Source organism: Rhipicephalus microplus, chromosome 4 (genome assembly GCF_043290135.1).
Source record: "Rhipicephalus microplus isolate Deutch F79 chromosome 4, USDA_Rmic, whole genome shotgun sequence".
NCBI classification, from domain to species: domain Eukaryota; kingdom Metazoa; phylum Arthropoda; class Arachnida; order Ixodida; family Ixodidae; genus Rhipicephalus; species Rhipicephalus microplus.
In genome coordinates, this window is record NC_134703.1 from 123,814,587 (window position 1) to 123,958,765 (window position 144,179).

Genomic DNA, 144,179 nt, shown 5'->3' on the forward strand with positions numbered 1-144,179 from the left:
GCTGTCTCTTCTTTCATGTTTCGTGCACATTTGCCTACAATGTTCAGTATAACTGAAAATTGTAGGCGTAATAGTTTAAGACTGAAAATCCGCTGAATATCAGTAAATATGGCCAATGCCACCCTATTTGATATTGAGCGGAAGAAATGGACGAAGAGCGAATAAATTATGCGTGAAACATGACCGATGGTCAGAGCAACATGGTTACCAAGAGTGGGAAGCGCAGCCGGAAATGACAGCAGCTTGTGTAGAAGGACGAAATTAAGAAATCTACAAGCATCCACGGAATCGGTCAACTTACGATAGGGCAAGCTGTAGATCAAGAGGCTTGAAGTAAGCATAACATTCGCTGATGACAACTGTTACGATAAACTACTGCACTTGCTCTAATCAACTGATTCTCTTCATAGTGGGCCTCTCGGCAGACTTACCTTTCAAACATGAAAGTTGGTTATACTGATGATTCTAGGACACTGCACACACACTTAAACACGTTTTATTTCACAAATGCATGAAAAGCATGCTATGTTTCTGTAAAATCTCTATGTTCAACTTTAGGAAACAAACACTGCCGGGTCGCGAAAATAAGGAGAAGACATTGTTTGGCCAGCAATAGGAACAGCGGTTTGATCTGTGCGCGCGGAATTTTTTTTCCAAGGCTAGAAAACAGTGCATAGCATGCTAAAATATGTGGCCTTTATATCCTTGTGACAAGGAAAGTAAGAGTAGCAGCTCAAGTTTGCTTTAGTAAAACAAAGCGACCTCGAAGACGAAAAAAAAATTGGTTTCTCAATAAGTCCTCCGTTTTTAAAGCCTAAAATTGCGAACATTAGAACGAGACAAAAAACACTTATAAAACAGTTAAAACGAAACAACAACTCAACTTTCCTGGAACGCTCCGAGCGCTCACAAGGAAAGTCTCGAAGATCACGCACCCGGCGATGTAGAGAAGCGTCCTATCGGCTCACCAGCGCCACGCACCAAAATGTTTTCGCGCAAGGAAAAAAAAAAGTAAACCACTCGCGCATCACCCACCACTACTTGTTCCTTGGAAATCGTCTTCGAAACTAGTTGTTCCTTCGGAACTGTCTTCACGTCCGAGACGTGGCACACATTGGTCCCGTTTATCTGCGCTGTTGACGCTGCACGCACCGCGGAACAGCCATCTTGTTTGCTTCATCGTTCGATGACCACGCACGCGCCGCTTCAAGAAGCGCGTGCCGTCCGCAACTTGGAAGGGCGTCTAGTAGATGTTGGACGATATCCAGTCGGACGAACTGCTGACCCTGTGGTAAATGCCGGGCTGGTAGTTTTTGGCGCAAGAGTAGCCCGCCGACACGATGCCGATCAGGTAGTAGACGCCGTAATCGTTCATCATCAATGGACCACCCGAGTCACCCTGCAAAAGGTGGCACAAACAAAAACAGAAAACACGAGACATAAGTGATTCCTTAGGCTATGAGCTTGTGTAGTGGAACAACGCGAGTTTCAGTGAATTTGATTGCGATCCTGTTTGCTTTGTTTTCCCGGTGAAGCGAATTCATATCGACAATTTGAAATAAAGTAACTTGAAAAAAATATTTCCCATAATTTTGCGGTGAAAACGTAAGTTAGTATTCGGCCACTGAGAAGGATTGTCTCATTGAATGCATGAGCAAGCTAGTGCCACGTTGCTCATGGGACAATCACATTAGAAAGTCATTACAAAATGTCCTCTTTTGGGATGAGTGGCTGCCTAGATTGCTTTGGTACGCTTGAATTTGGCGCGGAGTACACTTCGTAATGTGCCAGGGACACTTCGCTGCTCATTTCTTTACCTACTTTAACGAAACGTGTTATGCCCCACGCAAGCATACCTATGCAATGTGAGAAAGTGTCAACCATGGACGCCTGATTGAGACATTCTCATCGAACTGCTTCATCATTGGTGCACCATTAAACATCAATCTTCGCCCTATTCACTTATTTTCGCGCACGGATGCAACGCATGTGCCATGTTAAAAGAGGCATGCATCGTATTAACAAGCCCCATGTTTTTTAAGACACTGACGCCGTATTCACATTTCACTCGAACACCCTGCCATCTCGCGACAAGTTTATGCGATTCGCTCAACACGTCTTTCCAGCAGTGTTGCCGAGTTCTAGACTGAAACAGATATACATAACTGTTCGGCGTCCCAAAACCACAATATAATTGCGAGCGACGCAGTGGTGGAGAGCTTCAGAAGTTTAGACTAAGGTATCCACTAGCTACACCATGAATCATTTTTTTTTGAATTAGGACAGCATCCACAGCGGCATTATTCGTCTTTCTGTGGATAATCGAGGTACCCGATACATATCTGTAAGTTATGCTTTGCAATTTGTTGATACGAAATGTGAATAAGGACAATGGATAATTACACCGGAGCCTGTAGTAGCTTGCTTGTTAATCCCGCACTCAGAGCCGCTCCCGTTATCAAATCATTTCGAAATTGGCGACCTGAGTGTATCAACAGCTATTTTAGTGCTGCTTGCCTTTTAAGAAACGGAAGTATAGGCCTGCACTCCATACTTAGCGGGCACAAAGTCTGAAAAACATTTTTCGGCGGGTCTTTAGTGCAAGTGAAACCATATATTGCAACACGTTTTTGTTGAATGTGAAAGCTGATGTGCGGGAGAATAAGTTGAGAAAGTAAATAAAAATATCGAGAATGTTTTTTTAATCGTCGTCAGAAGTTTACTTTGCATGCTCTTTTCTTAAAGTTAGTGCAATTATATTTTAATTGAAAACTGTTTTTTAGATAAGCCTGGGCAGTTTTTTAAAATATTCACGCTAAAAAAGTAATGCGGAATTTTCACTGCTCTGTCAGAAGTAGTTTTTGAAATAAAGTGCTGCGAAATAGGCAAAATAAAGAATGCGTTTTAGGTCGAATTACAGAATCTTTATTGAAAAATATACACTACGCATAGAATCGAAATACGAGTGATCGTAGGTGCAACTACAAATTTTTTAGCTAGAAACAGGTTCATCGCACTGACATATTTTGTCTAATTCGTTCCAGAATTTAAAAAAAAAAAAACAGCAGAGCAAGTAAGCGTGGCACTTCACCTTCTCGTCATAAATTTACTGTGCCGCAAAGAAATTTTTATAGCCAAATCGATTGCGGATATATTTTAACTGATCAGGTAACCATATATGAAATAGAATGGAAAAAACTATTTCAGTCCTGCAGGACGCGTTTAGCGGGCGTTTCCATCTTGAAAGAAACTTAAAAGGTCGACCAGCCATGCTTTGTTCGATCTTGCGTGGAATCGCCCAGTATATATGGGACGCCCAGAACACTTCAACAATCTAATACGAAGAACTGTTACAGTTATTGTTAGCCATTACTACGCGTTTAGACATTAGACACCCTTGCGCTTATTGAACAGGCTTCTAGGGAAAGCGGTGACCATTGGCTACAGTCTGCTGGCTCTCGAGCTCTACCGAGTGTGGTATCGCTAACGGGACCTTACAAAATACCGTTCCAGGTTTGTCGCTGCCCACATGAACTCGCAAGTATACCACAGGCTGCCTCCTAGCTCTTTCCTCCGAAACCAGGTCACAATAGAAAAAACACTGTTCAAGAGGTGCAATGCACTTGAAAACGAGAATATAGCATAAAATCCACACAGGGGTTAGCAGAGATCAGTGGGTGAGTAGAGCGCACAAAATATACCGATGAACACCGAACTACCCGCGCAAAGCGTCAATTACGGCAGCGCCTCAGCGACGAATAAGGAATGCAGACATAAGGGGTAGAGTGGTATCCTATCCCATGCACGGTCCAATGGGAACGTCGCGCGTATATATATATATATCTCTCTAAGCCCTCTGGCGATGACGACAGAGTGTGCCGTCGAAAGCGCCGATCTTTTCAAGCACCCACCATTCACCCTCCCGCAAAAACCTCGGCATTGTTGGGCGCCGTAAAAAACACGGAGCTTATATAACGGGGTCGCGCATTGTGCCTTTCTTTTTCCTGCTGCACGCACCACCGTTATTTTCGTAGCACCGTTTCACGGCTCAGACTGTCAATTTTGTTCTCCCGCCAGGCACGTTGAATGCCGTGTAATGAGAAAGCCCGCCGTAGAACCGAGGTGCACCTGTCTTATGACGCGGTACAAGTCTCTCTCCTACACGCCCGCGTTGCGACCCCTTAAGTGATAACGACTATATAACAGATACAAGGCGCAGACGAGGTAGGACACAATGACCGGTACCAGGATAGCTCCTGCGGTGCTTTCGACGCCGTCGTGTATAGAAACGATAGCGAACGGCGCTCGTTTCTGGTGGGCGACCGTGCGCGCCGTGGTTGTTGGCGACCGAAGGGTGACGCGGGAAACGAAGTGGCGTCTCAGTGAGGAGAACGAAAAAGGAGGTGCCCTTGCCTGACAGGAGTCCTTGCCCCCGCGCTCGTAGCCCGCGCAGAGCATTTCGTCGTGGATGCGAATGTTGATGCCCTGTCGCCGGTGCCAGTTCTCACAGACCTCGTTGGGCAGCACTGGAACGTGGACGTACTGCAGAACACGTGGTCGCACCTTAGAGCCTGAAAGAGTGACGACAAAAAAAAAATGAAAATGAGTGTAATCGTTGGCTTGGCTCTCTGGTGAGGTGCGCAAAAATGTAAATTGCACGAGCCAGAAAGAGTGAAGAATAGTTATTGACCAGCCTCGTTGGCGGCGTAGACAACAATGTAGATTGCGCTAAAACCGTCCACGCTTTTATGCAGGTGATGAAGCGTATCGAACGTCCAGGTAGGCATACACCAGGGTGTAGAGGTATCAAGGGCAGCGACTTCTATGTAGACCGGAGTGTTTAGAGCAAGTACAGCTCCTAGGTTACTAGAACTGCACATTGTTTTCAATCCAAACCTGAGTCGGAGTAATAGGTTTTTATTTTTTATTTTTACAGTACTAGTTTTCCTGGCACGCACGCGAGCATTCCTGAAATGACTTTTCCAGACAATTTATGAATGGTAACTGCCAATATCTCAAAAAGGCGAGTGTGGAGCTGGGCATATTGGTAGAATATATTCTGCGTAGATTGCGTACACACACGTGTAAAAGAGTTTTAGCACCTACGGCGTCCGATTGTGTATTGCCCCTGCTTTTTTTTTTCTTTTTTTAAAACAGTAAGTTCGAACATGCCACGTGTAAACGCGTATCATAACTTTGTCAAAAACTTGACAATTGGGAAGACTTCGTTCCAAGCAAGCATATCTTTTTTCCCAATGGCACCACGGATGTGCGGTTAACGGTTGGCCGATAAAAAATAGCAGCTCGTCTTTTTCGTTGTGCAGATGGAAGCACACTTGTCTAGAGCATGAAGCGTGTGGCTGTGGAGGCTGTCGTCCGCATCTTCCACATCGCGTTAGCTACAAGCTTCTGTTCATGCTTTAATTGGTACAAGGACTGAGCATTCAGTGCGACTTTGTCAGGTGTCGTTACGGCATCCGTCTTTGCATGCTTCCACATAAAACAGCTGAGGTGGCTGCCTGCGCGCTATAAGAAAGTTTTGTTTCGTCTACACGATGTAATGTCCTCGATAAACCCTGTCTAAATATGGTAGAGAATTGAGAGTTTCTCGATGAACTTTCGGCGGAATAATTACTCTGTAAATTTGCATTGGGAGCGTGTGAAGCTGAGGTATTGTAAGCATAATATTTGGAATGACAGAAGCATTATTAAGCAATCTCGATATTCGATAGTATTTGCGCCCCCCCCCCCCCCCATCTTTCTTTATACAGAAGGCTGGCGTCGAACACGGTGTATCCACTAAAGTCATTGTCCTCGTTCCATGATAGTCTATGAGTACCACGCAATATTTGCCGTTGGTGATTTGTTATACATACCTGTGCGTAAACTTTATTTCGCGTGTCTTCTCCCTCTATCTCCCAATGACACCCCAATTCTACATTACAGCTGCTCAAAATCCCCCACTAGTGTACAAAACAATAAGTCTAGTGATCATACAACGCGGAGGCGTTGTATGCCGATCCTGGACTCATTGAATTCGATATGATTACAAGAGAACCCGTAGTGGAGGGCTCCGGAAATTTTGACCACCTGGGGTCGTTCAACGTGCACGTAAATCTATTTTAAGTGCATGGCTCTCAAGCGTTCTCGCCTGCATAAAAAATTCGGCCGGAATTCGATCTCGCTACCTGTGGCGCAGCAGTTGAAAACCATAAACACTGGACAATCAAGGCGGGTCTAAAGGCAGTGCAAGTAGAGAATTACCTCAATTTTACTGTGTTCTTGTCATATTGTGGTCGCGCTGCCCAGAGGTAAAGTGTCAGACGGGAGACTGGTTGAGTTGGCTGAAAGCTTAAATGCATGGTGCTTGAACAACGTGCAAGACAGGAGTAGGGTATGAAATACCCACGAAGCTCTTTTTCTTTTGGTACGTTTCTTTCCTTCCTTTGTCCTGTCTCATGCGCCGTTGTTCAAGCACCACGCACACAAATGAAAGATGTACTACGTGCCAGGCTCGAGTGCTCCCCAACCGGCGGCCTCGGCGACTCGGGCCACGAATTGGGCATCCTTTGGCGGTAGGCATATGGGCAACACGTTGTCCCTGTAGGTCACCGGCCTGTCCAGCACCAGCACGGCCACATCGTAGCGGTCAGCCTGCGGCGTGAACCTGAAGTCCGGGTGCACACGGATCTGGCGCACCCCGAACGTCTCGCTCGGCAGGCTCTCGACGTCAGAGTTGAGAACGTAGTCGCCTAGCGTTACGCGAATGCTTGACGGGTTGTACTGGTACCTGCGATATCAGTTATAAGAACGTAAGATCGTTTGATTATCGTGGTTTTCACAATGTGGCGCAAAAGCATGCACGCATAAAATCAAAGGACATATTGCTCGTAACGAATAGGTGTGCAGAAAGTAATCGAGATCTCGGTCTGCACAAGGTTATTGCCTTTACATTTGAGCCATATTAGATTTGATCGCCAACATGTGAATAAACTTAACAATAATGTTTGGTACGATAAATATTAATCACGCACAAGAGCTCACATTTCAGTTCTAACAACGGCACTACCTGCTGTATATACCTAATTATCGCGGTTTATTATCAATAACAAAGTGATTCAGACATTAGAATACCTTAGTTTTATTTTTCGCTAATTGACCGATCTCATCTTCATCTTGTCACCAAACGCATGAAGAACACCCGTTGTGGCTTTTACACTCGGTGTTATGGGTGACCATCCAATACGATTTTGATTCTGCTTGAAGAGATTCTTACTACGTTTTCCACCGTATGTGTGCATGTTATTTTTAATTTCACATTTTTAATCAATAAATTGCAGTGTGTTTCAAGACTGACATATATTCCTCTAAAGCAGCTTGCTTTCCTGCATTGTCACGTTCATGTTCAAAAAATCACAGTAGAGACTGAACTAGCCTGAAAGGTTTTCTCTTCATAGTTGTACGGTAATAAAGACACCAGAGTCCCAATGCAAGGACCATTCGGAAATATTTACACTGATAAGAATTAGAAAAAAAAAAACGGATGATTGTTAACGAAGAGTTTGAAAAGGAAATGAGAATCTTTTCTCGAATGTATTGGGCAGAAACATGGGCTATTACTTGTATTCGAATACGAGTTATCAGTCACCTTCGCCATGATAGCAACAGAATAATGTAAAATATATAACAGTAATAATACATATTATGGTGGAAGTAAACTGACTAGCTATTAAGCTATTACTCTGGTCAATACCAGTCATTATTAAATTGATGCCCACAAAAACAGTGCTTAGTTTAGCCGAAGAAATATTAAGGAACGCAACCCACATGAACAGAAAACCGAAAGGCGACAGGATAGGATTTTTTTTTTACTGTCTATGTGCGTTGCGCCCCCTAATATTTCTTCAGTATGAACCAACCAGCCCAACAACACGTTCTAGTAAGTTACAGAAAAGATAAACGAGTGACACGTTGTCTTCCATTTCTATTTGCCCCCTCAGTGTGTTCAAATGACTCTCTTGGCGTGTTCACAATTTTTTACCTCAACGTAAAGAGATGGTCGCTTTGCGACCTGATTGTTGAGTACGAAAGTTTTCTAAAGAGCAGTAATGAACGACCAAATGAAAAACGTTAGCGACATTTAAATTGGAATCAAATTAAAACCATGGAGTGACTTTTGGGACCCAGTCTTGCGATAATCCCCCCTCCCAAAAAAAAATTGTGAAGGACGCGTGAAATGACATGCTATACTTCACCTGCCCTGGAAGCATACGCGTATATATATAGAAAACTAGAATAATTGTTTCTTGGGCTAGTTCGTCTTTATTATGGCAGATGTATATTAGCGCAAAAATCAAGACAAGATCAGAAACAGAACAGCTACTTAACTGCTAAATAGCAGGGAAAGTTAGATATGTATACTTTCGTCAAGAACACGCATGCAGAATAAAAACAACGGGATGTGTGTCTCATGGTCTGTCGACCAAGAAATCCACCTCAATAAAATATTCTATTGTATCAAGACATGCCGACTATTACTGCATATAGAATTAGCCTGTCTGCTCTCTGGTGCTGTCCGTTCCTTTTTTTTTTTCGCGCGAAATTTTTCTTTATTATTTTTACAGTTTAATACGCACATACGAAGCCGAGCTGCCCGTTCTCAGCTGACCATGTGTACAGAATGAAATATCAAGTTGCAAGAGAGACGTCACACAATACGCGCACCAAGACTGAAAAAGTAGGCATTATACGAGGTAACCAATGAAGAGTATGATAAACATGTCAAAACGCATGTACGCCCCTTACACCAGCATTACGCAAGAATACTTGATTTATTTAAAAATCTTGTGTTTACATAAACCTAACAAAGGCGGTGTGTGGTACAAGTTTTGTGCGGCTTCACTGACATGTTTCCGGGCACTGCCGGTATCGATGATCAAGAGATGATAAACTTCTTGAGTAATGGTCGTCCCTTAGGGATAGATTGCGCGCATTTGTTCAAGTTTTTTTAAGCGTCATCACACCCTTCGGTGGTTTGAGTGTGTGGAGAACAGTTTTCTTTTTGTTGTCTATTGCCCACAAATTTATCACGTGCCTGTAGAAGTCTTTTGCCGTCTTTACTGGGATACACAAGTGTCCTGCGAAAAAGCCAAAATCGTGACCTTCGGAATTCGTTACAGCAGATCGGTCGCTAATAGTACCCTTTGAAAGTTTTACATCGGGAAAACGCAGGCGCATTTTCTTGTCTGGTATATTTGCGTTCAAAGAATATATAGACCCAAAGCTAGTACGTTTGTACTTCACTAGGCTATAGTAGTGCGAAATTTAGAGAAACACCAACAACAACATACTACCGGATAGCACGGAAGTTACCGTGGTACTGCATTTCTTAAGTGTTACTTTGCAATACAGTTATTTTTTCCCGTGTTTGTTTCATTGTTGAGGAGTACGTTCGTTTCTACTAGCATAGATCCGTGTTGCACGTCGTCTTGTCATTTCACGTTTGCTTTATGAAACTTATTTTATTCCTATTCAGTCCTCTTAAAAAAGCAGGCAGGCGTGGTTCTCTTGGTGGGAGTATTGAGCGTCCTGTGAATGTCATGTGTATTAGTAATTTAGATAGGAAGCAATTTTTATAGTTCTATTTTACAGACAAAAGTCAAACAGAGTATTGTGAAGCCTGACGACACGTATTTGTGCCAGCGTACACTGATCTACCCAACTCGACTAACTCGTGGCTCGGCTCATGTGACCTCAGTAACTGAGGCAGTCTGGTGATGATATATTATCGAGTTTAACGTCCCTAAACCAGGACATGATTACGGAATAAGCCGTAGAGGAGGGCTCCGGAAATTTCTCTCGTCTGGTGTCCGTTTACGTGCGCTGGCAGTACACAGGATTTAACCGTTTCGTCTCTATCGAAACATAACCGCCAAGACCGGGATCGAACCAACGACCTACAGTGAGCAGCCGAGCACCATAGCCAACTTCACCACGGCGGACTGCCGTGCAATCAATATCACACAATGCTTTCTATCACGAAAAGCAAGACAAAGTGAAACCACTGAGTTAACGCGAGTGGTAAACACACGGAGGAATGACTGCACTCTCACTTGGCAACGCAGTGTCCGGCCGTGACAACGTGCTGCCGGGAGACGAGTGTTCCCCCGCACCGGCTGCCGGCAACCTGAATGAACGCCTGCCAGGGAAACTGGCCGAACTCCGCCTCCTTGCCTCCCACGATGCGGCTGATACGACCGCCACTACGACCGCAGTCTGTAAGAGAAAGACAGGACGCAACAAGACGGGGTAAGCAATGTATCGACAACATGTGTATTAAATCTATTATCATGCATCAGTAACAATGAATCATGCAAGTGATTTGGGACATGTAAGATAACGTGACGTCCTTGCACTTGAAGTTCATCAATGCGAAAATGTGCAGAGTACTTTGCGTTTGTTTTAGGTAGTAAAAAGCGCCAGAGCAGAATGGTCCCACAATTTGCCATTGCGGAGTGAGAGTCTTACTTTTGAGACTTGCACGCGGGCTTTTCCAGCGCTTTATTATTGTCCCAATTCACAAACTTTACGACTATTCGCTAGCAATCAGGTACAACCAATCTGTTTTTCAGAACAACCGTGCCTTCTAGGACGTCATTGTATTGGAAACACTACTCACTACCCTACTCGTCAACTCCGACACTGGACCATACCGTTGTGTAGAACAAATTTTAGGCGACAGATGCCGCGTTTCAACATTTCACTTCTACTGAATAAACTATTTAAAAAATTACCTATTGAAAAATGCAGTGCAATTGTAAGAGAAATGCTTTTATTGTGACAATCAGGAGACTCTGGTTTGTTTAGTTTTTATAATGTGTAATTTTTGTATGATGTGCGAAGAAAATTGTTCGCGTATAGAAAATATTGGTGTTATGTTATATGTTGGATAGTTCTATGAAATTCATTTAGCTTGAAACTGCTCATGTATATCAGTAGTTCGTGCATAGCATTGTTTACATACATATCTACACTTCGACTGCGCTCTTTTTTTTCTCATGCTCTGTTTTTTTCACCCACGATGTATGTCTTCGTTGCTTGCCATGTATGGGGTCGTCCTCATGTGGCAGACACCGCTTTTCTCCCTTTCCTGCCCTCAACCTTGAGATGAAATAAAATTGAATTGAATAGAATTATAGAATCTCCATCAAAGAATGAATTATACATGGGTATAGCTTGTGTTGTATAATGATGGCTGTCTAAAAATAGGAGTGGGACGTCGGCCGCATTTATCTTCAAGCAGCTTGATCGGGAACGACCTGCACTGGTCATTCACGATCCATTCTCGCATTCTAGGGGATGATTCTTGAAAGGCGTGGCTAAACAAAACGGCCTATCTTAACCAAAAGAACAGAACGTATCTAGTACATCGTCCTCGACATTACGACACAAAGCGACGACAGATCCGGAAGTTTATTTCTGTCAGCGTAGGCGCTGACATGTTTGTTCGCCATGACAATTATAATATCTGGGGTTTTACATGCCAATACCATGGCATGACTAATACACTGTAGTAAAGGGCTCCGGACATTTCGTTCACCTTAGGTTCTTTTAACATCTACAGACATCGTACAGTACAAGAGTCTCCGGCATTTCGCTTCCATCGAAATGTGACCGCCGGAACCGGGATCGAACACTGCGATGTTCGGCTCAGAACGCGAGCAGCATAATCGCTGATCCACGGCGGCGAACTTCGCCGCGATAATTATCGACAGTGGCTGATACAACAGGCAAATGCTCATTAGGTACAGAAGAGTCGCGATCAGAGTGTCAGGCATTGCTCTGACATGTCACGTGCCAAGCAAACGCAGTTGTGTCAACCCTCTCCAACTGTATTGTGACTATAAAATCGACTATTTTGCTGCGCAAGTGCTTGTTTACCCACACGTCGTAGCCCTGACCCTGATGAAAGCTTTTGAGATAGTGTAGAGTCAGGATGGTGGGCCGTACGTGGCCAAAGCGCGCGTTCCTTACAGGGGTCGTTTTTGACGGGTCCGTAGTAGCGCGGCTTGATGACCGCGTCCGAGGGCGTGATGCAGCACGACATGAGTGGACCGCACGAAGAGCCCAGAGACCCGCCGGCCATCCAGCAATGCAGGAAGAACGTGCACCGGGAGCCTCCGAAGCAGGCGTCCGAGCCGCTACCCGTTCTTCCCGGGCGTACGAATGGCGGCCTCCTCAGGAACTTGGTGAGGCCGCCCGACGACGCCGCCGGCTGGTAGGCCGCGGCGGGCTTCGGGGCCGCAGCGCCGGGGCCACTCTCGTCGGTGGACTCCACCAGGGGCCTCGCGGAAGACGACGTCAGCGGGGGCGCCGCAGCGGGAGGCCTCAGCTGCACCGCCGTCGCCGCTTCCAGGTGTGGCGCAGGCTTCGCCACGAAGGGAGCCATCTCGTACGGTGGCCTGCGAATAAGTCGTGAGTGTGCGCGCGCTCACCGAGCACGTACACGGAAAGCGGCGCCACACGCCTCAATCACAGGGCTTCGCGGAAGCGGTGCATGCCACGGAAGCGGGGACTTGGGCGACCAAGCGCGAAATGCGTCCGTGTCGCGCATCCAGAGGGCTAGCTATATGGGCGTCTACGTAGCTGGCGGCGTTCCACATTCTTCCCGAATACCGAATGCTTTGTAGCATCCAAAACGTATAGACGCCTTGCCATAGATCGAATCCTAGTTACCCCGTTTATTTTTTGAATATTTAGGATGCAATCTACTATGCCCGCCATTCTTGCTATATTGGCGATGCAGAAAGAACAGACTACTCAAGTTAGTGCTAACTATTAGCCTGAGACAGTGAAGTAAAAATGGTATAGGAAATACGTGGTACTTTTATCTGACAGTGGCGTTCTCTCTGCAAAGCATTGACAATGCAGGAACATAAAGCTGCAGAAACAAGTCACGCAATCTCACAGCGATCGCAGTTCTAGCAATGCCATTTTCACTGTCACTATGGGCAATCAAGCAATGGTCCTTTAGTTTTTATTACCTTTTAACAACAATAGTTTGTATTCACACGTGTTTCAACTGATCTGGAAAAATTGATGCAGTTTCATAACCCATGGCCATGATTTAGGGGACCAGTTGAAGGTAATTGCCTTACGCGAGGTACTTAACTCCAGTTAAACAGTGTAATATTAAATAACCGTGATCGCAAAGCTCGACTATACTCCTGATGCTTCATTTTAAGCTTAAATCTGAAGGTCAAAAGCTCCCATCTTTTCCAAACACTGAACATCAGCAACGCAAGTTAAGTTGGGAGTCATTTCTATTGTATATTCTGCAATGAAATCCGCATTAACAAGAGTTAATCAATGATGAGCCCACACTACATGTCACATAGAAATGATCACTTAAAAAAAATTCGTGAGGTCAGCTGTACTGGTGCCTTTGCAAATTTTTTTCGTTTTACCATTTGCGAATGGAATAATTTGCATGCGTGTATTGTTGATCTATGCGATGATCTATGCCGTTTTCGACGGCGCCAACGTGCGCTTTGTTCGACTGTAATACTGTTTTTCCCTCACCCCCTACAATAATGCTTAGATTGCACTAATAAATAAATAAATAAATAAATAAATAAATAAAATATATTAAATAAATAAATTAGAGTATACTACTACATTAGTTCACAATTTTAAGGCACAATAAGACACTCAGGCGTCCCTAACATTTTCATCTCGCGCAGCACATGCAGCAAAAGCTGTAGGTCTAGTCAACCGACGAGAATTAACATACCGAAAAAAAAAAAAACAGGATACTACGTAGCTGTCCCTCTCAGCTTTTCCTCCTCGACATCACTTCCAGTTCCCACGCCCTGCTGTGCAATAAAATGCTTGGTACTGTTTGGATAAGCCCGACCAAGCATTTACTTAGATTGATGAGTTGTGTACCAATTACTGAGTGGCTTTAAGTTGGTTATCAACCTATCAGTCATGCATTTTTTGTGTCAGGCTATGCCCATACAAGGACTTTCGGTTAAAAATTAGTGCCTTTACTTCAGTACTCTGTCTAAGATGTATTGGGTATTATCGACTGCCTATTGCATGGCTATTCATTGGGAGTCACAAGACATCGGTGATGAACATGAGTCGGCCTAAGGTTGTACAGGCATTTTGCAGTATTTATGAGCTATTGCTCGATTATCAATTACTGAATAAATGGTGATTGCTTGGATATCACCAAGCTTTGGCTTTGTATTCGGATCATACTAAACACCTTCAAGAACACTAGAATTAATTGGATATTGGTAAGCAAATAATTGGAAATTGATCGGCCATCGACACGGCAACGCTTGGAGCTAGTTTACACATACTTGCTTTCAGTGCACATACCCGTCAAAGCCAGGTTGAAATTTTGCGAACTATGAGTGGATGAGCGGCCAGTATACAAGCAGCTCCAACGATAAGATGTGCATAGCTTACGACTGTATGCTAACGATGAGCTTTTTTTAAGGACCAACCTGTATGCTGGAGGCCCATAGGGTCTCCGTGGTGGCCTCGGTATCGTCCGAAGAGGTTGCTGAGGGTACCGAGGCTTGTAGTAATAACGAGTCTTTGGCCGTGGCCGGTACGAATTATAAGAGTATGGGGCTCTGGGCCGATGGTACGATCGATGGTGGTAGTATGGCCGCGTTGGAGGCTTCGGTCGCCAGATGGGGTGCATGGGGCGATAGGCAAATGGTGCTGAGTAGTAAGGGTTTATATATCCTGCAAATAGAAAATAGAACGACATGGCACGAACATGGAGTTTTAGCGGCCCCGATATCCGTACAACATTTGCAGCGAAACTCTGATCCAGTCCATAGGCGCAGATGACATTATCGCACATTTAAGTTTCGTTATACACAAGTTGCTGTCGAGAGGCATATGCAAAGAACAGAGGGGGGGGGGGGGGGGGCACGCAATCTCCCCACGCATTGTATTAAAATAAGGGCATCGGCAAATGTCTACGCTCAGATAAACAATTTTCTTTAGTAAATTGAATTTATTAGCTCTTTAGCCAAATAAAGGGGGTGTTTACAGCTTTCGTTGCAAGCCCAAAATGACTGGACGATTGTTTCATTTCGACAACTATATTTCCACGCTAGCGGGAGTGTGGGTGGGGGGGGGGGGGGTGGAGACTTCCCGAGGAAGAGGAAGCACAGGTCTTCGTGTGTTTAGGTCTTCGCGTGATTTTACTTGTAATGATACAGCTGTTAACTATGGGTGTAACATGTTGCCGGAACTTGTGGAATAGGTTGCCCTGGGTAAGTAGGAAATTGCACAAGATAGATGGTATGGCTAATGCCACCACCGGGGCATATTGCATCAAATAACATTAAGATCAGAAATGCGTATCGGGCTATCGGGTACCATTCAAACTGGTAATCGAAGTTAGGCGCAAGCAAGAGACCGCAAGAGGAAATTTGCGACAAGGGTTATGTCAACAATTTCTTGCTGCACTTATTGTAGTCGTAAATTGAAACATCTGACAATTAGTAGTAGCATGAATGGACGTATGTTTATGATGAACGTTGAGAAACCATATCGGAACATAAAATGTAAGTGTTGTACATGCGCCCGGTCTCCCGTATACTACTACTAAAATATTGCTAAAATCGAGCAGCAATATCTAAGCTGCACGATTGTTACAATGAGAAATATAAAAGCTTCGCTTGGTATTATAACCTTTACAGGTGGAGGCCCAGCCGCGTTATAAGCGAAAACGAAACCAGTTACATTCAATATAAGGGTCAGTTTGAACATCACATATCGCAGAGGAGACAATGCCCGGGGTTGCTTACTACATTTCAGTGTTTATAAGGATACTGTAAGCTTGTACGGGCTGTTACAGTGTAGAATTTGCACACAAAATACAAAGAAATCTGTCGCGGCGAAATAAAATACTCTCGAGGAAAAGAATATTCGTAACTAAAAACACCTTGAAAATGAGGTGTTTTACACGCTCAGGAGGGCGCATACTCACGTGGCGTGCTGTCAACTGCGTTGATTGTGATGTTGATGGTGTAGGCCCGGGCTAGGGAAGCAGCGTGGACAATCGTGGTCAGGCATAATGCTCGGAGGTTCATCGTGCAACCAGTTGCCGGGCGACAGCAGTCCTGCGACGATCGTCATGAGCGAAGGTGACGGCGAGGTCGACGAACACAGCGCGCTCGGGGCGGGGATGCGATCACGTCGCATCAATCTACCACTGCCGCCGTCAACCACACGCGACGGCACGCGGACATCCATGCCACTCCATCCAAGCGTACTCTCAGCTTCCTACCATTTCGTTTTTCATCGCTTTGTGCGCGGCAAGGTAGGCAGCAGGCTAATAGACTGCCTGCCCCCCTCCAACCGCCCACCCATCAAAAAGACAACCTCTAAATACAACCAATTACACTGGATAAGGACTCGCTTTCTATGGAGGCATATCCGCGGGGTACACGACGCGCTCTACAAAACCGGTGAACCGTTCAACTGCACTGTTTGTGTTGCCGGAGGGACGCGACTGTGATATACGGTTTGAGGGGCGGGTGCTTTCAATGCGGCGGCGGCAGTGCGACTGTTTGCACGCTAGCACGGCCGCCGCAGGTCGTTGACTGTCACTTTCAGGCGGGCACGCGGAACAGCGCCGATCGCAGTCCCGACACGACACGCAGGCACGCCGGTTTTAACCGAGCGTGGTACCGGCGGCGAAGCGACAGGCGGAATCGGTTCCACACTCGCGAATCCGCGCTCCGTCCCGCGCGGTGACGTGCCTTCTCCGACCCCGCGCGGAATATACACGAGCAAAATAAAAACTAAGGAAAGTTATAGCAGCGTCTTCCGGAGTTGCGAAAAGCGGATTTAGTCTCCGTCGGTCGACTGCAACCGATTAAGAATAGTAAAAAAAAATGCAGGAAGTGAGAAGTTGCTCCTGTACTACAAGCCGATCGACATGAACTCCCCCCCTCCCCCCTCCTTGCTCGATCGGGCATCGTATCGGGAACACGGCATCACCGTGGCAGATAAGGCCAGTCTAACTCATCGCGAAGCGCCTTTCCTATCGAGTCGGCTGCCTGCACAAAAAGGTCGCGAAGGTTGTGCGCCCGGCGATGCCGTTTTTAGACAAGGTTACTTCCAAAGCCAACCGGCGCGTCGCTCTTCCCGAGCGCTCGGCGAAATCCGCGCTTATTTCGGAGACATCCTCCGAACTGTATTCCTCGAGGAACGTCTCCTTCGACTTCCTTTTCAACCACGTATCGACCGTCTTGCGCGAGTGGTTTTTTCACTCGTGCGTTATGCCTGGCAGGTAAATATTTGCAAGTTCTCTCCTCCACGACTTTTTGTGGGCGAGTATTTGAGTCGGGCATTCGGCGCGGTTAAATGGCTTTCGCGCGTCGTATGCGCATGCAGATGAGGAAGTGGACGCCTGTATACATACACGCGCGCCGTTCCTTTATCGAGAAGCCAGCGCTGTGAATTATGGGCTCCGCAAGGCAATCGAGACGACCTCTCTCCAGTGGGCCATACGGGTGCCGCTGCGTAACACCGGTAGAGAAACAAAGGCCAGCGTGCGACCACCGCGCCGCATTGTTACTGTCGCTATCTTCGCGAATGGCTCTATTAGCCATGGCGTTGAAGACTTACGGGGCTCGACAAGAGCCCCCCCCCCCCCCCTCCCCTTAAACGATAAACAAGGACGATATCAGAAGTGGGTGATTTAAGAGTTGATAATTACGGCAGTCATTACGACATCGATACGAGGACCGTGCAGCGTCTGAGTGGTAGGCAAACAGACAGCGTTACGGCAGCTGTGACGAACTCTATACATTCATACTGCGTATCAAAGTTCTCGGTTTTTGCTTGCGTACAGCGGTGTCGATATGGCGCTCCTTAGTCGTGGAGCTCATAACGTTGCTAGCGAAACAAGAAAATGAGGCACAGTAGCATCACATATATCGAGTTGTTCAAACTTGTAAATGAGGCCTGTCGGTAATACGAAAACGCATGCGATACACGTAAGCAATAATAGACGTTCTTTCCACAAGAACAATTCAGTCAGTAAGAACAAAATAATGAAGCTATCTTCTCATTTGTTAATGCGATAGCATCTTGAAGTTCGCTTTGCCATTAATCGGGAAATTTAAAAAAATGTATTCATTTTCACGCATCACATAATGCATACAACTAACGATAAAACTTGCCACATAGAAGCTGTATCTTCTTTCCAATGAAGTATAAAACGTAGTTTCAATAAAAACTACCACGTGGTGTCAAATCTGTCTCAGGGGATGCAAGTTCAAGAGTTTATTGTAAAGTTTACAAACTTCAGTAGATGGCAAAAGTTTCGTTGCCGAATATAGATTCCGTAAAGCAAGTTTTGATTAATGAGATAATCAAACGTAGCTCAATATCCAATGCAAATAAATTCAAACAACGAACATTATTGCGAACTTTCCGGAGTTGTCAGAAAAAAAATGTAGAAAGTGATCCCTTGCACAAACGCCTTTTCTTAATATGTCATCCAAATTTGATATCGAAACGAAGAGCGACATTGTAATGTTTGCTTGTTTTCTTATCAATAGTGAACATGCCCACTCTGGTGTATTCGCCAAGGTTTCGTTGTCTTAGTGCATATTGCGTGCATAATCATTGAAAATGCAGAATACAGATGACAATGAAATATTATATGCATAATATATATTCAATTGTGTGATAGCGCGAAAAGACCAGAAGGTCGCTTTAAACCGACCAGAGCAAGTTAAAAGAAATATACTATGTATACTATATAAAAGAAATATACTATGCACCTTTATCAATATAGCTTTAAAAATTAATTTCAATGACGTGCGTCCAGCAGGTCGAGTTGCGCACCCAGTGCCAGAACCGATACGCCGTAATTGAGCACAATGTCTAATGCTTAACCCTATCTTCAAAAATCGGCTAACCAGAGGTACGTTTTTAGACCACTATACCAACCACTATGCATAAACTTCATAGATTACGAGAAGGCGTTTGATTCAGTAGTAATATCAGCCGTCATGCAGACACTGCGGAATAAGGCCGTCGATGAAGTATATATAAACATTCTGGAAGAAATCTACCGGAGATCTACTGCTACCATAGGGCTTCATAAAGAAAGCAACAGAATACCAGTGAAGAAGGGTGTAAGGCAGGGGAACACAATCTCCCCAATGCTATTTACCGCGTGCTTACAGGAGGTTTTCAGAGGCCTAGAATGGGAACAGTTAGGGATAAGAGTCAATGGAGAATACCTTAGTAACCTGCGCTTCGCCGATGACATTGCATTGCTGAGTAACTCAGGGGATGAAATGCAACTCATGATTACGGAGTTAGACAAGGAGAGCAGAAAGGTGGGTCTTAATATTAATCTGCAGAAAACGAAAGTATATAATGTACAACAACCTCGGAAAAGAGCAGCGCTTCGAGATAGGTAATAGTGCACTTCAAGTTGTAAAAGACTATGCCTACTTAGGGCAGGTAATAACCGCGGAGCCGCATCACGAGATTGAAGTGACTAGAAGAATAAGAATGGGGTGGAGCACATGTGGCAAGCACTCTCAAATTATGACAGGTAGATTGCCACTATCCCCCAAGAAGAAGGTATATAACAGCTGTATCTTGCTGGTACTTAGCTACGGAGCAGAAACCTGGAGACTTACAAAGAAGGTTCAGATTAAATTGAGGACGACGCAACGAGCAATGGAAAGAAAAATGGTAGGTGTAACCTTAAGAGGCAAGAAGAGAGCAGAGTGGATTAAGGAAGAAACGGGGGTTAAGGATATCGTAGTTGAAATGGACATGGGCCGGACATGTAGCGCGTAGACAGGATAACCGCCGGTCATTAAGGGTAACTAACTGGATTCCCAGAGAAGGCAAGCGGGTTAGGGGGAGACAGAAGGTTAGGTGGGCAGATGAAATTAAGAAGTTTGCGGGTATAAATTGGCAACAGCAAGCACAGAACCGGGTTAACTGGCGGAACATGGGAGAGGCCTTTATCCTGCAGTAGACGTAGTCAGGCTGATGATGACGTTTTTAGAGTGGTTTTTAAGTATTGGCAACATCATGAAAATATATGCTCACTGGTATCGATTTCTAAGTAATATTGACACAGGCGATACCACCAGACAAGTCATGTGTGAATATATGTTTAAAGTGGCTAACTTCTCCCTCTACACTGAGCGAAAAAAAAAAGATTGCGAAAGTGACTACAGCTTATGATTCAAACCCAGCAACCAATTTGAAACATTCATGAAATTCTGTTTGAAATGGTTGTTAAAGCTCATACGTAGATTTCCCCTTCAGGGAAAGCGAAGGTTCATCGCCGCACCCTCCTTTCTCTATTGTGTCAATACATGGTGCCGAATTCGCCCTCCCCCTTAGGTTACCATAGGAGGCAACCCTTTCCCCCGGCCTCCCCCCCCCCCCCCCAACCCTTTTCACTCCTATGTCGAAGCCTAGAATACATGCTTTAATTTCACGAAGTATTATTTTAAAGGATTTTTTCACTACTTACATTTACACAAAAGGTAATTTAGTCATTCAAAAAAAAAGACGATACGGTTTTCACAAACGCTTCGTAATTTTCGGCTACCTTTTAGCTAGGTTTCCCCAATTAGCCAGGTAACCCTGAGCGCTTGAGAAGCTGACTGTCCTGCATTGCATGCTGTAGCGAAAAAAATTGGGGGACCCTTATGCTCCGCCTTTAGGAGTTGAACGCGATAGCAATATTCTGTTCCTACTGTGAGTACTTCAAACACTTAGTGGATGAAATCTTCTCGAACTTGCTATGAACACCTTACGTCGCCTTAAGGGTGCAGTGACGTGTGTGTCTTCTAGTGCGGATCTCGCTTTAAATTATGAAGACATTATAATAATCGCGTTTTCTGACGGCCGATGGAAATGTAAACTTGTACCACGTATTATACGGCGATATTTTATGCTGTATTGCGCAATATGTATACAAGACACGTGTGTTTGTAAAGCATGAAAGGTACTTTCACTGCATTTCGAAGAAGTGGAAATTATTTTTACTGTATTTACAAGCAGAAGTACGGCACTCTGGTAGAATAACCACTTGCCACGCAAACGAACCGTGTTTGATCCCAGCTCAAACGTAGAATTTTTTATTTTTTTATTTGCGCACTTCTCGATTTCAGTGCTACAAAGATGCTTGATTTTTTTGGACACGCAAACAAGACTTTTCGCTCACAACCAATAACACCAACGCCGAAATTTCTGTGAAACGAGCTCCAACATTACCGCGTTAATAAAGTCATGGCACACACGTCCGAATAAATTACAACAGCTACAGCACTTAGTCGAAGACGACTGGCCGGTGCGACAGGCGAAGACGAGCTGAGTTTATCGGTCAGTGCGGCGGGAAAAAGATTATGGATGTTTCACACGGCCTTTTGTTAGTATATCAACTCACCCTCAAAATTTTCCGAGAGACCGTATGGCGCTGTTTGAAGGCTCCGTGTGGGACACTACAGGCGGTGCAGCTCACGCCGAGGCTACGCTGAACGATTTGAGCATGCGCATCCCATATTCAATCTATCGGCGATCTGGTGGGTGAACGAGCGAATACACGAGGCGCATACACTTGGCGAACATCCATCGTGGCTTTGACGCCCACACTGCAGAAGCAACTTTCGAACGGCACTGAGGCATCTCGTAAAACATTGTCCAGTGATACTAACATCACTTAGAGGGGCCGCAACACAATCAACTGCATGAAAAAGGGTGATTGTCCGCTATAGGGGAGCGCGTTCGTCTAACGTGCGCTTTAAAAACTCTGCACCAACTGAGTGGCTTGCGCCTGTGCTCTTTTCAATGCTCACTGCATGCAGAACACATTCAATACGCATTCCATCAATAAGCGGTAAGCATTACAGCGTGATGTACGTGCTACATAACACCCTGTAGTTAGCAAGAAACTCGCAAACGACTGTTGGTATACATTTCGACGCTAGCGATGCAAACGTTCAACGGAATCGAAGTACACTGAATGCAGCTGACGTGGCCTGCATGCAGTCTATTCCGTGACTATGTTCAGCAGCGCATGCTAAACGCCACAGCCCCGGTACAGATGCGCGACCTAATGGAGGATGCCTCGGACCACCTATTATAGGTGCTGTTCTGTGCAGCGGAACCATGTGACGCCCGTTTCACGGAGTGGATAAGCGGCATGTTCAGTCGTGTGAATCTAACCTAAGCAGCAGCCCAACTACCTTTCAAAGAAGAAAAAAAAAAGGGGTGCATAACGCAGCACTTCCCTGTCCCCTTCTGTGGTAGCGTGGTAAAAACCAATGTTTTTTTATATATGTTAATAAATGGTTCTCGTTAAGTGACGTCGCCAATGATATAGCGCCGCGAAAACCAAAGCCCAACCTGTGGGGGGTGTGCTCGCACAATTTCGAGAAGGTTGCCACAACATGCGGCCTGTTTCGTCAGTAAAGAAAGAAACGAAAATTCCGCACTCGACGCAGCGACACATACACTGTCTGTAAGCGATAAAATTCAAGCCTCCACGAGTATAAGAGAGAGGGAGAGAGGGAGAGAGGAAAGGCCGGGAGGTTAACCAGATGGTATCTGGTTTGCTACCCAGCGCTGGGGGCGGGGAATTGATTGATTGATATGTGGGGTTTAACGTCCCAAAACCACGATATGATTATGAGAGACGCCGTAGTGGAAGGCTCCGGAAATTTCGACCACCTGGGGTTCTTTAACGTGCACCCAAATCTGAGCACACGGGCCTACAACATTTCCGCCTCCATCGGAAATGCAGCCGCCACAGCCGGGATTTGATCCCGCAACCTGCGGGTCAGTAGCCGAGTATACCTTAGCCACTAGACCACCGTGGCGGGGCTGGGGGCGGGGAAATAGGGGCAAGAAAGAGGGGGTAGATAGAAAAAAAAACGCACGCGCACGAGTATAAAAAAATCTATGGAGAAAAGGGGGTTATGGAACCAAATTAGAAATAATCCAGCAGTTGCGCACCGCTTTTCGGAATACTTCAACACCCACGCCCATAAGTCAGCGCTACCTAAGTCACGTATAACATACCACGGGGCGTTCTAATATGTGGAAACCGACGCTCTATTTCTGATATTGTGAAAACTATAGAAAGTTGCATGTTGCGAAACACGCCTAATTTTTCTAATATGCGAACCCGTATACTGCATACGGCATACGTAACGCTATATATCCACTAAGAAGCAAGCTCTCGGGAAGATACAAAGCAGAAATCGCAGCGAAGGTCACGTATACGATCCTCGTTCAGCGTCCGAAATTCCTCGGAGCGGGAATCGTTTACCCGCTTTCAGTTAACACGCTCCGTTGCACGCAATTATAAAGGAAGCGGCGCAATTTCTAAGCGCGCTCTTGGGAAGACCATAAATACATTAAATAAGCCTCACCTTAAGGCCCGGGGCGTTTGCTCCACGCTGCGCTGTCAAAGCACAAGAACCTTGTTTAGGTTCCGTGCGGCGCCAGCCTCCCGGGCAGACGAACCACCAAGTCGACTGAAGTGGGTGTATCGACCTTTTAAACCCTCTGTCAAGAAGCGCCCACTGTCACGTGTCCAGTAATCTTGATTTCGCAGCATTTGGCTGCGCGAACTTCAATGTGCTATACGATACACGTGGGAGTCTCCACTGGTGGCTATATGCTCGGCTACTATTGACGTGCTCGCTGCTACACTTTAAGGGCACATGAAAGGTCAAATACCTCCCATTTTTATTAGGCATAATTTGCACAAGACTGATTTTCTCTGAAACTACCTATATGTGAAGTGTTCTGGTTTGTATCATTTAGATCGTCGGAATCTTTTTCTGTAATGGAAGTAAAATTACAGTTGTATTTCAGTGCAACTGCACACGTTAAACGCCACGCGTGTGAAAAAAAAAGGTTTACTCTGGCCCCTTCCATAGTGCCTAATTAGCCGGTTAGCATGGGGTCTCCACTGCGTCTCATAGACTGAAATAAAACTTTGTTCATCATCATCATCATCATCATCATCATCACCATCATCATAATCATCATCATCATCATAATCATCATAATCATCATAATCATCATCATCACCATCATCATCATCATCATCATCATCATCATCATCATCATCATCATCATCACCATCATCATAATCATCATCATCATCATAATCATCATAATCATCATAATCATCATCATCATCATTTTATGCCTTCATGTAGCTGGAATACTTCTTTAAAAGACATCCAAGCTCAGAGAAGCTACAGGCTTTACAGGCTTCGCAAAAAAAAAAGAAAACAAATTAATCGAGGCAGAAAGCCTATGTTGTGCATGCTCTGAGTAAAGGGGGCTTGGCTACTCATAAATTGGTCTCGAAAATCTGAGCTTTTCGGCTCACTGACAATGCGCAAGAATTTATGGGGCAGCAGATATTGTTAGGAAAGGACTTATTATTCCTTGCAAGGAAACCGAAAATCAAATTTCGATTTTTCAAAAAAAAAAAAAGTGCCCTACAATGTGTCCTTAATCACACGAGGTGACACTGATAACACTGGGCTTGCACCGCACGGCAATCGATTTGACGTCATGAAGAAAGCTTTTCAAAGTACCGATTACACAAGAGGACGGCTACGATGATGCCGAGGCAGCGAATTCTGTTACCGTTAACTAACCTGCATCGAGTTGATAAAGGCGCGTTCAAATGCTCATCCGATGTACAGCCTGAATAACACTTGTCTATAGTAGATGGGATTCCTCACCGAACTTTTGTGATCTCATGATAGTCCTTTTGTTGGGCCCTTCTAAATGCCAGTGAACGATAGATAGATAGATAGATAGATAGATAGATAGATAGATAGATAGATAGATAGATAGATAGATAGATAGATAGATAGATAGATAGATAGATAGATAGATAGATAGATAGATAGATAGATAGATAGATAGATAGATACACTCAAAGTCGGCGAAGTTCGCTAAGAAGTGCTTTCTAGTTAATAGAAAGTACGTGATGCACACCGACGCCAAGCTTAACTTGCCTTAATTTCTCCAATGCGGGGAATGAGCTCTTAAATTTCGAACATGTGCGACCAACACCCGTAAGCGTTATAGCTACTCCCACATATATCACAAGTACTTGCTGAGATGACATATATACTTCTACATTGCGTCAGTACAGTTATAAGATTTGGCCGATTTGGAGCTTTTCATATGCGACCTTGCTCATTCCGGTGGGTGCTTACAGCAAATATAGTTAACAATTCAAAGCACCGTACAGCGGGAAACAGCATTGAGATCGCGTGTCTAGTCGAACCAGTGACACCGTAGACAATAACCGAAGACCACGCATAGCTTTAGTCATCCTCATAAACCACTGTGCGTGACCTGGTTAAATTCTGAGTTTCTGCCGCCTGTTTGAATAAATATACATTAAACCTGTGGAATAAAACGATTAAGAAATAGAAAGAAAGATACATTTGAACCTTTCAGCGAACGCCTGCATATAGTGAAAACGCCTTGAATGGGGCAGTTTAAGAGCCTCAAGCAAGCGGCAAATTTCGCCCCCCCCCCCCAAAAAAAAGCGTAATTTTGACCAAAAGCCTATTTTGTTCTTAACACTAATATCACCTCACTGTGATATGCGAGCACAAACTAGAGAGAGGGGTCTTTATAGCGTTTTATAGGGCATACAAATGCCTATGAATTCCAATTTTTAAAACTTATGCATATGTGAAAACATATTAGCCTCAAGTTTATATTTCGCATGCAGTTTGAGAATATTATTTTGCAGTAGAACTGAGAGGCGGGCGAGTTGGAACCTGTTATTTGTGTTACCGGGCAAGATTGACCTTCGAAACATTACGCGATTCCGCCTCGTCCTCTATTTCGTTCGGATCCTGGCACACAAGGGATACACCGGCCAGCGTATACGCTGACATTCTGTGATGGCGCGAGAGGTTGCTGAATGCGAAAGCACAAGGAGTCGTCAGGAGGAAAGGAGAGCGGAGAGAGCAGCCGAAAGAAAAATGTTATGTGTATGCTATTCTTTTACTGCATAGTTTACTTTTTGAAATATTTGTCGTAAGTGTAGAAACTGCATCTACGCGATTTGACCTAGCCAGCAGGAAGCATCCTTCTCTTGTGGTCTTCTTGTTTGACTATCAGCCTTCGTTATGCCTTTCTGAGTCATGCCGAAAAGAAAGACAGCCAGGATTGTGTGGATTCTACAGTGTACACTTGATTTACCACTCTGTAGTATCAACGGGAAAACCATGCTTTCCAGACCGTGTCTGACAAATGACAAAAGTGCAGCCACGTTCAACTGTTGACGCCTTTGCGCTATCATAAACAAGTGTTTGTTTTCCTGCCGTAGGCATAGGTCGCGCGCGTGTTGGTTAGAAATTATTCACCCTTATGTAAAACAAACGATTGTGCCCATATTATGATGCCGGGGACCCAAAACATTGCCTTGTCTACTTATTTTGACGCCTAAGAAGCGCTGCTTTAATGTATATGAACCCGTCCTCTAGAAAAAAAAAATCATAGACATGACTGATCGATTTAAAAAAAAAACACAAAAAACGTGGACGGATCTCCGTATCACCACGAAGTGAATAATTATGAGTGCGCGAAGCACGTGGTGTTCATTGACTGTTACCGCAAATGACACGTGACATTGCCCAATCACGCCTGTAAATGAGTAAAAATGCGTGCGTACAATATTCGCTATGGCCACGGGCTATAGGTGGCGTGCCGTACAATCAAAGATGGCTGCGGAAGGAGGGTCGACCCGTGAACTCACATAGAAAGAGATAGGGTGCACGGACGTACGCCAAGTGCCGCGTTCACCGGATTAACTCTTGATCGTCAAATAAATGTATATAGAACCAAAGTATTTTCCCGGGCGGTATAGGAACTGCTAAAACTTCGCTACCTCATTTGAAGTGCAAGAAAAGTTAGGAGTAAGGCGTGTATTGTAGTCTTAACTGCACGTTTCATCGCTCCAACCATTTCGCTTCGCCGGTAGAGCTCGAGCGTGTTGGCGGCGTGCGGCACTCCATAAGATTCACTGTTATAGGAGTAGATGTAATGTACAAGAAAAATTATCCTTTCATTTTGACCCCACTGTAGTATATTAGTATATTATAGATCGAATACAACCAAAGTGAGCTGCGAGCGGGAAAATAACATTAACGCACGAGGGGACGTGAACTACTCACTCCTCGTGAGTTAGCAGCTGATCTTTCAACTTCGCTATCACTCCTAGTGCATTGACATCCTTTCATGTGCAGTGAGAGATCCTCGTCGTCTCGATCTTTCAACATCACTGTTGAAATCGACTTGAGGATGTCTTTTCACTGAACGACTTCGGCAACACCTGCAGCGCGTCGCCCACCACGTTTATGTGGGCACGGTGAACATTTCGCTCTGAAACCCGTTCACAAGCGAATTACTTGTGCTACCATCTCTAAACAAGTGCACAAAAGCAAGCGGGTCAGTGTGGGCAATGTTTTGCGTGTTCAATGATTGTCACAGGATCCATGCAATACAAAAGCACTGATGAACGCTATACGCACGTAAAACAAGGTGAGTTTCAACTGCAAAGGTCAGACGATAACATTTAACTATAACTGCGTGTCTACAGAAAATCTCGCGAAGCTGATATATGTACTCTGCACGCTAAAACCAAAAGCGCGAGTTATATTTTTCACTTCACAAAAACGTCACGTCTCGCAAGAACGAATCACACTTATCGTCTCACGATCGGTCCGGTTTATTCGCTGACACACGAAACATGCAAAGTGGCTAGCATTCGTTTCCTGCTAACGTGTTGACACTGAGGCTAGCACAGCCCAACAAGGGAGCGTCTGTACACTGCTCATCCTCGAGAGGAGGCCCCGGAATTCCGCTGGATGGCGCGACAGTTTATGGGTATGGTGAGTATTCAATGTTTTATTGGTCAAGTTTTAGATTTCGTGTTTATTTCATTGTTGCTGATTCATTGTTACTTACTGTAGTTTAAAAACTGTTGCTCCATAGTTCTTGGCACATGGGTGTGCACTGAAAGCATTGCTGTTGCTGACTGCGTCGATAAATTACAGGCCTTTCGTACTTTACACTAAGACCTCAGTGACGTTGTGGTCCGCATGTATTCATCGACTCTTGGAACGCCTGAACTTTTTTAGTGGCAATCAAATGGGCGCACAATTACTGCGAACACTGTTCTGTTGCTCGGAATTCAAGCCACAAGGAGCCCCGCCATGATGGTCTAATGGCTAAAGTACTGGGCTGCTGACCCGCAGGTCGCGGGATCCGATCCCGGCTGCGGTGGCTGCATTTTCGAATGAGGCGAAAATGCTGAAGGCCCGTCAGCTCAGATTTGGGTGCACGTTAAAGAACTCCAGCTGGTCTAAATTTCCAGAGCCCTTCCCTATGGTGTCATATTCTCGTAATCATATGGTGGTTTTTGAACGTTAAACTCTACATATTTATTTATATAGAGCCGCAAGGAGATGTACAGCACCGAAGTATCAGCTATGATCGTCCAATACAGGTTAGTCCGAAGACCAAAAACAACATCCGTACGTGGTACCGCCTGACTTTATCTTGGTTCACCATTGATACGCTTGACTAGAAGTGTTTAAGTCTGGTCTTATTTTTGGATGGCGCATCTACTGCGACCAGTGCATGCTTGGACGACCCAGTCCGCGTTGTACGTCCATCCCATCTTCGTTGTTGACCTTGGCCCGCGCTATTCATTTTTCGAGATGCAATCACCTGGGAAACCAGATCACGCAGTAGTGTATGTCTCTTCACGCCCCGTAACCATCAGATCCCGGCTACACTGCCGCCGCCGCTGCTGCTGAATCAGGTGAGGATCTGCAATTTTTTTTTGTTAACAGGAGCTAAAAAAGTAACTGGAAACTTTTCAAGTTGGCTTCAATAAGTACGCGCCTGCTTCACTGCTACGCATAGATTCTGTGTAAATCCGTAGTTCGGCCGTGTTCGTTTAAAGGAACAGTTTTGCAAGCTTCGTTGTTTTTTTTTTTTTCGTTAGCTGATTATTTTGTTCTGGTGCACACGCGACGTTAGGCGAGCCATTGTGGTCTGCGATGCAGAAAGACGGAAATGCGCATCTGCGAATATGGGAAGAAAAGGGGGGTGGTCGGGGGGGGGGGGGTGGCTTTCTGTCGCCGAAACAAGGTCATTCATCTCAAGCGTGACACCGCCCCCTTTCTGGCGGCTGAACATGCATCCGAAAAGTCGGTTTTGTCTCTTTTGCTTGTTTCTTTTCTCCGCCGAGTGCTCGCGCGCGTGCGGATGGTCGGAACGAGAAGAGACATGCTTCATAACAGCGCGTAACATTCGCTCTGCTTTCTCCCTCCAGAGCCTCAAGGCCTCGGAAAGTCGCCGCGTTGGTTTTTTCCTTTCCAGGACTCCGAATGGCGGCTTCGCCGCTTACATGCACACGAGTTTGTATTGTTACATCATCCCGTTTTGTTCTTGCCACGGGCCTTCTCTCTCTCTCGTCTTCTCGGCTTCTATTTCGGCGATCGCGTGAGTTAACCAGCCACCGCGAAAGAAGTGCTTCGAAGGAGCGCTTGGCTGCGCATTCGCTGCTCTAGATCCACGTGCTACGCGCTCAGTAGTTTTTAAAGTAATTTTTTTTCATGCGATGCGTCTTGTTTCACCCGGCCGAGAAAGCGCTCATCTTTTAGTCTGGCCAGCGCACGTGCTCGACGAGGCTGTCCTGGTTCGGCCAGGGAAAAGGATTCTCGGACCACAGGCCAGTGACAATTTGTCTCGGCAGAGAAGGTTATTGCACGCTGGAAATCAGTGCAAAATGGCGAAAAGGTCTAGCCGAGACACGCCTGATGGCTATGATGACCCTTCCTTTCTTCGGTCAAGTGAAATAGAGAGGCCGGTCTGGAGAGGACTCTCTGTGGCAGAGTGCCCAATATGTCGCAAGAAAAATGTTTGGAGCCGAATATTGCGCTACGTACGTTTAGGTTTTGACACTTTGAAGAAGAAGATGTGGCAAATTGTACTCACGACATTTGCGACGTCTATCCATACCTGGCCACTTCTGTCATCCTCTCATAGCACTGAAAAACAACAGAAAAGAGCAAGAAGGCACAGGAATAGTTGTATCAGTCAAATCAATACACGCATTTCAATCACACTCTCATTATCAATACGGCAGGTATTAGCGAAAACATATCTATAGTTTCGATTTAAAAAAAATGGTCCAGGTACAATAGGCGCGCATGACGCAATTTTCGTCTCTTTCTCGTGAAAATAGCTATTTGTCAGAAAACGTTTGCTACTCTCATTGCTTAGCAGAGGACGTGGTAAGTTACTCAACGCAAGTGAAAATAGTAAAAAAAAAAACACTGTCGATGCATTTCACGAATATTCTGTTTAGAGTGAGCCAAAGAGGCATTGTCTTGTAGGTACTGCAGATGCGTGTCCAGCGAAATAGAAATGACATGCTGCACATTAGAAGAGTAACTCATGAAATTATCCGCACATGAAGTATGGGAAACCCACAGCATGAGTCACCAAGTTCGCAACCAAATTCGATAACTCGTTGTTTCTCACATCAAACTATGAGCACGGTGGTGTGGACTTGGAGCCCCGAGCCCATTCTTTGCAGCGTGACAGAGTACAGGCTCCTAAACATAGAGTTGAGACTTGATATTTGTGTGACACAGAAATAATAATGATGAAAATGCACCAGATAGTGCAACATTTTTGTCATAATTTTTACCGTCATTTTTTTTCTAAATTTTATTGTCATGTTTATGTTTACTTTGCTCTGTCGTGTAACGATTTGATAAAATCTAGTTTGATGGTGGTTCTGTTGCTATGCGTGCCCAACTCTCTCCACGAATGTTCAGTCGATGTCACCTAACACGTCTTCCATGAACAGGTGAGCTCTAAATCCAGACGTGGTGCTCGGAACGCGTCTGCTCCCTCCTTGTTAATCGATCGTGCGGTTGCGCACCATTTTGCTGCAAAGTTTTCCGACAAACGTGGTGTGGGATATATGTCAATGGTTCTGAACGTCGGTTTGCTTGTTCGTTATGATAAATAAGATTACTTCGGCATGTTTCCCCATAGGTGGTACTTTATCTCCTTCACAGCATATTTGATATAATTTAAAAAGCGCCTAATACAGTTCTGTGGTAGTCCCATCACTGTAATGTTGATGGATGTTATATTTTACCAAAAGCATATTGTAGGGAAAGGCTTCATTATGCATATGACATGAGCGAGGGACATATCGAAGGCTGTGCAGTGTTCAGAAGAAAAACGAATTACAAAGGAACTGCGCTCGACATGCGTTAACTACTATACCGCATGCCATTTGCACTTATTTTGTACATTGTCGTTTTCGTTTTTTTTGTTTTTTTTTTCAGTTAGTGCTTCGCAGTCCTCAATAGTAACCCATAATAACTATTCCATTTTTCTATTCCAAGCAAGGGTCTTCCGGTATACTAACCAGAGGCCTTTCTATCGGTAGCGGGCCATCGCAGATAATTGGCGATGGACTTCTTCAGCCAAAAGCTGACGTTCTAGGCTGGTTTAGAAAATGGTGCCCTATTTGGCCACCTTTTGTTTATTGTTTGTTTTCTTGAATTCCTTCGTTTACGGACGTCTGTAGTGCTCACTGCCTCTTTTCTTCAAATGCAGTGTCACATCCACCCCCGGACGACTTTCCTAGAACCGTGCCGTATATAGTAAAGGTATACCACGGGAAACGACCGACAAGTGTGCTATAAAAAACAAGAAAACGTGTATATCCTTGTGGACTTCAAGAAGGAACGGGTTTTTGAAAATGAGCAAGTGATTTGTCACAGGGTTTACGGAACACCGTCGCGCCGACAGGCGGACAAAGCGGGCACACAAAGCGAGAGACAATCAGCTGGCGGTCGTGCCTGTATCCGGAAGTCTGGTTTCCCGTTCGGACAAAAAACGGCCCTTCTCAAGACTCATTCGAGTGTCAGCGCATTTTACCCCCTTTCTGAGGGGAAAAAACGAAAAAAAGGCAGAAACGAGAGTCTGAAAATGAATGCACCTCAGCATGAATGACTATGTACACCTGACGTGTTTCCACGTAGCGTGTGCTCCTGGTTTTCTCGAAATTCGGCATGTTTTGGGGGCTATTTTGACTGGGACCAAAGACAGGTTTTCCTTCCGTGCAGAAGCCCGCAACTGTTCCTTCTTATACTACACTCGGCTCGTGAGATGTACCACCTGCTGCTTTGCGCAGATCTTTTGATCCTTTTTTCTTTTCTTTTTTTCAATCTGCCGTATGACGCGAGTACATTTGCATCGCGCTTGTTCAGAAATGGCGGGAAAGCGATGAAGAGCAAAGAGAGTGAGCTGGAGAGAAGTCGGTTGGTGGGGGAGAGGTCAATTTATATTTTACTCGGCGAACAATCACTCTACCTGCCCTGCGTGAGTGCGTTCACCGGCTTGTTCTTCCGGTTGACCTAACTTTTGCCAGCTGAACTTTTTTTTTTACTTTATGATTTTCGAGCGCCTGTCTCTCTGTGCGTTCCGCATTTTCCATTTGGCGCCTCATCTGTGGCCCCTTTCTTTCTTTCTTTCTTTCTTTCTTTCTTTCTTTCTTTCTTTCTTTCTTTCTTTCTTTCTTTCTTTCTTTCTTTCTTTCTTTCTTTCTTTCTTTCTTTCTTTCTTTCTTTCTTTTTTTCTTTCTTTCTTTCTTCCTTTCCTTCTTTCTTTCTTTCTTTTTTTCCCGCGCTGTAATTCATGGCGAATATAGTCCCGTTTTGCGGCATCCTCCCGTCAGCTTCAGACGAACCACGTCACGGCGTCTTTAGCCTTTCTCCGCTCCATCCCTCGCTGTGTTCACGTCGGCGGCTTGGATGGTGCCTGACAGTGGCTGCATGATCGCACCATCTGAGCGGGCACCGCCGCTAAGATCAACGGATGCCGCGAAGCCCTGAGGAAGCGGCAACACCCGTTGCCGCTGTGCTAAAAAAAAAAATATGGGCAGGGAGAATTTGTAGTTCGAGCCATGCCGGAACGTTGCGCACCGCGCTCGAGATGGATCCCGCTATGTAGACGCTACTACATGCCGCGCATCGCCGCATGGAGGGCGCTTATCAGGGCCCCGTCGAGGTTGCTTTGATATCTGGGTCGCCCGGCCGTCTTGCAGGCGGAAGATGGCCGGCTGAGAAGGCACTGTTCCGAGCTTGCCCACTACAACGTCCGTCACGGGATAACGAGGCGCTTTATTTCCATTTATCCATCTTCACCACGACCGCGCTATTTTCACCACTTTGGTTCATGCCAAAGCAAAGGTCGCATAGTTCCCCTTCCATTTGCCTGACCTTTTAGAATGCTATGTACACAATTTCGCAAACCATTTTTTTTTCATATTTGCATCTGAAGTAGTGGCCAAGAAAGAGCAAGACATATCGTACTTTGAATTAATTGAACGTCTCGCATAATAAATTTGACTTCCTTTGATTTAGTTTTGCAGTGTACTGATACACTATTCTGGAGGCACTACCACGTTCGATCAGTCGTGTGACGTGCCGCTTGCTGAAAGCTAAGGGAAAAGCAGAATATTTCATTGCTCAAGACTAATATAACTAAAATGAGTTCGCACTGTATTACTAGCCTGAGATTAGATTCTGTTTATGCAAATAGTAAGCATCAATGACTTCAGGATAAAGAGATATTTAATTACAACTTGATTAAAATGAGTTACTTGAACACGCAATTCAACAATTATATGATTAATCTAGTTCAAATAGACTATAGGTGGCGTCTGAAAGGGCTAAAATGGCTCGGAGGCCAAAGCGTTCTTCTTCATCTTCTCTGTATATTGCATTAAACCCTCTCCCTTCACACTTTGCATAAAACTTTCTTCACGCAACGTGTTTCTGCGGAGCCTCCATGATCAGAGGCATCGGAAGATTTCTTCACCTCACTCTCTTTCGCAGTGCCTCCGAGATTGACGCACCTTTATTCAAGCGACAGTAATATGTGACGCCATTTCATGATATCACGTGATGTCATGTTCGCCCCACAGATTTTGGTGATCAGTGGCTTCATGATGACGTCATGTGAAGACGTGCTCATGTGGCGATCTTGCCCATCACTCGCGTTGAGGTCGACGGGACCTTTCTTCCCGTTCTATGTGGCATCTAAGGCTATCGCCTTACAGAGGAACCATGAACGCTCATGTTACGTACGCATATGAAACGGTACGTCTTTTTTCTTCTGTAGAAGTCACAAATTATAATATTGTCATCAAGCGTGGAATCACTGGCGCTTTTCTCAGGAGCTTGTCTTAACCGGCGGTCTTCTACAGCTGTTACAGGGACATGGCTCTCTGCAGGATTTCGTTGCTTTGTTAATCCCGCTTTCAAGTATTGTCAGAGAGAAAGACAAAATGGGAAAGAGTTGTAAGTAAGCATTAAACGGTAAGAAAAAAAAGCTCTCTTCGCCACCTCGCAAATCATAAACCCAAAATGTAGATGGAGATTATACTAAAATTAAAAAGAATAAAAAAGGCACAAGAAATTAAAACGTGATTTATTAGGCTTTCTTTTTTTTTTCACTCCAGGCATAACTTTTATATCAGTAGTCGAACATTTGCGCATAAGCATGATATGTGGGGTATAACGTCCCAAAACCACCATATGATTATGAGAGACGCCGTAGTGAAGGGCTCCAGAAATTTCGACCACCTGGGGTATCGTTAAGGTGCACCCAAATCTGAGCACACGGGCCTACAACATTTCCGCCTCCACCGGAAATGCAGCCGCCGCAACCGGGATTTGAACCCGCGACCTGCGGGTCAGCAGCCGAGTACCTTAGCCACTAGACCACCGCGGCGGAACTGGCGCATAAGCAATTACCGATTTACTTCACATTAAACGAAGCAAGAACAGCTAATGAAGGACTGTACGCACGCGCTAACGTCGGCGGCCTTCATCTTTTTTGTTTATTTGTTTGCTCGTTTTTCCTGATGGGTTCATAAATAGTGTGGTCCTGAACCGTTTCATTGCAGCGGTGCTAACCAAGCCACTATGGTACTGCCGCCTGCAGCTGACGGTGATTAGATGAGAACCTTCTCATTGTTTTGCGTGGCGTGCTGCATACTTGTTGACTTAAAGAGCAATGTACCCCGTGGTTCCGCCACCGCTACACATTCAAGTTCAGCAGTTTTGAGCGTTTGATAGAAACTTGACGATTTGAGACGCTATGTACGGAATTGTCTTTGCTTCTTATTTTTTCTTTCTTTCTTTTTCGCTGTTTGTATCGACTACGGTCTAAGAAGGAGCAAGATATATATTGAGCTTCGGATGATTTGAACCTCCTGCCTAATAAATTTATCTTCTTCTAACTTCCTTGTTGCAGTGGAGTGTGGCATATTATTCCTTTGCTGTAGTCACTAATAAATTCGTCGACTCGTTCGATGTGCCTATTTGTACAAGGCACGGGAAAAGTATAAAATATGATAACTATTGAATTATTTATATTGTGAGATTTGTTTCTCTTTAGGCCAAATCACAGCATGAATTACTTCAGAAAATAAATAGATATTCAATTAAAACTTCGTTACGATTTGCTGTTATAAGAAATAAAATTAACAAACTGTGACATTATTTTTGTTGCAATGGGAAATTGAGTTCCCTGAATAACGTTGTATGGATTAGATGTTTTTACCAACAGTTTCTGAAAGGTGGCTCCTCGAAACGTTGAAAAGGATTTGTGACACTTTTCAGAGCAATGTGTAACTTCTCGTGGGAAAGGCGTTATTATTTGGTGGTAGCACCTTGGCAACAGGCAGACAGCCCTGCCGAAAAAGTGGCGAGCATTTCGCGATCGACTGATTACCCCGCCGCGCGTCACTCCCGATTTCTGCGGAGTTGCTCGAACGATTTCAAGTTGACCTCTTGTGCCACCCACCATCTCCGACACCAACATATCTCTCGTGGACGGTTCGGCCTCCGCGACCTCCTGACCTCGTGCAGCTCTCGCCGTGTGGTGCCCCGTCCTTGAATTTCTTCGCCCAGCTTCAAACTTTTTTATCTCTTTCTTTTTATGTCACTTGCCTCGTCCTATTCTTTTTATAAACCTTTCCACAACTTTTATTCCTCCGCACCCACTCCCCTACAAGACACAGCACAGTATCGCCCTAGAGACAACACAGAATATAGGTGCCTTTTTCCTCTTCTCAAGAACACCTCAATCCCAACTTCGGCACGGTTGGCAAAAGCTAACTGTGTGAAGTACAAAACGTATAGCTTCTAATACGAAATTCTTCTTCTGCCCTGAAGAAAACGCCCATATCAGCCGTGCATTTGCTTAGAGCACGGGTGGAATGTTTTAACCATAAACTAGAGGCTCCAGAAGTAGCTGTATTACTACCAAGGATGACTGAGTACGTCATCGTGGCGCGCCAACGCCAGTTCACGAGCCGAATAAATCATATTGAAAACGTCACTTGTCCGTATTTGTATGTTTTAAAGGGCCGCTGATAAGGCCGGTTATAGCAGAAATGCTTGAAAAATGAGAGCATGTGGACTTCTATGCGTGAGAACCACCATGTGATAAAGAATGGGGCACTCCGTAGGTGTGGGGGCTTCGGAACTCATGGCCATATGGTGTTCTTTAACGTCCTTTGACAACGCGCAGCCTGCACGAGCCTCTAGTATTATATCTCTGTCAAAATGTGACCAAACCAGTAGTCAGGGAACATAAGACTTGGATGTTGGCGGCCGGGCCACCTAACCACTCTACCACCGAGGCGAATGAATATCTATAAGAAGTCACAGTAAATGCCTTGTAGCAAATGCTTGAGAAATCCGGTAAATCGTATTGCGAGCGATGCACCAGTGCTGTTTAAGTGATGTTCGTAAAAGCGAATTGCGCCTGTTTGTAATGCAACTCGTTGAACAATACCTATTTCTCTTTCCTGCACCATTTCAATACGAAGATGATAGAAACGCGCTATTTCCATTTTTTTAAGATCTCGTAGCCGTATACATAACGCATTACACGTAGAAAACATCACTGCTGTTTAACATCGGCATAATTTGTCAACCGAAAACCGAAACGACCATTGTCCTGAACCGGCATGCGCTCTCTACATACCCTTCTTTTTCTTCGCTGCCAGAAGACGTGCACATATTACTCCGACGTGGCATGTGATAACCCCGATGGGTGAGAGAACGGAGAGAGATAATGAAAGAAACAGAAAGAAACTATATAGAGAAAGATAAATAATATATTTTGTGAAAAAAAATTGTTCTTCAGGAGGCGGAATTCGAACCCGCGTACCCAGTATCGGAAGGCGAGTGTCTTAACCACTTGGTTATCCAGGCACAGTAGTAGATCAGAGTCTAGCCAGGGCATGGGAAAGGAAAAGTGAGCTTGAGAAGGAGATATGTGGTGGTGAGGAGGAGAAAAAGGAGGAGGAGAGGGAGCAAGGTTTGGCCTACAAAGGATGAGAAAGAGAGGAGACGAGTGAGAAATTCATGAGAAAGAAGAGAAAGAGGGGGCGAGAAAAGGCAGGAAGGTTAGGAAGGCACACATCGGGTTTACTACCCTGCACTGGTGGAAGTGATAAAGGCGGTGAGATGGGAGACAGAAGAAGAGAAGGAAAGAGGGATACAAAGAATCAAGGGCACGCTTGCGGGAGCACATGCAGTCAACAGAAAATTCGTCGGGTTGAGGTACTTCAGTGGAGCATTAGTTGCTTTCTGTGCTCTCGCCCCGCCGCTGTGGTCTAGTGGCTAAGGTACTCGGCTGCTGACACGCAGGTCGCGGGATCGAATCCCGGCTGCGGCGGCTGCACTTCCGATGGAGGCGGAAATGTTGTTGGCCCGTGTGCTCAGATTGGGGTGTACGTTAGAGAACCCCAGGTAGTCGAAATTTCCGGAGCCCTCCACTACGGCGTCTCTCATAATCATATGGTGGTTTTGGGACGGTAAATTCTACATATCAATCAATCAATTTCTATGCTCTCGAAGCACACGCTCAGGGTAATAGAATCCGCGTCACAGAAAATGGTCTGTAGTCCAGTTAGTCCGATACAATCTGGAGCGGGAATCACTGGATGTCATAGCGAGCGCAGCTGCGCAGGACGTGTTCGAGCTTCCAATGGTGTCACCTATATAAACTTGATTCTTCGCTCAAACCAGAGCTACCATCGCAAATTTGTAGCTCTGATGCGACGCTGTTGCTCTGCATTTGGCTGAGTGAAGCATTCAAAAAGGCGTACTCGTTTCGCATCGTTATGGTGAACACATCTACACGCAACCTGTGGTGAACTAAAGAGAATGAGAGGAAATCAAAGTAAGACCAAGAAAAAATGTTGAGAGGTACAAAGAGGAAATAATAAAAGAAGGAGCAAGCGAGGGAGAATGAGAGAGGTTAAAAAAAGGGTTCAGAGACAAAATAATATAGACAGCATAGAAAACGTAGAGAAGATAGAAGAAGGAAGAAATCATCACCTATATAGGTAAAGCCTGCAAACAACTAACAGGCAAACAAACCAGTTTTCAGAATCTTACTGCTTCAAGCATTGCTTGGTTTAGTGCAAGGTTGACCTTTTTCTTGTTTTGTTTTCGTTTAACTGAATAGGCATGCATTTTCTCTCTAGATTTCTCTCTCTCTTTTTTTTTTTTGACCGTGCACCTAATGGTGATTTCCTAGTGGCTGGAAGCTTACTGCTCGAAAATTTCGAAGGCAGCAAGAAGAGCAGAACGCCTTGTATGAATACGAGTCTCGAAATCTGGTGCACAACCCTCTTCAAGATATTCCCACTCCATTTGGAGTATGCAAAGGGCCTCCTTTCAAATATTAGGCAACATGTTGTTCAACGCTCCTTGTTCATTCGTAGAAGACTCTTAAACGGCACTAGTTCCGTGGCACTTGTACGATCTTGCAGTCGTATGCTTAAACGATGAAATGGGAAGTCAATTTGTCATTTGCAGTACATTATCATGTGCATTAAATGTAAAGCTACATGTGTAGACAGCAAAACCTGCAATCTAACTAGATTTAGCACAGAAGTTTTTTTTTTTTTTTTTTTGGAATTACAAAAGCCAGGCGTAGCCATATAAGGTAACTCTGGCGGTGTAATAGTCCAGTGTGAGTCGTTCAACACTTTTTCTAAACACACACGTTTGTACTACATGATCCCCACGCCAAGGGATGGCTTCTTGCTCTCCTATAGAGTACAAAGTAGTCTAAATTGATAAACACTTTTTCTGAACACACAGGATTATAAATCAGCTAGGCTTACCACAGATTTCGGGACAAGCCTCATAATGGAATACCCAGTGCTCTTAGTTAGACATTTTTTCTAAACACAGGTTGTGCTCGTAACGTGCCGAGACGGCTTTTTCTGCTCTCCCACAGTGAAGTACCACGAACTCCAAACCGTTAAACACGTTTTCTTAAATCAGCGGCCGTGGCTAAATACACGTCGTGTTGTGTGACATGGCACGTATCCCAATAATGAATAGCGTCATTCCTTGCGATGTGTGAAACTTGCGTAAACAAATCCGAATTCAGAAGTTCAGTTAGCTGCTGTCGAAGGAACGTCGCGCGGAGTGAGAATAACCGAAGTCGGAGAAAGGAGAGGCCCGATTGTTCCTTTAAGCGGCGAGGCGGAGAAATGACCTCTCCGGATCACTCTTCCTGATACGCAAGTTACGAGTTGCCCTTAATCTGACACGTCGGCGAGAGCGGCGAACGAAAGCTCGCGCTGTCCTGGCGGCACGCAAGCGTGTATCGAGAACGTGCAAAAACACACAAAAAAAGCCTCACATTCAATTACTGTGGCGCCCACACGTGTCGGCTGTCGGAAGGAGAGGCCGACTCCGCCACGATGAGTCGTGAGTGACGTGCGTGCGCTTGTTAAGCGCCTCTACCCCTCAACATCGCAATCACGAACTTAATAACGCGCATCGAGAGCCGAGTTGCGGCTCCACAACCGGCGATAGGCCACGAGATGCCTGTTGTGGGCAGAGTTTATATATCCGACTGTTCCGCGTGCAATCGACCTGTGTCACGTTGCCGATGTATTTATTATGCCGTCAGCTTTCAAAACAGCACGCAGGTAGCCGGGGAGTAGGCTACGTCGTAATTGAAACGTATTGCGAAAAGCGCCCAGTATGTTGGCGCTGAGCGCTTGACAGCAAATGGCGAAGTGCAGCTTGACAATTCTTACTTTAGTTTTGTCATTACCGCTGCTTTCTTTGAGCTGTTCACTAAGTTCAGCGGTACGATTCCTCGCCTACCCTTTACTACAAGAGCGTGGTACACGTTGTGGAAACATTTATCCTCCTCTCTAAGGCATATTTTTGAGCTTCCTTTCTTTTCCTCGCGTACAGTTTTAATTGGGTCAGGTGATTTTCGCCACTACACGCGAATGGCCGTCATACTGATTTTTGTCGCTGCTATTTAACATATGTACGGTGTTTGTTAACTTTATTCTTTTTTTACTGCCGTTGGTAAATGTTTGGCGGTAGTATGTAAAAAAAAATAAGACTCAGATGTGTGGCGTTGTAGTCTCCAGAAATAAAAATGTGCTCAACAGTAGCTCTCTTCACGAGATCATCCTCTCGTATTGTTTTGCTGTTCCTTTACGCTATTATTTGTTATCCTGTTATGTGTTCTCATATTTCCGTCCTATTCACGCAGTTCAAGTTACTGCGTGGTTTCTTATACCACTCATTAGCTTGGGACCAGCTCCGCCGTGGTGGTACTCGGCTGCTGACCCGCAGGTCGCGGGATAAAATCTCGGCGGTGGCTGCATTTTTGATGGAGGCGAAAATAGGCCCGTGTGCTCAGATTTGGGTGCACAATAAAGAACCCCAGGTGGTCAAAGTTTCCAGAGCTCTCCACTACGGCGTCTCTCGTAGTCATATGAAGGTTTTAGGGATGTTAAACCCCACATATCAATCAAATCTTGCCACCAGGTGTTTGTACTCAACTGAGTGCCTGTACGTATGTACACGCCATGTTTAATAGTTAATGTCACCACTGCCAGCAGCGGAAAACATTTAGATCATTAACGTGACGGACGCCGCGCCATCATCTGAAGGGCAAATTTGCAGCGGTGCAACAAAACGCCAGGAACTATAGTTCATCACTATTACTTCGCCTAATTAATTCCTCACACTTCAACTGAATGAAATCCCAAAGAAAATTTTTGTCTCCCTCACGGGTGTCTTATAAAACAAGAAGTGGCGAAAATTTCAATCTACTGTGTACTTAATGACCAACGTGCACTAACGAGAAAGCAGAGCTTAAAAAGGTCCCACTCCGTTATTAACTTCTTTCTGTCCGTTCTTTGTACGTGCTTCAATTTTCCTCTGTGTATCTTCGCTCACCACTTTGGCGCTTTCCATTCATTAATTCGTAGCCTTATTCTTACTTTTTTTTTCACATTGAAATAATAGACGAACGGTTGTTCGGGCACGGACGGGCAGTTGGTACTATTGGCCTCGAGGACATACCGTGGCGCCATCAATGTGATGACGTCACTCATAAGAAAGCGTGTTGTATTGTTTGCTAGAACAGTGCACTTTCTGCGATTTCGCTGTGGACACCGTGCCTGCTTCCCTTTGTTTTGAAGCTCAATTCTTAAAAAAAAAGTGGTAAGACCTGATATTACGGGCAAGCAAACCATGAATTGTAGCCCCCGGTGGCGCTCTCGTGTCTAATTTACATCGTAAAATCGATACTAAGAACCGTTGCAGCCATGCGGGATGATGCAAGTGATGTCGCGAAAGCGAAGCTGCCGTACTTCACAACTACTATCTTATCAGCTGACGTCAAAACAATCCCAACGCTGGCCGCTTTAGTGAATGCCCTCGCTGCCATATTATAATAATTATCCCAGCCAAGCGACTCAGGCTATGCACACTGCCTGAAAAAGGACTGTTGATCAATACAGCGATCCTAACCAACATATGTATACACGCAGCGGCGTACACTTTCAATACTAGATTGAATATTTTGTAGCACATTGTGTAGGATATGTGTAACACTATAGAGTTTCCTAGATATACTTTAGAGGGAACTCTGACGATAGTGTCTACGGGAGCTGCAACGCATAGTGCTTGAACGAGCACGGGTATTATGGGTATGACATGGATTTGCCTAGTCTTCGTACTTTACGTTCTTTTTGGCTTCGCGTGGCTTGAAGCTGCTTTGTCACAATACAACAATCAGCAATAGTTTATCCAATACTTTATCACTTGCATTTTACCAGCTTAATGTTTCAGGCTTACCACTTCAAACCGGGACATGAAGTGAAAAACGGTTTGTTCTTTCTTTCGAAACAAAACCAAAACACTGCAATAAACGTAGCCACAAGTGCGTTTGCCGCCGGCAAGCACGAAGACTATGCAAATCCATGTCACGCCCATAATTCCCACAGTCACTGAACGATCGCAGTGCCAGCGACTCCTCTAGGTAATTTTAGGGAACTCTATGTGTACTAGTGATCCTGTGTGGGCTGTCTTTTTTCGTCCCTTTTTTTTTTTTTACCGCGTAGTTGTAAGGACTGATCGCGATTTCGACGTCTGGTGCATTTTTTTCTTTTATTTAGGGGTGAAGCTTTGATACCGTGGGTCATGCGTCCGCGATGTATGTATGTATGGAGTAGTAGTAGTAGTAGTAGTAGTAGTAGTAGTAGTAGTCAGCCACCTCTCGTTTAGTCCTTGAAGTGTCTGCTAGGTGGCGGTACTTTTATATGATAAATATACGATGAAAAGATGCGAGATGGCGGTACTTGGAGTGTTCACTAGACGGACGGACGGACAGACAAGGAGACGAATGAATGTACGGAAAAGAAAAACTGACAGATGCGGAGACGCACGGACGGTCGCACGGACGGTCGCATGGATAGACGCACGAACGGACGGAAGCAAAAACAAACGGGGAGACGGAAGCGCGGATAGACTGATGGACGCTTCGCCCCACTCATCTTCATTCAGTCCGTGTATAATATGATTTTTTTCCCCTCGTGAACATGTTCTCTAGCTTCGCCTACTCGCTATGACAAGCGGCAATTTGGTGGCCTTTCTTAAAGACACTCCAGATAGCCACTCTACCCTGAAGGACAACGCTGCATTCCCAAGACACGTATCACCCTTCTTCCCGTGTACGGCCTTATACGGTCAGTTTAAAAATAACACCCCGCGGGCAGAATAAAAGAAAGGCCTCGTCGGCTTGAGTCTTCGTGGCGGACCGAGAAGATGCGCGCAATCGCTCGCTGGCCGAAAGCGAGACCCTTTCGTGGCCGTTCAACACGGCGTGAAAACGAGCTGCTTTATCGCGCTGGCGTGAAAGAGAGCGCATGCGAGGTTGATGTGTGCCGTATGTAGGTATACATACCCTTTTTAGTGCCTCATCTGGACACAGCAAGCTCTGACCTTCTCCGCGGCGTCTTGCCCCAAAGGGCGATGAGCATGTAATGGTGGCGCAGAATGCTTTTCTAGGCCACCGCATTAACTCACGCGAGCTGTTTGTTTTGCTGTGTCTCGAGCGGCGCGTCAGAAGATTTGCACGTAAACTCACGAATCACTACGGGGAAAGTTGAAGTACGCCGCTACAACTTCCTTCTCGTTTACTTTACTCACACAGTGTTCACAACTGCGCCATAACTGCGTGGTGGCGTTAGTAAATTTGTGGAGGCTGCGTTGGCCCTTCTAATGCGTAACTAATAGGCGCTCCCTTCCGTAAACAATGGTACAACGTATTGCTTGGAGAATTCTTGTTGGAGTCTAATATACGTCTTGTGTTGCGTGCGTATTCGCTCTTTGCGACATCTATAGAGTCGTTCCTGTGCAATATAATGAACGTATAGACATTATCAAAACTTCCCCCGCAAGCTTTGTTTCTTCTTTTATTTTGAAAACATCAAACAGCTTTTATGGGATGAGGTGCGTAGTAAAGTGTTATAGATAACACATTTCAGACACAGCTAGGCGTTAAGGCCTTTCATCATCAGCCTTACTGCGCCCACTGCGGGTAAATGGCTCTCCCATGTGTCACCAACAAACCGGCCACGTTATCCTTTGCGGTAGCAATGTTGTCCCCCTCACACTTTTTAATATATTTTTCTCACTTAATAATCTGCCTCCCTCCCCCTCCCCACGGCCGCTTATGTGGGATAAAGATAATGAACACCAGGACAAAAGTGCGTTACCATCAAACATAAAAAGATTCCTTGATTGCATACCAATATATAAAATAATTATGAAGGTCTATGTAGCACGCAGGAGCAGATTAAATTAGAGACATGCGCGAAAAAATAGTTTTAAATTAAAATTATTTTATCTGGTCAAAATAGTGCTTAGGATGTTAACAATGATGCATCTGAACTAAAGAGAATTGATTGGATGACGGGAGCTTACCTATTTCAAGTTTACGAAGAATTGACACATTGGTAATGTAGCAGTGACGTAATAACAACAGAGTGGTGACGTGGTTGCACTCCAGGAGTACAAACGACTTGATGTTACGCCCGAGGGAAAGCTGTTCTACCGCATACTTATCGCCTGCAGCGCCAAAGTTGACTGCGATATTGCTGATTGCGGTGAAGTAGTTTGTGAGCTACTTGTTTTGCTGTTTATTGGGCTTGTAAAAGCAGGAACTCACCAAACGTGTGCTTTTTGTATGAATTATTTATGGCGAATTATCCTTTCATCAGGTGATAAGGAATGTTTTCCCATAAAAGTGGCATCAAATACAACGCACCACGTTATGGATCACGCAATAAGTGGAGTAGTGAGCAGGTTGAATTTTTGCATGATGAGTGCATCCGTACTCAACCTATAGCTCAGGTAGGACCAGACTAGCCACTTATATGGGACATTAGAAACGCAAATTATTCATTTTATTTTCAATACTGCCACGTTCTGTCATGGTGTACATGATAATCAAGGAAATGTAATAACATTCGGAATCACATATAAATTCACTTACACTATTCGTAGACGACAATATACAAGAAACAATGACTTCGTTATACAGAGCAAGTGAACGAGGAAATACTCGTATCAGCATTTTTACACAGTCTACAAGAATATGTGCGGATTTAGCGCATCTTCAAATTCAGCCGAACAATCACACGTCAGGCTAATTGTACCGCATTTTATTTGTGAAACGAAAAACCGATAAAAAAGCCAGACAAAAAGCACAATTTTGAAAAGCACCGGATTTTCAAGTATGTGTGATGTCATAGTAGCTGGTCAAACGTCGGTAACCCAATGAACAATATGCGCTGTTTTCTAGCAGCACACTCCAGGAACTGCTGACTTGCGCACTGCGAGCCAGGCATTTCAGCTATACATTGAACAAAGAAAAGTGTATCTTTATGTTAGCATACAAAACCGGAAAGGCAGGCTTGACCAATTAGTGTCTGGCCTACTACAGAGCCATGTGCGAAAATGAAAAGGGAAAACAACAAAAATTCTGCGAAGCGTTCACTTACTGCCGTATGCTACGCATCATTTCGCATATTGCGCTGAATTCGGGTAGCGTGTGTCGGCATTAGTGACACTTGCATCTAGTTTATTGTGTTCGAGTATTGGAAGTGGGGAAAATTATTTCTTACCGACTTCGCAGTCTCAGTAAGATTCTTTGAAACTGTACTTGTGCTCATGACGAGTAGGGCGGGACTGTGAAAGTGTGACGTACTTAGACACATCTACATTGTTGTGGCCATGCAACAATAGTACAAAAACCTCGGGCGTGCCCCTTTTGCTCTAGTAGTTAGTTTTTAGTGTCAGAAGAAGCCAGAAGGTTAGTGGAGGCATCAGAGCGTTTGAACTTGTTGTGCATAAAGCGTATGGCTGTGACTTGTACCGCCTCTAATTTACCAATACTAGACAGTGGATAAGAAAACCAAACTACATTGGAATATTCTAATACTGGTCTCACGAACTTGGTATATGCCGAAAGTATTGGTGGCACCAGTGCATTTATCAGACGCCTTTTTAGGTAGAAAAGTTTACGCACTGCCGTTAGCTATGTGTGTATTCTATCGCGGGTCAGATGTTAACGTAGCGCCTAAGCACTCATGTCGCAGAACGTTTGTGTGTAGTGAGCCATTAATGGCGTAACTGAAATGCAATGGATCAAGTTAATGTGTTACTGCCATAGAAACGGATTTTTTACATTTATATATATTTGCCACTTAGCGCACCAATCCGCCACCTTCATTAGACATCGGTTGAGATTAATTTAATCTCTGAAGCTGTTTATCTCCTTATTAATAGCACAGTCGTCTCCAAACTACTTGATAATACAGTCAATGTTGAATGTGAGGTCATCTATGAAAATTACAAATAATGGTGATCTGAAGACTGAACTTTGAGGGGCCCCACAAGTTACGGGGCGAGGTTTGATGTATGACCTTCATACAACACGAGCTGTGAGCGATCTGTTGAAAAGGCTTTTATCTTAGAGAACAGTAAACCCTCTCCTATCACACTTTTGAGTTTTAGTAGTTTGCTGCGGCATGCACAATCAAAAGCTTTAGAAAGATAAAGTAAAATTATGTATGTTCAACCACGATCATTAACGGTAAAAGCTAGATTATGAACTACATTCGTTATCTGTGTAACAGTGGGCAATCCACTACAAAATCCGTGTTGATTGGGAGACCAAAATTTATTTTATTGAGAAAAACAGTTAGGGGTTTTAGGATGATATGCTTTAGTAGCTCATCAACGAAAAAAAAAAATTACATACTTTGCTGCATATATCCCAAACATTGTGCGTTGCCTCCATGCCTTAAGCTACAAAGCCTATGTGATTATCTGCGTTCAGGGAGTGGAATTACTCGTCATTTTTAATTCATTTTAGTTTAATTTCATATTGAAGAGCGAGAATCCTTGCGCTGCGCCAAAAGTTATGTACAGTGTACGCTTCCCCCCATACGCAATGCCTCGTGGCGATGTAATTATTTAATTCGTGAACGAATCACCTCCGCACTTACGGTATCAGGCAGTGTAAACTGCCGGCGCGTGCATTTCGATATGCTGCGATTCCAGACCCGAGAATTGTGCTCCGTGTGACTGGCGATCGAATCCGGCTGCTCAACGGCACGCGTTTAGACCACGTTAACAACGTAGTTAGTGCGTGGCCGTGGAATGCGTGACCTGGTGCTAAGTTGCGCAACGCGGAACGTAGTGCACCGTAATTACCTAACGAGAAGCCACGCTCCGTTTATTATCGGCTAATTATCACGATGGATAGATCAAATGCCTTTGCGAGGCTTGTTTGCTGTGTTAAACGTTTCGGCACGTGTTTGTGCTTCCATGGCTGTAAAGGAGCGTTCATTGAGCGCGCCGTTGTTCAACACGGAAAAGTAAATGCCTTTGAAGATGGTCGACCCGTGCAGCACGGTGAGGTTGGTGAATTCCCAAGGATTTATAATAAGAGTGACACTGGGTTTTCACAGCTATAAAATAACAAGATAATATCGGCTTTCATTTTTTTTAATCTAGCAATGACACTTGAACCGCGAAATAAACGCCAATAATTTTCACAACAGAAGGCTGCAAGTAAAATGGCATTGAGCTTTACTTGGGGACGCCAGTAAATGAAAGACATGCCACATCGCATCGAACCTTTTCCAACGTCAAAAATACCAAAGCTGCTCTCTAAAACGAAAATAACTCCGGACTGCACCAGTCTCTGAGATGCTTTTCCCATGAACATTATGAAATTCCATCACGCAGGGCAATTAATGTCAAGTAGCGTCGAGTAGCTGGCGGCAGTGGCATGGCCAGGGGGTGGCATGCCGGACCCGTGCCCCCACCTGGCCCCCAATAATTTTTTTCGAGACATACAGAGCACAAATTGACACTGCGCCCCGCCCCCCATCAGTTCAGCGTAGTGCTCACTCCTCCCCCCCCCCCCCCCCCCACCAAAAACAATAGGTGCCCCCTAGATGGTGGCTTGTGGCGACATCAATAAATCACTTTAACGCACATACTGCAAGCTCAGCTAGTCCACAGCGGGCTGTCTTGGTGCTGTCGTGGCTACAGGGCCCAGCTACTGAACCGAAGGTCGGTGGTTCGACACCAGCCACGGCAGTAACATTTTGGTGGAGATGAAAGGCTCGTGTACTGTGCCATGACAGTGCGCGTTGAAGAGCATCAGCTCGTCATGATTCCCTGAGCAGTCCACTAAGACGTCCCTCACAATCATATCGTGGTTTCGTGACGTAAAGCTGCATTTGTTATTATAACGTAGGCTCCCCTCAACGTCTCCCTGTCCCCTAATGCTCGCCGGCTTCGATTTGTTCTTCAACTTCAACTTTAGTTGGCAGTGATCGTCTCTCCTTTGAATCGCCAGCCCTCAAGACGTGATGAGAATTTAAGGCAGCCTTGGCTCAATAACGTTTCCTTCGATAGAACGTTTAAGATAGTCTTTCCTTGCGATCAAGATATTTGTTGATTTGGCTGTCTGTCTACGGAATCCTCAAAACCAGTGCCGTATTTCACCAAAAGCAATGTCTACTCATTGTCGCTACTTGAAATGTAGCGACCGTGGTTTTCTACTAGTAGTTTCATGGTCTACGTGTTGCAATCTCTTATTATGTAAGCTCTTATGTATGGCTACTTTACGGCTTACATTATTGGCTTAAAGTACTTCCATTGGAGAACTCGGCAATATGGCGAGTTTTTTGGCGTCCGGTCCTGGTGTCACAGCTGCGATGACAGCGGGACGTTCTGCAGATGGTCACATCCTCTGAAACGTCTCGACGAATGTTCTTCCGGCAGGTGACAGAGTGGCCGAAAGCACTTAATGCGGAGTAGGAAAAGAACCTGGAGCACGCAGAGAGCGTGCACTCTTTCGAGCAGTCGACGATGCACGCCTGCTCGAGAGAGTGGTCTTAGAGCGTTCCCAAATGGCCGCTCGAAGATTACGTCAGATATGAGTGAGACTGTCGTACTCAGGGAGCCTCATGACTCCGGCAATGAAGGTACAGTGAATCCCCAGGATCAGACATCGAAGTGGTTACCAGGACCACAAGAACACCAAAAATGAACAGTTTTTTTATTCTTCTTTAGAGAAACGATAGCAGCAAAGTATGGCAACTATCTTATCAGAGAAAGGAACTATTAACGCACGTTTAGTTACGGCACTTGCTAAACTAATGTGTACCTTTGTCTATAAAGCCCATTTGCCATTTCTCGCTGCTTTTTCTTTCTTTTCGGGGTCTACACAGGCGTTTGCTCTCACTTTGTGCTTTTGTGGGCACCAAGGGAGTGTTGGTGCAACAGCTTTACAGGCTTTGAAAAACTGGCTATACTGGAAGGTAGCCAGTCGCATTCACAGCTGCACTGCGGTGATGGGGCAACTACTTTCATACACCGGAGGCGGCCTTAACGCATGTTACCTACTGCCAATTGACACGGGCAGGCCACTCGGGCCTAACAAGTGCTGCTTCGCCACATGGTTTGGATATCGCAGCCGTATGATAAATGTTCCGTTACTGTAGTGTACTTGTTTAAGTAACAGGACCACTCACCGTTGTGAGTATCAAGCCTTTGCTGTGCTTAAGAGACTGTTGAACTTACAAAATTCAACCAAACAGCACGACAGTGTTATTTACCATCTGCGTTGGCTTTTTGAAACGTTGTAGTCTGTCGGTGTCAACCCGAAAATAGTATTGCTACTGATGTTTGTCGATAAGACGATCAGTAGAAAAATACATTAGCCATTCAAGTCGAATAACGCCAATGACGTCACTGTACAGACGTACTTCTGTCGATGCTGGAGTCTCTCAAAATCCTTTTTATTTATATATCGCTGCAAAAGAACACAAGATACTAGCTCTAATAGCAATCTGGAGGCAGCGGACAGCTGCGAAGTTCTATTCAGATGGCGGGGCAAGTATTGGATCCACATAGCTGCCAGTAACCACAAGCTGCCGTAGACCCGTCCGCGTCCTCTTTCGCGTTGCCTGTTGCCGAACATCACTGCGGGTGAGCCGTGCGCCATATTCGAGCAGCAAATTCAATTTTCTGAACCAGACTGAGTGGTATATACAACGCAAGAATCAGTTCTCGCGCTTACGTATATGTTCATGACAAATAGGGCCGATACGAGACGCCTGTTCCGCTTTGTAATATATAAACAGACAGCGCCCGCGAAATGGCTGGTTCTGTCAATGCGAATGTCCGTTTAGGAATCCACCTGGCCATAGAACGTATAGTGCTGCTGTCCGCATGTCAAGACGGTGACCGAAACTGTTCCGCTCCGTGTAGGTGGGGCCACACGCGAGTTGTATAGGAACGCGAGAAAGGCCAGGGGAAAGGAGTACAGGGAGCCCCCCATCACAATGGAACGGTGAAATGCGTTCCATTTAAGACGTCAACGCTACTTACAACTGCCCGCCTCCCGCTCTCTCTGGGTCCGTCTTGTCTACGGTGCGAGCGTATACCCTTCTCGTAATAACGTATACATGAACGGACGGCCGCCGACTACTTCCTCAAGGCACGCGATAAGCCCACGTCGACAGTGGAGCGTTCGTAAGCGGCACAGGCGCTCCTTATTACGGCCCATCCCGCGGGTTTCCTATTACCGTATTCTCTCGAACATAACTGAACCCTCCACGTAACCAAAACTCCGAATTATTACCGACGTTGGTATGTGAATAGTACTCTTTATTCCGCATTCCTCGTGGTGTGGGTCTTCTGGATAGCCCGGAATTAGATCAATTTAGTCGTGGCTCTTAAACAATGAATGATGCACTTGTTTCGTCAATCACAAAAAAAGAAAAAAAGAAAGTTCCTGCGTCATATCGTGTTTTAGAATAATAATTACTTGGTATTACTCTGAAGTCGTTTTCTTTGCATTGCCGTGAAGACACATTTAACACCTGCATTTGCGTAGAATTGGCAATTTGAAAGTACCTCCGAATGGTGTGTACTTTTGTTTTGCAGCTTATACACGTGAAAAATCGGCAGTTCGCCCTTCTCTAACCAAATCTGTCAGGATTCGAGAGTTCACGTACGCCACTTTTCTCTCTCTCTCTCTCTCTGTAAAATGCAGGCAGGTCGCTATGGCCGCTATCAAGGGGAGATCGAAAACAAGAACAGAAAAAGAAACAAGAACAGTATACCAGTGGTGGCAAAGAGTCGGCGTCTTGGTCGGCGTATTTGTGGCCACGATGGTGCGTTCCGTCTAGCGGACTATGGAGCACGCGCGCGCGTGCATGCGCACGAGATGGCTACGAAAAAGAGCAAGAATGTAGCCGAGAATGGGAGGCACTCGAAGACAAAGAAGGATGCGAAGGGAAAAGCGTAGAGAGAAAAAAAAGGTCAGTGACGGGGTACGCGCACCCCGCGGTTCGGAGCATTTTCGACTTAGTAACCGCGTAAGTTCATGCATATGGGTGCGCGGAAGCACGCACTCCGGCAATCACAAGAAAGGGGGCCCGAAATACGAGGAAGTAACGAATTCTATTCACGCTGCTCTGTTTGAAAGTGGGTTTCGTGACAATGGAAAAAAATTGAAATAAATGAAGTCATCTCCGCCCAAACACACACGTGGCTGAGAAGAGACAAGCATCTATGAAATAAGCGTATAGCATTATATGCCGGTCCCATTTTTTTCAAGCACTCGCAAGTGAACACGTGGGATGTCATTGTTGTTTGTTTCGTTGTGCTTCCTCTTTTTTTTCTTTTTTCCTTTTCTTTTCTCCTTGAAATTTCCCAATGCAGCTTCACGTGTTTCAAACAGAGGCGTGTCCAGACATCTTTGTTGGGCAGGGTTGGGGGCTGAGGGAGGGGGTTCCGACCTGACTTTATGTATCTTCGCACTTGAGTTAATATGTGGGTGTGTCTACATGTACTCGTGCAAAATTAAAAAAATTGAGAGGAAAAAAAATAATTTAGCCCCTTCCAGCAATGGCTCCTTCTCCAGTAGTCTTTAAACTTCAAGAGATCTGCCAAATGAGCGTGAAGCACGATTTTTTTTAGAATTATCGGCTGTGACGTTCATATACGAACTTGAAAAAAGAGAGTGAGAGACCGGGAGAATTGTGATACGGAAAGCCAGAGAGATTTCCCGGGAAAAAATCGGTTTGCTACGCTGCAATGTGGAAGGAATAAGACTTGACCCGAAAAGTATGGGAGAGAGGAATGTGAGAGTCAGGAAGGGAAGCAAGAACACGCACCCACAGAACAAACATATACACACGCACACACAATATCCACGGCCAAGGCTTGCACGAATAGTGAGCCGTCCGACGGCTCGCTATTCTCCCATAGGTTTTAGTTGAAAGCGCTTGATTCCTGGCTTCGTGAAATGTGTGTGTTTAGAAAAAATGTTCAACGATTTCGAGTACTTCATGCTCAACGATGGGGGGAGCACTGGGCCATCCCGCTAAAAGTACCTTATATTCAGGGCAAGATAGAAAAAGAGATTTCTGTGAAATATAGTGCTGTCACTAGTTGGGTTAGCCTGGCAGACGCGACCGGCAACTGCTTCGCCTGAGCTAGTATATTCTAATCACTATACCTAAGGGAGTTTTTCGACACATTATGTTTCACCATCGATACCTTAAACCGGTCCTTCTAAGAAAATGCAGAGGAATAACAGGGCCATTTTTTTTTCGCAAGAAACAATTTTATCTCAAAATTTATCTCACTGACATGCAAGCCATGATTCTCTAGTATAAATCTCAAAATTTACATCACCGATATGAAAGCCACGATTCTCTCGTATAAGAAAGCGAGAAGGTAGAGCATAACAGTGATGTGCTGGCGTAAAAAAAAAAATGGCAGCATATCCACGGAGTGAATGATGGATAGTGGGGCGAAGCATCCGTCCGTCCGTTCGTTCTTGCTTCCGTTCATCCATGCGAGCGTCTGTGTGGCTGCCCATGCGTCCATCCGTCCGTCCATGCGTGCATCTTTTCGTGTGTCCACACATTCATCTGTGCGTCCGTCCCTGCTTTCTTCCATGCATCCGCTCCTGCGTCCGTCCATGCGTCCATCCGTCCGTGCAGCCATCCGTGCGTCCGTCCATGCATCTGTCTGTGTGTCCGTTCGTCCACCTATTCAACACTCCAAGTACCACCATCTCGCGTCTTTTCATCATATATTCCTCATATAGAAGCACCGCCATCCAGCGGACATTCCAAGGACTGAACGAGAGGAGGCACACGCACACTTTCTTACGGCTTGCGCTTCGTGTCTACTTCTCACCTTTAACCACCTCGAGATCATGGTACATACTAGTTCACTATATTCATGGCACTGCGCCCAACGCTCGCTAAACCTTTCTAAAACCTAGGAGGTTGCGCCCAGCGAGTATAACGTAGCAACCTTTTCTTGTCTTCTGTGCGTTGTTGAACAATAAAAAATTCGCAGCGTGCGTGTTCACTAAAAGCCTAATTCTCCTGTCCCTCATTCCCCCTTAGCAGCCATTGGCAGAAATCTCTCACCGGCACCACCTTGGAGGTGAAAATGTTATACATGTTACTCACGACTACAACGGCTTCGAGGGACGAACAGGTGCCGCTATAAGGAGCTTCGCCCCTAAAAATACGTCATAGCAACAACAATGAATGAAAAATCGAGGCTGATGGGAGAAACCTGGCACCAGGTGAGACGGAAGTGACGGGCGAAACGCCGCGCAGCCCACTTAACACGCGCCTCTCGTAGTAAGCCATCCGAATCTCACGGGTGGTCTTGCGCTGGTCGCGCGCTAGTAGGCGTCACCTTTTTTTTTTTTTTTTCAGGCTTCTTGCCGTGACAATATGGCGGCTTCATAGCGACATTTCTGGGCAGGAAAAAAGGAAAAGGCGACACCGTGGCTTTCAAAAAGAAACTCGCGGTTTCACGTCCTGGTGCACTCTACTCTTAAATCCATTTCCTCCACGCGCGGAACATGTCTTCTTGCGGGCTCTTAAGTATACAGTGAGTCGCGTTGAATACGTTTCCGCGAGTCGCGTTCTACTCGACAAAACTCCTCAGTTTAAAAGTGCGACAGGTTGTAGAGGAAGTGGCTGAACTGGGCTTGTGCGCTGAGCTCCTCAAAGACAACGACGTGCTGGAGCAATGCCATGTACGAGAACGAAAGTCCAAAAAACCCGATATTGACGTACTTTGTGTATATAAAACAGAATGGTCGTGACGTGTTTCTGGCTCCTGCAGTAACCGTAGCTCTACTTTCGGCCCGCATAGCGAATGAAACCACCATCCTTCACAAATTGCTTCTATTGACGCTCAATAGGTGGTCGGAAGAACAGGGTATCACGATTATAGCAACCGACCCATAGTAGCTGCGCAGTATTTACATCTAGACCAGGTGATAACAATGAAGCCGACTAATGAAAAGAACCTTCATCGAAGAATTAGGATGGTAGCTCATACGCCAGCCGTTGAGAATCCATCACAGAAAATCTGCCAACGTCGCTAAGGAGTAAGTGTACACCTGTACCATTCTAACCATTATAATACGCGAAGCAGGCATTTGGAGGATATAACAATTGAATTTAATTCGAGAAGGAACGAGTCATCACCGAGTAGTGGGCGGCGCTTAGTGGCCTGGGAAGAATGACTGGCGTAGGGTCGGGTATTTCACAGGGGTGGGTCCAGCCACTCATCCCTACGGGAGGTGGTCAGACCAAAGAAGGCGGAGGGGGGGGGGTCATAGCTTTTTTGTTATCAGTGGTTAGTATCATGACAAGAACCTATCCCATCATGAGAACTGTTCTCTTGTTCACACAGTGGTCCCACTAAAATACTAGTTCTGATCGGTCATAGGAGGCAGGCGACCAGCACTGAAGGAAAGGAAGTTGGTGTGAAGGTGGACCGGGGCATCGCCTATACCACCCCCCTCTCCTCTTGAGTCGTGATGGGGATATCCTTCTCCACATTAGGAGCAAAAGCAGTCGCGTGGTCCCTTAATCATTTGCCCATGATGACTCGAGGCGAAGGCCATCTGCCTTTTCTTTTCAATCGATTGCGTTGATTCCGCTCGAAAGCTTTTCGTACACCTTGTGATTTTGCATCCCCTCCCTAGCGGCCGTTCTTTGGGCAAGCAACGATATCATGTGATCACGTCGTGACGTCACGTTACATCGCACGACGTCGCATTATTGCTACTGCAACAGGCTGGTTTCATGGTGCTCTTAAAATAGATAACGAATGCTCATATAGAACAATGCAATGAATGCTAGGAAATGGGAAACGCTGTGGTGTCATGGTGCATCTATGAGAACGTCACCTGCTGGTTACAAAGTCCTGAATTACGTAAAAATTTATTAGCTGATAGGTTGGGCATCCGTGAAAAAAAATTTACGCTGTAGCAACATGTTTTTTCAATACCGAAACTAATAAAAGATAATTACTGCCACAAGGGCTTTTTAGAGGTGGCACAAAACACCGAATGATCAGAGATCGGCAGCGTGGCGCTTCAGTGACGTGTGCTATTCGAGGTAAGGCTGCATAATTGTTCAATTACACCTGTTTGAAGCTTATGGCGTCTATCCATTGGTGACCAATTTGTTCATTTTTTTTTTCATTTATTCTCACGTACTTCAGCTCAATTTGGGCTCAATTTATTGCAGGAGTGGGTTTCCTCTAAATCAAAAGAAGTATAAAAGCAATGTACTACAAGTGAAAAAGAGAGGACAAGAAAATACATTCAAGCAAATAACAATAAAACTCCCGAGCGAAAAAGCGTGAATGAATATTTTCAATCAAGAAATCCTTCAAAGGCAATAACCTGGATGACCCAGGTGATGTATTAATTCCTTTTTTCGATAAGGCGCGCGAAAATATTCTCTATATGAAAACGTTGGTACGAGGATGGAACGGTGTCAAGTTGAGATTATGGCTGTTTCTTGTTGGTTTCAGTTTATCGTGAGACAGATATTCGTTAGTTGATGCGTAGCATGGGACATAAACAAAAATATGCAGCAACTTTACGCATTCGAAATCACGTCACTCGGACAGGGTTTGTGGACCCAACGTAGCAAGGTGAGAGGAGAGTGAGAAATTTTAGTCGTAATGGCGGGAAATGAAACGGATGTCAGTCTTTTGAACGAATTGTAGTGTCTTGATGTCCCATACTTTACGAGGGTTCCATACGGGGCAGGCATATTCTAAGATGAGACGAATGTGTGAATTATATGTCAGCAATTTCATTGCGCGTGTAACATCTTTTAAGGCATGATTAAAATAGCCTATGATTTCTTTGAAGTCTTACTGCAGGAGTATTCAATATGCTTAGAATAAGATAACTTGGCTGTTGAGATGACTCACAGGTGCCTATAATCAGACACATGTTTCAGTAAAGTGCCATTAAAAGAGTAATTGAACCAAGAAACAATGGTGCGTTTACTAAAGGAAAAAAATGACTGTTTTAACAAAGTTTATGTTGATTTGCCATGTGTGGCATCATCTGTGAAATTCTGCGAAAGAGTCATTAAGTAAAATGTGGTCATCATTGGTATTATTTAAACTATATAGTACACAGTCATAAATGTAACGGTGGATTTTGGCAGACATGAACTTGTGCAAGTCGTTTACGTGCAATAAGAGCAAAAGTGGTGCCAGGACCGAACTCTAGGGGATTCCAGATGATACATCCAAAAGAGACGGGTTTAGTAAATTGAAAGACACGTAATGGAAACGGTTGTTTAAAAAACTAGCAAACCAGCCAACGGAGGAATATATTTAAAAATGGCGTGAAGTTTATGCAGACGTTTAGAGTTTCTAAGTGTGTCGAATTTCGTCTTAACGGTGTCGGAATGCCGATTTCTCCGGATGGAAGGCTTGTTCGAGTTGACATAAGGTGCCGTTTCGATTTCAGGCAGCGGCATACCGGAAAGATTGAGCTTCACGCCAAAAAGCGACGGAGGCCCTCTGGAAGTTTCTGCGATCGACCTGCCTCGTCGAACGTTTGTGACGTTTTAGTGTGTTTGTGTGCTCTCGCTTCCGTCCTGCTCTCTTTCTCTCATTCCCTTTTCCTTATTCTTTTGTCTCCCCTTTTCTTTCCCCAGTGCAGGGTAGCGAACCCGACATTTGCTTTCTGGTTAACCTTTCTGCCTTTTTTTATACCATATCTCTCTCTCTCTCTGTCAGGCAGTGGCGGCCGCATTTTCATGGGGACGAAATACAACAAACAGCCGTGTACTAAGATTCAGGTGCACATTAAAGAGCCCAGGGGGCTCGAAATTCATCCGAAGTTGACCAATACGGTGGACCTCATTTTTATGCCGTCGTTTTGGTGCGTAATTCCCCCCCCCCCCCCCTCCCATTACTACGATGTTTATAGCGCTGGGCGTGTACGATTCGTAGGGCAGTGCTAAAATTTGAAACTTTAAAATAACAAATCGAATAGAGCTATATACGACTTAGTGCTCGAATCGAAGAGTGTATATTTAGTATACCGGTTATTTCAAAATGTCTTTGCATAATTGGCGACCAAGGAATATGTTCGAAGGAGCGAGACGTTTGAACAGCGAGAGGTTACATTTCTCGTTTTCATCATCGAGTCAATCAAATACATACAGCCGTGTACTTTCGGGACTGTCGACGCTCTGGTCACTGAGGTAAAGGCGTTTTCGCCCTAAACTACAGTTTCTCGGAAGTGACAGTGTCATAAATCCAATGCGTGATCAACATAACTTTCATGATGTTAGTAACTCATAAAAATTGCCCAATATTCATGCATCAGTTCTATTTAAAGCACCTGACCACTTTAAATACTGTAGTCACTGCTATATTTCAGCGTGCAGTTACAAAATAATTTGATGGCACTAGTTGCCTCTTTACACGAGCTTGTTGAAGTTTAATAATCGTGATATTTCTTGTGGGGCAGAATATTTTGTTAACTCTTGCGGATAGTTGCTTCAAATTAATTGTGGAATTCTTGGTCTTCTTTTGGAATTCGTTCGTTTGGAAATTCGTTTGGAAAATGCACAAAATAAGGAAGGAAGGAAAAAGAGTAAGAGGAAAGGCATTAATGTTAACCAGTTTGACATAACTGGTATGCTACCCTGCAAAAGGGGTTAGAGATCGAGAAAAGAAAAGTAAAGCAAGAGAGAAAGAGAGGGGAGCGCACACGCACGCATATGACGTCACAGCGCAGAGTAGTGGTCTTGGACGGTATACGGCATAACAGTCTACAGCCCCTCGTGCAAACCTGTTGCCCTTAGAAATTTTAGCAATTTCTAGGTTGCTCGCCCCACTGTGGTGGTCCAGTGGCTAAGGTACTCGGTTGCTGACCCGCAGGTTGCGGGATGGAATCTCGGCTGAGGAGGCTGCATTTGCGATGGAGGCGAAAATGCTGTAAGCCCGTCTCCTCAGATTCGGGTGCACGTTAAAGAACCCCAGGCGGTCGAAATTTCCGGAGCCCTCCACAACGGCGTCTCTCATAACCATATGGTGGTTTTGGGACGTTAAACTACATATCATTATCATCGACTCCTTGCTCACTTGAATTGTTGATGACTTTTCAGGACGACATTAGAGAATAGTTTATAGTGTCATCGTTCTGCTGTCAAGAAGAGTGAGAACACATAAGAGGTTCATCAAAACGAGGTTATCATCAAGATATACAAGCTGAAACAAACAAACCATTAACATTTTCAAAGGTAACAGAAAACTTGAAATAAACTAGGATCCTTATACATTATTATATACACAGTAGGCAATAAAAATCGTAATGATCGGATGCAGAAACAGAGCCTTCCGGTAAAGAATTCTAATCTCGTACAGCATGTGAGAAAAAAGATTTGGGAGAATGATTGTTATCACAAGTGTGTACGTGTACATTCTTGAAGTTGTCATGCCTAGTCGAAACATAAGACCGTTCTGTGAGGTCAGTGGTTCTATATTACCCGACTAGTTGGCGTACTGGACGTAGTTTGTATCCCCCAATAAAAAAAATTCAGCAATTCAAAAAAGATCTTGTGTGAGCTTTAGGGAAATTAAAAATGTCCATCTTTCTTTTTCTGTCTTTTTGTGCCCATCTTTAATGACACGTCTTCAAGTAATGCGGAAAAATACACTAAAAAGAAGAAAAGGCCATCATAATTGCTTTCAAGTTCCTAAATCTGTAAAATACTTCTACCTATACTTATATACCGCGGTATGCCACGATAATATCGATAATAGGTTCTGATTCAATTGATTTTTTTTAGTTTTTATTACAGGCATGGCTCTGCTAGCTACTGTAATTACTCGTATACTACAAACCCTGCCTGAGGTATGGTGTAGCACTGACTATGTGCTTAGAAATATTGTGTAATGGTGGCTTTCCTTCACGTTATCAGCGTCTATACATTAACAGAGCTATTTGCCAATTTTTATCATCCAGCAGCTCATCAGGTGCCGCTGTAATTCCGGCTGCAGAAATGACAATCAAGTTTAAGTTGTCGCGTATGACTACATCTACGGCATCAGAGCTTGCTGCTATAAGGGCTGCTTTACAATATCTCGTTCAAGAACGTCCAGGAAAATGGGTCATATTCTGTGATTTGAAGGCAGCGCTTCAGAGTTTGCAGTCTGCCATGCGTAAAAGGAGTCATGACCAACTGGTACAAAAAATAGGACATTGCCATCATGAAGCTCTAGCACGAGGGCATGATATTATATATCAATGGCTGCCTGGACATATCGGTATTACCGGAAATCAATTAGCCGATGATGCAGCCCGCTCAGTCCATGAAGAAACCCGTGTAGTCCCGATTCCTCTATCAAGGAATGATGCAGCAAGACAACTTTACCTGCTGGCTCGAGATCTCACACGCACGTTCTGGTCGTCTACCAGCTTCCAAAGGTGTCAATTTTGTGAACTGGATCCTTCGCTCAAGCTAAATCTACCATCACAACTTTCCCGCTCCGATGCGACACTGTTATGCCGCCTTTGGTTGGGTGTTGCATTTACAAAGGTGTACTCCTTTCGCATTGGTATGGCAGACACTCCTACATGCGACAACTGCGGAGCTGAAGAGACCATCGAACACGTCCTGTGCAGCTGCGCTTGCTACGACACACAGCGATGCCAGCTCCAGATGGTTTTGAATCGACTTGACCCCGGACTATTTTGCGTGCAGAAGATACTAGGACCTTGGGCATCTGCCTCAGTTGCGCAGGAAGCAACTAAAGCACTGCTACTTTACCTTAAGTCAACAAACCTGAGCGACCACCTGTAGACAGTGTGTGCTCCCCGAATGTGCTCGTGATTGTGTGTACCTTCTCATCTTTCTGCAACCTCTTTTCTCCCCCTTATCCCTTCCCCAGGGCAGGGTAGCAAACCGGATGTGCGTCTGGTTAACCTCCCTGCCTTTCCTTGCATCTTTATCTCTCTCTCTTTCTCTTGCCAATTCATAGGAGCGACGCTCCTTAATCCTTGGATCGTGCGTCCTCGATGTATGTTGTTGTAGAAGGTAGACATTTCTCGTTTAGTCCTTGGAATGTCCGCTGGATGGTGGTACTTGTATGTAACAAATATATGATGAAAAGATGCGAGATGGTGGCACATGGAGTGTTCACCAGATGGACAGACGAATGAACGGACAGACATACAGACAGACGGACATACAGTCACACGGACGGACGGATTGATGGACGGATAGATGGATGATTTACGGTTTACCGATAAAACCATCCGAAGCTTCGCCCCACTTATCATCACTCACTCTGTTAATATGCTGTGATTTGTTTCTCGATTTCATTGTAACGTGGTGCCAGCTCGATATTTATGCCTTGCCTTGCGGGGTAATGATGCCGCATAGCTTGCTCATCGTGATGTATTAATGAAGAGATTCAGTCGAGCGTCCGCAACAGCTTTGCGGACGCAGCCTGCCATAGGAAACGGCTGGCAGGCTGTGGACGTCCATCTCACAACGCAACTGCACTGAAAAAAAAAAATCACAGCATATCTGCGGAGTGAATGATGATGAGTGGCGCGAAGTGTCCACCAGTCTGTCCGTGCTTACGTCCATCCGTGCGTCCGTACATCCATCTAGTGAACACTCCATGTACCGCCATTTCGCATCTTTTCATCATATATTCTTCATATAAAAGTACCGCCATCAAGCGGACATTCCAAAGACTAAACGAGAGTTGGCTACATATTATTACTACTACTACTACTGCAACAACAACAACAACAACAACAACAACAACAACAACAACAACAACAACTACTACTACTACTACTACTACTACTACTACTACTACTACTACTACTACTACTACTACTACTACTACTACTATTACTATTACTACTACTACTACTACTACTACTGCTGCTATTACTATACAACTACTACATATACCGGGGACGCACGAAGGAATAAAAGAGCACAAAGAACTATACAACATCCATGTCTAATGGCTCTCGCGATAGCTTTCGCGTGTACTCTTTGGCGTGTACCCATTTGCGTGTTCTTATTCTACTTGCTATCATAATAAACCAACGTTGAAATGGCATAGTAAACTTGGAGTGAATTCACATGTATTGTCATGCAAGTTTCAATTTGCGTGATGACGTAACGACGTGGTGAAAGACGTTTTCGGTTCGCGTCGCTAATGAACCTCAGTCACTGAATTTTCTCCAATGAACAACCACTGTCTGGTAACAGACGCGCGTCAAAATGCAGCTGCCACGTGCGGAATTGAACCCGCGACCTTTGGGTCTGCACTCAAGGACCGTAACCACTGATACATCACGTTGGACTGAATACAGTGAATGAAGCACGAGTCACGAATGAATCAAACGACGTTAAGGTGAATCAACGTAGGTTAATGTGAATCAAAAGTGAATAAGCGCACAACGAAGAAAATGAGGTGAATCAAAAGTGTTTCGGACAAATTAGACTACCTCGCCAAGCACGCGCTTTTGTCTGCAATCGCGAGAGTCAGTTAAGAAAGGAAAATGGGAAGAAAAGTGCAGCAGGAAGGTTAACTAGCCTATAGGCAGCCGGTTTGCTACCCTGCGCATGGGAGGGAGATGGGGGAGATGAAAGAGAGCAGAGAGGGAAGAGAGATAAACACAGCACATTCGGCAGCACACGTGCGCACACTCAGTCATTGTCCAGTCTCAGTGTTTCGCGCTGTGTGACATTGCTGTTACAGCCGCTTGTTCGAGTCCGTGTCGCGTAGGAATTTCAACAGAGCTTTTGTCGCCTTCTGTTTCACTGTCTTCTCTCGGGTAGGTGACAGAATAGTGTCCACAGACATTTGGCTGTTGTCTATGCGCGCAAAAATACGGACGCCAGTGACTGTCTCTGGATGTCATTTAATGGACAACTGCAGAGAGTGAGTTAAAGGGACTCGGTGACTTATTTAGGCCACGGTCGACAATGCTAATCTAAAAAGAATATGTAGAATATATAATGCCTGACACCGGCACACGCTTACTATATGGTTTCACAATGGGGCTCTTGAGTATGCAGAACAAAAGTTCGCAGTAAGTGAAGAAAGCTTGGAGGGTTTGACAGGTAGCGTTTTCTGGCATTGCAGAAGGAAAACCATTAGATTATTAGCAATTAATAATCGTAACGTTCGGGCGGCTTTCAGCTCTGCCATAGTAGAGTACCTGGTACTCTAAATCGGTACCCAGTTTTTTTAACAAAAACACAGCATTGCAGGGTATGTGAGCTAACATACCAGGACAGCTCAAAAGCTTTCCCTTAGTAAAATCGTCGGTCATTTCTTCGAAAACAGGCCTTCGTCAGGCACTCCAGCCTTTAGCCCCGGCTTCGTCCTCTGTATGAAAGGAAAATGAACTTCACTTCACTTCAAACACACCAACCACTCGTTGTTTTGGGTCATCAGTGGTCCTTAAATCGAGACGCCTTACTGTTCTCCCGTAGTTGAGTATGAACTACTCGAATGTGTTACACATTTTTCTTAAGGCACTGCTTTTTTCATTGTGTAGTATACAGCACTTCTAAGTCACGTAACATCTTGTCTAAACCCACACAACTATGGTACAAAAAAATTGAGTGAGCGCGCCTATAGTGTCCACAAACAGACATCCATCCTCAGATGCCACTCCCCCCTCGTGGTGAGTGCTTGGGTTGATGTTTCCAGAATGCCCTTATTATTATTATTATTATTATTATTATTATTATTATTATTATTATTATTATTATTATTATTATTATTATTATTATTATTATTATTATTATTATTATTATTATTATTATTATTATTTGTTGTTGTTGTTGTCATTTCTCTTCATACAGAGAACAGCGCAGTGTACACGTTATGCGCAAGTCAACGCTTATACATTGAGTTGAATTAGGTGGCGATATGCAGCGTCCTAAGAGTGTATCGACGCCCATTATTGCTAATCAAATGTGTATAATTGATTCTATTTTACGAGTGGAGCTAAATTTCTCGTTGAGCCGAATAGTGCGAACAAGAATTAGCACCACCGTGAACCGGTATGCGCTCATTTCAACATATACCACTTATGCTTTGCTCCTGCTACACGCGTGCCGATTTGCCCGGTGTGGCACAGGTGTGACCACGGACAAAGCACGCCCTCCCCCTCCCCCACCCGACTAAGCACTTAAGGCACTAAGAGAGGGAGGGACGCTAAGCTTGCCCAATACCTTTACTTATTAGAGGAAGGGGCTGCTGCGATAAACCTTGCCCTTTCTCCCCCCTCCACCCCTGAAGAACAACCCTGCGTGCGTCTACGTAGCTTGGAATACAGAATCTATGATGGGTGGGTCTGTTGCGTGTATAAAGATCATCAAACACCTCGTAACACCGAGTGATCTAACTTATATCGCGTAGCATAAGACAAACTGTCACGCGACTAAAAATTATCTAACACCACATGAATTCCGGTCAGGTGACTAAAATCGTGTGACATCGTGTCATAACTATTCACAGGAGATGTTCCCGCGAAAACACATGTCAGAGCATGTAACGCGGCTATAACATCACATTTCTTGACATGTCGGCACGTGACATGTCCAGCCAAGTCTGTCCAAGCCTTGCTATACTTAGCACTATGATTGCGAAGTTTTCGTAGCGTGACGGCTCAGTGCTCTCCCATAGTTGAGTACGAAGTACTCGAAATCGTTGAACATTTTTCTAAACACTACTAGAAGAAAGTTACATCGCTAGCATAAGCTTAGCCTTGCTAGCGAAACTTAGCGAGGTTGCACAATAGCTCCGCTGCTGGTTCCGGCCTAGCGCAACCAGTTTAAGCAGCTCCCTTTTCTAGGGCGGCGTGACTTTAAGGATGCAGTTTGCAGTACGCTGTCGTCGTCGCTTGGGGAAATTCAGGCAAAAGCACGTATACAAAAAATTGAAATAATTGAAACAAGAATAAATAAATTGGAATAAATAGAAATAAAGAAAAGATAAACACAGAGAGACCTGGAGCAAACAACAAGAAAAAAAAGAGAGGAGAAAAGAAAAAGAAAATCTATAAAAAAAACACGGGTGCCCCAGTGCTTCTTTCAGGCTTAGGCGAAGCTGCCCTAATGTTTTTTTGTCAGAGGTCACTATTGTGAGTTAAATGAGGTGGTGGTGACGATGATGACCAGGTTATTACAGGCGGGATTAACTTGGTAAACCTGGCTGTCAGTTGCAAATGGGTATTGAGTGAACGGGTGGATGTCGGCCACCGTATAGCTCAGTGGTATAGGTCATTGAATGCGTTATTGGAAAGTTGCAGGTTTAAAATCTTCCGGTGGCACATTGTCCTTTTGTCCAAGTTTCTTTGTCTCTTCTTAACAATTTACATCCCATATACTTCCAATAATACCCTCCATACTTCCTCTGGCACTATTGTCGGTTAGTTCTCTCTAATATTGTATTTAACTAACAAAGAAAACAAGCCCTTCAAGTTTACGCGTTCAATCAAGATCTGCAGAAGGCGTTGCGCGTGTACCGCCTTTTCAATTGTATCAAGCATTTGCTTTATTCGACGCCTCATAACGGCGTAAAGATGGGCGTCAGTTCCAGAACTGAAGAACGTGGAGCACTTCGTCTTCAGAATGACGGTGGAGGTGTGGCCGCAGACATGTATGATCTATCGCACTTGGCCAGCAATTCCTCCGCCTGAGAAACTCTTGCCGTGTTCTATGTCTCATCACAAAAAACCCCAGGTGGTCAAAATTTCGGAGCCCTCCACTACGGCGTCTCTAATAATCATATCGTGGTTTTGGGACGTTAAACCCCACAAATCAATCAATCTATGTCTCATCACGCGTCTCTCAAACTGGTCTCTGGCAGAAAACGTAAAAGGAAACCAAGCACCTCCTCGCGAATCGTCCGCGCACTCTCCGAAAACATGATATTCTCACAGTATTCGCGGAAAAATCTTTTTTTTACATGTTCGCGAGTTCATTCCTTTCTGAGCAAAAGCGCTTGCAGCACCGGATGTAGTTGTCTACATACCCGACTGCACTGCACTCAACAGCCTGTTAAGGTCTGTCACGTAGTCAGACTTCAAGACTTTATCTCTTTCACTGAATTCAACACTCGCAGCATGGGATGGTAACATTAGATTTAAACCACGGGCAAAGAGCGCTGCTGTATACGTCACTGCGACACAACGACTGTGGTACGGCGTTCACTCCAGAGACCACGACCGCCCAGTGGCTGCTATTGGGCAGATACACTCATGATTAAAAAGAACGCTCTTCATATTCAATGGCCATTTGTTAACGACAAATTGGCAAAATTTTTTCGTTAAACGACCCAGGATGCAACGCGGAATAGAACTTATCCGTGTCCCCTTTTCTCGTTTCCTCTGCTATAGACCATGTTGCGCCAAGTGTAGCCCGATATCCGACCCAGGATGGTTAGTGTTCCGCTCGAGCGACATTAGCCTCACGATGATTACATTACAACAAAGATTTTGTAAATTAAAACTCCGGACCACGTCTTTGCTCTGTGTTTTGATCGTAATGCCCTCAGTAAGAGATCGTTGAAAAGAAGGGGGAGGGGGGGGTCATCTCAGTGAATCTTCGGCCAACCCTACGTAGAACTCTACAAAGAGCTGCGTTCTAGAATTTATTATGCCATACATGCGTCTAGTAAAACTCAACATTTCACTAGACGCGTCTCTCTGGCAATATCATACGCGCCTTTTCTGGCGGAGGCGGAAATGTTGTAGGCCCGTGTACTCAGATTTGGGCGCACGTTAAAGAACTCCAAGTGGTCCAAAATTTCCGGAGCCTTGCACTACGGAGTCTCTCATAATCGTATGGTGGTTTTGGGACGTTAAACCCCACAGATCAATGAATCAATCAATCAAAATCTTACGCACATCGTTATTACATGCGCAATTGATCAATGCTCCGAAGTCGCACCGTGGATTGTACTCATGTCATAGTGGGACGACGCCGATTCATATCACTGTGTCCGAAATTCGTTTTATTGCCACCGGAACCTTTGGTTAGATGCGTACTTTCCACTTTACTTGTTATTGAAGGGCGAGCGCTGCTCTCGATTTGCCAAAGTGGTCTAGCAGTAATGGTGGATGGTTGCTGACACGAAGGCTGCAGGTTCGAATACCGATGACAGTGGCCGCATTTTGGTGGAGGATAATCGCTTGAGGCTCGCCCCGCCACGGTGGTCTAGTGGCTAAGGTACTCGGCTGTTGACCCGCAGGTCGTGGGATCAAATCCCGGCGGTGGCGGCTGCATTTCCGTTGGAAGTAGAAATATTGTAGGCCCGTGTACTCAGACTTGGGTGCATGTTAAAGAACCCCAGGCGGTCAAAATTTCCGGAGCCCTCCACTACGGCGTCTCTCATAACCAAATAGTGGTTTTGGGACGTTAAACCCCACAAATCCATCAATCAATCAATCAATCAATCGCTTGAGGCTCGCGTACTCAGAATGAGGTGCACAAGAAATAACAACAAATTGTAAAAAAATTATCGATTATTTGATCACGACATCCCTTATAATCATATCGTGGTTGCAAAACGTAAAACCCGAACTAATATGACTATTTGGCAACACTGCACGAATCTAACGGGCTTGGCAAAATCAGCCCAACGGCCGCACCCTAAGCCATACGTCTCACATTTCGACAAAGCAAGCACACCGCGGACACAAATAATCAATACCTGCGTTCGCCATTGTCACACTATTGGGGGTCCTTATCGTAGCAGATGGGAGGACGGGGAATGGGGCGCATAATTTTCTGCATGTGTTCTCCAAGAAAGATTCCCAAGTCTGGTTCTCGCGATTATGACGTGACGCACTGGTGGTTGCGCCAGTGGAACTCTCCCTTTTCCGCCACGCTCTCAACTCCCACGGTTAGACTTAACGGTTCGCGCATACTTTGCATTAACCCGCACTGCCGTGGTCTCAGGACAGAGGAGGCACCCGTTCTCACCTTCCAAGAGGAAGTAATTTGTATGGCACCGTGCAGTTGTAGGTCAAACTTTTTCTGCTCTGGTTGTTCGTTTTCTCATCCGCAGATCGACCCGGGAGACCTAAGTATCCTCGTGCTTTCCGTTTTGTGCTTTATACTCAGAGACGATTCGGGTGCGTGGCGGGAAGCGCAACGCTTCCCCCACTCGGGATGCCCTGTTAATATGCACGGGCAAGATCGCCATATCAATAATCGATACTATGCCGTCGTTTGTCGTGTCGCTTTGTGAACGGCCGAACTATTTAATTGCCTATTGTTGTCCGTCGCAAAGCAGGAAACGTGTATTGGACCACTACTGAGAAACCACCGAGGCATAGCTCAGCGTTTGTGTTCCGTTGCTAACCAAGAGGTTAGTAACGAGAGGCTACTGACGAAGAGTGCCGCCTCGGGTGCTATAGTGGTTGTGGTGCACGGCTGCTGACCCATAGGTCGCGGGTTCGATTCCGGCTTTGGTGGTCACATTTCGACGTGGGCGAAATAATACAGGCCCATGTCTGTGCACGTTAAAGAGCACCATGTGATTGAAATTTTCCAAGCCCTCCATTATGACGTGTTCCATAATTGTATCGTGGTTTTGGCACGTAAGAACCCACATACTGACAAAGAAAGAAGTAACAGCGCTGCAACAGGACAGAGATGAGAAGACACAGACACGGCCGCGTCTGTGTCTTCTCGTCTCCGTCCTGTTACAGCGCTGTTACTTCTTTCTTTGTCAGTGTGTACCAACCAGCCCAATTCAAGGTGCTGGTACAACCCACATTGTATTGTCACAGCCGCTCAAATAGAGCGGGCGTGATATTTTTAACCAAAACGGAAGTTCGATTGCCTGCAATGGTGGGAGCACTCAAAAGAGAGTTAAATGCAAAAAAAAATAATACACAGATTTTTTTACCCAGCGGGAAGTAGTTCCCGTTCTTTTTAAACTGAGTGAAAGAAAGAGACGATGTGTAACATAATTCTTCACTACAAATAACGACGCCAACAAGAATAAAATTCTTAATATTAGCCTCAATATATCCTTAATATTTACTTAAATCTCTTTCGGAAGCATTGATGACAATATTTAATTTATGCGCGACAAAGTCATGATATAATTAGGGCACGCTTTGGTGCAGGGCACTGAAGATTTCAGCTATACCAAGTTGTTTAACGTGTACCGGCATGGCACTCTACACGAACCTCTATAGTGCTTCGCCTCCAACGAGGTGCGACTACTGCTGCTGGTATCGAACACGCTATCACTGTGTTATCATGCGTTCAGCATTGAACGGTTGCTACGATTGGGCATATATTGAGTAAAAGTTCGTCTGAAGACATAATAACGCGTTCACTGTGTCTCACAAATAGTTGCGTGAGTCACAATAAAAACGTCTGTGGTTCTGAAGTGCAGTCTGAAGTATAAGTGATATTCCTAAATTTGTAGACATTGCACGTGTTTTATTACTGACAATAATATTTCATATATCAAAATGAACATGTACTAGGTAGTTATGAGCAATTGTTGTTTTTTTTGTGAAAAAGAAGAAGCCCAGTATTTCTGGCACTTGGTACTTCAGCCTTTTCTCACACCAATCTCCAGAAGTTTATAATAAAACAATGTAATGTGGCTATAGCACGCGGACTTCTTGTTGCATATATACACGGAAAACGCTCAGCCATATTTATTTAGTGATTTTACCTAACACATGTAAGTGCCACCCGCTCGGTCTTCTAAACGAGGTCTTCCTTATATTGTGTTGTTGCGGACGTCTATGAAATGTGGAATGCGCCAGCCCAAGTGTTTTCATGCGTACGAATCTACCGTGGCCCCATTTTTTCATTGTGAAATATATAAAACATTAAAAGCGTATACTACGCCGGCAGTGAGACCTATTCGTAAAGTAGTCGGTAACATATTGCTATATAACTTCACACGAAGATGACTTTCATGAGACTTATGCTTCTTCAGAAAGGTTTGAAAGGTTTGATTTGTTTCAAATCAAGGGAACAGAAAATCTTTTCACTGAACCCTGTATTGCCCACGAACAGCTTTGCCTTCAGAAAAATAGTGAGAAAACGCTGTTTGTTTTTACTTTTCTTGTACAGTTCATTTTACGAAAAATAAGAACAAAATTTTGGTTGAGGCATAACTTGAGCAGTAATAATTGGAAATAATTATTTCCAAAGTAATATATGTGAGTCATTTCACCTTCTTTATAACAGGCTAAATCTGAGCTGTCTATCATGATACATATAGTAGTTTTTGGTAGCTTTATTGAGGTATTATATTCAATGTATCAAATATGATATAGTGGGCATTGCCGTGGGCATTACATTAGAAGCTAGGGCGCTGAGCGAAAGCGAGTAGGAAAAGAGCAACTGCGCATTAAATCTCCTGTCGGTGTAGGATACATCGATATGAGGCAGATTTCATCCTAAGCGAAGGCTCAGTGGCTATCACACAACGTTGGTCAGCACATGGATAAGAGATCGATCACTGGGGCTGGGGCACTGCAGTACCCTGAGGATGGAAGTCAGCAAAGCTCGATTATTGTGCCCTCGCACACGTTACAGGAGTGGTCAAGGTTATTACTTACTGTTTCTCTCTATGTCATCCCTGATAACCAAATTTAACAACTTCTGGATGCCATACTCCAAGGTTTTCCAAGCGCAATACTTTTTAGGATAGGGGTCATAGTATTGGAGTCCATTTATTCACGTAAATCTTGAATGGGATTTTCACCAGAGCAGAGTTTTATAAAACATCTGTGGGAAGCTCCTATTATTATGTTGCACTGTGTAAATGCGTTTCATTGCTGGCTGCATCTTTCTTCTCGGTATAGAGTTGTGGCCAGATTGCGCACGTGAAAGTGCTTCGGCAGTAATTGATTGCTGCTTTTTTTTTTACAAAAATTTGGTTCCTGCAGATAGTGATTGTTAGTCGTTTTTTTATTCGCAGAATTATGGTTTGCTGTCCTCCACCGTGGTAGTCTAGTGGCTATAGTACTGGCCTGCTGACTCGCAGGTGGCGAGATCGAGTCGTGGCTGCGGCTGCTGCATTTTAGGTGGGGGCGAAAAATCTGTAGGCCAATGTGCTCAAATTTTGATGGACGTCGAAAAAACCCAGGTGGTAGAAACTTTCGGACCCCTCTACTACGGCATCTCTCATAATCATATAGTGGTTTTCGGGCACTAAACCACATATATCATCAATTAACAGTTCGCTGTTCGCCTTTGTGCGCCTTCTATTAATATGTTTCTCGGGCAGGTATTCCAATGGACCTCCTGTTGCTCTGATACACAAACCCTCTATGTACCTACAATTCCCATTAAATACACTTGAGCCATTTAAATTGAAATAATTGCGCCCAAGCGTAAAATAAATTTTATTTCCGCCTCACAACAACAATGTTTCGATAGAAGTGCACATTAATTTTTTTCCATTATCCCTTGGCAACAACAGTCTCCTGTTTCATTTTCCCAACTATTGTTATTTCTTATATCCCATGGTTTGCGCCTCAGCAGATGGTAAGCGATATCCCACGGCTGCTGCAATTCCTAAAGTTCTATGGCGCAAAGGCACACAAAAAGACAACATGTAGGCTGTAGCGGCAGTTTTTTTTTTTTTTTTTGCTTCTAGCACTCAAATCTTTGTCACGGTGGGCACAGACGCAATTCATAACTCAGAGAGAATTGGGACTCGCGGTCTTCTTTCCAGATCGTCAAGGGCGCCCTTAATGGTTGTGGGGGACTGGTCAAGTGACTAGCGTTCACGCCTTGCAAGACGCTCCCCTCCCTTCTTCGAGCAACTACGCGCGCGTGTACGCTCATCATCCCGTGATCCAAGCATTATCGAAGATTTTCATTGGACGACGGCACGGCGACGTCTCCGTAAAAGCCCTCCCGATGGAGCGCGAACACGTGATTTCGCGTCTCGTAGCCCGAAAGAAGCGCAAACAGTCTGGCCTAACTGTAAGCCTTTTTGAGGTTAAGCTTATAATGCTCTGCCACACGCCTTTCTGTTTTTTTTTATTTCTTTCTCTTCATTATTTCGTTCTGTGTCGGTGGCGAAAAGAGACAACAGCGAAAAGCGTTTTATACCGTTTTATAGCGTCTTCTTTAATTGGAGCTCAAAATATTGGCCTCGAAGACATACCCTGGCGCCACCTACGTGATGACGTCACTCATAGGTTGCCGGGTTGCGTTGTCTACTATATATAGAACACCGCATTTCCTGCGCTTTTGCTGTGGACACCATGCGTGCTTCTCTTCGTTTCGAAGCTCAGCGCTTAAAGAAGCGGTAAGACCTGATAATACGCGAAGCAAACTACAAATCGGTGCACCCGGTGGCACTCTGGTGTCTAATTCACATCGTAAAATCGCGACTAAGAACCGGTGCAGCCATGGGGGAGGAAGCAAGCGGTGTCGCGAAAGCAGTAGCTGCCGTATTCCACCTACTACTCAGCAGGGTGAGCGCACGCATCCTCTCTGTGACGTCAAACCACCGCAGCGCTGGCCTCTCTAGTGGAGGCCCTCGCGGCCAAACGAAAAGATGACAGCTCGGAGGAATGATGCGCTTTGATCATGTCACCACCATCGCAGTAATCACGATTAGTAAATCATTTGCCACGGTGGATTAGTGTTTATACATTGTCCGGCTTCCGACCCGAAAGGTCGCGGGTTCGATACCGACTTACGCGGCGCATTTCGGTGGAGGCGAAATGGTCTATAGAGGCCCGTGTGCTGGGCGATGCCTGTGAGTATGTCAAAGAATCTGAGATGAGCAAAATCTTCGGAGCCTTCCTCTACGGCATGACTGATAATCATGTAGCGGTTTGGGCGCGTAAAAGCGCACATACTATTATTAATAAGATAGTAAATGAAATGGCCCCGTCACGGTGGTCTAGTGGCTATAAGGTACTCGGCTGCTGACCCGCAGGTCGCGGGATCGAATCCCGGCTGCGGCGACTGCATTTCCGATGGAGGTGGAAATGCTGTAGGCCCATGTGCTCAGATTTGGGTGCACGTTAAAAAACCCCTGGTGGTCGGAATTTCCGGAGCCCTCCACTACGGCATCTCTCATAATCATATCGTGGTTTTGGGACGTTAAACTCCAAATATCAATCAATCAAATCCTTGATTGATTGATATGTTGCTAATGTTTCAAGGTCATTTATATGGTTTCTAATGTTTCAAGGTCATTTACATTATAACGACCGTTATATTTATAGCCTTAACTTTGTGTATAGCCATTTGAATGTGAAATTAATAAAATTTCGTGAATACCGTTCTTAGTCATAAGCGATAAAGCAGTCATATGTGGCCTCTGCTCGACAGAGTTCAGTTGGCATATAGAGATGCGTCAAGGATGACAGGTGGTGTTGACGATTGGTCCGGTCGGTTTGGCTGCATGGTGGGAGCCGTTGATCTCTGTGAAACACCCGTTGTTTTCTGGGTGAGGCGGATGTTGAAAAAGGCACAATTTTTTTGTGTGTCTCGTCAGTAGCGGCTGACGAAATCGTTCCCTATGCTTGTCATTGCGAGGAGACGCTACTGGACTTTTTGTGGGACTGTCCGAGATATAGTACTCAGAGGGAGTACCTGACGTCCACTCTAGCGTGCCTTTACAATAGGCCAATGCCTCTTGAAACCACTATTACACGTCGTCTACAAAATACATCGCAGCCGAAGGCCACAAAGGCGCTATACACTGTTGTTTTTAAAAGAAACAGACTTGGACAAGTGGCTGTGAGAGTTATGACGCGAACCACGCAAGAGTGACAAACTATGACTGACTATGTTAGTTGTGTTATGTGCCGTCTTTGTCTCTATTTTCTATCCATCTTTTATTCTTTCCCATCCTGTTTCCATGTGTAGCGTAGCAAGCCGGTTGTCCTATACTACTCAACTTTCTCTTATTCCCTTTCCATTTCACTCAGCCTTTTTCGTTCTAATATATCTTGTTCTAATCTCTTGTGGTCTTAACCGTGGCAGTATGCCCTAGTGGCAATCGAACGCACAGCTTCGTGGTTTACATTAAGCACTGGAGAACATACAGTGCATTGTGGACGGGAATATTGGCGGATATCTTGTGTATCGAAGGAGGTAGGCTAAAGACCTGCGACCACCAACGTACGCAACATGATAATATCTCGCTTGTCCATTAGTACGTACGTCAAAGCACCCGTGAAAACAAGAGACTCATAGTAAAGTTGTAGGACTCGTCGTCTAAAATTTAAGAGACACGCACAAGCGGAAGGCTCCGGATATATGTTCTAGTGCAGTTATCTCACGTTCGCCTTAAGCGAGCAATGGTGTTTCGTGATAAGCCCTGAATCGGGAGCAGAGGTGTGTAAGAGAATACTCACCTGAAGACACCTCTCTTATGTTGAACGTGGTTATCTTTGCCTATGAGAACACATGCGGTATTAAGCAATGTGATAATTAATTGATATGGGGGGTCCAACGTCCCAAAACCAGCATATGATTATGAGAGACACCGTAGTGGAGGGCTCCTGAAATTTTAACCACACCTGGCGTTATTTAACGTGCACCCAAATCTGAGCACACGGGCCTACAACATTTTCGCCGCCATCGAAAATGCAGCCGCCGCAGCCGGTATTCAACCGCGCGACCTACAAGTCAGCAGCCGAGTACCTCAGCCACCATGGCTGGGCTAAGCAATGTAATAGTTTATATTACTAAAAAGATCGTTACAATACTGAACTGATAAACAACTTAAACAAAGATCAAGATCTTTTGAGGAGTATCAAGGTGCATGTTTACATTGAGGCCGGCGGAGAACAGCGACTTCTCCGCATTTATGTCGCTTTATGTCTGAACAGTCTCGCGAAGTCCCCGCTGCTGGTTGCTATTGAAATATATTTTAAGCATGAATAATGTCTATTACCTAGTGAACTATATGAATATGACCATTCATGCCAGTAGTATAAAATATGCTCTAAAATGACGTAACACGAGTAACAAGTCGACAAAAAGCCTGAAACGCGAAGGGAGAGACCCCTACTCTGAAAGTAAGAACACGTAAAAAACAAAAAAGAATGAAAGCGATTTTTTTTTACTTTTTCACGAATCACCCTAACACAGCCTTCATGTGGTAAAAATAGCAAGTGTTTAAAAACTAGCCTTGCAGGGCAGATTTACGTTTCTGCATGTTGGTTCCTCAGCTTCTATTAGTAGGTTAACTTTTGCTTTCAGTCGATGCATTTCACACCATTTAATTTAAGAAAGACAGCATCAAGTGCCGCCGAGTAAGACATTCAACCGTAGATTAGAAACAAGTCGCTTAGTTAGAATCGGGCTGTTATCTGTCCCGTTATCATGTTCGCTATAAAAGCAAGACGCATGGCGGTGTTGTTTAAAGGCACCAAGACTGAGTTTCCGGTGTTGTAGCCATATCAAGCGAATAATAGGGTGAGTGCATCGAAGTTCCACTGAAAGAAATTCCTTCGAAATGCAGGCGAAGCACACATCTTCAGCATTTTTTAAATATTAAAAGTCATTTCGATCGTGTTCCATGTTCAGTTTTTCAAGACACCGTACAAGGCAGCTTGTACGTGGTCCAATAAATTGACTTCAAATCGTGTATTACCGCCTGCGCAAATATCTCGCATTAAGAGATGCATGAGCTAGCACGTTATCACTGCAAGGCTGTTTTTGGGGATTAATCCTCTTCTCATCCAGTTAGTGGTCGGTTTCCTGTCCCTGCATGAACGAGCTCAATTTTTGTTGATGCGGCCTCATCGAGAGTGAGGCGCATGGAACGGCTTTCAACTTTCCTTTGGTAGAGTACCCAGTACTCTAAATCGTTAACCACTTCCTCTAAACCCATCATAACGTCCACACAACCCTGTATTGTTTTGGTTATACGCCCTCGACGAGATTCTTGGGACGGATTTCTGCACTCCCATAGCTGAGTACGATGTACTCTAAGACGTTGAACACTTTTTCTAAACCAGCATTATAAGGTAAGACTAAAACGTCTTGTCAACGTAAATGCAAGGTGTGCTTCTAATAAATGCACGTTGTTCTCTCCTACTAAGTTTTGCGGTTTATATAACAGGGAGATGACTGACGTAGTCTTAGTGAAATTTACTGCTGTTAGTCTTTATAGTCATTTGTTAAAATTATGTTTCCTGGCATTTTAAGAGGCACCAGCGTTTACCATTAGCCGGTAGAAGTAAATGTAGAGATTATTGAAATGGTCAAGTGGATTAATACTAATCTTATTAGGAAAAGTTTGAACTTTTTTTTCCAATCTATAAGCAGTTGCACCTTTTATCTTGATACTAGCCAACTCTTTTTTACTACTCCCGACTATACCACCTGAAACTACGGGCAAATGTTTTCTTGTAGCCTAGGATCCCTTGTACGATGATCTTTCAAGTGTAGTATTGCAAAATGTGCTAACTAATAAAATGAAGACGGTGTGTACAGAAGACTGTCGATGGAACAAAAGTTCACCCGCAGCTCACTGTCGTATATTCCCTAGGTGCACAGTAGACGTTTATGGATACTGCTCCGATCAAGCGCATTGTGAGAGTTCTCATTTCAAGTTCAACGACCGGATTGAACTCCCATCACTGCCCGTCCCGAAACTCACCGGCAAGAGAGCGTTAATCCGTTCGTCGGGTGTCGCACCGGACAAGGCGCGTCTCTTCATCGGAGCGACACCGGCTGAGGGGCGTGTGTTGACCGTCGCCTAGCCGGCCGGCGTGGACGCTGGCCGCCCGAGACTCGGCGAGACAACCATTGAGTGGCAGAGGAGATGGGCTCTACGCGCACGGCCACTACACTGTATCGCGACTGGCGCAGCTTCGTTTGCCGCAAACGGCCTCGGTTTGTAGCGTGCGCGCCTTGCGGGGTTCCATTCCTGGATGCGGTCGCGCTGCCGTTTCAACCGCCGAGTAGGGGCAGCGGACTCCTTCTTCGCCCGCGGGCGCTGCTACGGCGGCTGCTGCCTCTCACCCTCTCTCCCGCTCTCTGACCGCCTTACCTGGAACGCTGACCTCGATTTGGCAGCCCGCAGCGCTATAGACTGCTCAAGTCTGCAGTAGAGGTGCGCCCTCCCCCCCTTCTCTTTCCAGCATCGCCACACCAGCGTCTCCCAAATCGGCTTTCCTTCATGAAGTGCCTTCTGCCTCTTCTTCTTCTTCCCGGGGCCAATACGCGCGCCGTTTGTGTACGCGCAGCGGCGTCAAGACATTTGCCCGAAGTGGCGCGCCCCCGCTACACCAGGTGAACGTGCCTGCCTGGTTGCCGCGACGCGCCTGGACGCGAGCGAGCGTGCCGCCGCGCGATCCATCGGCCAGTTTTCCATTCGGCCGCGATCTGGGCCAGGGACGGTTTCGCGATAGAAAGGAAATGGCGACCTTCACCTTGGCTGCCGTCGCAGCCTTCCCCTTGCGCGTGCGCGCGGGTGGCCTAACCGCATGCGGCCGCGACTGCTCTTGGTCGGTCATTTGCCCCCACTTGAATAGAACGTCTCGCACGGGTCACGTTACAAGATATCTCGCTGTCGCCGCGTACTACGTCTCTCTTATTGACAGGCCACCAGCAGGGCACTCCCCTTTGCCCGTTTTCTTCCGGGTACACTAAGCTTTTCCTTTCGTCCTTAGCCCGACTCGTCGCGGTGTTTGTGGTCCTTAGTATTCCTCGAGGGTTGCTGCAGAAGGTAATAAAACACCCACTCAAAATGCGCTTGACAATGTTACTGAAGTGCATTTGGGTTTGTGTGCGGGAGGCAAACGAACGAAGTTTTACAACGTTGTGCTTCCGCATGCTAACGAAGGAGGCAACGCCCTTGGCTGCCAAAGGAGCGGGCCATATTTGCACCCGCTTTGAGCGTTCAGCTGCGGTTATGCCCCTATCGTTATTACGTCTTTCTGTTCATCCAGAGTCACTGATTTCAGGCGCGAGTGTTCGGTTTACCGGGTAACTCGCTACACTTGGATATTCTTAACTGTACCGCAAACTGTAAAGGCGCTGGAAACCCAAGCATTCATGACAAGGTGAGCGCGTTTCTGCGTAAAAGAAAGGAAGAGTCAAATTCACAAATATTTTCTTTCCCTGCTGCTCTCTGCGACTGACCTGCGAAATACGCTACTGTGAACTCTCTTAACAGCCCCCCCCCCCCCCATTTTTTTTCTTGTGAGCTGTTCTAGCGTAAAAGCATTCGTTGATAGCGCGGGTTTATTCAAAGATTCTACTGAAAACGTCCATTTGATTTAGGCAGTCCAAAAGGATCAGTGGCAGTGGGCAAGCAGATTTTGCTCAATGTAAGGTGTTCTTCGCCACCAAAAACTTCGTTTACTGCCCTATATCTCATGCATTAAACAGGGAGCAGTATTTAGTGGACTATATATACCATCACCTAACTTAATTTGATTACTGCAGTTCTCAAAGCGTAGACTTTTTATAGAAAAGTGACAATAAAGGTGTGTTATCCAATTCTTTTTCTATAGTCGCATTTCTGCTTTGAACGCTGTGTTGCCACTATCATAATACATTCTGCAGAGCTTGGCAGCCTAAATATTATTGTAAGTTGATAGTTTCGTATTCTGTGCTATAGAAAGTAGGGCAGTTTCGTAAGTGCTGCCCATTCATTTTTCAAGTCCGTGAAATAACTGTCCCGCAGTTTTCGCTTGGAGCGAACACTTGCGAGAACATTTATTGTGTATTCTTTTCACTGCACATTTCAGTGCATACTGTATCAAAAGCCACTTTGTCAAGCGCAACGCTTAAATTCACGCTTATACGGAGGACGCATGCACTAAAACCCAATAGAAGCGGGCCCCATAATTCGACTCCTATCTCACCAATGTCTACCTCTTCCTGCACGCCTTTCATTCGTGGAAGCTGCAGGACGATCAACGAGGCGCCTGTCGAGACTTCCCCGTTATTACGGGGTCTTATGTAAATTTAGACGAAAGCGGCTTACGAAGGCGGCACGCGGACGGTTAGGTTGGGGCACTGCCTTTGTTAAAATTGTTCGCTTTTTTTTTTGCATTACGCCCATCCACGGTATGCAGTGCCACGAGGAAAAAAAAAAGAACCGTTGACGGCAACAGCCACCTAAACGGTCCACGTAACAAATGGGGCGCAGCGGACGAAATCGAAACTGCCGGTGAAAGCGGCTTCGTGAAAACTTCACGCCTCAAAGGAGTAGGCGCCCAGCTATAACCCGTAGCCCGAGCTGGCCCGTAGTTCCTCCACCTCTCACGCCTCGACACGAAACCGTGAGGATAACAATAGCCGGCTTCAGAAAAGCGGCTGGCTCTGCGTGTACGAGCCATACATTGTGCTTTGAACTGCCTCACGAAGCCTGCCGTATACGTGCTCAAACGTCACTCCTCTCTCGCACATCCGGTAGCTGAGGTGGTAGCGCTCGAAACATGCAACAATTACCGTTCCTTCGTCATGTGATCGTTTTGCGTATTGGAATAGATGGTTCGCGACTTAAGTGTATACAGCAAAGGGCGAGAACTAAATGCATGCCACTTGTTGAGCCCTTTCCATCTGTGTAAACGGAAGCACTTTCTCTCTCTCTACTACACCTTTCCACCATCCCCTCCTCATCGCGAAATTAAACGTTGTTGCAGCCAAGCTTTCAGCTGTTGCACGCTTGCCACGCGCAAAGTACATGTTTTTGAAAGCTCGCGACGAAGGGAGCGTTATCCTACATTCTGGGCACGTGCGACAGACATTCGCACGAAGGAAATTCAAAACGAAAGAACGTGATTTCACTTCCTAGAGTATGGCTGGAAAGTGCCTCTGTGTCCCCGAATAGCTTGCGTAGTTATTTGAACGTTCCAGCCATTTAACTGTTTGTGCAGTCTGTTTCGTGATGTCTTAATTTTGAAACTTGTGCCAGTATACGCATGAATGTGACACTGCAGATAAACGACATGACTGGCACTCAAGTTTAAACGGAAGAGAGAGCGCAGTTGCAGGGAGCATTTACACGAACTCTCCGACGTAGGGCAGCAGGCTCACTGCGGTTAAATTGAGTGTGGTGCCCACAGTATGACAATAATGTGCTTCTCGAGTGTCCGAAATATGAAACACAAAGACAAGTATTACGAGGAAGTTTGCAACTTTTAGACAGCAGGCCTTTCACAGTGACTAAAACGTTATGTTCATGGCCAACTGCAGGCCTTCAGAAAAGAGCACTTGTTGTCTTCGAGAAGTTTCTCGAAAAATAAAATATTTTACGGAAATATTGACCTATCGTATGTGATGTTGTCTTCGTGCCAAAGAAAGTATGTAATATTTAGATAGTGTGTTTCATACGTGTAATAATCTGTCTCAGTTCGAACTAACCTTGTATGTGGAAACTGTGTACGTGTGCATCTATGAAGCGAATATGAACTCTCATGTGAGGTGAACTGACCTTGCGTGTGGAACATACGAACCCATTAGCTGTATGTGAGCTGACCTGTGAAGTTTGACTATTGTGTACTTGCACATCGTTTGTTGTACAGTCTCACATTTTGTGCCCTTATTGTTAATCTTACGGCATATCTTGCCTACTAAGAGAAAAGGAGTAGGAGGTGCCACCATAATGGCAGCAACCTCTCCTACTTAATCATTTTAATAAAAAAAATTGCCCGCAGCTTCCCTCGGGGGAACACTGAGGAGGATGCGGAGCATATAATTGGTTAACGGGTTGTTAAAGTGCGACTTACTTGGGTCGATGGCTAAATTGGTTAACGTGGTTGTGAAATGGGGTGTTGAATTGCGACTTACTTGGGTCGATGGCTAAATTGGTTAACGTGGTTGTAGGAGGGGGTGTTAAATGAGTGAACACGTACACACGTATGCGAAAGGGCGGCGCTGGTCGAAGGGACGTCGATCATTGTGTTTGTGGATTCGTTGGAATTCATTTCACCGCGACCTTGGACGTCGACGCGCCGTACAAACCAACCGACGAGCGGCAACTGAGCGAGCGAGCGCCGACCTTGAGTATATATACAGCGCAACGGCGCATGCACTGTCAGCTGTTGAATGTTCTCGAAGCGCGACGCCACATGCGCGTCCACTGGAGAATCAGGAGAATTGTAGATGTCGAACGCGGTGTGTAGAGGAGGAAGGGTGCACAGATGGTGGAGGAGTGAAGCGCGCGCGGTGTGTAGAGGAGGAAGGGATGCACAGATGGTGGAAGAGTGGGCGACGGCGCGAAGGCGCATGCGCGCGCGTCAGCTGTCGAATGTTCGAGAAGCGGTGCGGACGGCGCGGACGGCGCACTACAAGGCGCGAGTATAAGATGCTTCCGCATCTAAAACGTGTTCTTCTTATACCCTGGTAGCGTGCGATAAAATACAAGGGTGCATGAGGGACCTCAGGAAGGAGGATCAACAATTGCCGGCGTATAAGCACACACAATATAAGTGCACCTGTATAGCTCTCATTATGGAAAACTTTGTTTTGAGTTTGCCGAAATGTATTTAAATATAGAAACATGGGTGCTGTAGGAAACAATCATTTCAGACGATGACATTTAGGATTTTGAAAATTTCGTGTCTAAGCTTAAACATCAACATGCGTGAGAACTTACGAAGTGCCGAACATGAATAGCAACGGACAACTAACAACCCTACTAATTAATTATTCTTACTTTGTTCATGTTTATGAAGGTAGATCTTCCCGCTTTTGTCGCACCACCACATCGCTCGAAAGCACCCTCTTTTTAGGGGCGAAGCTCTTTAAGTCGTAGGTCATGCGTCCGCGATGTATGTATGTATGTATGTATGTATGTATGTATGTATGTATGTATGTATGTATGTATGTATGTATGTATGTATGTATGTATGTATGTATGTATGTGTGTATGTATGTATGTATGTATGTATGTATGTATGTATGTATGTATGTATGTATGTATGTATGTATGTATGTATGTATGTATGTATGTATGTATGTATGTATGTATGTATGTATGTATGTATGTATGTATGTATGTAGTGGTAGTAGTAGTAGTAGTAGTAGCAGTAGTAGTAGTAGTAGTAGTAGTAGTAGTAGTAGTAGTAGTAGTAGTAGCCGTCGTAGTAGTAGTACGTAGCCACTTCTACGGCCGGACTAGGGGAGCGGCGTGCGCGCATTCATTTGAATTGAGGAAACTCGCGCACGTTATCATAAACAAAAAAAAATAGTTGTTTCTGATGAAATAACCTACAGAGACGAGTATCGGGGACATAATTTCTAATAAAACTCGCGTTGAATTTGTTGCTTACTAAACAAAAGTAGTATAAGGAGGGCGCACTTTGCAAACTATCTGAACCGGAAAAGGATTCCCCGTTAAACTTGTTGGGCATAATCTCATGGTTTTCACAAGGCTTGGCGAGGGCTGGGCTGCAGTGCCATGAACTATAGGCGGTGAAAGGTGAGAACTAGACACGAAGCGCAGGCCGTAAAAAAGTGCGCGCGTGCTGCTTCTCTAGTCCAGCCGTGCCACCCATAGAGTTTCTCCCAATCATACCTAGAGGGAAATTTGGTGCTAGTGAGCTGCTGGATGCAAGGGAATGACGGGATATGTGAGCTTCGAACTTGACTCTAATTTGCATACCTCAAAGACGCGTCTGGCTTCACGTTAAAATGGCTGATGTCTTACTAAAAGAGCACGCAATAAGCTATTTATTTTTGTCATTGGACGGAAACGTGTTTTGTTTACCACTGGAACCTTCTGTGTCGATGTACAATTTGACGAAGCATCAGAAATAAACAACGGCCGCTAAACATATCAGGCATACGACAAAGCGAGCGTTCTTTCCGCCACCTTTATGTCGTCATTTTTTTTTCCTTCTCCATTTGGTTGGCTCATCAAAGTGAGTAGACTTTTATTTTAGAATGTAATACGCGTGAATGAGATCCGCTTAGAAACGTTTTGTTTTAGAAAAGCTTCATTTACACAGTGGTATTTGCTTTTGAGCCAAAGCCTCGCTTAACACCAGCCAACACAAGCCTCGCAGAAACATATTCCCAGCGCTCCAACATCGCCCTTTAAGAAATTCGCCTAGACGATGGCGCCACACTTCCCGCTAGGTGTTTGTGAGGAAATCTAAGGTGCCACCTCTCGTTCTGTCCTTAGAATGTCACTGGATGGCGGTACTTCTATTTGATGAATATATGATGGAACGATGTGAGATGGTGGTACCTAGTGTTCACTACATGGACGGAAGGATGGACAGACGCACGGAAGGATGGATGGACGCATGGATAAGTGGACGCACGGACGAACGCACGGACGGACGCACGAACGGATGAATGCGTGGATGGATGGATGTATGGACGCAGAGATGGACGGATGGACGCATGGACGGACGGCCGTATGAACGAACGGTCGCACAGTTGGACGCACGGACGGATGGAAGCAAGAACGAACGGATGGACGGAAGCGCGGATGGCCAGACGGATACTTCGCCCCACTCATTGCCATGCACTCCACGGATATGCTGTGATTTTTTTCTATGATATTACGAAGGGGACAGCTCTTTTCAATTTGGGAAGCTTTCCCTTAGCTACACAAACGCCACTCCAGCGCATTAAAACTGAAAGTTTGGCAAGTTGGGTGATCATTCATCTTTGAACCGAAGCGCGCAAGCAGGACAAGAACGCGTTCAATTTGTCTATGTCCTTGTCATCTGGCCGGGCAAGCAGTGGTTTTAAAAATGAAGACGGACCTACGTTCCTTGCACGGATTTCGCTCGTATAGCTCTGTTCAGCCGGATAACGGAGACAGGTTTTTCGAAGTGTCGGCTTTCCTCTACCGAAATCTCGATTCGTCCATCTGATGGCACCATTTCTCCCTCTTCGATCAGATAATCCGTCCTTTTTCAAGGTCTCACGCCTGAGTGTGAGCGTGTGTACGGCGTCGGCCTATACAACTATCAGATGACGTCATGGGGGCAGCCGCGTGAGCGATTTCCATCTCACTTTTGGTGAATGGGTCTGTCGGGCAGCCTTGGCTGGCCTTATATGTCCAGGCTATGTTTAAGCAACACGTGAGCCTCTTGTGGAGTGAAACGGCTGGCTGGAAAGTTTAGCACACTGTTTTAATTTGCCCAGCGTGGTGTTTTGTTTTGCAGTGAACGAATGGGGAGTTTCATGGATGTTAGTATGAAAGATATAGTGATGCTTTAAATGTGACTAACTGCGTTGATGCTCCGTAATAGATGTTAAATATAGTACGTGTGTTATTTTTTTCTTTCTTTTCTTTTCGGTTATGGAGTTGATCCAACAAATACATCTGCAGCACAAACAGCGCTGCTTGTCAACTGTGTAGATAGCTAATTACCATGTAATGAAGAGGTACCATTAGTAGAATTTTGTAATTAGTTATCGTTAAGTTTCTCGCGTTTAATACATTGACTCTATGAAGGCTAAAACTGGAATTGTCACCGCACAATGCGTTTCTGATAACTGTTTTCCCTGAAGTATTTGAGGTGTGAGATGCCTCTTCAAACGCGAAAGTTGACCATCGACGTCCGTGGCATCGGCGTCAACTCGAGTGATGAGAAAAATTATGTCCTTGAGACGTCCTCACCACATGACGTCATAATGACTTCAAAGATCGACACAATTTATGGTGTCATGCGATGATGTCATAAAACGACGTCTATACTTGGTCAGAGGTGATCTGATCACGGAGGCCGTGCGCAAGCAGGCCAAGTGCAGAAGGTCTGTAATGACGTCGATTCTTGGAGTCAGTGCTAAACTACGTTAGGCGCAAAACGCTTTCGGAAAAAAGTAAAGGTCGATCAGTAGATCTACCGAGATGAAAAAGGCGGAAGAAGATTGCTTTATTTTCGAGTCGTAAGCGAATGCATAAATGGCTCAGAGTTTTTTTTTCTTTTGTCAGAGTATTATAGATATTTTTTGCATTTTCGATTCCTCTTCGTGCTTGGTTGTTGCCATCTGTAAAGAGTGGAAAATAAAAACAAAACATCAGTTCTTTTATAACTTAGCAGCGCTTGCCATGGTGTCAAAGCGAGACCAGAAGTTGCAGCACCGGTATGTAAAAACATAAAATTTTAGTGTCTCAATGGCACCTTTCACGAACACAGGACAGTATTTGTTAGTATTTGTGCATGGATGGCTGGGCATAGGTGGAAACTGTCGTTAACATTTGACTATCCATAGAAAGCTGTATATCGATGAGTTACTGCTAAGTGTTTTAGTGAGGGAGTAGCTCAGGGCAAAGGAAGTGACTCGGGTTCTCAAGCCATTCAACCTTCACCTAAATCAATTGCATGGAGCCCAGTTGGCAACACTTCGGCTACGTAAGTGCTTTACTTCAATTAGGTGACCGGCTTCACCACATATAATGTGCCGAGTATGATAGGCTGACATATTCTCGTATATTCTTTTACGAACACTTTTAGTGTAAGAATTATTTCTAGAATACATACCTTCTACCTTGTAATAGTTTTTTGTTCTCTTGATTCGATGTGCATCAATATAGCGGTGAAGCCCTCTAGAAGTATATGTCCATGCTCCACCAGAGAACAGACCATCTATACATTACGTGGGCTAAACTATTAATCTATGATACGGCCAAGGAAGAAGGAACAAACAAGAAAAGGAAAGGCAGGGAGGTTAACCAGGTGAGCGTCCGGTTTGCTACCCTGCACTGGGGATATGGGGATAGGGATCAAAAAGACAAAGAGAGTACTTAAGGAGAGACTCAGGCTTGGAACACGCCTGGCGAAAAGCTTCAGTTGCCTGGCTTATCACGCGCACGATACATAACCTCATACCATACCTCACTCTACATAAAAAAATTGCCTTCAGATCGCCATGAATTATATGGTAAGAAGATTAGGAATCTTTATTCGCTATACTTATTTGGATTCCAACTGTATGTGGGTCTGTAGGTGCTTTCGCATGCTTGAGTGCCCTAGCTGAAGGAAGCATGTGTCGTAAACCAGCAGTTGTCAGCCCTTTCCATCTCTGAACGTGACATGAGTAGCTCACGAAAACATTATGTGATGATTATATATGGTATTTGTCGGTGCAAGGGCCACTTGATGGCCAAAGAGCACCATGTTACATGAATGAAGTCAGTTTTTACGTTTGTATATAGACCTTTACATTGGCACTGTGTTGCTCTCTAAAAAAAAGTACTGTTCTCAAGCGGCCGAGAATTAAAACGCGTGGTAAATACAGCATAGTACTGAGCTACTTCCCTCCTGAATGTTCCATAACTCATTTATGATAGTCAATGTTCTAATTCTACTGTAAGACTTGGGTGCACGTCATTGAACGTCAGGTGGTCGAAATTTCCGGATTCCTCCACTACCGCGTCTCTCACAATCATATGGTGGTTTCGGGACGTTAAACCCCACATATCAATCAGATCAATTGAAATTCAACTGCAAGATAAACAGCAGAGAAAAAGTGGTGAACAAGAAAGGTTCAGAAGTAAATGTTAAGGCATGTGTCGTTCTAAGGCATAAATGATGCAATTTATAACCCTTCTATCTTCCTAAGGGTTAAAAAGCATGAGCCACATGATACAATTTATCGTTCAGAAACATATAACGCAAGCGCTTGTATTGTAACACTCAATTTTGGACCCTGCCTATGCATACTGGCTGTTTTAACCTATTTGTATGATCCAACTGGTTCATATGCTTTCATTTATTTTATTTTGTTTTATTTACTATTTCACGACGCAGAGGACATGGGAAGGAAAAGCTCAGCAGAGCTTCACAGGACTTCGCAGCCTATTACAACCCAGCGTCACGCAGTCGCAGTGCACACGTTTCGCACAAAAATATACAAATTAAAGAAATAAATTGAATACATTGATTACACGCAGAGAGTCCTCAGCATAAGGAGCAAAATAAGCACTCAGATTAGTTCATGAAAGCTACCCCACGTTTGAAACTGCACATATCAGCTTCGTGAGAAAAAGGCTAGAATTTTGCACTGTCAAAGCACCCGCTTTGTTTCAGAAACTATGTTCAACAAACTCGCGTTTGCAACATGCTAATGTACTACGGGAATATCATACAGACTAGAAAGCTTCTGAAACGCGCGTTGAATCAACGAAATACCTGAATATTCACAGGCGCAGGCCTTCCAACAACGATTGAAAGAGCCAATACATCGTGGTCTCACTCGCTTGAGCGGGATCTAAACATGAGGGTACTCCCCTGTGCAGTAGTGCTATGACCCCCCCCCCCCCCCCCCCACCCTCATCTGATCAATTTTAGGGGATAAGCTCCTAAAGCTTTGGGTTTGTCCTTCTAGTGTGAGCGGTTCATGACCGCCCAGTTTATGAATGATTCAGTAGGTGGCACTAGTGTGAGTGAGTGAGTGAGTGAGTGAGTGAGTGACAGACAGACAGACAGACAGACAGACAGACAGACAGACAGACAGACAGACAGACAGACAGACAGACAGACAGACAGACGGATGGACGGACGGACGGACGGACGGATGGACGGACGGACGGACAGACGGACGGACGGACGGTTAACCTTTAGAAACTTCTGAAACTTCGGCTCACTCAACATCATTCACTCTGTGGATATGCTGTGATTTTTTTATAGCGGGTGCGTTCGCAGTTGACGATGCCATTTGTGACGAATCGGCACAGCCTCATTCGACGTAACATATCACGACTATCTTTTTTTCTTGGTCTCCTAAGCTTTATAAGGCATGACGCGATCAGATACCGAGGTTACCTAAACGGATGCATGCGAGACTACCTTTGTACGGGGGGTCTACCTGCGGAGAGGAAGGCGGGGCGGGAAGGGGGGGGGGAGCACGCGAAGCACGCTATGGTGCCGCCATTGAAGGGAGTCGAGGGTATCGTGGCAGTTTCGGTGCCCAGGAAGGTGATTAGGTCAGACGTGTTCAGAATAGCCGAGTTTTCGATTTAGCTGTCCATTTGCGCATGGTGGAAGTAGCGTTGACACGAAAGAATATATCTCTCGCGCGTGTATTTGTGTTTTTGTGATTGCGCGCAGTTCGTGAGTAGCGTTTCTCGGTGGGCTACGCGTGTGCGTCTGCGTGTGTTTACTGCCTGCTGTCCTCGATGAGTCTGTACGTGCCGAAGACGCCGGATGCTGTGGCACCATCCCCGCCGAAAGAATCTCTTCCTTCTGTGGGTCCGTTGGTGTCTTCGATAAGGTGACGCAGTAGTCGGCCAGGGTGGCCACTCGTATCCGTGACCCCCCAAAAGTAAAGGGAACGTAACATACTGCTCCCTTCTTCGCACAAAGAAAAAGTTAAACCTGGCGTACCTGTACAGCGTACTTTTATGTATCGAACTGCTGCACGAAGTTATGGTTTCTGATTCATGTAGAATACATGCCAATTCTGGGGGAATTTTGTTGCCATAAATCAGTTCAAACATCCGCAAAGAGGTATTCGTTCTTCAATAAATTGTGGTAACCAGAATTCGAGTGTTAATGAGAATTAACGAGCAATAATCCCACAGAAAGTATGCCTAATGCACGGAAATACAACATACCGACATCAGGTAGCGAACCTGCAACCTTCGAATGCGAAAGTTCGAAGTTTGCAAACTCACTTCCTGCTATGAGTAAGTTAAGTTTTTGTCCACTTTGCATTCTTCCCTTTGGCAATATATTTGCAACAAACAACATTCTTATACTCTCCGCGGCGTTACTGTCTGTTAGTTTTATTTAATACTGTGCCTAACAAAGAAAAAAAAACGAGCCCTACAGTTCGCCTTCTTTTCTTCGTACAAATCGAAGGGGCACTTCACTGGCGTCGGGTGTCTGTCGCAGATCGTCACGCTTGTGATGCGCTGCAGGGTACGGTGAAAAAAAAAAAAAACACGAGAAACGGCGCAGAGAGATGCGTAAACTAACTACTTAGCACTCTTTCAATCACTCTCTTTCAGAAATAAATTAACTTTTTAAAGGAAACCGTATCACTGCACACTGAATTTTTGACATGTTTCAGTGAAATTGTTTGACACACGGACATCTTTCTTTTTCGTATTTGTTTCCTACGACTCAATTTTCTTCCCCTCTCTTCATTTTTCTCGTACATAAGGTTGTTCACAATCAAAATAAAGTTGTTGTTAGTTTTGACATCACTTTGTATCACCTGTGGATATTATTTTTACCTAAACTGCAGTGTATTGCAAGCATAGAGACGTACCAACTAGCCGCATTGCCGCCTTACGATCGCAGATCAGTTCTGTTCAATCTATTATGGTCAGTGCCTTTCACTCTGCATCACGTCGCATTAGCTAGATACAAGATCACGGTGACAAAACGTGACATTCCGCAGAAATTCCGGTGTGATCCTCGGTGTCGACGTCGGTGGTGTCGTTAGTTGTTCACGAAAAATCGTCATCTTATATGTTACCGATAGATCAAGCTGCGAACAAAATAAGTAATAAATATTCCCGGGTACGAGTGAGAACCAAACCCCGGCCGTTTGCGTGGAAAGCAGGTTTCCACAGAGCCTCGCCTCTGTTTGTAAATACAGACAAAAATAATCGATTGATTGATTGATTTGTGAGTTTTAACGTCCGAAAACCACGATATGATTATGAGAGACGCCGTATGGAGGGCTGCAGAAATTTCGACCACCTGGGGTTCTTTAGCGTGCACCCAAATCTAAGCATACGGGCCTACAACATTCCCACCTCCATCGGACAAAAGATAAAAAATAAGTTCATCTGCTTGGGAATGCTGTGAAAATCACGTTCACGTTTTAAAAACACACGCGTCTTGTTTTACAGGCTTCATATCAAAACATGCAATATCACATTCATGTTGCGTGGTCGTACATTCTCATCGGGCGTCAAAACATGTGATCATTATAACGACTGCGTAGTTCAAAGCTGGCCGCCCATAACAAAACTCACACTCCTTACAACGCGTCTTCTCTTAAGACCACGGTGCATAGCAAGTTGGAAAATACTTAACGCGCCTAAGGGCGCGTAACCTAAAGCATGCTATACCCATTACACAGAATGCAGTCATATGCGAAAGCTTTTCTGCCACGAGCCACTTTAAACTTCATTGATTAAATTGTAGTAATCTATGATTTAAGCTTATCGAGTAACATCATGAAACCAAAAGATTGCTCTAAGTGGTTGAAGTACGCACTATGGAGAAAATATCGCTACTTAAGCTTTAAAGGCGAAGCTTATTGATTCCCCCATTTTTCGTCATAATTTATTATGTCTGTCGTTTTCCCATTCTCTCTTTTTGAGCAATTTTTTTCTGCAGTTACGAATACACTTTGGGGTGTTTAACGGTCCATACGCAGCTCTATTCGTGGGCTGAAAACGCTGCAAACGACAGGCCCCATCGCGACAGCTTGTATCCTTGTCCTTCGTGCAATTATTTTCGTCTATTGTGAAAACTCAGCTAACGAATGTTCATTGCATATACACACCGAAATGCAATGTACACTGTCGTTTTTTTTTATGAAAGGGAACACGCGAACGCGTGGCCTGCGCTCAGATATTGGCTCTTGTCATGACATTATTGTTTCTTCGATGACTCTCAAATTTCTCAAACGTAGGTCGGAAATCCCGAATAATGCAAAAAAGTGCCCGCCATTCCCTTCTCTTCCTCCCGTCTAGTTTTTCGCATTGATGTCATGCTCGAGAGGCTGTGCACTGTCGTGAAGACGCGCTTGCGTCCGACAAACAAATGGTTAGAAGTTTGAGGTATATGATACATGGTCTTTTGTTTTAGAACATAGCTTTCTAGGTTTTCATGCAGCGAGTGCTCTCTATAGGTTTGTCCTATTTTTGGGAACATTTTTCGTACAACGTGTTCTTCACTTACTAATAACAGAGTACTTAAGCCCTTTATTTCACCGCTAGATCGTATAGTATCAAAGCCGGCTTATGCGTTGAATTCAAGTCGGTGCCGGTAACAGTATTCATATTTCTTGTTTTTTCGGCTATTCTGGCTCATCAAGCATCTTCACACAACAGCTGTGAACTCTTCTCGTATTCGCGGATGGTTAACTCGGTTAAGCAGCCAACTTATTATTTTTTTTACTTTAATCACAACTTCCAGTCTGCTTGCCTGCAAGCTACGAGGCTCGACCCGCTAGCACGACTGTGGCGGAGAGTGACCGAGATTGAGAGCAAGGCAGCCAGGAGCAGACACTGTAATTAAAGAGGAAAGCGCGGGGATGCCCACAGATTCGACATTCCTGTCGGGTCTCTTGCTCGTACAGATTCCTCAAGGAAGAGACGCTGACCACGTGCTTGGAGCACAGGAAATGGCTTGATGACCATAGCAACGCGAAAATTTCGTGCTGACGGTGAGACAAAGTGTTTTGGGAATGGTCTCGGCCGACTGGCGTCCATGAAGTGCCGCGAATTTTTGAGTCCGCTCGCGCGCGTTTTTCAGCTTCGCTAAGCTGTGTCGCCTCGTGTGCCCCCAGGAAGTGATGCGCTCTGATATTTTGCGTGACAACCGCGTTGTCTCGGCGTTTCCACAAATCGGTGTAAAAGTGCGCGCGATGCGACGGTCGGAAAGCGCTTCATGAGCGCCTGCTTTTTCTGCGACGACGTGATGCATTATGCGTAAAATTCGACGAGGAGTTTCTCAGCCAAACACACACGCATGGCTGCTAAAAAAAGCACTCTGATTTCGACTTTCCTAAAGTGTCTGTGTCTTATTCATAACAGTACGCTAAGTCGAGAAGACCTTTGCCGGTTTCTTGCTTGGCATATTCTGCACGCTGAAAGAGAACTGCGAGAATGAACACGTGCCAAATTGTGCAACTTCACTTCCTAATCCAGTGAGCCTTAATCCTGCGCGACGTAATATACGCTGGAACAAGACTGAAATGAAGGAAGGGAACACAAATATCACAGACAGCGCAGCTTGGCTGTTTACGTTTCGCTATAGTTAGCTCTCTTGGGTTTTTAGTGGCAGACTTTAACGTGTAGCAAGGACCAACTCGATCAAAAAGTTATCCTGAAGCATCTTGATACTGCTGAATCTCTACCTACCCCCTTCCCCGCCACCCTTCACGCCCACACGTTTTTGTGTTAGTTGCTTGGCTTCAAGGAGGCTCAATAAACAATTGTATCGGGCCAGTTGGTAAGGATCCATCTTGCTAGGAAGCGCAGCCACTATAACAAAGAACACACAACACAAGCGAATATTCATGATATTGAACGCGTATGATAAACCTTACACACGTAGCTTTTTGTTTGCAAGTATTGTTTGCTTTTGCATGCTTTTTGCACATCACCCGGTTTCGCACTGCATCTATAATCGGCCCACCCTTGACCAAGTGGCGATACCATGCTATGCCGTCAGCATGCAACAGGATAGTGAAGTCATTAAGCGTCATAATGACGTCAGCATCTTTGACCAGCAGTGGCCTCCCGATTACGTCGTACGGTGACGTCAAACACGTGATGATGATTTTTTGCATCTTTGCAGTTGATGCCGATGTCGCAGGACGGTGCTGACGCTCAGTTTTTGTGTTTGATGAGACATCTCAGGCGTTAGCTTTGAAGGGTTGATTAAACTAAATTGCCGTGATTGATGGATCTACTCTGCCACTGCAGAAAAAAAAATACGAAGGCAGTGATAAAACATACCCTTTACCTTATTTTGGGGGCTTTTTGGACCCATTCTTTCAATAACCTGTAGTGCGCACTGTGCTTGGCGTCCGGCAAAAATGAAGAGATGGAAAAGCTCGGACCTTATGGCCATGGCAACATCTCTGTCACCTGGAAAATAAATTTTTGTTTTTGTTGAGCCTTTTGTTTCCACAAGTTGGTGAATCCGGAAGTAATTCGAACAAGTAACCTTCTTAACACGCGCAACAATCACCGAATTCGAGACACCCTGAACTTCGAACAACTTCCTGTGCTTCGAAGAGGTCTTACTATCTGGCTGCTACTACACCGTCATTTGCGAGGGGTCTACAGGTCAGCCTCAACCGCATGTCCCACAACGATTACAACAACAAGTTATTTTTATGTTCTATCTTCCTTATCAAACCCAGGAGTTCGAGCAACACAAACATTCCGCTACCTTTGGCCCTGTATGTATGCCGATGTCCATCGCTGGGCGCGGTCGTATATCCAGTACCAGCGTGGCAAGGTCAACAGATACTCCATGAGCGCACCGGGTCATTCTCCACGGCTAGACGCAAGCCAGCTCACGTGGACGCTGGCAACGCCTTCTGAAGCAGATAAACAGCTCGAACGCAATGCCTTCATCGCTAGTGGTAAACGTCAAGGTGAGTGTTGTAGTGGACACAGTGCTTCACGCCCGAAAGAGACGAAGGGACAGAAAAGCTCAGACCTAATGGCCGTGACGAAAGCTCTGTCACCAGGCTGATGAATATTCGTGTTAAGCCTTGTGTTTCCACACACACTTCTAACTATCCTGACGTATATGTGCGTGTTAACTATCCTTTTGAACGTCGCGCTTCCCATGACCATCTGAAGTGACGGTTACGACTTAAGAAAATCATTAAGGAGATATGTATATGGGGGCGGGGAATTTTGACAGGAAATCCAGTGCATCTTTTTTTTAGTGTGTGATGAATCCAATTCGCAATGCCCACGGCCTATAGGTAGCGCACCGTGCAATCCAAGATGGCTACAGCGGAAGGATGATCAACCCGTGAAGTCGCATGAGATAGGACGCACGGACGTGCTCCCCTTGCCGCTTTCACCGAATAAACCTTTGATCGTCATATGAATGTATATTGAAGTAAAGTACTGTCCCAACCGATAGGAACAGCTGAATGTTCGCTACCTCATTTTTCGCCGCATTGCAAAGGGTGGTGGTGTCAGCTGATCGACCGTGTATCAACAATACTTTGCTTAATCCTGTTCGTGCCACGAAAAACTGCGCGAGATAGAATTCATGTATGAACTGAACGGCGCTCCGAGATAATTGGTGCCGAGCCTGCCTGGCAGATTTGCTGCAGTAGTGATCCACTAGCGAGTAGCTAGCCGTCGTGGCTGCACGGGACCGAATGTTTAGTGTTGCTTCTTCTACGGAACACTAGCATTTAACTTCCCATTAAGTAGCGCTTGTGTCCCGGTCATGATAAGACTCTAACAGTACGCAATTCCCTGCACTCTCGTGTTGCAAGCTCAATCAGCGCGATAGAAACAAGAATGTCGACACGCGAACGCTTTTCGCAACGTAAAAATTGCGAAAATTTGTCGAACAGCAACGTCGTTCTGATGGCACCGGTGAAGATCAGGAGAAGTTAGCGCGGACTGTAGTCGTAGCTGCATATTTCATTGCTCTAGCCATTTCGCTTCGCTGGTCGAGCTCGAGCGTGTTCACCGCATACTGCGCTCAGTAATACCCACGGTAATTGAGATACGTTCAACGCACAATAAAAAGTATGCTTTTATTTTTAGCTCGCTGAAGAATAATACACAATAAATACAATCAAAGTGACTTACGTGCGTAAAAAAAACTTAAACGCATGACGGGACGTTAAATGAAACTCTGCTTGTGAGCTACCAGCTGATCGTTCATCGTCGGTGTCACTCTCAGTGCGTTGACAACCATCGGTGTCCGGCGGAAAATTCTCGACGCCAAGACGGTTTCTTTGATCATCATTGCTGAAAGTAATCTGAGGAATTCTCTCCGCCAAACAACTTCGATAACACCAACAACGCGTCATTCATCACGCACAACACCCACACGGCGTCACACACCACGTTTAACTGAGGGCACGGAAATTATTTCTCTTCAATACCCGGCAAGAAAGGAATCACTTGCAGTGTGCTGCGATCTATCAACGAACGTAAAAAAACAAGCGGCGAAGCGTAGGGCAAGGTTTAGAAACGCAAATCGTGAGCCTGTGCTACTTTTCACGTACAATGAATGTTATAGGATTCATGCATGCACTAAAAGCACTGACGAATGCTATACGCACGTAAAGCAAGGCGAGATTTAACTGGAAGGGTCAGAAGATAACATTTACCTATTCAAAGTTGCCGCGGAAAATCTCGCGTAGCTGATATCTGGATTCTGCGGGCTATAATCGAAAGTGTGAGTTGCCACGTATTTTCACGAAAACTGGGCGTCTCGCAAGAAAGAAGCACATTTATCGTGTCACGAACAGTTCGGCATATCCACTGATGCACGAAATATACAAAGTAGTTTGTGTTCGTTTATTCCTACCACGTTTACACTACGGCTAGCACCGCCGAACAAGGAATCATTGGGAGCATGATGATTGGGAGCATCTGTCTACTGACCATCCGTGAGAGGACGCTGCTGAATTCCGCCAGGAGGCACGACAGTCTATAAACATTGCAAATACTATGCGTTATCTTAGTTGGAAAGATCTTGAAAGGAAATTGAAAGCCACTGCACATTCGGTATAGCGATGTACGTCAGCGCATAATTGTTTTATGAAGCCGAAGCCTTATGTAATAGCCTTTACCATGTATAGAAAACCGAGTTTTTTTAATGCGCAGTTTTGAAATGAGCTTTTTGCGTAATCTATCTATCTATCTATCTATCTATCTATCTATCTATCTATCTATCTATCTATCTATCTATCTATCTATCTATCTATCTATCTAGCCACTTACGTCTGCACTCTCTCGTGATTACCACCTTAACTTGGCGTGGACCTAAATTACCATCGGAGGGTAAGATGGTTTGATAAGTGTAACGAGCTTCTCAGGACATAAATAATGCCACAGTCCTTCTGCGCACGTCGTCAAACACTTACCGCCAGGCAGTGGCACATACCCAAGGCTGAGTGTGTGCCACTGGTATGTGGATGTGCCACAGGTGATTAACACTCAGCGATACCCAGGAATGACGAGAACACGCATGGGTAATTTTAACTCGTGAGCGTTAAGAAAAACCTGACATCGGTAGCGTTGACCTGACAAAGGCAAATAATAAATGTGAGGGTCCCAGCAGAAATCGAACTCAAGCATTCTGCGTGGCAATCAAGCATTCTACCACAGAGCCGATGTGGCAGGGCCGTCGCCCACTGCATTCAACACATACATCGTAGTTCACCAGGAAAAATGCGTTAACATGCTCTCCTACCGGGTTTCTAACTCCACGCGCGCTGAGGAGAAAGAAAGAGAGCTTGCTGTCTCGCACACGGACTTTGGAATAATCCATCCAGATTCAAGCAGAGCCTGTGAAAATTATATGGTGGGTGAGGTGTCACTTTTCGTCTACGATATTCTAAAGCGAACTGTCAGGGATTCAGACCTTTCACCCAAATGCATCGTTTGGACTCCGAGCCACTAGAGCTTACACGTAACGAGATTGCGGATGCGGCCGCCCGCACGCTTTACCACCGGGCACCTCACCCAGGCTCTTCCGGCTCAGAGACTAGCCAAACGCTTCTGCCATTCAGAGAAACTCTGGTGTAATATTGCCAATGGAATCGGCTTTTCTTGGTGCTTGCCAAGGGCCTGAGTAAGGCCGATGAACGAACTCTATAGGACGCCTGCAGACGGACACCTTGTTGTGACTTGCAAATGTAAAGCATTTTGACCCGAAAGTTGATGGGTGGCGCCCACACTGTGGAGAAGTCTCCGATAACTTTTTTCATAGTGTGCGCATGTCAGATAACTCCTTATTTTCTCCCTAAACCTTCCCCTACTAGAGAGGCATGGGAAGCAGCCCTACTTCTATGCTCATATGGCTGGAGGCTCAAAGAGGTCTATTCTAACGGACGCGTGTAGCGGCCTTGTCCAGCGAGGTCCCGGAATAAGGACATCCCCTTGTTGTGGCCCGGGGTCTACCAGACGTGTCCCCGCCAACGTGGGTTGCCAAGACGTTAGGGTTATGTCGGTGCCGGATTCCTGTGGTAGCGTGGTGCAACTTCGGGTGGAGAAAACGAACGTTGACAAGTTTGGGATACGAAAAACAAACAGGTTTATGACACTATTTACAAATATTTGCAGCATGAAGGCTAGGAGTTTCGCAAACCATGAGCGTTGTGGATGAACCATCAAACGATGGTTCAGAGCAACGTCCGCAACTTTGCAGCGCTGTTTTAAGCCCTGTCAGGCTCCTCTTCCTTGATTGAAACACCAATCACACATAAGACACCACTTTCCAGGGAATCAATCAATAACACACGGTCACCGAATAGGGGTCATATCTCCTGACGCACTGCTGCTCCGGGCCCAGTTTCACTGAGGAGAGGGAAAATGTGTTCCTTCCCGGAACAAGTTGGCGACTGAGTGGCTCCTGTCTCTCCTTGGAAGGGCAGCCAAAGACTATAGACTTTAATCGCTTAGACACGACCTGCGCGGTTGGTCTGCTTCGTCGTCTGGCCAAACAACCCATCAGGAGGAAATGCCCGTAGGAATGTTGGCTCACGAACAGTTGAAGTCTGCCACATTCTAATCTCTTTGTTGGTTCCCGCTGCTGGACTGTTTCCGAAAGGAGAGCACGGGGGTTTACCGACGTGGAAACGCCGCTTGACTCTGCTTTTCATGGCCAGCATGGCATCCACCCACGAGGGTCAACACAGCTTCCCCCTTGCCAGATCAGTCACGGAGTGCAACAGTCACCGCTGCTGCACGAAGGGACGATAGAAGCGTCCGCAGTTGAATACCAGGAACTCGCCTTCCCGTGTTGCATTGTCTGGTAACTACCGAAAACTTTGACAGCGTCTTTGAAACTCGACCACCTGCACAAGCAAGCACTCGGCCCTCAATTAACAAACCAAGCCAAAAGAAGGATGGCAAACAAATTTTCAATACTAGCTTTAAACGAAAAGCTCACACTCAAAACTCTGGGGGCTGACTTAGGCTGAGAAACAAAACGTGCTACCCTACACATTCTGGTAATAAGTCGCACAAAAAACTCAGATATAAATTTTTATACATTGTCAAGAGCCCCCTGGATTGCCTAAAAAGAGCGGCTGTGTTTGTTAGCATTTCCATGAAAGGGACCTAGGCCTCGATCCCCTCCATCACACTGTACTGTGTATTCTCGGTCGTAAACAGGAGCTCTGAAAACGGGACGACGATTAGTAATGCCTCCTGGCTTAAGAAGGCTGCCTCCTTTTTTCATTGTTGACCACGTTCATCGATTCTTTCCCGCTGAGAGCATCGGTCTGGAGCTTGCGAACACCTAACTCGAATTCAGTGAGTATTACAATTGTCCTAACTTCCACCTTTGTCTACGGCTGCCAATAACTGAATAATACTGGGACATTAAGCTTACCAGCCTTCCAATACTTTAACCTCACTGTGATTTATAGTCCATGGTCTACTGCAACGTTTAGAGAAAGCTCAATAATCCACTCATATGATCGCTTGATCGATCATTCTCCAAAGAAAACAACAATAAAAGAGGGACAAACACAGCCTTCTAGCACGTTCACTCGGTTAAAGTTACTGGCCTATGCTAATGCCTCTGAGTAGAAACCATTGGGCTCACCTGAGCGTTTCAATAAATGTCATTCTTACAACGTTGCAAAATACACAGCAATGTTACCCAAACGCATATTCGCTCATGATTTGTTCAAACGCTCATCCTTACGTTACGTTGTACCAGTTCGTGTACAACACAAAAATATTCCCAGGTGCAATACTCATCAAAACCACCTCACAAAACCGTGCACTAGATGGTTCTCAATTCTGATAGCGCGTAACGACAACTCTACCGTGTCACGCCGAGTTTAATCATTTCACGAAATCATTTAGCGTATGATGATATCTTTCCTAAAATGCTCATTCACTCTAAATTGACATGACAGTGGGGGTATACGATATTACACTAAACCTTTAAAACACTACAAAAATAACACACATTTTTGTTTTTACCTTCTCAAAAAATTTGCTATAATAATAAAGTGCTTCGACTTTCAGTCTTTAGTTCGGTGGTTTTTCTTCTGAAAAATTTACACTGCATCACGTAACGTAAGCAGTTAAAAGACTAAAGTCTACATCTACAAGGCAAAATAAGCAACCATACTTAACACGCACGTGCAACAATTACTCAAACTCACCACCCCCTTTTCTCAAGAAGATTCGCTTGAATCGCACACGATGGGGTCATGATCCCGGCAGTTTTAGAGCATACCAGAGGCTACAAAATGTACAAAATCTAAGCGGTGTCCCCCTGTCACACGGCTGGCTCTTCTCAGGAGTGTGAAAACGACGCCAGAGACAGAGGGGAAGCTTGGGCCATTGTCTCTTTGTGTTCACCGCTACGGTGATTCAGATCGATCTTGATCTGGGCCTTCCATATGACCACTGTATGGTTTTAGTGCTCCCTCAACGGAGGGGACAGCCATTTATTCATAAATTGAACGTGTACTGCCCCCAGCATCTTTCGGAGGTGTCCTTCGCGCACCTTTTTATCAGGCGCTGCGTACGGCGGCTCGTTGCAGACTTTAATAGCTGGAGACTTTAATGCCCCTAGCTCACACTGGGGCAACCACTGAGAGAAGACCCGGGGCCGACAGCTAAAAAAAACTTGTCTCCTCGCTCATTCTCACGTTGGTCACTGTCTGGCACGAACCACATGTTCCGGTAACTCGGTGTCGCGTGATACTTGTCCCGAATTATCCCTAACTCGTAACATCCACGATGCTACAAGGGAGAATCTCAAGGAAACTTTAGGTATACCGACCATTTTCTGCTGCGTATTACCTTCACAACGCGTCATGAAAGGTGCCAAAACTGGGACCAGGCCCGTTTCCCTGACTGGACCAATTTCAGGTCACCGCCCTTCCCCACGATTCCTACCTCAAGAGAATACGCGGCGTGGGCATCCTATGCCCTTCATACGCAACGAGCGTATACTCAGACACTTGCCACAACTAACGTGACTCCCGTTATCGACTCACATCTCCTGTATGTCTGGGATGCTCGCCGCGGCTTTATACGCCATTGGAAGCGAAACAATCTAAACCGTAAACTCCGCTCCCGCGTTGAGGCCCTCCCCACAGAAGCGGCTGTGTATTCCGTGCAGCTTGCAGACTCAAATTGGACCGACAGCTGCACAAAGGCAACAGGTCAGATAGGCACAGAAAGCACGTGGCGACTCTACCGGAGCCTTCTAGACTCATTCTCCACGCGTAGAGAAACACAGCGTCAACAGCGTCGCGCTTTGGTTTCATATCAGGGCACGACGGACCAACTCACGCGGGACCTCTGCGACCGATACCTATGTCGCAATGTAGACCCCGTAGGGCCAGCATACACGTATTCTGATTCCCCCAACTCCAAACTTGACCCTCCGTACACACTCCCCGACTTACGGGCAGCGCTGGTGAAAATGCGACGGGGCACGGCTCCTGGTCGGGATGGCATCACAGTGTCACTCCTAGATAATCTTCCCGACCACGCTGTCCTATCGCTGCTCCACCTCATAAACTCTGTATTGGATGACTCGCCGCTTCCAGCAGAATGGATCACTTCTATGGTCACAATCATCCCCAAGCCAGGTAAGCTGGTTAGCATCAAGGCCCTGAGACCCATCTCTTTCACCTCTTGCACCGGCAAATGTATGGAAACTATGGTCCGCGAATGCCTTTCATCCTACCTGGAGTCCAGGGTAACCTTTGTTGAAACGATGTTTGGCTTTCGCCCGCATCTGTCGGTACAGGATGTCCTGCTCCAGCTCCAACATGATATCATAGAACCCACTACTGTGCGCCACAATGACAAATCCATACTAGCTCTCGATCTTCGAGGCACGTTCGATATTGTTAAACATAGTAGCATTCATGCTAATCTTTCTACTACAGGCTGTGGACAGAAGACCTTCAACTACATTCCCGCTTTTTTTTATAATCGCATGGTCTTCCTCCGCCTTGACTCTACTAAACATGGTCCGTTCCAACTCGACACACGCGGTACGTCTCATGGTGCAGTATAGTGACCTCTCCTGTTAAACTTGGCCATGATGAAGCTCCCTTTCCTCCTAAACGAAGTCGAGGTGGAACACCATGCGCGAAATTCTGATTATATAACGATATGGACCAACACAGGCTCTCCGGCTCAAATCGAGGAACGTCTACAACAGGCTGCCCTTCTAATGCACACTTACGCCGCCTCTTGTGGGCTGGAGTGCTCCATAACCAAATCGGCCCTTCTATCGGTTTCACGCCTACCGCCACCCCAGATATCCCTCTCCTCCAGACCTGTCCCGTCAGTCCAAAACCTTCGGATTCTCAGCTTGCACTCTCGTCTTCGTTGGACCCTAACGGCACCATATCCTCCCTCCGACGCACCAAGGGAAAAGGTGAGTCGTATGATCCGGTGATCATCCACCAAACGTGGTGGCCTCCGAGGGACCCACTACCTCCGGCTGGCCCAAGCGTTTGTGTTCAGTCGAGTCCTCTATGCCTCACCCTACCTTTGCCTGCGTCGTCATCACGAACACCAACTTGATACTCTTCTGCGCTCCGTGTATAAACGCTTGCGGGGCCTTGCCATCGCCACTTCCAACAGCCGATTTGCGGCTCTGGGAGTGCACAACTTTTTCGCAGAGCTGCGAGAAGCCAATCGCGTCAACAAACTCAATCTTCTATCGCAGACACCTTCTGGGCTCTGCCTGCTCCACAGACTTGGTCTGAACACAATCACTGACCCCGTCCCTCCATCCCCAGTACCGGATCTATGGCGCGAGAAGTTATGGCTGGAGCCACTACCCCGTAACATGGGCCCCAAAAACACCCCGGTGATAGGCAAGCGTGTACTGCTGCCCTTCTGGCGCGTCACTCTGATCACCCCGGTGTATTTGAAGTAGACGTCTCGGGTCCTTCCATTATGGGTTATTAACCGGCCGCTGTGATCACAGAGGGCCGTTATGTCAATGGCCTCTCCTTTAGAGCCAACAGTGTAACTCATGCAGAGGAGGTTGCCATCGCTTTCGCTTCCTCCCATCACACTGCTCCTATTATCTTAATCAACATGTTCTCGTTACATCGAGGGTTCCATCACCCCATTGGCTGCTCATCTTCTTCAAGCCACTTTCTGGCGCTTTGTGCCTCACTCCGTAAGAGTAGTATGGACTCCAGGCCACACAGGTCTTTCTGGCACCAAAGCGGCAAATTTCGCTGCCCGCGCTTCTCTTCTCCGGGTCGCTGCCCTTCCATGTCCTGAGTTGGATCCTGGGAACTCTAGTCTCATACGCTACCGTGATATTCTAGATTATTGTCGCAGTTCTCGCCGACTTTTCCCTGGCCCCACACGTGGTCTGGGGAAAGCGGACGAACGACTGCTGCTCCGCCTTCAGACTAACACTTTCTTTAGTACAGTGGTCGTACCGGAAACCTCTGGCACGTGTCTAACTTGTCAAGTGTTCGCCGACACCTTTCACGTTGTGGCTTCGTGTCCTGCTACTCCACTCCCTTTCTCATCCCCCTTCACCATCTCATCTAGCGAGGCTCGGGAGAAGTACCTGCTCGGCTACATTACCTTGGATGTGCAACGCTACTTGGTTGCGCGTGCCCGGGCAGCGGTGATGTCCAATAGTGTCCCGGAATAGGGACTGCCACTCAGGCGCACAAAAACTCTCTAGTTTATTCCAAATAAAAAGTTTACCATCACCACCCCCACGCGGTATTTAGCCACTCTGCCCTACGAATGACCCTTCGGGCAAGACCGCTTTCCCGAAGTCGTCGAGCTGAACCGTGCGTTTCGTTGGGGTGACGTACTTCATTTTCCCCATCTACACCTGTCTCGCCACTTGCACCTCAATCAACGCCACCACTGACGTTTCCTGAAACGGACTGAAGGCCCACCCTTCCGTCTTTCTCGCAATGGGGTAGGACCAGTCCTAGGCTTACGCAGGGCCGTACGCTTCCGCTTTTTTCTTTTTCGGCGATGTTTGCGTACCACCTCGATGATATCGCTGCACTGCTAAAGCGTCACGTAATTGCTCTCATGAGCCACTGCGTTAACCATGCCTTCATTGGAAGATGTCGAAACGTCCTTTTGAGGCCCGAGAAAGGTTTACAGCTCCTTACTGAGCCCATCAGGGCTGCTGGCACCTTCCTTATTCACGCAAGAAACGTCTTTCGACATCGTCCTTACTTCTAGACCGGCCAAAGCCTCGTTCTCAGCATACTCTATGTTCGTACATTCTTGAATACGCGGGCCCATTGCTGACGCGATTTGCTCCTCTAGCGCTTCTTGGCGCGGCTCAAAGTCGAGCGCTTTGCGACGCGCCTCGCTTTCACTCTTTTCTTTCCGCTTCGTGCTTTCTTTCAGATTCTGCTCTGAGTCTCTCTTGCTTTTCGCTAACAGAAGTTCCAAATTTCCCGATTAGCTCTGCTTTAACAACTTCATAGCTGTTCGCGTCCTGCTCACTGAGTAGCGCAACCACATCTGCTGCCTTGCAGGGCAGAACCGTCAGTAGCCTCTGAGACCAGGTGTCTCGCTCACATGACGGTTGCATACACTATTGTTCAAGCAGTCTAATGTACAGGCCCATATCCAATAATACCACATATGGCTGCATGTACCTATTCATTTTGAACTCAGCCTCCTTGTCGAGAAGCACTCCGTACTGGGGTCCTAACCTCTCACTCAACTCCATGGATATCTTGAAAGAAAAACTTGATCTCAAGCTCTCGTCTTTTGTTTTCTCTTTTTTCTTCCATCTGAGCTCCTGTTGACTTTTTTTATAGATAAGGTTTAATTTATTCCTCATCATCAGCCCCCAAATCAAGAATTACCGTTATGATTTTGGGTTTTCGTGCGGAACCCTATTGTTATAGAATAGAGGTTCGGGGAGCAGGTTTTACGAGTCGTGTGAAAGACGTTGGCAAGGGCAGCAAGGAAGTGGACGCAAGAGGCATGGCACACAAACGTATATTCTAACACATGAGCACAAAAGCTAACAAGATACATAATATACCACATAAGCTGAAAACCCGAAGCGTCTCTGCAAAAGAGTTCAAACCGTAGAACACTCACAGATCACGAGGTGAAGCGGTCGGGACGTTTTCCATCGCAGACCCGTTAGATGCGGCGTGGTAGAGACATTCCTGTACGGTTCTTCTGCGTCGGGCTGCTAGGCGCGAAGAACAGAAGACCTGTTGTTTCAGAAGTTCCTCGGACGTCGGCGCCCGATGAGGTTCTTTCAACAGGTGTTGACCGCCCAGACGTCCACGCTCGGCCAGGCCAACGGGTCTTCACTTCTCTGGATCCTTGCTTCGCCCCTCTATGGGCCTTGACTCGGTGGTCGTGGCTGCATCACGGATCGGGACGCTGTCGGGCGAGAAGGGCCAGGTGGGATGTCACAGGCGCTGCATGTGCTGGGCGTGGGAGCAGGAGACTTGCCGTGTCCGGAGTCCTTCGGGCGTTCACGTCCGACAAAGTACCTTCGGCAATGTTGCCCTCCCGAACGTTGACGTCCAGCCAGGCCAACGCGTCTTCTCTTCTCGACCTTCTGGCTTCGTGTGCCCCCCCCCCCCCCAACATGGCCTGTTCTTTCCTTTTTTTTTCGCGTGTCACGAGGGCACATGCCGCAAACCACTCTTGAGTTGTTACGGCCGTGCGCGTGCTGGTACGTTTATATCACCGCATCATCATCTTCGTCGTTCTGGGGATCGGTGCTTCATGAAACCGTTGTATCGATTCCCAGTTCCACACACAGCAGCAAAAAGTCTGACTTCTGCAGCTCCCCTAAGTCCATCATCGTACTGAGTGCTCGCTACTTCCAAAATAACTTTCCGAAACAACGAAACGTCTTTCGGCAAAGTTAATTACCAGTTTTAAAATTTAACCTCTTTTAGAACCTAGTTCACGCAAAGGAAAAGCCAATCACTCACCCATACGTGATCCATGTCTCGAGACAGCTGCTTCCCATGGGCCGACTGTTGTTGTCCTAGCAGCCTCGAATCTCAGCGCTGATCAGCAGTAGTTTGCTTTGAATCCCACCGCTATTCACCAGTTGTTTCGGACTGGGTTCTACCCGACGCTTCCCCGCTGAGGTAAGTTGCCGAAACGTCAAGGTTACGTCGGACCCAGACTGCTGTGGTAGCGTGGCGCAGCTTCGGGTGGAGGAAACTAATGCTGACAAGTTGGGGATATGAAAAACAAACTGTTTTATGACACTATTAACAACTATCTACAGCATAGATGATAGGAATTCCGCGAACCACGAGGCGCGGGGGATGAACCGTCAAACCATGGTTAAGAGCAACGTCTAAGATTTTGCAGCGTCGTTTCAAGCCTTGTCAGGTTCCTCCTTCTTGATTAAAACACCAATCACACATATGACACCGCCCTCCAGGGCATCAGTCAATAACACATGGTCACCGAATAGGGATCGCATCTCCTGACGCAATACTCCTCCGGGCCGAGTTTCACTTAGGAGAGAGAAAATGGGTTCTTTCGGAACAAGTCGGTGGTTGAGTGGCTGCTGCTGTCTTTCCCTGGAAGGGCTGCCAAAGAATAGAGACAAGCCATCAGGGGGAAATGCCCGTACAAATATTGGCTCTCGAACTGTCGAAGTCTGCCACATTCTAATCCCTTTGTTGCTTCCCGCTGCTGGGCTCCTTCCGAGAGGAAAGCACGGGGGCTTCCGGATGTGAGAACGTCGCTCGGCTCTGCTTCTTGTAGCCAACATGACGCCCATGAATGAGGGTCATAACACCCTGTGTGAAGGGCCCTAATTGGCCTGCAAACTCTTCATGACTAGGTGTTTTTAAAACGCGCGCCAAGTCTCGGCAACTATTTTTCAAATAGACTCTAATGTTTGTGAAACGTCATTTGTGGTTGGAGTGCTGGCTATCCAGATTTATAAACGTTACATACGTACTCGTATGACCCAGCCGTCATGTCGGGTTAACCACACTTGTAAAGTTGGGTGCCGTGCGCTGAAGTATATTTATGTAGCAGCGTCCCGGACTACTATCCTCGCAAGCACCAGCCCTTCATAACGGGTTATCGCTTCTGGTGTTGCTAATACTCATGTCCTTGTTGGCATTGTTGCGCAAATGCAAACAACCGGTTGTATAAACTATTCAAGCACACCATAGTATAAACATAGGCAAATCTTCAACATAAGTCGTTGCGTGCAGCATTTGTGCGTATACGCTGCGTTATTTCATAACGTGATGCTCAATAAAAATCACAGCATATCCACGGAGTGAATGACGATGAGTGGGGCGAAGCGTCCGTCAGTTCATTCGTGCATCCGTCCGTTTGACTGTCCATACGTGCGATCGTTCGTCCATATGTCCGTCCGACCGCGCATCTGTGCGTCCGTACGTCAGTACGTCAGTCCGTCTATCCGTCCGTTTGTCCGTCCGTCCATGCGCGTGTGCGTCCGCTCGTCTCGGAATACAAAAAAAGAACAACAAAATGCAATTTTATAGCAGAGCTCGTACGGCAGTAAAAATACCGCATTTGGTCCCTATAGAATAAATTCGTGAGGAGCTGTATAAATAGATATGATGATTTCTGTGGAACAGTTGTACTTTTGCCCCGCCTTTGTAGTCTAATGGCTAAGGTATACGGATGCTGACCCGCAGGTCGCGAGATCAAATACCGGCTGCGGGGGCTGCATTTTCGATAGAAGCGAAAATGCTGTAGGCCCGTGTGCTCAGATTTTGGTGCAAGTATAGAACCGCAGGTGGTCGAAATTTCGGGAGCCCTCCACTGAGGCGTCTCTTATATTCATATGGTGGTTTGGGACGTTAAACGCCACATATCAATGAATCAACAGGTGTTGTACTTTCACAACAGAACGCCCTTATATATTGTATTCCATTATAGGCTTTTTGAATGAACCAAGTTTTTTTAGCTTTAAACTTAGCAGCATTTCACATACGTAAAAACCTAATATAGCTGTCGTTCATTATTATATTTTTGGTTTTTCGGCTTTTATATACTTTCTCGTATTTTTAGCCCTTACACGTTGAGTACATTGTCTGAAAACTGCAGACACCCAAGGAAACCACATATTTGCTCAAGTAAACTTTTTGTCAATGTACTTGAAGAACCGTTTCCCGATGGAGCACGTTTCGAAGTCCAGCAATACCGGGTGTTTCAAGAAATGTGTCTAAAATCCTCTGAGGTAAAAAAAAAATGGCATGGATGCTCGCTGCATTCAAAATTGCTTTTTGTATACCCACCGGGTCAAGACGGTTAAAGACATCATTTGTATAAGTAGGAAATAATAAAATTTAGGTCATTGAGCTAGGCGGGTATGTCAAAAGGGATAAATGAAGTTCTTCATTGGAAGAAACCATAGCAATTTTAGGTGTAGAAAAAGTGGCCTTAGTAATTATTGTATATGTTTATCAAAAATTTGTTGCTCCAGCTACAGAAAAGGCAATTGTGAACGCAGAGAGCAAATATCGCAGTTTCCTGATTTGTTAAGATTTTGGGCGCAATTCTTGAAGCACGAGTATATTCTCTGCAGCTCCACCACCCCTTTCTCTGCAGAAGCATACCAGGCAAGCTATCAAAGATAGTTTGTAAGTGATGTGACGTTGGCGTTATTCCAAGTGGTCACGAACTTCTAGAAGTTATGTCGCCTTTTTTTTCTTCGTTCTTGCACAAAACCATCTTCACGGTGCGTTCTTCGTTGTAGGTACTAACTCTTCATACGTCTCCTACAGCTGGCGCATCGTAAAATGAGCACTGCAAAAAAAAAAGAAAGACAGAAAATACAGTTCAGCAAGCGATTTGTCTGCCGCAACAGCTCAGTGGGCCACAGATGTTTGGGGTCATTCGACTGTGTAGACTCGGACGTCTTCAAGGGTGAATGGTCTGCGTTTGCGTTGCACTGCGCGCTTTGTAAGGTGTTTGGCCGGGGCGGTACCCGTCAGAGCGGTCGCTCACGTGGGAGTCCGTTCAACTGGTATGGCCGCTCTGCGGTCGCGCCTTTCACGTGAGTCAGCACTTGTTGTTTGAAGCACAGTTTAGTGGACGAATGTGTGGGAGGCTTGAAGGCATTCGTCTTCTTCTTGTTGTTGTTCTATTTGTGGCTACCTTATTACTATTATTATTATTTTATTCTACCTAAGAAATGTCTATCTCGTTTATGTGATGAACTAGATAGGTGCATTTTGCCCTGTGGCTTTTGAGATGACTGAAAATGCCTTATTGTCTCCTTTAGGTGGCAATAGTGAAAATGGCGAATCATGGTGTAGAAAACTGATGTGCAGGCCGCGTGGAGCTATACCCGTGTCACACGGGCGTTTGGAAGGTGATCGATTTGATGGTCAATTGACTGAACTGTCAAGCACGAGCCGCATAGGTAGTTTCGAAGGCTATTTTGTCAGCAGTCTATTGAGTAAAAGAAGCACATCGACACTCCGTTGAAACTTCGGTGGTCGTTGAGCGACGGAAGCCAAAACACGTGCTCCCTCGTTCACATTGTGCGTGTACTTACGATTAGAAAAATTACTCTGACATAATCAGTCAAGCCTTTGATGCTGCCGTGTCCCAAGGGATTGCGGTCGACAGCTAGGGCTGACGGGCCATGCCTGAAGTAATTGACTGACTTTATAATAAACTTTTTTCTCTCTCTCTAACCAGTTGCTTTGAAACAGTACATATTTATTAATGGTACATATCTATTAGTGTTTTTTGACGCTAGAAATTTGCGAACTGCACTTACTCTCAAGTCTCGGCAACAATGTGCGCTTATATTCATAGAGTTTTCTAAAATTACCAAGAGAGAACTCTGGCACGGTGATCGTTCACGCCATGAAAAACATTTGCCTAGTCTTCACACTTGCTAGCATAGAACGAACTTGCAGCTTTGTTTATTGTTGTGTTTTGGTTATGTTTGACGTAAAACAATTGACTGTTGTTAACTGCTTGAACTGATTTGAATTGGTTATGAACATTTGCTGATTGTTATGTCGTCAAGAAAATTGGCACCATATCCACGGGGTGAAGGATGGAGAATGGGGCGAAGCATTCGTCCGTCCAGTCGTTCTTGCTTCCGTCCGTCCATGCTTTCGTCTGTGTGACCGTCTATGCGTCCATCCGCCCGCCCGTGCGCGCGTCTGTTCGTGCGTCCGTCCCTGCGTTCGTCCATGCATCCGCCCCTGCGTCCGTTCATGCATCCATCCATGCATCTGTCTGTGTGTCCGTTCGTCCATCTATTCAACACTCCAAGTACCACCATCTCGCATCTTTTCATCATATATTCCCCATATAGAAGCACCGCCATCCAGCGGACAGTCCAAGAACTAAACGAGATGTGGCACACGCACACTTTTTTACGCCTGGCGATACGGGTCTACTTTCCGCCTTTAACCACCTCGAGTTCATGGTATATACTAGTTCACTGTATTCATGGCACTGCGGCTCAACGCTCGCTAAACCTTTCTAAAACTAAGGAGGTTACACCCAGCGAGTATAACGTAGCAACCCTTTCTTGTCAGATAGTGCTCAATGTACATGCGAATGGCTGCTAATGAGGAATGAGACAGGGGCATTCGGCTTTTAGTTAAAGCGCACGCCGCGAACTTTTTATTGTTCAACAAAGCACAGGAGAAATCTCCCACCGGCACCCCCTTGCTGGTTAAAATGTAACACTTGTTACACACTACAACTACGACTACGAGGGACGAACGGGTGTCGCTTTAAGGAGCTTCGCCTCTAAAATGCCCCCAGGTGATGCGAAGCCAAATGGAGCTGAAGGAACGAGTATATTAGCCAGATCCGTGTACCATCATTCCCATTATCGATGAAGCGCCGTGCGTTGCAGTAGACACTAGCACCAGAATTCCATCTAGAGTATTTATAAATAACTCTAGGCTTGTCTTCAGCGTGCGGTCCCTGTTTGTAGATCGCTCGCCACAGTTCCTCAGCTCAGCAGCTTAGAAGCTAAATATAGAAACTAATATTAAACACTTGATTGAAATATTTAAACATCAACAGATATATTTGAGTTTTACAGTTACCCCATATCATTTATTTAAGTTTACATTAGTATGAAAGTAATCATTCCCAGTGCCACACAATTTTCGCGAGCAAAGTCTGAATACTCAGCGGCCATTCTAAACAGCTGTGTTGCAACCCGGCAACTTCATCAAGTCGACTGAGTTGTGGCGTTTTGACTGCCATCGACTGGATAGCCTTTCAAAAGGGCCCATATGGCAGGTATTCACGAGATATGTTCCCACCAAAACCAAGCAAAAGTAGTCGCGCGACATGTTTCCTCCGAAGGCCCGTTAGGGTGGTCACGTGATGGGTACTTCGTAATCCATGCCAACCAATTCACGGTACGTGTTGCCATAAACACTTCTCTGGTGCTACACGTTGCTTAGCTGGAGGAGGAGAGGATGAGGATCGGCAGCACTTGTTGGTAGCATGGCTCAGTGCTTCTAAGATAATACGGAGAGTGTATTAGAAACGTGAAGAAGGGAGAAGGAACGCAGAACTGGCGTCTATGACCGAGGACATAGCGGGTGGTATTCATCACCGATTGCCCAATCCAGCATCCCCAAGGAAGGAAATGCTGGATTGGTCGATGCATGAGTGTTGCCTCGATGAGGTCTTCAAGGCGGTAGAGGCTTGAGTGTGCGCCTCGACCACCTTGAAGACCTTGGTGCGGTGTCGTGCAGAAAACAGAAGGTCCTTCTGGGTATAGCCACGAGTAGACTCTCGTGACGGAGCGCAGCGAGCAAAACGGCTCATTGGGCTTGAAGCTCGGGGCATACCCTCAGCAAGTGTCTCCTGCACGCAGAGCACACAGGGGAGAATGATCTGCGAAGCCAATGACACAGGGCCTGAGGTCATGAACAGCCACTGCATAAACAAAGCAGAAGTGACCACTCCCACCTGAAGAGACTACGGTAAGGCCTCTGGATTGGTGGTTCCTGGCTACATGATCATCGGGGTGGCAGCTGAGCAGTAGCCGCCGGAAAGTGAGCTTCGAATAGTCCGAGGTGACCACGGCATGGCAAACAGCGGTGGTGAAGTCATGTGCTTCTTTTGCCAGTGCGCCTGTCTGCTCATTTCCATGGATTCCCCACGTGAGATTTGGCCCATGCACATAATTATCAAAGCTACTACCATGAAGGAAATGCAGCTTGGTAACGAGCAGTTGCATTCCATAGCCTGACCGTTCTGGTTTCCTCATGAAAAGCAGCACGGCTCTTGATTCGCATGCAACAGGCTCGGGGCACATTGGACGCATTGCTTATCGCGTGAACCCGTCGTGCATCAGCAGTTTTCTCCAACCAAACTATTGCCTCTCTGTGCTTGCGCACCATTTACCTGTAAAGGCCATACACATGTGTGCGACACTTATGCAGTGCGAGCATGAGTCGAGTGTGCTCATATCCCTTTGGTCTCGTTAGAGGAGATGTGAATAAGCCGGAGCCATCCCTATACTGCTATGGACTCCCAGAAATAGCCGATTAGGGTTGATGGGACTTCGGAAATAGCAAAACTTGGAAAAGTTTGGCTACACCTAGCATTACCTCATAATATCTAGGAAAACCGAGCAACTCTTAGCAAAACCTGGCAACACAGCAAAACCTATTCCGTTTTAACTGTTTTGCTGTCGAAAGGTTGAGGTGCATATCGCCTTGGCTACTCCATATCACAAAGTTCTGCAGCCAAAAAAAAGGACAACACAGCAAAACCTATTAACAACTTAGTCATGTCATATTAGCTGCAGCATATCAGCAGCTTCACTGTGACCGACAGAAGGACCCATTTCGCCAATATTTTGGTGTCAGAGTTTGCGTCCTTGGTCGGGACTGAAAAATGACTGTTCTCCGTGAATTAAAAAGCAAAATATACCCAAATTTTCGCTCATATATTAATGCAGGCCTATTCAGGCCCCAAACAACAAATAAACAAGTAGTAAAAATGCTCAGATTGTGTGTGAATAAAACCCAGGTCATCTGCATGGCAAGCGGGTGATCCAGAACAAAGCCACGCTCACGCTCAGAACTGCTTCAAAAAAAAAAGCAACAGCAATAAATGAATCTTATGATGTGCGAGGAGTGTTATCAGCGCATGTAATATTGCTTGTCAGAAGAGCATAGTTTCCCGGAGTGTCAAAACATGCTATTTTCATAACGAGCGGATGGCTTAAAGCCCTACTCATGACAAAGGTCCCCAATCATAATTAATCACCATACCATGTCCAAGTGACCAAACGCGGGCACGTGCGTGTGTTAAGGCGTAGTGGGCACGTTGTGAATTGGTAAAAGGGAGAAGTGTGACGTGGTGGCCACCTCGCAGCTGTACTTTCCGCAAGCATTCTAAAGGGCAACCCCCAACAGTGGGTATGACCGTAAGAGAAGGTAAACAAGAACAAGGATAGCCTGAAAAGACCCATGCTACGCGCACAGATGTTCCCTTCCTTGCTGTATGGCTGGGGTGTGATGTGAACCAAGAAGTAAAGCGAGGATAGAGATAGAGAAACAGGTGACACGAACTAGGCTCGATTAAACTATCGCGTTCAGATCTCAAAGACCAAGCTCGAGAATCCACAAAAACTTTGTTATGACAGCTGCAGGCGTTAAAATAAGTCTATGTCAACGAGATAGCGTCAAGAAACTCAATACGAAGAAATTCCGGCGTCCGCTTTGTTGGTTGTGAGAGAAAAATCATATTGCGCGTGACCAAAAAATCAAGAAATATCCAAATAAGAAAATAAAGAAATTCTTGATGAGAGTAGGCATCGCATCCGGGTCGTTTGCGCGGCAAGATGGTGTTCTGCCACATAGCCACGCATTTTCTTGTGAATGCAGTGAAGGTAACTTCTGGTTGTGAATGCGGTAAAAGTAACTTAGATGCTTTACGAACACAGACCTCCTGTATACTTGCTTCACAATACAACATAAAATATTGCAGTAATAAAGCGTGGTACGAGCTTACATTGCTACCGGGCGTTAGAACATGTCATTATCATAACGACTTCATGGTTTAAGGCTGGTCACTCACTACAAAAGGCACACACGTTACTGCGCCTATTACCATGCCGCGTAGTGGGTGCAAAGCAAGTTTGAGATGATTTCATGCACTGAGTGTTTCAAGTACGCGCTATAGAGACAGGATATCGCTATCGAGTTCTGCTCTTAAAGGCGGAGTTTAAGGATCCCCCAATTCTAGGGCCGAAGCTCCGTAAAGCGGTACCCGTTCGTCCCTCGTAGAAGTGCGTAACATGTCTTACGCTTTGACCTGCAAGGTGGTGCCGTTGGGAGATTTCTCCTGTGCGTGGTTAAATAATTAAAAATTCACAGCGTGCGCGTTATAAATAAAAGCCAAATTCTTCTGTCTCTCATTCCCCATTACCAACCACTGGCATGTGCATTCAGCACTATCTGACAAGAAAGGGTTGCTACGTTATACTCACTGGGCGTAGCCTCCTTGGTTTTCGAAAGGTTTAGCGAGCGTTGGGCCGCAGTGCCATGAATACAGTGAACTAGTATATACCATGAACATGAGGTGGTTAAAGGTTGGAAGTAGACACGAAGCGCAAGCCGTAAGAAACTGTGCGTGTGCCACCTCTCCTTTAGTCCTTGGAATGCCCGCTAGATGGTGGTGCTTCTATATGCGGAATATATGATGAAAGATGCGAGATGGTGGTACTTGTAGTGTTGACTAGATGGACGAACGGACACACAGACAGATGCATGGACGGATGCACGGATGGCAGCACAGACGGATGGGCGCATGGACGAACGCTGGGGTGGACGCACGAACAGACGCACGCACGGACGTGTGGATGGACGCATGGACGGTCACACAGATGGACGCATGGACGGACAGAAGCAAGAACAAATGGACGGAGGGATGCTTCGCCCCACTCTCCATCATTCACCCCGTAGATATGCTGCCATTTTTTATGCGTTCATTGCAGGCGTTTATGGGTATAGATCAGAACTTGCGTGGATACTGATGGATTTGTTTATTTATATCGCAATCATATCGTTTCGCTCAAGCAACTCTTCGGTTTTGTCCACTGCTTCTTCAGCCTCATTGAAATAATAGACTTTGTCCATATATTCTACTTGAATGGCTGTTTTATTGCTTATTTCAGTGAAGGAGAAAGAAAGAGGAATTTAAAGTCGTGAAGAATGCGAGTTCTGGCACGATAGCTTTGCCTGAGCGCGTGCTTGGCTTTTATATTCCAGCTATGTAAACTGTCTCTAATTCCCATATTGAATGCCTGTTTTTTTAAAGGTCTCAAAAGGTTAAAGGCCTCGGTCGTGTGAACTTTCGCCAATGGCACGAAATCCGACAGCCACGAAAATGAGCACGGCACCCTTTGACGACGCCTTCTTTCTCCGTGCTGGCCTCTGACCAGCAAACATATTATATACGTGCAGTGTCGTGTAGGGTTAAAGCATCAGCCCCGCGTGGCTCGTTATTTGCAGAAAGCGCGGACACGAGTTCTTTTGTCTTTTTTTTCATTAGAGCGTCTGGTTACGGCCGTGCTCCACTTATTGTCACAACCTCTTCTCGCACGAAACACGGTTGTTACGACCGACTGGCGCGAGAAAACACTTCCTATAAGCGTGCGCGGACATACTGCCGGAGACAGACACCGTGTCCGTGTTGCCTTGCTTCTCGGTAATTCTGTGCAGTGGTAGTAAAAGGCACGCGGAGGTCTCAACATGATGAACGGGTGGGAGTGTGCAACGTGCATTATAATTCCGTGTAGCATTCATATCGTTCTCACGTTTGTACGGGTGAAAACTGAACGGGGCTGATAACTGCGCCGTAAACTAACTATATACCGTAGACAAACAAGAATCTGGTGTGCCTTCCTGCAAGGGTCCCCTGAGTAGAATGACTATCTCATCACACACTAAATCAATATCAGTGTATAATACAGGTAATAATTATGTGTGCCGACGTTCACATTATATTTGATCGGCCCTCACCGGAATCAATAGTCTCAATAGATTTTTGCAAAACAGCAAAAAAAAAAAAGCAGCTTGGGAGTGACTTATGCTTTTTAATAAGAGCGTAGAATTACTTCTTACGTAATATGTTTAGCACGACTTGCCGCTGAGAACACGTTCGTTTGCACATAGTTAATCGTGATGCATTATTGTTTCCATTGGCCCCCATAAAAACGGCGCGAAGTTGTCTTGTAGAACACAGCTTGACGTGATCGATTGTTTCCTCTTTGGACGCAGGCACATTAATCATAACTTCCTCTTTAAACCGCACCGATCATCTTGCCTGGTGGACGTTCTTTAGAGTGTGACCGCAACAACGAGAACTCATCAATGGTCGAGTACTTCTGCACATTGTTTTAGTGTGCATGTTTTTGCTTAGAACCATCGGTGTGAGATCACCCATGAAGAAACCGCATTCAGGGCGATCTCGTTTCCTTACTCATTACCCCTAATGCGTCACACGCATTCATAAATAATTCTTCTCGTATACTAACAAGGCGAGCGAAACAACAAAAACCAAGAAAAAAGGGAAATATAAGCGTTTAATGTTTAAGATAGTGTCCCGACTGAGGCTCGGTATTGCCCTGATGTTGGGAGAGTTGTTTAGCCGGAAAAGCACACCTTTCCTTTGCATACAGGTTGCACTCATTACCACTGCATGAGGAGACGCTATGCATGTACTTAGGTGTCACTCTTACTAATACCTTATCGTGGAATACACATATCGACAATATTTGTTCCCCTGCATATCGCAAATTATACTTTTTAAGGCATAAGCTAAAACAGTCTCCTCCGGCTGTGAAATTACTTGCTTATAACACACTAATCAGGCCGAAACTTGTTGTTGTTTAGGACTCCTTTACTAAAACCAACTTTACGCCCCTAGAGAATGTGCAAGAAAAAAAAGCTGTCAGGTTTGTTTATTCAAAATTTTCTCCGTATGACTAACCGACCGAACTACTGCAGGCTAACAACATTCCATGCCTTGCACTAACACCGATAGCTGCACGTATGAAATCGGGAACTAGCAATTAACCCCTCACCCTTTCTTTTAGCTTCACCATCAAGACTTACTTGCCACCATCATCCTAATCCTTTGACACAATATTTTACGAGAACCGATTTATTCATGTTTACTTTTTTCCTACCCGTCGTAACAGACTGGAATGATTCTTACCACCGTATTCTAGAACATCTCTTTACTCAACGCTTCACATTCACTTGAGAAAGCTGATGGGAGCGCCGCTTCTAGGCACGGCAAGTCACTGCATATCAGTGATAATGTGTTGGGATTCTTGAGTAGCGCAGCGTTATTTTCAGCCGAGCAGCGGCGCAGTGCTAAACTCTGTGAAGTGAAGGGTGAAAGTCGAGTCGAGGAGCGTTTCTGAATACGGGGGTTATTAGCCTTTAATCACATTGGGATCATTACAAATTGTAATAACTATATTTGTGTTTGCTTTGTTTTATTGTTGTTGTTTCTTTTTCGCCCTCACCCTGTTTGCACCTGTATAAGGTCTGCAGTATTGAATGAAGAAAGGGAGCAAGAATACAAAAAGCATTGAGTACAAAAGAAAAAGGGCATTGTCAACCGCTAAGTTGATATAAGCAGCCAACAGAACAGAAGCTGCAAGTGGTTATGTGGTTCTTGAAGAAAAAGGAAGAGAAAAGTGAGCCCCGTAACTGTCTGCATCAGAGTGGGACACCTCAGCAGTAGCTCACGAGGGATGGGGAAAGGAGGGATTAAAAGGATATGATTGAAAGGTAAATAGATAGAGGAAGGAGATAGCGAGGTGCAGGGACAGCGAATGACCGAAAACGACGGAAGTAAAGAGGAGATAGGAAAGATGGACACGGTCGCAAGAGTCCGAGAACGGGGCACCACTCGACGAGAGCCCAGTCGGCCAGAGCTGCGCTGTCATCATAGATCGCGGGGGCACAGCCGGTCGGCACGAAATTCAGAGAGCGAATCCCGAAGCTGCAGGCGGTGTTTGCATGTTCGTAAACCCTACAGTTGCCCCGCCGCGGTGGTCTAGTGGCTAAGGTACTCGGCTGCTGACCCGTAGGTCGCGGGTTCGATTCCCGGCTGTGGCGGCTGCATTTCCGATGGAGGCGGAAATGTTGTAGGCCCGTGTGCTCAGATTTGGGTGCACGTTAAAGAACCCCAGGTGGTCGAAATTTCCGGAGCCCTCCACTACGGCGTCTCTCATAATCATATGGTGGTTTTGGGACGTTAAACCCCACAAATCAATCAAACCCTACAGTTGTTCAAGATACATGCGTCGCACCACAGTGCTTTTTGAGTGATGCAACATTTGAAACTGATGCACTGAAGTTTGCCACACACACAGGCATGCTCTCGGCGTGCTTGTGTGAGTGTCGTGCTGCAGCGCTAGTCACGCAAAAAGCCCGCCAGCCGGAACAGGACGCTCGGCGCTTCTGCGGCGGGTGCTTCTGGCGTACGCACTTTCGCGGTGTCACGCGCGGAGGCCTTTGTTTGTTCTTGAGTAAACTGCCGCGAGCAAAGCTGTCGGCCCGGTTGCGAGGTTTTTAGCCTGCCCGGTATTCCGGTAACGCAAATGGCGGGCGTATTACCTTGTGATGCACCCCGTAGCTGCCGCTACTTTATGTGGCGCCATCTATGGAAGGAATGAGGCAACTAACAGGCACATATTTCACCACCTCAGAGATTTCGGGAGCGTAACTGACTAAGCCTACAGCATTTATTATTTGAGTAAATGTCTCCAAAACATTGCCTAATCGACACGAATACTTTTCTGCAGAAGGTTAAGTCCTTGAATCTCAAGCGCATACAGCATCTATTCGAAGATAACGAGCTATAGAGCGCGCGACGGCCACTCGATACATTTGAGGTGGACAGCAACCGCTTTCAGCAGCGCGGCCACGTCTTGCAGGCACGCGAATGCTCTGGTCATGCCCGGTATTCCGGTACACGCTAAGTATTTTGCGTATAGCGGTGGACCGGGCAGACTAAAAACCTCTCCTGCCTCGTTGCTACTCGCCCGGTCGTCTAACGGGCCACGCTGAAAAGCCGAAAGCACTCGCTTCCCTTCATACCCATGGCCCGTTTCAGAACCACGGCAGAGATCGGTCCTCAAGTTGGAAAAAAGTCGTGACTCCACAGGCGGAATTTCATCCTGCCTCTTTGATTAGTAGCATACCCACATCGGACACGTTAACTTCGCGCCGTCACCGCTCTACCGAAGCGGCCGACGGCCTTCCGCATCCTCCCCGTGTGCAGTCATCCGAACACACGGCACGTACAGAAGCGGCGTTTACTCCATACGCGGCAACATATCGCTAAAAGGAAATGTTCTCTCGGTTCAATTGAGAATCGTACGTCGAACATGTAAATTGTTAAGTGTTTCCGCATCTTGGCTTGACGCTCTCAGGGCAGTCGCTTAAGGGTAGAAAATTGGGCGATTAAGATTATAGTCGGGGGTAATAGTGCAAGATAACATGAACGAAAGAGGGGGGAGACGGCGCTTGTGTCATCTCGTCCGCTTTTTCGTTGATCTAATTTGGCGCTGTTAGCCATAAGCGATCGTTTATGCTTGCGGCGGATCCCTATTCATTGTGTATCGATTTCGAGAGTAAATGGCAATGGCCACAGTGTTTTTCATGGACACGTAGTACCTGGAGAAAAGTAGTCTGGTTTGGTCTTGGCTGCTTTGTGTACTCCGAATTCGGATCTCTATGGTGGGGTGATCAAGCAAATGTCGCATGTCGAATGATGACCCGTCATATATGTCATCATACGAAATCCAGGCCAGGAATTGAGGCTGCCATAGACTTCTTCAGTGGTGGATGCAGAGTATGGAAAATATAACTGTAGTGGTATGCAGTCCCCAAATCCTGACATTGTTATGAGAGGCACCGGTCTAAATTTCCGTATGGCTCCGGAAATTTAGACCACCTGAGGATTCTTTTAATGGGCACCTAAAATCAACTACACACGTCTCCAGCATTTTCGTCTCCATCGAAAACGGGAGCCACCGTGGCGGGAATTCGATCCCTCGACCTGCGGGTCGACAGCCGAGCACCATAGCCACTTGGCCGCCGTAGTGAGTGAGTATAAAAAAATGTGACCTATTTCACATTCAGCTTCAAAGATATAGCGCAGAGCACGCTCTCTCTCTCGACGTGTGATCATCGCGTTGCTAGGCGCATGCCGGGGCGCGCCTATTGCCCCCGTGTGAAAGTGGCTGCATGCGAAGAAGGGCGTTTCTGCGCAATGGTTCTTCAGTAAAAGCTTCACGTGAAGCTTACGGAATATTTACCGAAGCGCGCGTGAACACATTCTTCCGAAGTTCACTATAGAGTTAGCCTCTAGAGTTTCATGATCACGAGAGGTAGATCTGGCGCTAGTGTTCATGGCAGCGGGACTGCACTGCACTCCAGTCAGCAACGAAATCATAGGGTGTAAAGCTTTCTTTTTGTTCAGCTGCTTTCTCGCAAGATGAAGTTCAGCGATTGTTTACCGGTCCCACTCAACCACCATGACTCGTTTCTCTCTTTTTTACTCCCCTCTACCCCTCCCCATATGTAGGGTAGCAAACTGGACGCATAGTCTAGTTAACCTCCCTACCTTTCCTACATTTCTTCTCTCTCTCTCTCTCTCTCTCTCTTAGGCTGGCTCATACGAATCAGCCTACGAGGTTAAGAAAGAGTCCTTCTTTTATTCAAAACAAAACGAAAAAAAAACACTGCGGGAAAAAAAATCCCAAGTATGTTCGAAGCCACAGGCCCGAAGACCAGGCAACTCCATTAGTTCCGCGGCAGCTGCCCAGTTCCCTCTCGTAAACGTTGTCGGAAACTTTATAATTCATCTGTCTCAAAGTCACATTAGAAGCTTCGCAAAATAGTTTACTTTCGCCGAACCATTTACGACTACAAGGGAACGACGTCCGTGTACTGTCGCAATAAACAGTAGCTTAACCGTTCTAGCTTAGATTACAGCATTCAAAATAGGTCCAGGTCTCAATTACATGCCACAAAATAACTTTTATCGTAGTTACTTTGACAGTGCGCGTGTGCGCTTTTTCAAGCGAAAGTTTTAAATGACTCTTTGAATATAAAAGCCAGTATCTGGCTGTCTCCGCAATAGGTTACCAAGTTTTCATTGGGCTTCACGAACGAGATTTCTCGTATACGCTGCCGCGAACTCAAAATTGAGGTTCTTACAGAGATTCTTAGCTGGGCCCTCTCGCGTACACGCCATTGCGCCAATTTAATGATAAGGTGAAAAATCTTCATCGCCATACCACTGAATTAAACTTTGTCAGCACTCGTGAAACAACACGAACGCTCGTGTTGTGTGTTACTTCTCGTGCCGTTTCTGAGCTGTTTGTATTTGAAATCATTTTGCATGTTAGTATCACGTACCCTCAATACACCATTTTGTGAAACCTATTTAAAAGTTTCAATCTCTATTTTCTATTACGAGAGCACGCAAACAGCGCTGCCTCTGCAACGGGTTGCACGTCAAACAGGAGCTCGAAAAACGGCAGGCTTGTATCGCATGCAATTTAACAGATTTACAGCTTAAACGAATATACCGAATTATCAGCTATAGCGTGGAAACTTGGGCGAGTTGGTAGGACATAACTGAATGTAGGAACAGCGCAACCTAGAAGTGGTTACTTCGTAACTACGGAAGCGCTTCTGTAGTTACGAAGTAACTACTTCTAGGTTGCGCTGTTCCTACATTCAGTTATCAGCTATAGCCAGCTAAATACGATCTTTAGGTTGATTCCGTTTGACTCGGGAAGATGCAGGAAATTCTTATCTCTGCTCCAATACCTGGTCTATATCAACAAAATAAGACACATGTGTGTTAACCTAGGGGAACAATCCACTGACGTAGAGCCCCATGGTGTCAACGTCCTTTTTGATTTACAATCTGCTTCTGCTCAAGATGGTTCCCGAAATACGCTTTCGCCTTCGTGCTGCACGAAAATGAAAGCAATGGCTATATGGAGATCCGACGTGCGACCGCGCGAATGCTTCCACATGCGTATAAGCCAAGTGTATCTGGGGGCTGTACAGGTGTGAAGACCATATAGACATTCGTAAATGCCACGCCCGTCTGAACAGAATCTAGAATCGGATAGATTGGTGCCGCGACGACCCTTATGGGTGGCGAAGCGTCACTGATGGGTGCAAGGAACGTATACGGAAAGCTCGAAAGTACAGAGTGACACGTCAGTGCCTCCAACGCCTGCCGCCTCTGCACTCCCTAACTTATGTAGCTGACAGTTTCTGCGTTGATCCTGCCTTCAGTATGTATAAAGAAACACAAGGCCACTTTTTCTGCTTAAGGTGAAATGTTATTTTGTGCATGAATGCAAAGGAGAAAAAAAAAGAAAGGCGAAATCACGGAGGTCGGTGAGTACTCACCACGTATGTTGCGCTATATAACGAAATGCTGAGAATGTGATGGAGAGACGCGAGATTTAAAGAGAACAAGGAAGTCAACGTCGACGCCAAATAAATGCTACCTGGTGCGCATCTGCTTGTATGTCGCCCAACCCAGAGGCCTTGTCAGCCTGGCACACAACCAACAATGCACTTAAGAGCAAGAGTAAGAGTACTTTATTCTTTATTCGAGTAAAAGCCAGTACAGAGCTCACTGCAGGGGCAAATGCTAAATGCAATAAGCCTTACAAAGGCCCCTATTCATCCGCAGTTTGTGCTGAGCTTCAGTATGAGCTCTGAAGAAAATAGACTAGAATCAATAGACTGGTTTCGTATAAATTGACAACAAACACTTTGCAACACTACCTATTAAAAATAACACAAGAAGAGAAATAAAAGCTTTACATAACACATTTGAAAAGTTAGACGTCCCTCTCGTAGAGACACACAACCGCGAGAAATTGAAAGGAAATTTCAGAAAAAAATTTTAAATTGACAAAACATTTCAAAAGCTTGACGAACACAAAATGCGCTTGGATGTAGCGAGATTGATCTCTACATTATTACAGTCAAAATACAAATTGATGAATTATTTGTGGATTGGTGGAGGCAGGAAACTTCGCTCACGAGTTTTGATAACATGTACAAGTGATTAGTAAGAAGTCCTTTGTTTTTTAAAGGCCGCTCTGCTAGCGTTTAAGCTGCATTGATCTGCAAGGGTATTTATCACAAGAGGTATTTGGCACGCAACACTTTATTTTCCATAATTTATTCTTGTTCTGGTTGCTCACTTCTTTTTTTCTCGCAACGTATAGTATCATTTTCGACATGACATTCCTCGTATAGCTTTTCCTTTTGAAATAACTGCAGCAATTCAATCTAATATAACTAGCCCACCCTGAGCATGGAATGTTTGATAAACAATGGAGCAGTTCGCACTTCTTATACGTTTCATTTTATTTTTTAGAACAGCGCAGTATTTAATTTTGTACGGTTATTAGATTTTCGTGCTTTCTTTGCGATGCCCTGCCCCAGACTAGCATCCCATAAGACACTTCAGGATAGAAGAACATGTAGTAAATTATTTTTTTTAACATTGGTGGGATTTAGCGCATTGTTCTGAATAAATGAACAACTATTCGTGCTAATGCGGAAATTAGATGGTTTGCCTCGCCGCGGTGGTCTAGTGGTTAAGGTACTCAGCTGCTGACCCGCAGGTCGCGGGTTGGAATCCCGGCTGTGGCGGCAGCATTTCTGATGGACGCGGAAATGTTGTAGGCCCGTGTTGTCATATTCGGGTGCACGTTAAAGAACCCCATGTGGTCGAAATTTCCGGAGCCCTCCACTACCGCGTCTCTCACAATCATATCGTGGTTTTGGGACGTTAAAACCTCACAAATCAATCAAATCAATTAGATGATTTATTTCCTCCTGAAACAACACTACAACAACTTTAATTCCTCCTGAAACAACACGCCAAGAAATTTTTGTTCCCCAACGCGTGCGATGGGATTCCTTTAAAATTTTGGAGTTGTGTTGCTGATAGGTTTTTTTATAGGCCGAATTATCTTATATGTTAATTTCTTTTCCTTCTCAAGGGCAGTTCATTTTGCTTGAAGCGATTTGAAAGATGCACCAGATAGTTATTTACATTGACCTAAAGAGATAATAAATAGTCTTATGAAATGAAAGCATTCGTATCATTAGCGTACATAATATGTTCAGAGAAATGATGTGCTAAGTGCCGAACTAAATTTTTAAAAGGCTGCCAGAACTCTCTTCTTTGTCGAAGGGCTATACTGCTGTTCATCAAGCGCAATATAGAGTGTCATTCTTGATGCACTGTAACGGAAAGAGTGGCGGAGGACGTGCTCAATCGTCTCCTCACCACGTCCACAGTTGTCGCATGCAACATTTAAAGATCTACTCTTTTTATACCATAATAATATTCGTAATCTATCTAGCGTTCCTTTCCCTGCACTATAGTCACACCTCCGGCACTTCCAGGTCACGATCAACATGCGTGTTATCGGCTTGGCGTAGCTAGGGTGCCTAGAATATATTCTAGGCACTATAACATAGCTTTGTTGATAGTAAAGTGGCCAGTGTCGAGTTTTCAAGCACGAAAGCACCAGCAAGTCGAAAGGTGATAATTGTTTACTCGCTCTTTTTTAAAGAGGATAGTCTTTCTTGGGGACCTTCGAAAAAAAAAAATTTGGTCTGTCTGTCTTTCTGTCGGTACACTTGTCTGTTTGTCTGCCCTAACGATACCTCAAACGACACCAAACGGTCAGCCCCATCCACAGCGCCCACCAATATTGCTCAAGGTTTAGCATTCATAGTTGTGCGATTGTAAATTAAAAAGCAATTATTGCGTATATCTGAGGCGCCACAACAACGCTTCGATGTTTTCTATGTCTGCCTTTATACTGGAAGAGGCACACACAAGTAACTCTAAGGAATGTAGCGTTCAATCGCGCTGCGCTGACTGCAACGCGATGCTCAAAAAGGTGTTTCGAACGCTTTGCTACGATGTCACGGTGGTGGCACCTGACCATCGTTTTGCGTTCTGCACCTTATCACCCCCGGGACTGGCGCGCATCTTTCTCCGTGGACTGCACGCCTTCGTTTTCGAAAACGAATGCCAGAGGGCACTTGTGTCTAACGGGCCTCGATGCGCTCATTCGCCTCCGTCTTCATTCCTTTCTTTATTTGTCAGCCTTCCTTTTCCCGCGCCCCGCCGCGGTGGTCTAGTAACTAAGGTACTCGGCTGATGACCCGCAGGTCGCGGTACCAAATACCGGCTGTTGCGGCTGGATTTTCGATGGAGGCGGAAATGTTGTAGGCCCGTGTACTCAGATTTGGGTGCACGTTAAAGAACCCCAGGTGGTCGAAATTCCCGGAGCCCTCTATGGCGTCTCTCATATTCATATGGTGGTTTCGGGAGGTTAAACCCCACAAATCAATCAATCAAGTCAGATTGCCCAGTTACAGGCAGGCTAGCAAAGACTATTGTACTCTGGGGGACATCCCTGCCTCATCCGTGTTTCCTCTCACACACTTGTTGTCCGTCGAGAAATAACTGGCCGACTCCCCCATAAAATAGCGGGTGCCGATGTCCATGCACACCTCAATGGCTCTATCTCAGCTTACGACAGGCTCTTTCTCGGAGATCGAGAACATCGGAGATCGCCATCTTTTGCCTGATTGTTTCGTGATATTGTAGTGTCAGACATCCATATTTTAAAAGCAAAGCATGTCTAAGCCAACTTGGGCGACTTTGAGCGTATCTATCTATCTATCTATCTATCTATCTATCTATCTATCTATCTATCTATCTATCTATCTATCTATCTATCTATCTATCTATCTATCTATCTATCTATCTATCTATCTATCTATCCATCTATCTATCTATCTATCTATCTATCTATCTATCTATCTATCTATCTATCTATCTATCTATCTATCTATCTATCTATCCGCCTACGACTTTTAGCTCTCCTGGCCGTTTCAATAATGGTATCAATACCTAAATTGATATGGCTTAACATGACTGTATGACGAGGATATGTTCTTAGTCATAACATAAAAATCATGACGTATGTCATGAATGTCATGATTTACATGTCACGGTCTTGCTATGATTTCGTTCACATGACGTGTTGCAAAACTGGTACGGTATGACATGACTGCATGTCGAACACAATTGGCAGACCCTAACATGAAAACCATGACATGCATGTCATGTAACAACATGACTAGCTGCCACTTTCTTCATGCGCTTGCGGCCGTTTCACTAGCTTCGCATCTACCAAATTTGGTATTACGGGACGTGAATGGATGACGAAGGTATCTGACTGGTACAAACATGGTAATCATGAGATGCGTGTCATGTAACAACGTCAATACATGCCACGCTCATGATGCGCTCGCGGCCGTTTCGCTAGCTTCACAAATAGCGATTTCGTTATTACGGGACGTAAATGGATGACGAAGGTATGTGTCTGGTGCAAACATAATAATCATGAGATGCGTGTTTTGTAACAACATGACTACGTGCTATACGCTCATGATGAACGGAAGGCTTGCTGAGTTGAGTACGCCACCGCAATGATCAACGACCACAGCTGCAAAACGATCGGAGCCGCCTGTACTGCGCCGCATCGACGAAAACTACACTGCCCGTGGACTTAGCCACGAAATCAAGGAGAGACTTGACCCGTGCCTTTTGCCGGCCAACGTTGTACTATAGATGAACGTTACGCGAGAAGGGTGTTACCTCGTACGTGCCCTTCATTGTTTGTGATGTCGACGTGGCAGAAGAGTTCTGTGCCAACTTATCTGGTCAACTCGCAGATCCCAACATCTCCACGCTCTCACGCGGTGGCACGACATCACACGATCACCCCATGGACCAATTTTTTTCTATTCATGAGCTTCAAGCAGCACTGGCTTTGTGTAGACGGACATCAGCACCCGGGCCTGATGGAATATCATACAGAGCAGTGTGTCACCTTGGTGAGTGTGCGAGGAGTGCCCTCCTCGAGATATACAATGACTCGTGGCGAGAGGGCACCCTCCCAGTTAACTGGAAGACCAGCCGTTTGGTTCCATTACTGAAGCCTGGCAAGTCACCATTGGTGCTCACATCATACCGCCCGATTGCACTGGCTAGTTGCTTGGGCAAAGTGATGAAGAGGATGGTACTTGGACGGCTAGAATGGTTCCTGGAGCATCACAACATCTACCCGGACGCTATGACGGGATTTCGCCGTGGCCGGTCATCAATTGATAGCGTCATAGACCTGGTCACCTACGTGCAGCACGAAAAAGGCCGTAAGCGTCTCTGCGCTTCTTTATTTCTTGATGTTAAAGGGGCGTACGATAACGTCACACATGAAGCTGTCCTCACCACTCTCAAGGAGGTAGGAGTGGGTGGTCGGATGTTTCAGTGGATACGCAGCTATCTCTCTGAGCGATCCTTTTTCGTGAGAACCGAGGATGGTGACACTTCGCTACACTACAGCCACCGTGGTGTTTCCCAGGGTGGCATACTTAGCCCTGTACTATTCAACCTGACGCTAATAGCTCTAAATGAGCATCTGCCAAGTACTGTCAGATTGTCAATGTACGCGGACGACATCTGCGTTTGGACGTCTGCAGTAACACGTCTACAGCTGCGAGCGCGAATTCAGAGAGCTGCCACTCAAGTTGCTATTTACCTCCGTCAACGAGGTCTGGAAATTTCCTCTGAGAAATGTGCACTAGTGGCATTTACGCGCAAACCAATGCATAACTACAGCGTTCTGATAAACAACGAAAGAATACGTCACCTCAAATCATACAAGTTCCTAGGTGTTATAATTGACAGAGACCTCTCATGGAGCTCACATGTATCATACATGAAAAGGCGATTGACAGGCATCTGTCATTTGTTCAAGTTCTTCGCTGGAAAGAACTGGGGAATGTCCACAACTGCTATGTTGCGACTATACAGGTTTCTTTTCCTTGGATTCCTTCGATACAGCCTACCTGTCTTAACCAACACAGGTAAAACAAGCATACGAATGCTTCAAAGTGTCCAGGCTCAAGCACTCCGGATATGTTTAGGCTTGCCCCAAAGTGCATCAACAGCGGCGACTATCGCCATCACAAGGGACAACCTCATCAAGACCCACATTAATGTGGAAGTGCTGAGGACACATATACGACACCTTGCTCGAACCCCTCGACATCACCTAGCCTCTCTACCAGTGGTCCGACCATGCACATCATACTGCAAAACAGTGACCGCACATGGTGAGTCGATCCCAACTTCGTTCTCTCCTGCCGCTAGACCTGTGACTCCGCCATGGTGCCTCGCTCAACCAATAATTATTATTAACATACCTGGCGTCGAGAAAAAGGCCAATTTGTCGTCACCGGCTCTTAAACAGCTCACACTACTTCTCTTGTATGAGAAATATCAAGACTCCACACATATCTACACTGACGGATCGGTTCAGCCGGACAGCTCTACAGGAGCAGTAGTGATACCAAGGTTGGCCACGACAATTAAATTCAAGACATCTCACGCAACAACATCAACGGCAGCAGAATTGGCAGCACTTCGTGCCGCGTTGCAATTTGTAGTTGATCAGCCTACGCGCAAGTGGACTATTTTCTGCGACTCGAAGGCAGCACTGCAGTCTCTACTATCAGTCTTACGCCGTGGACCACACGAGCAGCTGGTACTAGAGATAGCAGAGATTATACACCACCTGACTGAGAAAGGGCACCAAATTACATTTCAGTGGTTGCCCAGTCACTGCGGAATCGTCGGCAATGAACGGGCCGATCAAGCTGCCCGCTCAGCCCACACAGAAAATCATAAACTGCGGCTACCACTTTCTAGGACGGATGCTGCACGAGAGCTCCGCAGACTTGCTCGCCGGCAAACCACATCGCAATGGAATCAGCCGCACTTCAAGCATGCCCGACTGTACTCGCTTGACCCTACGCTAAGTCTTCAAGTCCCGTCGAGGCTTCGCCGAGCAGACCAGACCCTGTTATGTAGGCTGTGGTTGGGCGTTGCATTTACCAACGCCTACGCTTTCCGCATTGGGATGGCTGACACCGCAGCCTGTGGCCACTGTGGCAAGGAGGAAACCATTCAACATGTTCTTTGTGAGTGCCTAGCGTATAGTAGGTGGCGACTATGCCTTCGCAGGGAACTCAACAAATTAGATGATCAGCCTCTGTCGGAGCAGGAAATTCTGCAGTATCGTCAGGATGCGACTTCGCAGAAGAGGGCCCTGAAAGCACTGCTGAACTTTTTGCGATTGACCGGCCTTGCTGAACGGTTGTAGCTGGGACGCCCTTCCAGTGTGTGTTTTCGTTTTTTTTTTTATGAGTGCGCGTGCGTTTTTTTTCCCCTCTCTCTAACCCCTCTTTCTTGCCCCTACTTCGCCACCCCCAGCGCTGGGTAGCAAACCAGATGCCAATATCTGGTTAACCTCCCGGCCTTTCCTTTCTCACTCACTCACTTGTGATAAGAAGATCTGTTCCTCTCCTGCCGTATGATGATACCCAGTGACTGTAGGAGACGCCGCCCAGCTTTCGTGGAGGAGAGTAGCGCTACCTGAGCTAGTAGAGAGTTTTAGTACTGCGGAATGGTGCTACGTACGCATCACGCAAGCGCCTTGCGTTACGTGGCGTCCTTTGCCACTAATTGGCTTTTAGTACGCCGTAGTACCCGCGTACGTATAACGAGCGAGAAGCGTGTTGCGCCATCTGGTAGATCAAAATAAAAGCACGTGTTGTTGACAGCCAATGTGAGCCAATCCAAATGTTATAGCCAGATTATGGCCATAGTTTAAGCCACAGAGCCAGTCGGTGCTTTCCTTCGATGCCACCATTTTGCAAAACGAAGTCTCGCGCTGTCGCGAACTTGTTCGACAGCGGTGCGATCACCTCATACGTACGCACGCACGCATCTGATGCGTGCGTACGTAGCGGCTGCGTACGTAACGCGATACGTGAGCGTTGCGGTCTGCGCATGCGCACTACGCAGAACGTGGCGTCCTTACGTACGCAACGCCGCCACGTACGCAGCGTACGCAGTACTAAAACTCTCTAGTGTTTGTGCCTCGGTCACCTCCGTGGGGGTGTTGTGCATGCCCAGACTCATGAGCCGGTCCGTGCTGGTGCTCATAGGTAGGCCTAGTGCCCTTTTGATGCTTTTACGCATTAAAGTGTCGAGTTTATCCTCCTCGTGTTTAGACCAATTTAGCGAGGATGCCACGTAATTAATGTGGCTCATCAGGAATGCATGGAAGAACCGAAGGAGATTGCTCTCCCTCAGCCCTCCCCTGCCGCTTCAAACCCTCAATATTAGTCTGAGCATGTTCTCCATTTTGGAGGTGATGCGAGCCAAAACCTGCGAATTTCTGCCGTTAGATTCAAAAAGGAAGCTTAGCACCCGAATACAATTGACTCTTGCAATCGACTGCCCATCCCGTGTGGTTATATTAACCTGCACCTGATCAAGCGGTGACTCGTTCCTTCTTCCGGGTGGAACTGGTTGTTATAGAAGCAAGTCCGATTTAGAGGCGGATAGCTGAAGCCCTGTAGCCTGCAGAAAACGTCCTGTGATTGACAAAGTAAATTGGAGCGCCTCCTCCACTTCAGCATCCGAGCCGCCCATGCACCAGACTGTAATGTCGTCGGCATATAAGGCATCGTTGGTATTGGCTACAGTGGACAGGCGCCCCGAGAGGCCTTTCATGGCTATGTTGAACAAAAGGGGTGAAATTACCGCTCCCCGCGGTTTGCCCCTCGCGCCAAGGGTGAAGGCCTCCGATTTTAATTCGCCAATCTCTATGGGACTGGTGAAAACATGATAATGATGAGGTGCGTGTCATTTAAGAACATCACTACATGCTACACTCAAGGCGCCAATACACTTCAACATGACCCGGTGCACGTGCGAGCCGGCGTTCGTTTGGTCGTGTCACGCGGACGATGCAACGCCAGGCGCTGCGCTGCGTTGCTTTGACGCATGCGCGTTTGAGCACGCCCAGCGTCCCTCCGTCACGAATAGAGGCAGACGCAGTGCTGTCTGGGTAACGTCGTCGGCGCGAACTACAGCATGTCGCATTTCGCGCCGGTCGCGCTTGGCTTCGCGTTTTGCTAGCGTCGCATCGCTGCGCCCGTTGTGCGCGCGCATCAACGTTACGTCGGAGTATATTGGAGGAGGAGAAAAACTTTACTTATCCCAAGAGGAAAAGGTGCGGTGGTGGAGTGTCAGAGGAGCCTACCCAGCGTAGGTCTCCGCTACCCTCTTGGCCCAATTCAAGATCTGGTCCCGGACCTCGGGCGCCGTGCTGCACATAGCAGCCTCCTACTGCTCCTTACTATTAATGTGTAGAGAATTGGGTGGTGGGTTTCGAGTACACCTCCACATGATATGGTCTAGGTTAGCTCTTTGTTGACAGAAATCGCTCAAAGGGGAGGGGTATATTACAGGGTGTGTAAGATGGCGAAAAGATGGGGTAGGATACGTACGCGTCTGTAACTGGCGCCATAGTATTTCATGGTAGCGCGAAGCACCACGATGTAAGGGGGGTATATAGTGCGCTGTAGGCGGCAGTGATTTGTTATATCGTGGAAGGTCAAAAGACGATCTCTCGCGCTAAAAAAGGCCGCGTGGTCTAAGACGCCATCAGAGGCCTGCGCTCGGCCGGTCATTCCTCGAGCACAGGTATGAGCCGCCTCATTGCCACTCAACCCCGCATGCGCGGGCGTCCATATGAGAGCAACGTCTTGCGTGGGAGGATGTTTCTTAAGAATTGAAAGGGCAGTTGATGAGATGCGACCTGCGCTGAAGTTGCGTAAGGCAGTATTGGAGTCACTTACAATCATAGTGATATTGGGGATGGATAGACCTAAAGCGATGGCAGCCTCCTCTGCCTCCTCCGAAGAGTTGACAGTGATGGATGCCGTTGTGAGCGCCTTGCCGTTATAGTCGACAGCAGAGAGGGCATAGGATGAGGAGGATGGGTATTCTGCCGCATCGACATAGAGCACGTCATTGGCTCCATGCAATTTTTTCTGAAGAGCTTTTGCTCTTTGGATTCTACGCTTAGTTTGATATGTTGGATGCATGTTTTTAGGAAGGGGCGGTATGAGTAATTGTTTATGTACGTTTTGGGGAATGTTGTATTTAGCATTGATGAGTGAGGTGAAGTTAATTCGGGTAGACGATAAAATGTGGCGACCTGTGCTAGTGGTCGCGAGCCTTGCGTATTGAGCTGTTGAATGGGCTTCACGGATTTCACATAGGGTATTTATGACTCCTGGCTGGTGGAGTAGCGCGTTAGAGGTATTGATTGCAATGCCTAGCGCGTATTTGTAAACTCTGCGGAGGAGGGTGTTGACCGATTCCTCCTCTGCTAATTTAAGGTGAAGGTAAGGGAGGGTATATGTGATTTTACTAATCACAAAAGCTTGTATTATACAAAGTAGCTCTGACTCTCGGAGCCCTCCATTTTTCCCTGAGATTCTTCCTACCATTCTTAGGGTGTTTTAAATGGTATTGCGTAAAGCTCCGAGTGTGTGCGTATTAAGTCGGTTGTTTTAGATAAATAAACCTAGCACACGAATGCGTGATACTCTAGGAATGAGGCACCCATTTATGTGAACTTCGATCATTGAAACGTGTTTGTTCCGACGATGAGCTAGTAGAAGGAGTAACTCTGATTTACTCGGGGTACAATAGAGATTCATCTGAGATGTTAGTGCTGTTATTATATCTACAGCTGTTTGTAGGGTGTCTTGAATGTGTCCATCTGAGCCTCCTTTCACCCATAAGGTGATATCATCAGCATGCATGAAGAAGTTCAAGTAAGGGATACGTTGAAGAGCGTTGAGTATCGGTAGCATAGCCAGGTTAAAAAGGATTGGAGAGAGCACTGACCCTTGAGGTGTTCCGAAGCTGCCTAGTGTATAGGGGGAGGAATGTTCTGGTCCTAATGTTAATGTAGCTGTGCGGTCTGTGGGGAAGCTTTTGATGTAAGAGCACATTTTAGCGCCACAAGAAATGCAGTTGAGGCCAGCATATATAGCTGAGTGGGCTGCGTTATTGAATGCTCCATGTATGTCTAGACCAAGGATTGCCTGAGTATCCTCACTCTGGTTAGGAGTTATGATGTCATGTTGAAGGCGAAGCATCGCATCTTGCGCTGAAAGTGAGGCCCTAAAACCAATCATTTCTGGAGGCAGTAGTCCATTATCCTCCACGTGTCTCTGGAGGCGTGCAAGCACAACATGCTCCATAGTCTTTCCGAGACACGAGGTTAAGGAAATGGGCCTCAGATTTTCTACCAAGAGTTCTTTGTTCGGTTTAGGTATAAATATGACTCTGGCATCTTTCCACGAAGGTGGAAGAGTGCCCGTGTCAAAACAGTCGTTAAAGTACTCAGTCAAAGCTTTAATAGAAATAGGGTCAAGATTTCTAAGCAATTTGTTGTTAACGCGGTCGGGACCTGAAGCCGATGTGGTACGGAGTGTTGCGAGGGCGCGCCTAACTTCCCCTTCCGTTATCGGCGCATCTAATGACTCCTTAGGTTTCCCTGTGTAAGATGGTATAGAACCCTTACGTAATTGAGGTAAGTGCAACGTGCGGAGGTTATCGAAGAGCTGTCCTAAATGGTCACTGTGCTTGTGTAACAGTTTAGTGATAGCGTGAGGGTGTCGTGCGCGAGAAGTGCTGGGGTCTAGCAGATGTCTTAGAAGTTGCCACGTTCGTTTATTACTGAGGTGGTCATGCATTCCTTCACAAAGCTGACCCCATTGCTGTGCCGCCAATTGAGTCGTGTATCGCTCGATTTGTAGGTCTAGCTTCGCTATCCTAATGCAGAGTTTCCTGTTGTGGCGCTGGTGTTTCCACCGTTGCAGAAGTGACTGTTTTGCTTCCCACATATGGAGAAGCTTGGAGTCGAGAGTAGTTATCGGTGTGTTGGGGGTAGTGTTCTCGTGTGAATTTCAACATCTTTTTGAAGCTGTTCAGTCCACTCGGTAAGGTCTGCAATACGTGAGGGAGCGGTGCTGTTGCGGGTCTCTCAAAATTTGTCCCATTCTGTGAGCATCAGTGGTTTAGGTGCAATGGGTCTGTGTTTTAGTTGTAAAGTAATGCTAATAATGTAGTGATCACTGCCAAGATTAGTTTGGGTGTTAGTCCAAACCACTGTGGGGGCACTGTGAGTGAGGGTAAGATCGGGGGATGTATCTTTGTTCACACTGTTCCCCAAACGGGTAGGCTCCTCCAAGTCGTTGTGCAGCCTAAAACGATGTGCCTGAATATGTGACCAGAGGGCTCTACCTTTCGGTGTAGATGCGGTGTAACCCCACGCTGGGTGGGAGGCGTTGAAATCTCCCACTATGAGGAGGGTGTGTTTGCCTGCTGAGGATGTAGCTCGGGCAAATAGGGAATCGAAGCGGTGCCTTTGCTCTTGTGGTCTACTATATACGTTAAGAATGTATAAGAATGGTGAGTTAAGTTTATCAGGTAGTATTTGGAGAAAGTCGTGCTCAATGTCGATGCCAGCAAATTTTGAATAGGTAACTGTAAGGTGCTTCTGAGTTAAGACAGCAGTGTTTGGTTTGGCATCAGCCGGGTTTTGATGCGTTCTATAACCTGGCAGCCGCACTACACCATTTGTTTCTTGTAACGCAATGATTGGGGGAGGGGTAGTTTGTGATTTGATGTACTGCAGGGGGTTTGCTTTTTTTCGGTGAAACCCCCTGCAGTTCCATTGCCATACACAAAGTTCAGTGCGGTTACGAGGAGCCATTTTCGCTAAGTTGATTTCGCTTAGGTTGGGCAAGCTCTGGGTGGTTAGCGTGGACCGTGTCAATCCACTGCGTGACTCTATCTAGGGTTTGTTGCATCGGTAACATGGCTTATTGTATCGAGGCCACGAATTCATGTAGCTTCTGCAAAGAAGCTGTGGAGAAGGTAATAAAACTGTCTAGTTTTTCCTCAAGTTTGGTTACTTTTTCTTTCTCTTTGTCAACCTTCTCTAGTTTCGCTTCGAATTGGTCTACTCGCTCATCGTATGACCATGTGGGAGTCGAGACTTTTCGTTTTTGCGCAGGTGGTTGAGCGGTGTGCCTAAATAAAGGGGTGGTTGAGAGGGGAGCTGGTGCTGGTGAGATAGGTGTAGGGGTGAAAGATGAGGCGGGGAGGTGTGGGGAGGTAGATGGTTGTTTGAAGGACTGAAGCTCTAGGCGTAGTTTTGCTTTTTCTGCCCTTAATTTAGCAATCTCATCCTGCAATAGTTTGAGCTGCTTTTGAATGGAGCTTTCAGGGGAGGCTACATCAGCCCAGCTCACCTCGTGTCCAGGGCCAGTCCGAGGGCTGGGGTCTTGATGAATGCTTTTGTTGCGGCTACGGCTGCGGCTTTTTCGGCTTTGCTGTCGTGTGATACTGGGTGAGCGTCCTCTAAGAGCGTTCTTGAAAGATGGGCTTGGGTCGAGGAAGGGAGCTGCATCTTGCTGGAAAGTTGAGGGTGCGTGCTTTGGTTTGGGCTTGTAGAGCTGTGGGCACTGGGGCGAGCCGGTGGGGTGGTGACTGCTGCACACTACACACTTAGGTTCACATTTGTGATCAAGGAGTGGGTTCGGAATGCCACACATTGGACATAAAGCCTGAGGGGTGCCTGGGCATACGTCTGGTCTGTGGCCAAGTTTGCGGTAGAGAGATTACAGGCTTCCGTTTTATGACGATAGGGTACGCATCTGGTGATGCCACCCTGATAACTTATGTAGAAAGGCACGCGCGTACCTCCAAAGGTGACCAAGATGGACGTGGTGGAACCCATGCGACGTTCGGTCAGGATGAGACCTAGTCTATCATAGTCCAACAGACTTGACAAGATGATTTCAGATGTGTGTTCTATAGGAATATTACGGATGACCCCTCGGCAAGTATTCGATGGATCGGTAATGTGGGGGACCACTTCAAAGCTGCGCTCGTCCATCTTGATGGATTTGATACGGTGGTATGCTTCGGTGCGTGCAGAGTCCGGTGTGCTTATGAGCAGAATGTTGCTTACAGAGTTGATGCGGTATTGGTCATGTAGGGAGCTTGTGAGCGCTGCCGCTTTTAGGACGGGATGGATGAGCTTCGGAAGTGGAGTGTCAGCACAGCTGAGGCCTCCACGTATTCGTAGAACTATTTCGTAGTCGTCTGCTGGAAGTGGAGGGGGTCTGGGGGCAGTGCGACGAGTCGATGGGAGAGTTTTCTGTGACTCTTCTTGCGGAGTGTTGATGTCAGGCGTCGATTTCTTCGGGGATGAAGCGGGCTTTCTGGCCCTGGCATACACTTGACGCCAGCTGCTTTCATCATCGTCGAGAGCTTCGGCAGAGGGAAGCTCCTCTCCCTCTGTTTCGTGGATGACCTTGTTGGTAGGCCTAGCCGGTAGGCCCACTGAGGTAGTCGAATGCTGCCAAAAAGTCGATCTTCGTGGATGCGAACTGCAAAGCACTCACTTGAAATCACTTCAAATGATGTGGTCGATTCCGTAGAAAGCTTCACATTTGTTCAAGTTGCCATTGAATGACTTAAACAGTCAGAAACAGGAGTTTTGCCGGAGCGCTTGCGAAAGGCGGCCGCTCCCGGTGGCGTCTATGGCGCGTCTCGAGTATATTGGGCCCTTCATGATGCGCTCGCCGCTGTTTCGCTACCTTCACATATACTAAATTAGGCATTGAGGGATGCGAATAGGCGACGAAAGTATGTGACAAATTCAAACATGATTATCATGATATGCGTGTAGCATGTATGAAGATGACTATATGCAACACTCATGATGCGCTCGGGGCCGTTTCGCAAGCTTCACATGTACCGAATTGGGTGTCACGTGACGTGAATGGATGGTCCAAACACGATAACCATAATATATGCGCCATGTAAAACATGGCTAAATGCTACGCTCATAGCCTTATCGCGGCCGTTTTGCTAGCTCAACATATACCAAATTTGGTATTACGTGACTTGAATAGACGACGAAGGTGAATGACACGTCCAAACATGATATTCATGGCATGCGTGTCATGTAAAACTTGACTACATGCTACGCCTATAGCACGCTCACGGCCGTTTCGCTAGCTCCTCATTGTTTGGTGTAAGGTGGTATAAGGTGACGTGAATAGATGACGAAGGTAAATGACACCTCTAAACATGATAATCATGACGTGGAAGTCATGTATACGGCATAATTTACCTTCGCCTCATAAAGTTCTGCTAATTTTAAAGTGGTGCATCAACCTTCCTCACTCGTGCTTCACATACCACCGATTCCCACTGTACGTGGGATCTGCCAATTTTTAGCTGACATTTAAACAGCACCTTTCAAAGCATTTCTTGTACTTGCAGCCGTTTCTATAAAGGATAAAATTCTGAGCTAATTCTGTTATGGCTCCTTTTTTGTTTTTTAGCTGTAACGTTCGGCTACCTAGATAAGAAATCAAACATAGCAGTCTATTGTGATCGAGCATGCAGGCTTCGCAGTATGACTTCGTGTATAGTTGTGTCCCTTCAGTTCGGCTCCATGAGCAGTGGAAGCAATGCTCCGTGGTTGTTCGTTTGTACCAAATAGCGCCTAGCGTTTGTTTAAATTTGACTGTGCCGATGTGGAAGTTTCCAGCCTCTAGTTTTAGCGTATACTACCTTGATAAACTTTCCTTTGCTTTTACTAAACACATTGTCTACACTGATAGCGGTAAGTCTGCTACTTAATTTTTAAATGCGATGAAACGAACCTGGGACGAGGGCAAAGTTACAGGGAATAAATCATTTGGTGTTTGAGCACGAAAGAATTTGTACAAATACGCATTAGAACCTGCTACGAGTGTTATTATTATTATTATTATTATTATTATTATTATTATTATTATTATTATTATTATTATTATTATTATTATTTGGTATGCACATGCAAAATGAGAGGCTGTAGCGGAAACGGGGGAGGTAGCAGGCTGACATATGTCACTTAAGGGGTACAGGACGTTCCTACTTTTTTGAGAGGAGAGAAAAAAATTGCCCGCAGCTTCCCTCGGGGGAACACTGAGGAGGATGCGGAGCATATAATTGGTTAACGGGGTGTTAAAGTGTGACTTACTTGGGTCGATGGCTAAATTGGTTAACGTGGTTGTGAAATGGGGTGTTAAATTGCGACTTACTTGGGTCGATGGCTAAATTGGTTAACGTGGTTGTAGGAGGGGGTGTTAAATGAGTGAACACGTACACACGTATGCGAAAGGACGGCGCTGGTCGAAGGGACGTCGATCATTGTGTTTGTGGATTCGTTGGAATTCATTTCACCGCGACCTTGGACGTCGACGCGCCGTAAAAACCAACCGACGAGCGGCAACTGAGCGAGCGAGCGCCGACCTTGAGTATATATACAGCGCTACGGCGCATGCACTGTCAGCTGTTGAATGTTCTCGAAGGAGAAGCGCGCGCGCGGCACAGATGGCGACGGCGCGACGGCGCATGCGCTGTCAGCTGTCGAATGTTCTCGAAGGAGAAGCGCGCGCGGCACAGATGGTGGGCGACGGCGCGACGGCGCATGCGCGCGCGTCAGCTGTCGAATGTTCGAGAAACGGTGCGGACGGCGTGGACGGCGCGGACGGCGCACTACGAGGCGAGTGTATAAGATGCTTCCGCATCTAAAAGAATAAAGAAGGCGGGAAAGTAAAGACAGAAATAACCATGACGTCAACAAATAAATGAGAGAACGCGAAGAGAAGTAACAGAACGTGTGTAAACGAGTATAGTCAGATCTGTAATGAAAAGCAGCGGAGCTCCATGGACCTGTTACTGTCGGCACCCTGTTAGTATGAACTAATCGAAACTATCGGAATATCAGCAGATGATCGTGGTCCACAATACGCCGAAATTCTGTCAGTCACACTCATTGTGGATATGATTTCATGCGATAAATAATTATATTAAGAAAAGCTGTTGGGGTTCCACATCCCAAAACCACGATATAATAATTAGATACACCGTAGTGGAGGGCTCCGGAAATTTCGACCACCTGGAGTTTTTTTTTTTTTTAAACCAGCACCAATGTTCAAGTACTTCAGCTTGAAGCATTTCCGCCTGCATAAAAAATGCAAAAGCCACGGCCGCGATTCAATCCCGCGATTAGCTGGTTGGCAGCCGGGCACCAAATTCACTAGGCCAAGCCATTGCGTCAAGTTCATGCGAGACAATAAACCTCCCCGTTGCCTGAAGTGCCTAGCCTGTTTTTTGATATTTCTTTACTACCTACCTATCTGAAAAAAAAAATTGATCCTCTAGCATTCTTTTTTCTATTGTTTTTTACTACCTACCAGTCGAGGTAAATGCGAACGTATCTGCTTGGTGAGGGACACGGCATTTCGCCTCTGCACATTTCAATACACTGCACATTACATGCGTATTGGCATTATTTCTGAAAAACGTGGAAAGTACAGTATGGGTGTCTGAGAATGACTTTCTTCTACGTTCGTAAATATTTTTGGGCGTCCGTAAGGGAGCATCAGTTCCGCAGTCACTCATGAGCACGGATGAGGCATTCTGCTCACCAGCCTCAAGTTAATCAAAAAAAAAAAAAAGCAGACGAAAGCTGCAGAAGTGCCTCGGCCACTTCTTTGTACAGATTCATCGTACTGTAATATCTATATTTGAAAAATGAGTGCGACTGAGCTAAACGGCATAGCGACGAATCAGACTGATCCACCTCTTTGCGTGTTTCTTGCCTTTCAAGACGAATTGCGAAGACACGTTTCATGCGCTGTTTCGAAGTTGCGAATGAAGCGGTTTTCTTCGAGTTGTCAGTAATGCCGCCACTTTCTCCGTGCAAGATAGGGAGCGCTGATTGAAGATACATGCGCAGCAATAGCTGTTCACCATTTTTTCAACTCGGTGCAGTAAACAACCTGAATTACAAACATGTGCTACCAACTGAACCTTCCAAACTGAATACAACTCTATTTGGACATTCTTCTTTTGCCTTCCCCCGTATCACCTATGCATGTGGTCTATGTTGTTTTTAGCGAAAACACAGTGCTACATGTTTGTATTCGCACATATCTATAATCTACGTCCAGTAAGATAACGCGTAGAAGACATCTGAGTGGCTCCTTCCCAGGAAATACGAAAATAAAATAGAGGCTGATTCGGAGGCAAATTATAATTTATGTAGAGTAGACTTGCGATTTTATTGACTTTCTAAATTTTATTTAAAAGCGAATAGCCTTTTTTTTTAATCTGGATGAATTGATGCTATGAGCGTCCCCTTTAGAATGGGGCGGTGACATGTGGGCTGCGAGGCTTACAAAAAATAACGAAATTTTTTCTATGTGGACTAATGCCTTATCTACTTCGAATAAATTTATCTTGTTAAAACTAAAAAAAAATATGAATTTGTGTTCTATCTTTCTGCCTCTTAAGGCAGAATGACATTTCCCCACTATTTTTGTCCTCCATCTCTATTTTTCCACCACCAATACTCTAACCGTCTCTGACTTGCTTCAATCGCGGACGTGTTCAGCTTTCCATGTTTTTCCCTGAATCCCAAAGACTCATGTAGGCTTTTACTTACACGTATAGCTGAGTGCATATCGCCGGATTCAATCAGAACACGTTCCATCGTTTCCTTCACTCCCCGATGGCATGTACATTGTTCTTCTTGTTTACTGAATCTCGTTTTATGTCTGCGCGTTCTAAGGCAACCCGACCTCGCTTCGAACAGTAGAGCGCTTCGCCTTGAATTATCACAAAACCTCTTCCACCTTTTTTTTTGTTTTTGCCCTTTCAGTAGTTACTGAGAGCCGGCTTCTTTTTCATTGCTGTCATCCAATAAATCGTCTCCGGCTCTGACTTTTGTTTAATCCCTTTTCTTGCCGTGTCGCCCACACTGCCAGCCATATATTTACTGGTGAGCCTCCTAGTTTTTTTCTCCACTTAGTGTCTATGCTCTTCCTATACAATTACCTAAATACCTTCCCTGCCCATCTACTCCCCTTCATGTTCCTAAGCCAGTCTTCAAATCTCATTTTGCTATGAGTTTCCCTTACTTCAAAACCTGTCCATCCCATATCCCCCTTTGCAGCCTCGTTCATCGTCTTTCCGTGAGCGCCTAACGCGAGACGTCCTACAGTCCTTTGATTTACATCCATTCCTGATTGTACCTCTGACTTCATGCACACCATTGAGTCCCCAAACGTAAGCCCTGGGACCATTGTGCCTTTCTCATCTATAAGTGCTGACGAATAAAGTCGCAATATCTCATAAACATTACAGCATATCCACAGAGTGATCGATGATGAGTGGTGTGAAATGTCTGTCCATCCATCCGTGGGTCCATCCGTCAGTGCGCACTAATCATCATTCACGCCGTTTATATGCTGTGAATGTATTTATAGTAACTGTAAGCAACCATATAGCAGCTACAGCAACGATAACAGCATAAGAGCACAAAAGAATGCATAAAAGCGCTTCAGTGAGAAAAAAAAGAAAACTAGCAAACATTATAACATGAAACGGTAACATAATTGACACAGGTGCAAGCTATTAAACACGAGTAACAATGTGCAAGTTTAGGCGTGATACTTCGCTTTTGCCTTTATTTGCGCAAAGATACCGTAGAACCCATTGCAATGCCCCTAAAAAAAGCTTAAATTTCTGTTAGCTTGGATACATCGTTTTTGCGTCTATTACTTTAGGCATGTAGTTCAAATGATGTCAAGTCCTTTTAGGCTTCTTGCGGTTCTTGAAATTCATGTAGCCACGGTTTAAAATTTTGTGAGTCTTTACTTCTAATATTGTCGCTCAAATAAATGTGATAAATTAAATGCTTCTAGAAATTATTACAGTCAATGGAGCCAACGTTTTGGCAAGCGGACTTTTCTTCGTCAAGGCAATGCTGTTGCCTTGAAGTTCCGTTTTAAACAAGCTTTCATCGCTTCAAACCTCTCCGCGCCTCTGAACATTAGTCCTGTTTGGCACTCAAGTTCTGTCAGAAGACTGTGCGCCGTCTTAAGAAACATCGTTGAGTGAAATATGATATGTCCTACTCGCTATTTCTGAATATTTTTGGATTTGTTTGGATATTTTTGGTTAAATGTTTGCTCATTTTTTCCGTATGTCAGTTGAAAATTAAAGTTGATTATATAGATTGAAACTTTCACAATACGTGAATGTCTCTGCTTTTTATAGAAGACGTGCTACAAAAAGCTAATTTTATTTGTGTCTATCAAGTTTTGTCTTACTGAGAAATCGGTCAGCTCAACTTTCACCACTCCAGGACACACTAAAAATAAAAAATATAACAATATTTTACGAATAACTGCATCTCCCAAACGGCCAGCGGACCTGAAAGAAGGCACGAGCGTATTCCGCTTGCATGCGAAGTGAGAAAGGAGAGCTTCCACGGCAACCCTTCTCCTCTCGATTTTCCTTCCATTCCCTCTATTCGATGACCTCACTAGTGTCGTCATGAAATAAATGTTCAGTTCATGAGTCATTTCCCGTTAGGTTCCCGGCCCTAGAAGGAACAAAAAGAGGCAAATAAAAGCCCCAGAATCAATGGAAAGAGGCAAAGCAGCTGGCGAGGGTGAGGTAAAAACGGACCTGCTGAAAGATGGCGGAAAAATTCTCTCAGAAAAGCTGGCCACCTTATAAACGAAGTGTCTCTTGATGGAGTAGGTACCAGAGTTATGGAAGAGCAGGAACGTCATATTAATTCATAAGAAAGAAGACGTCAAGTAATTTAAAAAACAGACAAATCAGCTTACTGTCCATTTTCCCCAAACTGTTTGCCGAAATAATAGCTAATAAAATTAGACCGACATTAGAATTCAATTAACCAAAGGACCAAGCAGAATTTCGTACCGACTACTTTAGAATTGAACATATTCATACTAGCAATCATGTGATAGTGAAATGCGTGGAATAAAAGCAACCGCTATACATAGTCTTCGTAGGTTACGAGAAGGCGTTTGACTCAGTCGAGACGGTCGCAACGAAGCAGGCACTAAAAATCAGGGCATCGACAAATCCTGCATAAGTATACTGGAAGACGTTTACAGCGGATCCACAGCCACAATAGTTCTCCACAAAGAAAACAACAGAATCCCAATAAAGAAGTTCGTAAGGCAGGGAGGCTTGATATCTACAGTGCTATTCACCGCTTGTTGATAGTAGGTGTTCAGGACACAATGCTTTATAGAGTGGAAAGAGTGAAGGATAGAAGTTAATAGAGAGTATCTTAGTAACCTGAAAAGAGAAGTCAGGGAAGAGGTAGTGACCTAATGTGGGAAGAGTCAGGGATAAAAGGTAATGGAGAGTATCTTAGTAACCTGTAATTCGCTGATGACATTGCCTTGATAATTAACTCAGGGGACGACTTACAACTCATGATAACTGGACTGGACACGGGAAGCACAACAGTAGGTCTGAAATATGCATAGAACTAAAGTAATATGCAATAGTATCAGCAGTAAACAGCTCTTCGCGATAGATTTAGACACGCCGCAAATTGCAAACGATTAAGTATGTACTTCGGACAGGTAGTAACCACGTAGCCGAGCCATGAGAGTGAAATAACTAGAAGAATGATTAGGATGGTGTGGATCAAGTTCAGGAAGCATTCTCAAATCATGAACGGTAATATACAGCTAACCCTCAAAAGGAAGGTATATAACAGTTGCACTTTGCCGGTACTTACCGAAAGAGAAGAAACCTGAAGGCTTACAAAAAGGGTTCAGCTTCAATTGAGAATGACAGAGCGAGTGATGGAAATGAAAATTATAGGTGTAACCTTAAGAGACAAGAAGGCAGCGGAGTGGATCAAAGAACAAGCCGGAGTGAAGGTATATATAGTAATCAAGAATGCCTTCTCATATCGTAGTAATCAAGAACAAATTGACATGGGCCAGACAGGTGGCACGTAGGCAGGATAACCTCTGATCATTGAGAGACTGACTGGATTCCCAAAGAAGGTAAACGCCCGAGGGGGCACAGAAAGTTAGGTGGACCGTTGATATTAAAAAGTTCGCAGATATAAAGTGGATGACAGCTCAAAGCACAAGACCGGTTTGATAGGCGCATGATGGGAGAGGCCTTTGCCCGGCGGGGGTGTAGTGAGGCTGGCGGTGAAAATGATGATGCCAGGCTGCAGCCAGTGGTAAAAGCGGCACAGCTGCTGAGTATCAGCATTCTAGAGCGCGTACGTGGGGTGAAGGGACTTTCGTCTTTTTGCTGTGGGTCCCTTTAGGAGTATAGGTACCACAGCAAGAAAACTCAGTTTCCACACCTTACAGACAATGCATTGAGAAGACGGGGTAGTCAGTGCCACGAGTGAAGAGAAAACATAGTTGAAGGCAGTTTATTAACCATTGCAAAGACGGAACATGACGGCATCCTTGCTTGAACAATAAGCAATAGCATAATGCCATACCACCCAATGGGGCTCAACCTGATGGGCACACCCCGTATTACAGCTATCATGCACAAATGCACTTCTGAGGATTTAAAGAAAACGCTGCAGTGAAACGTCAATAGCTTTATTCATGGCACGAAGACATCGTGATTATACTTCCACCGCTAATGCTTATACAACCGCCACGATGAATTCTTCTATAAGAACAGATTTCATGTCTATGGTGGCCTAGATAAGACCCACCTCTCTTCATTTGTTAAGACTGTCCGACCCTAATGAGAATTGATCACACGACTACCAACATTTTTTCCTTCTATGTCATCACAGAGCACACTTTCCTACTATCGAGCTCTTAGCGCTTTCAGCATGGCGACTAATGCTTTGTCAAATAATTTTAAAAATGAGGAAAACTTTTGCGTCATGGTTTGCCTCTACTGATATTGCTGGCATTCTGGCGTTTTAAAGCAGTTCGAAAAGGCACTGCCTAAACAAATCTGCAATATGCAGCTTTACAAGAGCTCTCTGTGTTAATATAATATCACGTGCCTTGTTCCAATGGTGTAAAATGCTGCTTTTGTGTAGCTACGACACACAGCAGACGGCTCTGACCACAGTGGCACTCACGTAATTCATCCCATTAGGCTGATCTTAATCGCGCTCGCACGGGCCTCTTTTTAAGCGTGAGGCCTGCTTGGTCGCCTTTCCATGATGGCATTATACTCACGCAAGCTCAAAAGCCTGTTTCGCCGAGCCAACAAAAACGCACCATTCTCTTAACGGTTTACCTTCGGGGCGCGATAAAATCTGCAGGCTCTGGCAGAGTTCGGCGAAAAGACGATCGAGTCCCAGCCTCCTCTGCAGCTCCTCCCCGCCTTCTCATTTTACGCGGCGTTGAATGTTGTTCTGCACGCGAACAACGCATGTTTGGCCCCCATATACGAGAGAAGCAAGCCAAACTGTCCAAAGAAGGCTCGGCTGCCGAAACGATCGTTCGAGATAGGCATACCCTCTTCGAACTGTTGGAAACGAGGTCAAGTGAATGTCAAGCGTCTGCCGGCCGCAGTGTTGATTTTCATCTTTGCTGTTTCGTTCCATTCACCTTTTATTCTTGGCGCGTGAACCGAGATACTGACCACTCGGGGTTTGTTTCAGGTGACCATGACAAGCGACGACCTATTGTTCGACAACCTGCTAGCGAGCTTCGCCGTCATAGTTCGCAACCCTGAAGTCTTCGCGCGGCCCGCTCGTGCGGACATTTTGCCGTAGGCTTCGCTACTGGTTCGCTAAGTCCGCATGTGCGCGCTGTCAAGAATGCATCGATTATCGATGACCCTTCTATTCGGCGAAAGCGCATACAAGAACGAGTGCACCACCGCGGGGACCGCGTGCTCCCACCCTCCTCCCTCGAACAGTTTGTGGCAGTAATGCGTAAGAAGACGCGTAAGAAAACAGCAGCCACAGGGGCGCACATGAGGCCCGAACTGGTCGCTAAAAATAGCCGTAAAAAA

General features: G+C 45.7%; 1 protein-coding gene across 2 annotated transcripts; it reads right to left on the bottom strand.

Annotated features, from left to right (window-relative positions):
* Positions 1-480: 480 nt before the first annotated feature.
* On the bottom strand, positions 481-76,352 carry LOC119172343 (brain-specific serine protease 4). Of its 2 annotated transcripts, XM_075893622.1 has the most exons (9): positions 76,059-76,352; positions 30,091-30,143; positions 16,022-16,154; positions 14,517-14,763; positions 12,034-12,461; positions 10,113-10,275; positions 6,510-6,790; positions 4,414-4,571; positions 481-1,399 (listed from the first exon to the last, which is right to left on the bottom strand). In XM_075893622.1, exons 3-9 carry the CDS (start codon positions 16,122-16,124, stop codon positions 1,244-1,246), a joined length of 1,536 nt encoding a protein of 511 aa, XP_075749737.1. In that variant the 5' UTR covers positions 16,125-16,154; positions 30,091-30,143; positions 76,059-76,352; the 3' UTR covers positions 481-1,243. The 2 variants fall into 2 exon arrangements, with proteins under 2 accessions (XP_075749737.1, XP_037279297.2); XM_037423400.2 differs by lacking the exons at positions 30,091-30,143; positions 76,059-76,352 and adding an exon at positions 23,463-23,619.
* Between the last annotated feature and the right edge of the window lie 67,827 nt (positions 76,353-144,179).

Bases quoted from the DNA above. Each gene is read 5' to 3' on its own strand.
- LOC119172343 (XM_075893622.1), bottom strand. From the start codon at position 16,124: ATGAACCTCCGAGCATTATGCCTGACCACGATTGTCCACGCTGCTTCC. The intron at 14,764-16,021 runs GTGAGTATGCGC...TTCTATTTGCAG, and splicing joins CGCAGTTGACAGCACGCCAC to GATATATAAACCCTTACTAC. The intron at 1,400-4,413 runs GCAAGGGCACCT...CACCTTTTGCAG, and splicing joins GGGGCAAGGACTCCTGTCAG to GGTGACTCGGGTGGTCCATT.